This window comes from Mastigoproctus giganteus, chromosome 2, assembly GCF_048544385.1.
Source record: "Mastigoproctus giganteus isolate SK-2022 chromosome 2, ASM4854438v1, whole genome shotgun sequence".
NCBI lineage: Eukaryota > Metazoa > Arthropoda > Arachnida > Uropygi > Thelyphonidae > Mastigoproctus > Mastigoproctus giganteus.
Genome location: NC_143576.1, coordinates 225,539,570 through 225,649,079, shown reverse-complemented (window position 1 = coordinate 225,649,079; position 109,510 = coordinate 225,539,570). Strand labels below are relative to the sequence as shown.

The 109,510-nt window shown below is 37.3% G+C and overlaps 1 protein-coding gene across 1 annotated transcript; it reads left to right on the top strand.

Annotated features, from left to right (window-relative positions):
• The first annotated feature begins 35,011 nt into the window (after positions 1-35,011).
• On the top strand, positions 35,012-90,129 carry LOC150090185 (transmembrane protein 98-like). Its single transcript, XM_090390192.1, has 6 exons — positions 35,012-35,040; positions 46,642-46,836; positions 60,741-60,860; positions 69,506-69,712; positions 88,224-88,344; positions 89,950-90,129. The coding sequence occupies exons 2-6, from the start codon at positions 46,700-46,702 to the stop codon at positions 90,127-90,129; spliced, it is 765 nt and encodes a 254-aa protein (XP_090246318.1). The 5' UTR covers positions 35,012-35,040; positions 46,642-46,699.
• Positions 90,130-109,510: the final 19,381 nt, after the last annotated feature.

Genomic DNA, 109,510 nt, shown 5'->3' with positions numbered 1-109,510 from the left:
TTAATTTTTTTTCCATGTCAGGATAGATATTTGCATTATTGCTGACTGTTTCCAGATCGATATCTGAGGGTCGAAGTTTTTCAGTTGAATCTATCCTCTCCTTTTCACTTTGTGGTGAAGGAGTATTATTGCTGTCTCCAAAATTATTCAATTCATTGAAACCATCTGGTAAGATAAATTTATGAGTATAATCATGACGAATGGAATCTGACTCATTTCTTTTTACAGTTATTGCACTTTTGATGTCAGGAACGGATCGAACATTTCTTGTATTATGTTCGGAAATTTTTTCTAATGGTTGCACTTTCGTTGGATTTGGAGTTGTATACTTAGCGAGAGGTACATTCTGTGGAGGAAGCGGTGGAGGCGGAAGTGGAGGTGCAGGTGGAATGTTTTTGGAAATCAGTTTTTCAGCTTCACCTGTAGGCATTTTCTGTAAAAAAAAAAAAAAAAGAAAGAAAGAATCAATATTAATTAGTTTAACTATTGATAAATTCGTGGTTATTTACTGAAATATCTGCTCGATTGATCATGTATTGTTATTTCAATGCAATATTGTTTCAGTTAACGAGGCCAGCGATGGTGAACCTTTCCTAGCTTGCATGACGAACGTTAACTGAAATAAATATATAAGATTTTTGCATGTCATAGAATAAATAACAATACTTGAAAAATGAGAACTTTCTTGCTATATAATTTTGCGTACAATTAAACTGACGGTTGTCGTCTAGGATGGAGAGACAATAAAACAAAATTGTCTTCAAAAAAATAAAATAAATTTCTTATAAGATAAACTATTTATAAATGACCGCGTACCAGTATATTTTCCTATGCGTGTCATCGATTGTCATGGTTGAGCATGACTATTGCAACAAGAAACTAAACAGTGAAATTCCCCCTGAATCAAGCATGCATCTATAAAAAAATGTATAAATATAAATAAAAAAGTATATATATATATTTGTATATATATACTGGGTATGGTAAAAAAAGTGCCCCGACTGGTGAAATAAGAAGAACACAAAGTGAAGGAGCTCAAAAATGGTTTATTTTTAATCAAAGTAATCACCGCCTGAGTGAATGCATTTATTACATCGATATAAAAGTTTTTGAAGAGTCAGCGAAGGGTTTAAAGAGATTATATTCAGTTTGGCAGTTACGTTTTTCTCCCTATCTTCAACATCCTGAAATCTAACGTATTCTTGAGCAGCATGGTGCTTAGGTAAATGTGTTGTTTGAAGATAATAAAGCACTCAAAACTTATATTGGTATTATTATGTTTATTTCCGAATTGTAAATGTGTACATAATGGAGTCAAACGCTTCGTGGCATTTTCTTACCACTTCTTCAGTGACAGCTGTCTTTGCAATATCACAGTCACAAATAGATCACTTCGATCAGAAGAACTTGTTCCTTGTAACCAAGGTGATCTTTAGTGACGGTGATATTGCAAAGACAGCTGTCGTTGAAGAGGGTTATGAGTGTTTATTATCTTCAAACAGTCTTAAAATCTCTTTCCTTTGATTTGAGTTCTTTATTATCATCAAACAATCCTGAAATCTCCTTTCTTTGAGGGCAGGTTTCATTTTGGAATAGAGGAAGTCCGCTGGTGTTAGTTCGGAAGAGTAGGGTGGATGGTTGATCTGCAATGCCACGTTTCGTCAGAAATGTCTTCACAACAATGCGGAATGGGCGAGGGTATTGTCGTGCAGAAAGAACCAGCTGCCTTTCTCTCGAAATTGTGGCCTCAGGAAATGCGCTGTAGTAGTCTTTGAAGCATCTATAAGTAGAACGCAGCACTGACTTTCTTCCCTTCAGGTATAAATTCCTAGTGAAACACACTCTGTTTGTCAAAAAACATGACCAGCATAGCCTTAATCTTGGACTTCTGACTTCTGTAAACGAAACTTTTTTTGGGCTTTGGTGATGATTTTGAAGTCCGTTGTCTGATATTTCTTCGCTGGGTGTTACACCCAGCGGAAAACACCCAACGCTCATCTCCAGTGACAAATACAGCCAAAATATTAGGACTGTCTTAATAATCTGGATGAAATCCCTTCATGATGACACTCTTCTTTGCTTCTTCTCATCCGTGAGAATGAGCGGCACAAATTTTGTATAGACCTTCCTTTTTCCTAAATCTGCATGCAGAATTTGAGGAATCGTCTCCTTATTCGTATCCAACTTATCAGCCACCCTTCTGAAGGTCAAGCGATGATCTCTTGCCACAATTTCCCCAACTTTCGCAGACGCCCGCGAACATCCTCACATCGGTCTTTGAACTGCTTGTACCATTCAAGCACGCTGGTACTACTTAACGTTTTATGGACATAAAAACAGTTTTTAACATTTCATACGTTTCTGTTACAGATTTTGTCAGCTTAAAGCAAAAGTTGATATTCGTTCGTTGCTCCATTGCAAAATCGTGATATGGATCGTTAACGCCACTAATGAAACTGGCTGTTGATTGCAATCAGTCTACTGGATAATCTCTGTACCGCCATCTGTTGGAGAAGTGAACTACAACTTACCACTTCTGTTTATTTTCAAACTCATCGAACGTGACTGCAACAGCACCAGTCTGGGTACTTTATTGCCACACATCATATATATATACAGACAGATTAAATTGCAAAAAAAAATGGTGCGTATGCCGAGCATGCGCGGTGGATGTTTTTATGTGAAACATCCTTAGTGTTTCTTTTAGGTATTTTGGTTTACGAAAAAAAAGAGTTTTTGTATTGTAAATATTTTATTTATCGTTACACAAATTTCCATAAATGCAGCTGGATTATAAGATACAACGGATTTATAAGTAAGAGACTGCCTCACGTAGCCCAGTAGTCAGGAGCGAGAGTGCATACCACGCGTTCCTTTCAAGCCCGTGACTACTAAATACGATAAACATTTGTATTGACGATTTATTGTAAACTCGACTGACTTGGTTGTCGTGCCGAAGTATAAACAGAAAATTTAATTTAATTGTTATTCATATTATTTCTCCCTGATTGGAGGATTCCACTCCGTGACGGGTACTGCTACCAAGTACACAGGGTGGTTGTAATGTCTGGAGTTACAGTTGGTCGAGGAACTTTCTGACTGTCCAACAGGTGTTCAGGATTGCAACTTTCTGGAGTTCCTTGTAGGTGTTCTCTGAGAGACCTATTTCTGCTAGGCTGCTATGTAGGGTCTTTGGAACCATACTTCTGGTTGACACGATGATCGAGATGGTCGTTACTTCTTGCATATGCCACATCTCCTTGACCTCATGTCCCAGGTTCGTGTACTTCCTAATTTTTTCCTCATGGGTTTTCTGGACATCGCTAGTGTTCAGCACCGCTATTCAATCAGGTAGGTAGCCTTTTCCATCTTGTCCACAATGGTTATGTCTGGTCTGTTGTGCAGGACCGTTATTATGGCGCTGTCCCAGTACAGCTTGTGGGTTGGGGTCTCTTCCTAGGGTTGGTACTTGTAGTACGGTACACTTTCTTCGATCAACTGGTATTTCCTTGCTATCTTCGATGTATTATCCTGGCTATCTGTTCGTGTCTATGAGTGTACTCAGTCTGGGTGATCACCTTGCATCCCGCGGTGATGTGATGGATCATTTCTGAGGCCAGGTGGCATCATTGACGTGTGTCATCTGATATTCCGGTCTGCTTTGCGATGTATTTTCTTTATTATTATTATTATTATTATTATTATATCAACAACCACTCTGTGTACTTGATAGAAATACAAGTCACGAGGTGGAACCCCCAATTTATTATTATTATTATTATTATTATTATTGCTCTTATATTATTTCTACCTGATTGGGGATTCCACCTCGTGACAGGTATTGCTACCAAGTACACAGGGTGGTTGTTGTTATGTCTGGTGTTACTGTTGGTCGAGGAACTCTCTGACTATCCTACAGGTGTATAGGATTGCGACTTTCTAGAGTTCCTTGTAGGTGTTCTCTGGGAAACCTATTGCTGCTAGGCAATAGGTCTGCACCATACCTGTAGTTGACACGATGATCGGGCTGGTCGTTACATGTTGCATATGCCACATCTCTTTGATCTCCTGTCTGAAATTCGTGTACTTCCTAATTTTTTCCTCATCGGTTTTCTGGACATTGCTAGCGTTGGGCACCGCTATGTCAATCAGATAGGTAGCCTTTTCCTTCTTGTCCACTTATGTCCGGTCTGTTGTGCGGGATTGTCCTATCCATTATTATGGCGCAGTCCCCGTACAGCTTGTGGGTTGGGGTTTCTAGTACTGCCAGGGGTTCGTACTTGTTGTCCGATACACTTTCTTCGATCAACTGGTATTTCCTTGCTAGCTTCTGATGTATTATTATTATTATTATTGCTCTTATATTATTTCTACCTGATTGAGGTTCTACCTCGTGACAGGTATTGCTACCAAGTACACAGGGTGGGTGTATTATCCTGGCTACCTGGTCGTGTCTATGAGTGTACTAAGTCTGGGTGATCACCTTCCATCCCGCAGTGATGAGTTGGATCGTTTCTGGTGGCATCATCGAACACTCCGGGCTATTTGGTGACGTACTTTCCATAGTTCCTGGTGTTGATTACCTGATCTTGGATGGCGAGCATGAATCCTTCAGTCTCGGGGAAGAGTGTCCCACTTGTGAGCCATGCATTGGAAGCAATGTTATCGATGTGATCTTGATGAAAGTCGTCGTAGTGTCTGCCATGGAGTGTCTTCTTTGCCCATAAGGTCGTCGTAGTGTCTACCATGGAGTGTCTTCTTTGCCCATCTTTCTAGCTTCGTTTGTGTCTCCTGGTTGGGGAGGGGACTCCTCGCTTAGATTAAATGGGATATATCGCTTGTCAATCTTCCGTATGGCCTGCTGGAGTGCTGCTGTGTTTTCTGGAAGTAATCCTTCAGGTTAATTATCGCTGTCTTCTGTTGCTCAATGAGGTCTCTCAGGTCCCTTCCTCCTTCTTTCCGGCAATTGTCAGTCTCTCCACGGCAGATTTGGGGTGCTGTTGGCGGCTCTTGGTCATCATTGTCTTTGTCTTTCTCATGATATCCTCCAGCTTGGTGTTAGTCCAATCTATGACCCCGAAGGAGTATGTTAGTAGTGGGACTGCATAGGTGTTTATGGCTTTAACTGTGTTCCCTCCGTTCTGCTTTGCCTTCAGCAGGTTTCTGGGTCTCTGATGGTATTTTGCGGTCTGGCAGGCCTTACTTTCCTGGTGCTTCTCGGCTCCCGTGCTGAGCATGCATCATCCCCAAGTATTTGTAGGCCTCTCCCTCTGCCATGGCTTCGATCTTTTTTTCCAGCTTGCAGCTGGTAGTTTCGGTTGACTGATATTCCCTGGTGCGATCCATGGGTCTTGCATTTGTCTAGACCAAATTCCATTGCTGAATTTGGTCTAGACAAACTGCATCCTAATAGCATTGCTGAATTCTTCGGTGATCTGGAGTAGTTGCTGGAGGTGCTTCTCTGTTCCCGCGTAGAGCTTGATGTCATCCCTATACTGTACATCAGGTGGGTGACGGTGTACAGGTTCTTTCTTCCTTCCTTCTTTGAGGTTATATCCGTATTATTATTATTATTATTATTATTATTATTGTTGTTGTTTTTTGAATTATTTCTCCCTGATTGGGGGTTCCACCTCGTGACGGGTATTGGGAGACCCATTGCTGCTAGGCTGTTATGTAGGGTTTTTGGCACCATATCTGTGATTGACACGATGATCGGGATGGTCGTTACTTGTTGCATATTTATTATTATTATTAGCCATATGGAGAGAGAGAGAGAGAGAGAGAGAGAGAGAGAGAGAGAGAGAGAGAGAGAGAGAGAGAGAGAGAGAGGGTTTAGACGAATTTGTCGACTTGAAAGACGATAGGTGCGACAGATGAATTCGACAGAATGCAGCAAAAGAGATTTTAAGATAGAGGAGAACAAAAAAGATCAGTTTATTTAACAAGTATGTGACTAAGTGAGACCTGAACAGCAGCTCCAATCACCGTTTGTACTTCCAAGTACTGAGCTCAGTTATCTTCACTGGTAAAATTTCCACGACAGACCACGGGGCTATGTCGCTTCGGTTCAGTGCCATAATTTTACTTTTGGCACAGAAAAGAATGTTATCACATTGGGTTATAATAAAAGAACGCTATATGCCATAACATGTTTATTATATTATATTACCATCAAAATACTACTATCTCCTACCAAAAGTCTTGGGACCCTTCTTCTCTGATTGTGGGAAATTGTGGTTAACTACAAAATGGTGAATGGCGGTTGAACGATAAGCACATGTAACAAGTAGTAGGATTTCAAAGGGAATGATAGTTGGATACCATAAGGAGAAAATATCTATGCGTGATATTGCTCAAGAATTAAAGATATCCAAAAATCCTGGCAGTGTGAAACAATTAAAATCCAGAGATAACATAGAACTCAAAAAATTATCAGGGGTCGCGTAAGATACTTATTGAGAAGAGCCACTGCGCCTTGAGACGGCTCGTTACCACCTCAAACCGTCAGATAATAGAGAATCTGAGTTTGGAGCTGCGACTGACCACAGACAAGCTTGTAAGTTTTTTCCTGACAAAAGTTCCATAAATTTTCACCGTAAAGCCGTAGCCTACAAGCTGACAGTATTGCACACTGTCGAATAGCATGATATAAGACATATTGAACCTGAACTGTGCATCAATGGATATCTGTCTTGTGGAGCAACTAACCACACTACATCAGCCTGCTCTTTCATCCTCATAGCCATGTTTGACGATGCCTGGAGAAACCTCAATACGGACTAAGCCACTGATTGCAGTGCATGGAATCATGAATGCTGCATCCTGCATTGATGTTCTGGATAATTCTACATCCTACAATGAGGCAATTTTCCAACACAACGCTTCATGTCACGAAAATTTGAGGTGGAGGGTATGTGATAGCACAAGGCCTCGTCCTCAAACCAATTTTGAGACGAATTTGGATGCAGAATCAGGACAAGGCTTAGATAGCCCTCTTTTTTGGTGACGCTCATAAATGCATTAAAGGAGGACTGGAGTACAATAAGCCACTAGTAATAGAAAGTCTTCAATGAAGAGGTCATTATAGCCAAGTGCGGCCTAAACCACTATTCATTTTTAAAATAAATATGCATTGTACATAATTACAAGGGTCTCCTGGATTTTGATCAGTGCGTATAATTACATGGCTATGATTGGCTTTAATAAACATTGGCAGTTATACCACAATATATCATTTCGTAACTCTCCTAAGGATTAGTGAAAAGGCGATGTTTTTTTAGCGTAATTAACGATTATCTGTTTATGTTATCTATATACAAAAAAAAAAAAAAAATTGTCATATTAGGGCCACCTGTGAACATACTCATCTAACCATGTGTAACATGTTCATAAATTTGCTTGCATTTGCTCGATTTGCTTGCATTTGCTGAACAAAAAACCCTAGTTTCCGGACGGAAGTGGGTGGGGGAAGCTTGGCAATCTACGCTGGAGACCGACTAATTCAACCACGGAGTGAAAAAAGCCTATAAAAGTTCCTGGTGTCATTGATAGGATTCGAACCCGGCTCTTTTCCACCTGGTGTGGAGAGGTATCTATATACCAGCTAATGTCTGGTATATGGATAGCAGAAAGATTTTTTTTAGACAACTTACCCGTACTCTCTTCCTTCCACAGTTGCTTTTTCTGCCAAACAACTCACGGAATTTTATGACGATTGGGGGTCTGAAATAAAGCAAAATTGATGTGCCAGGTCAATTCTCATATGTGATCTCTGAAGTCTTAAATGAATTTATTAGCAAAATATTTAAATTGTAACTGACTTAAAGAAAACGTTTAATATTTCATCATCAAGTGATATAATGTAATTTTGTAAGTTTAAAAGTGAAGATTATAAATACAGGGTGTCTCAAAAATATTGGTACAAACGTTTAGGGGAGGTAGGTAACATCTAAAGGAATGTGAATCGCATAGGAACCCATAACCGGAAACGTCACTGTAAGTCGGTAGACGACTGCTTAGTCGGCCCATACCTCTTGCCATCCCGCATGAACTCCACTAAATATCGGATCTTTCTTGAACAACTTCTACCAGGGTTACTTGATGATGTTCCAGCAAATGTGAGATGCAACATTTGGTTTCAACGTGACGGGGCGCCTGCCCATTACGGAAGGTGCGTTCGTGACCATTTGAACAGGCGTTTTGGGCGTCGATGGATTGGCCGCGGTGGACCAGTTGCCTGGCTCCCACGCTCACCTGATTTATCGAGCCTTGATTTCTTTCTGTGGGGAAGCCCCTCAAATCTATCGTGTATGAATCGCCTGTGGAGACGAAAATGGATCTCGTGGCGAGACTCGTCTGCGCTGCTGCTGCTACTGTCAATGAAACTCCAGGTGTGTTCGACCGTGTCCGCCAATTCATGCTGCGTCAGTGTCATGCATGCATCACGTGTCATGGTGGAACCTTCGAGCATCTGTTGTAACATCATGAAATGCATCCATCTCGTACTTCATTGTTAATATTATGTCAAATAAATGTTGGCCACTAATTACTGTGTTATGTCATTTCTGCTTCTTGTGCCTCTGCTACTACTTTCCCGTGACGTTTCCGGTTATGGGTTCCTATGCAATTCACATTCCTTTAGATGTTACCTACCTCCCCTAAACGTTTGTACCAATATTTTTGAGACACCCTGTATAATATAACCTTTACACGTAGGTTAGTGCAAAAGCATCATTTTAACGTAGCCATCTACCAAAGTAGTTAAATTAATTAATTAATTTAGCATCGGTTTGGTTATATCTCATATTGTGAATGCCTTCACAATATGAGATATAATTAATTAATATAACTAAATTAATTAATTAATTTGTACTTTGGTAGATGGCTACGTTAAAATGATGCTTTTGCACTAACCTACATGTTAGTCATTCTACCTCGTAGCATGAGGCCTTTGCCCTTAAAAATTTTATAATATAACCTTTATTATTTTGCATAATTAAAATTCAGTGGCGAAATTAAAAAAGAAAAAATCACATGTTGCTGTTACAAATCAAAAATATTTCGAGCTTGTAATGCACAGTTTTCGAAACGAAGTGTCAAATATTTTTCAACATTTTTAATAAAATGACTCAACTGAAATTTTCTGCGACCGACCCACCCTGCAAACTAAAAACGAGGTTATGAGGTTATTTACATATACTGTACGTTTTAACCATTAAACACCACAAACGTATACTTACATACAACCCAAAAGTCCTAAGAGAAAGCCTATTCCAGCTATTATCCAGCAGACTATCAGAGAATTCGATGTCGGTTGCTGATCTGTACTAGAACCTGGTTTTCCCTTGAGATCTGCAAGGTCTGTAGAAAAATAAAAATATAATTAAGCAGTGGGAAAACTAGGATTACCATTTTCTCTGTCAAATCCATGGACAAAATGGCTTGAACATAAAAGAATATGGTATCGTTGGTATGGTATGGATATTTACCATACCGTACTTCTGGGAACAGAATTAAATAATAATAAATAAATAAATGAAATTATGAATTTTTTTAATAATTAAACAAATGAAATTCTAGTTGTATTATAGTATTAACGCATTTTAATATTAAATCGTAATTGCAGACAATATATACTAACGCTCCACACTCTTGGTTGCTTGGCGCTTAACAAAACCACTACCATAACATTAAATAAATGATAAAATAAAATAATTATTAAATTATATGGAGTTAGAGGACGGTCTTATCCTCCCGTCCTCTGTTACCGCATTCAAAGGAATCCACATAATCAAGAGTCCTCCCTGCTGCTCGATGAAAACACATACAGTGCACTAACTGTGTATGCGCAGGAAATCTTCGCACTGAGGCTAGCCAAGATTGCTGAAATGAGAACAACATTGGATCATGCTGCCCAAGGCCTGAAACAAGATTAGTGAATGGAACAAAGGGGTACTCTTACGAAGAAAGGCTTAAGTTTTGCAAATTACAGTGTCTGAAGACTAGGCACCAGCGAGGTGATCTGATAGAGGTGTATAAAGCCTTGAATGGTTTGAGCATGCTCAATGCTGATGGGATTCTTCCTCTTGCTCAGAATAATCACCTGAGAGGGCATAAATTCAAATTGAGGAAAGACAGATGTAGGATGGACGTGCAGAAATTTGCCTTTAGCCAGCATTTTTATCATCGACAAGGGAGGGAACAGACTTCCATCCCTTGTCGTGGAAGTTGATAGCCTAAATAAATTTAAGGCTCAGCTGGACAGGTATTTCGAACGAACGGAGGGGTGAAGTGGAAGGTTTTTTTTTTTTTTTTTTTTTTTGCTGAAGCTGCATAAACTTGCTTTCTTGCATCATATGCCTCTAATGCTAATCAGACTGGCGTGGGTTAGCTCCTTCTCTGCTAGAGGACACTGCCCTGACAACTTGTTAATCCTTTAAGGGTAGGAACACCGCTGGCACCATTCTGGTGCGGGACTGCGGCACTCATTGAGTGCGGGATACTGCTGCAAGCCCCTTATAGGGTAGGATCAGCCGGCACCGTTCTAGTGCGGGATTGCTGGCACTCTGGAGAACTCCTGAGTGTGGGATACAGGGCAGAGTCCACTGGCCTCTGGTGATCATGCAGAGGCACCTGACCCTTGCTACTTTAACTCCCACTCCCAGATCCTATTTTCACCTCACAAAGAGCGGACTGCTCCTCAACTTCAGTCCGTCCTCCTTTTCCCTCTCTCTGTTCCTTCTAACTCGTACCCCTGTTCTATGTTTCTTCCCCCCCCCCTTTTTTTTTCCACTTGGCCTTTTTCAGGAAGCTCAGGCGACCCTGGCAAAGGCCAGCCAGAGTGTAATGGGCAGCCTAGTTCACTTCCCACTGGTGGTGGCGGGCAACGTGGAGTCCCATTAGGGGCTCTGCGGCCAAGCAGCCAGAGACACAACAACAAAACATAACACTACTCTGACAGAAACCAGACATTACACTTTTTCTGACTTTTACAGAGATTCTGTACTTCTTCACAAAGTACTATGGTGCAGATGTGGGAAACCACAGGTGGCGCCTTTCACAAAACACTATGCCACTATGCCTCCCGTCCTCTGTACACAAATGTGGGAAACCACCGTTGGCGCCCTCCGCAAAACACTAACACTATGCTTCCTATCTTCTGTTATGTCTGGTCCATTGTCTTGGACAAGTTCCTAAAGATGGACCTCGAGCCCTCGTAGGTAGCACCGTTGGTAGGTTTGCTGTCCTCCCCACACCGGTTGGAAAAGATTTGAGATCGAGTCCCGTCGATGAAGGAAGGAATTTTTATGGGTATTTTTCAGAACGTGGCTGAGTTAGTCGGTCTCAGGCGAGGAAAGCATGGTTTTTTTCCCTCCCGGAAACTTGGGATTTTCGTCCAGCAAATAGAAAATCGGCCACAGAACACACAGTAACAGAGAAATATGGCCTTAATGGCTGATGCTCCTAAACCCCTACAACGACAACAACAACTTAACTAAGAGCATAACCATCCCCCCTTCTGTCCTCTCTGTATGCATTGTATTTTCCATATTCAAATTCTTCATCCCTTATTATCCGAGGGTCCCCAAATTTCTAATATCCATACAATGTCTGCATTGATGACTTGACCAACACTAGATAAGTTGGACAAATGGGCTGAGAAGTGGCAACTGAAGTTTAACATTGACAAATGCAAAGTACATTAACCTGTATTTGTGTCTGTAAATTGCGTGTGTTCTCTGGTCGATTTGCCTGTTTTGATGCCTGAGACCGACTAACTCAGCCATGGAGTGAAAAAAAGCCCACTAATGTTCCTCGCGTCACAATTATTATTATTATTAGCTAAATGGTGCAAGGAAGCCTGAGGCTTATGCTTCACCAGCCAAAAAAAAAAATTCCCGAGTTACCCTGAGAGAGAGAGAGAGATAAGTAGAAAAGAATCACCAAGAAAGAGAAGAATGATGATGTCTAGCTAAGGATCCTGGATGTGCCAAGCCATACTCACGAGATGTGAGCCCTGGGTCATCGACGGGATTTGAACCCGGGCCTTTTCCAGCCGGTGTGGTGAGTACAGTGACGATACCGCTGTCCAACGCGCACAGACTGCTGCTGTGGTCTGTGGTATGATTGCCATTTAAATTCAATTTAATTGAGAATACTACACTAAAGTAATATACTTAATTGGAATAATAACACTATTCGCCGGTTATGCAGTAAAAATATGTATTATACTAGAAAGTTTATGTTATTAACTATATATATATTACGTTATCTATTTTATGCTATACCCAAATCCTCCAGCACATGACAGCACAACGAAACAAATGGCCCTCAGTCCCCAACGTATTTCACTCCCCCTCTTACGGCAGCGAGAGCAGAGTGGAAGCAGAGGGTGCTAAGAATCTCTGGGTACGATCAGGCTGCCATGCACGGAAACTGAACTTGGCCTATTACAACGTAAGATCGCTCATCGGTGAAGACAGGATACTAGAGCTGGAAAAGGAATTAGAAAATGTATATTGGAACATCATCGGTTTGACTGAAAGAAGAAGAAATTAATCTCTTATAAGTTTATCAAGTGGAAATCTGCTGTACACCAATGGAAACAGTGAAAGGAGTCAAGGTGGAGTTGGCTTTCTGGTCCATAAAGATATAAAAAACAACATTTTGGAATTCAAAAGTACATCACCAAGGGTGTCAAGACTACTACTCAAGATTTCTAAGAGGTATAAACTAAAGGTTATAATGATTTATGCACCAACATCGAGCCATGATGATGAAGAGGTTGAAGAAATGTACACCGAAATTGAGAGTCTTCTAGATGAGCAGAAAACCCACTACACTATTATTATGGGGGACTTCAATGCTAAGGTTGGAAAAAGACAAAACAGCGCAGAAAGGGGAACTATAGGAAATTTTGGAATTGGTGAAAAAAATGAAAGAGGTGAAAGACTTGTGGAATTTGCAGAATCTCAAGGAATGTCAGTAATGAACACTTTTTTCAAGAAAAGGGTGAACAGAAAGTGGACATGGAAAAGCCCAAATGGATTAACAACTAATGAAATCGATTTCACCCTCATTAACAGAAGATATATCGTGAATGATGTTTCTGTCCTGGACAAGGTAAATGTTGGAAGTGATCACAGAATGGTAAAATGCACACTTGATATAAATGTAAGAAAATAAAGGAAAAAACTGACTCGAGTAAATAATACAAAGGTGTTTGAGATAACAGAAGAGGACAAAAAGCAGTATGTACTGGAACTTAAGAACAAGTTTGACCTTCTGCAGACTGTTCAGGACCAAGATATCGACGAGGAATATTGCAACTTTCTGGAATTGATAAAGCCGAAGAAATCTATAGGTAAAAAGAAATCCAAAGAAGAAAAAATCGGTCAGGAAACACTTGTCATGATGAACCGAAGAAGACAAATGAAGAGCAAGAAAAACACTGACAGGGAGAAAATTGAGTAACTGAGTTATGCAAAGCCATTAGAAAAAGACTCAGAGAGGACATAAGAAAATTTAACACAGAAAAGTAGAACAAGCATTAAGGAAAAACAAAGGATTTAAATCAGCAGTCATGAGCAGTAATATAGAAAGACAAATGATACTGAAACTGAAGAATAGCGATGGTGTACTTATAAACAGCAGAGAAGGCATAATTCAAATACCAGAAGACTACTATAAAGAGTTATACAAGGAGCGAGGGAATGATGCCAGTAGTGGGGAAGATGGATCGCAAATTAGTAACACATAAAACATACGTGATATTCTTCCTGATGAGGTAGAACATGCGTTGAAGAAAATGAAGAATTAGAAAGCTCCGGGAAAAGATGAAGTTACTATAGAGTTGTTAAAATTGGGAGGAAGAGACATGACACAAAAACTGGCAAGACTCTTCACAAAATAAATTAGAAAAGGTGTGATGCCTAAGGAGTGGAATAATGCAATCATAGTTTTGCTGCAAAAGAAAGGAAATAAATCATAAATTGAAAATTATAGACCAATTAGCTTGTTATCCCACAACTACAACTTGTTCACAAGGGTCATTACTAACAGATTAGAAAGAATACCTGATGAGTATCAACCGAAAGAGCAAGCTGGCTTTAGGACAGGATTCTCAACTATGGATCACCTTCACGTAATGTCACAGCCATATGCCATATGCTGTATGGATGACTCCACACAGCATAAGGCAATGTTTCGGGCATTGGAAAGACAAGGCATAGATACCCCATATATTATGATTTTGAAGAAAATATATGAGAGTGCTACCTCCTTTATTATACTAGATAAAGACAGTAACAAATTGAAAATTGAGAAAGGAGTTCAACAAGGAGACACAATATCTCTCAAGTTGTTTACTGCTGCCCTACCTGGAGGAAGTTTTCAGAAGATTAGACTGGTCGCAGAAAGGAGTCAATGTGAATGGAGAGTACCTAAACCATTTAAGATTTGCAATGACATTGTGGCCCATAAGCCACGATCCCAAAGAATTAGAGGAAAATCTTAATCAGTTATGCAGAGTTAGTAAGGATTTTGGACTAAAGATGAATAGGGCTAAAACAAAAGTAATGATGAACAAACATGCCACAGAAAGGGATATAATGATTGAAGAGCAGTAATTGAAAAGGTGGAGTCATATACTTATCTGGGACAAGTCATTAACTGTAATAATGATAAATGGATGGAAGTCAAGAGAAGAATAAATTTTGAATGAGGAATGAGGAGTAATATCCCAATTTGTCTGAAACGTGAAATAATGAACCAATGTATACTCCCCACCATGACTTATGGAAGTGAAACTTGTGCACTCACCAAAAGAATGGAAGAGAAGCTGAGAACTACACAGCGAAGAATGGAACGAATTATATTGGGAATCAGACTGTTAGATAAGAAGAGAAACACATGGATTAGGCAGCAAACTCAAGTAAAGGACGTTCTTATCAAAACTAAAGAACTAAAATGGTCTTGGGCAGGACACATAGCTCGAAGACATGATGACAGATGGACTAAGAAAATAACAGAATGATACCCAAGAGGAGCTAAGAGAAAACCTGGAAGACAACAACGGAGATGGACAGATGAAATTCATGAGTTTGTGGGTAGTAAATGGATGGCCATTGCACAAAACAGTAGGAACTGGAAAGTTGCTAGAGAGGCCTTCATCCTGTAGTGGATTGAAAATGGCTGATGATGATGATGACGTGATTTGAACTTTTCAGATATCTATTTACCACTGCACTACAAAGTTACGATGCTATATTCACGCCAAATCATCGATACGAAGGTTTTACGTATATTAAGTAGCAAACTACAAAATCTCTTGCTAAATTTAAAAGTAAATTAACGAATGTGACTAGGACTATAAAGCTATATACAGTATATGTAATACGATTTAATATGGTAATTAGGTCAATAAAACCGCAAAATTTTTCAAAAACCTATCCTCTCCTGGGCGTTGAAAATTATTTGACTATCACGTTGATACTCTGGTACCAAATGAAAATCCAACCACTGGTAGTTCAGTTATTACATGCGGACGAACGGACACTGAAATAATAAATGTCTGTTTCTATTGGTCCAATTTAAATGAAATTTGGGCTGGCTCTACAACCCTTCCTAGAAAGCCCAAATTTAATATTTCTTGGGAGTAGAAGGGGGAAAAAAATAAATAAAATAAATAATTTGCCCGATTTCTATTGGTCTGATTTCAATTAAATTTAGAATGGCTCGACAAATCTTAAAATGCCCACATATAAAATTTCATGAAGGTCCTCTGGGAGTTGGATTTTTACATGTGGAGGAGGAAAGATGGACGAACAGACTGATGGACGTACGTGGTGAAGAGAAGAGGCGCATTATTCATGTATGCTAACTTACAAATCAGTGTTATGACTCTTCAATACATACCTTTACATTCAGCTTCTTCTACTGTTCCACTGGCAGCAGTACCTTTCCCTGGCGGGCACGGCCAGCAATCTCCAGATGCCTCAGTGGGCTGGTAAAAATTGGGAGCACATGGATGGCACACCGTTTCATCTCCAAGGCCAAATGTTCCTGGACCGCAAGCAACTATAGAAGAAAGACAAATGTCTCAATGTGTTTCTTAGAAATATAAAAAAGTGTATTTAAAAAAGATATTCTTATTTTAAGTTTTCAAGTCCGATTTAAAAATTAACAAACTTTGATATACAAATTAAACTTAAATTAATAGATAATTAAAGTATTAATTTAATTTAATAATTAAGACTAATAAAACAAAATTGAATAATGTTATTATTAAGTTAATGTAATTATCGCTTTGATTTATATAATTAAACAAAGTTATAATGGGAAACCAAAGATCCCTGTCACAAACCGGTGTAATTCATTTTAATGGATATTTTCCCCAGATAGATCTGTATTTACATGGTATTAAAAATTGTACAATTGCACAGATGAAGTTGTACACTGAAAGGACAGAATTTATGAGATACCTGGTTCCTGAGCAACGCGATGCTGCACCCCCCTCTCTCAAGTGGACGAACTCACCGCTAGGCAGATATATAGGTACACTGCATCGCTGCATTCACGTAGACGGTAATTCGATGACAGTATGGATAAACGTCGCAAGTTAATCGACTTTGAAAGAGGGATGATAGTGGGTGCCGGACGCATGGATCACTCAATCGCGGAGGTGGTACAGAAATTGCACTATCATCGTTCGACATGTCTGCAAGGGTAGCACAGTAATATCGTCACCGTCCTCCCCACACCGGGTGGAAAAGGCCCGGATTCAAATCCCGTCGATAACGCGAGGAACATTAATGGGCTTTTTTTACTCTGTGGCTGAGTTAGTCGTCTCAGGCACAGATAGCACGGTTTTTTTCGTCCAGCAAAACAGGCAAATCGACCAGAGAACACAATTTACAGACAAAATAAATATATGGGTAGATGTTATCATTTACGGGTGACCCTAATATCATAATTTGGGGTTTTTTTTTTTTTTTTTTCTCTTCCCGTTGGACAGTATCGAGAGTGTGTCGGGAATACGCCATTTCCGGAATAACATTTCATCGTGAACAGCGCTGTGGGCAGAGAAAGGTGGTGAATGAATATGGTTCGCGACGCCTGTCTTCAGCCAACCGGTGAGCGACAGTGGCACAAATCACCGCCGACTTCAACTAGGGAGGTGCCAGAAACGTCTCTATCAAGACCAGCAGGCGATCATTAACACCGCAATAGGTTATGGGAGCAGCCGACCCACCAGAGTCACTAACACAACTACACAGGGCTCTACCTTAACTGGGAGAAAGAACATCGGCAATGGACCTTGGATGATGGGAGACGGGTCTCCTGCTCCGATGAGTCCCGTTTCCAGTTTACTCTGAATGGTCTAGGTTACGTGTCCATTCTTACAGACCATCTGCATCCCTTCATGGTCATCGTGCATCCACAGAGCAATGGCCTCTTCCAGCAGGAAAATGCGCCTCTCCACAGAGCTGTGGTGACTAGAACATGGTTCAAAGAGCATTCCGCAGATTTTACCACCATGGAATGGCCTCCTTGTTCACCGAACATGAACCCTGTAGAGCATCTTTGGGATGTTGTAGAAAGATCAATTCGAGATTTGAATCTTCCACCCAGGAATGCGGCGCCTCCGTAGCCAGGTGGGAAGGAGCAGCAGTGCGTAACACACGGTTCTTGATTAGACCGGGATTCGAGCCCGTCACCACCAAATACGGAGGATGCGGAAAGGTCAGGGAATGACCACCGCATATTCCCGGAGCAATATGACCTTAGTTGCTAATGCTCCTAAAAACCAAATAACAAAACAACAACAACAACCCAGGAATGCGACGGAATTATGGACAAAAGTGCAGCAAGAATGGATGGAAATACCTGTGGGACGCTTTTGTGAACTAGTGGACTCAATGTCTCGCCGTGTGACTGCCCTTATCTGAGCGAAAGGTAGGCCTACCCATTACTAGGTAGGTATCCCATGATTTCTATCCACTAAGTGTATACATCTTTCTATACATTAAAATAATTTTCCTCCTGGTGATATTTATTCAGCCAATGGGAGAAGAGAGATGCAGGCTATGTGGTAATACGTAACAGAAGCTTGTTTTACTGTGGTAAAACAAGCTTCTGTTTAAGCGGGGGTCACGCTATGTTTATTTCACGTGAACACCCGGTGCCATGCTTGATTTCCATATGTAACATATTTAGGTATTCACAAGCAGAGGAAGAGAAACACACACAGTGTTGAAAGCTTCTGTAAGTATTTTATTTTACTTTATCAAACTAAGCGAGCAGCGGGCGAAGCTTAGTTTGATAAAGATTTGATGAAGCCTCAGGACCCTGGGTGTACCAAGCCCATACTCACAAGATTTGAGTCCCCGGGGTAGATCATTATCGGGTTCTGCCAAGGGCAGGCCCACCCATATACTCAACTACGGCTCCATAAACCCATCTTCAGCCCTCCTCTTAATCACCTAATATCCACGAACCTTTCTTAATTCGTTGAAAGGAGATGGACTATAATTTAGCATCATCAAAAGAAATAAAAATTTTGTTCCCACCGCCATCTAGGGACAGAAAAACCAGTAATTAAAAATCAGTAACCCATGGCTGCGTACAGGTCGAAATAATCACAGTACTACAAATAAGAACAAAGGCCAGAAAGAGATTGTCGTAAATTAGAAACCTAAAACTTTTAAAGTTTAAAATCACATTTTCATCTATTTTAAAGAATTTCAAGTTTATTCCTTTAATTGAACACTTAATCTTATTGTATATATTTAGAATCAAGATAGTTAGAAAAGAATATTACAATATACTGAAAATTTTAATTTTAAATTTTAAAAATTTATTCATTTACTTAATTATGTACCTTTTGCCCTTAAGCAATTTTTATGCACTGCCCTACTCAGTGCCGGCCCCAAAATTTGTGGGATCCTGTTTAAGAATTACTTGAGAGGCCCTGGGGTCTTATGCAAAACTTATACGGCGTGTTTTTGTAATAGTGATTTTCATTTAATTTTTCAGATTTTATAGTAACTAGGGGCTCACATCTGGTGAGTATAGGCTGCACACCGAGGGTCCTGAGCTGGATATCATCATTCTTCTGTTTCTTGGTGATTATCTTCTGCCTCTCTCTCTCTCTCTCTCAGTGTAACTTAGATTTTTTTTTTTTTTTTGACGGGTGCAGCAAAAGCCTCAGGCTTCTTGCACCATTCCGATCATCGTGTCAACCACCGGTATGGTACCAAAGACTCTACATATATCAGCTAATGTATACTCTTGCTACCTCTACTCTACAAGATAGTGACTGTTGGGAGTCCGAGTAGCAAGTCTATTCGGGGACATTGTGGAGGCCAAGTTATGTTAAGGATCTGGATATATTTTTACTATGTGTACGCCATATCCTAAAATTGCACTGCTTCATACAGCATGCCCCCCCCCCCACTTTTCCTTACTATTGAATACACCATGAACTGTCAACCTAATAGAGTAAGCTTATCTGCGAAAAGATCTAAACCTCCCAAACACTTCCTAGTTCATTTCACAAATATACATGGTCTCAATTCTAATCTCAACGATGTCCATTTTCCAATTGCAGTCTGCAAAATCCCAAGTATTTTTCCTGACAGAATCTCAGTTATCGGTTGATTCAACTACTGCTCATCTCAGTTGCCCAAATTATTCGCTGTACGATTCCTTTCGTATCTCAAAGGTGGTACTTGTGCATATGCTCATTCCGATATTCCCTGTCAGAGACTTGTTAATTTGGAATCTCTTCTTTTCGATCTTCTCTGGCTTAAAATCTCTCTCTACTCATTATGTTAAATTCATCTGTTGTCTCTACCGTCCTCTCAACTCCACTAATCACTTCACCTAATTCCTGTTAGGAAGGTTAGACTGGAGAAAGTCAAGTTGTAAAGAGAGGATCTCTTTGACTTCCTCTCTTTACAACTTGACTTTCTCCAGTCTAACCTTCCTAACAGTGAGGTAATTTTCCTTGGTGATTTTAATGTTCACAGCTCCAGCTGACTTCCGTTTTCTGGTCACACCTACACAGCTGGTCGAGATGCTGAGGCTTGTGCAATTACTAATGACCTTGCACAAATTGTTCATTTACCTACAAGAATACCGGACAATCCTAACCATACAGAGAACACGCTTGATCTTTTACCACAAACAACCCTTTAAGTACACGATCGAAGTGAATGGTCCTTTAGTCACTTCAGATCACAACCTGGTGATTGTCTCATCTCCAATGGAGCTTTTATCTCATGGCTATTCCCAACCTCGTGTTGTTTAGCATTACAAGAATGCAAAATGGGATGATCTGTGAGATTGCTTTTCTTCTTTTCCTTGGCCGGACTACTGTTTCAAAACTTCTGATGTCAACGTTTGCTCAGATCGTGTCAGTGCAATTATTCTTGGAGGAATGGAATCCTTTATCCCACACACCACTTTAAAATCTCGTCCTTCATCTAAACCTTGGTTTTCCAATAAATGTGCTAAGGCTGTTCAAGAAAAGAATGTTGCATATCGTAATTTGCTTGTTTCCAATTCTTCAGTTTAATTTTCTGCCTACACCAAAGCTCGCAACAATTGTAAAGCAGTTATTAATCAGTCCAAACTAGATTTTGAACAGGATAAGAGTAGAAAACTTGCTTCTTGCCCTAATGGTAGCCGAGCAGTCTGGTCTCTTGCCAGAGCTATTGGCCGCAACTTTTGTCCATCTCTGTTCCCACCTCTGTCCAAACCAGATGGTTCTGTTGTCACTTCAGCCACGGATAAAGCTGACCTACTAGCATCCCATTTTTCTTCCAACTCGTGTATTAATGATCTTGGTAAAACACCTCCCACCATTCCCAACACGCTCCATTCAATGCCTCCTGTGGTCTTCTCTCAAAAGGAAGTCAGAAGGATTTTGACGAATCTTGATGATAAGAAAGCTCCAGCTCCTGGTGGTATTTCTCCACTTGTTCTGAAAACCTGTGATCCTGAACTTACTCTTATTCTTTTCGGCCTTTTTTTACTTTCTTATTCCAAAGGTACTTTTCCTTCTGGTTGGAAATTTGCTCATATCCAGCCAGTTCTTAAAAAGGATGACAAATACCTCCCATCCAATTATCGTCCCAATGCAATTTTTTCTACTCTTTCTAAAGTAATGGAGAAATCAATTAATCGCCAACTCTTAAACCACCTAGAAACTTTCCGCCTGATCAACGATCCCCAGTATAGATTCCGTCAGTGTCAGTCCATTGGTGATATTCTGTCTTATGTTACCCATTTACGGACTAATTCAATGGAAAAGTTCTGTGAAACACAAGCAGTTGCTCTTGACATCTCAATGGCTTTCGATCGTGCTTGGCATAAAGGTCTTCTACACAAGCTTCCATCTTATGGTTTGCCAACTGTTTTTTGTAATTGGTTATCCAGTTTTCTCTCTGATCGCTCACAAAGGTTGATGGTAGATGGCTCTGTCTTCTAACTTCTCCACTCATGCTGTTGTCCCACAAGGTTCAGTTCTTTCCCCCACTCTTTTCCTCTTGTATATTAATGACCTTCTTCTATTGACTGGAAATCATATCCATAGTTTTGCTTTAGGATTGTCGTCCAAACAGTAGGGGTGTAAAACAGTAGGGGTGTAGAAACAGTAGGGGTGTAAAAAAGGGCGAGTTACAGAAGATACAATATGGAATTTAATAACTTATGTTGATGAAGAATCTCGGCGACATATCTTCAGTTTGTTTGTGGACTTTAGGGACGTTCGATGGTCTGTGGTGGGGCAGTATCTTACACAGAGCTATAGCGGCCTTCTGCCCGGGGATATTTATAACAATCTTGGGGACTAGTTTTCAGGCCTTAGGGTAGTTATCCAATCTGCATTGGAAGAAGAAGTGTATGAGGTTGAACGTATGAGGCTGCCCTCAGGAGTAAATCCTAGGGCCGTTTATGTGGAATATGGTCCTCGACGAGTTCTTGTGCGAAGTGATATGATGTCTCCTGTGCCATTGTATAAACAGATAACCTCGTGTTTTTAATTCCCAGGTGTTCTAGAAGAGTTATTGAGGAAGAAGCAAACGCTTTGTCGCAAACGCTTTGTCAAGACTTGGAGTTTTATACACAAGCTTGAGATTTCTAAGGGAAAAACTGTTACTATGCTCCTAAAGGGTAAGTTGAGTCGAATGACACCTCTTTTTTTTTGTTTTATAAACTTTGACGTGAAGATTATGATGTTTTATATTAAAGAGTTTTAGAATCTCGCCATGGCGTGGTACTTGGGCTTATGGCCCAGGTACACGTCATGGTTAGAATAAATAAATGAAACACACCTGAATGTGCAGTCCATCCTTATTTGGAATATTGTTGTTGCATTCCCCATATTGTATTGCGATGTCATCTGTCGCTCAGTGATTTTCTGTTGCCCCAGTTCAAGACGCTGCACCTTTTGCTTACCACGAACATCCGTGCGTAATCCTTTATAGTTCTGTTTGCGAGAGGTGGTTTAACTCGTTCAACGCCTTCTTTCTACACCTTAATCACAGTGAGCTGTGAACAACAGGCAAACAGCCAACGCACGATCTCCCACAATCATGACCTTTTGAAACTACGTGGTATCTTTACTATATCCCTTAACTGCTTCTTTTTCACTTTGACTTGCAGAAACAGATGCAATACCACTGCTCTAATACGAAGTTGTTCTGGTTTTTGTCTGCAAGCTATGCGTACAGTCCATCACAGATAGGATGGTCATAATTCAGTGATCACTGAGTTTATATCTATGATAATATTATTAAAAGCGTTTAAATTTTTCGATAATTAATATTTTTAAATAAATCAGACTTACGACATTGTTTATTTTGTACTCGATATCCTGGTGGACAGTTACCATTTGGAGTTACTGAAAGTATGAAAAACATATTACAAAGACGATTTAATATTTTATATAAATTTATATAGAATAGATCTCTAAGCGCAATTTCAATTTTTCTTTGAAAACCTATTATGCTAAGGGATTTCAACATTTTTTAAAATAATTGAATCCCCTTTGGTGCAGTTTCAGCTAATGTGCTCCTTTATGTTATTTACGTTGTTAATAATATCAGTTATTCGATATAATAAAAACGAATTGCATATCAAGTTAAATTTTTTTATGAAAACCCCAAACGTGAGAGGTATTAGAACCTACAGTGCATAGTGCCATGCATGGGTTGGAAGTTGAGAAGACGAGAGAAGATATTTGTTGATATTAGACTTAAACTTCTGTAGACTATAATTTTCAGGAAATACGTACGAAGGAAAGTTGTCCAAGAAAACGGCAGTTGAATGAATAAACGAGGAAGATGAAAAATTGGTTCTGTGAGTTTGAATTTGGACAGTAAATGGATCTTGGCTGTTGAGAGCATGTGTTCGGACTGTTTTTAATGAGAGAGCGGGAATTATTGAAGCCAATTCAGAAGAACAGTGCCAATAGACGTATCTGTAGAAAGGCATGCAGCAGAAACAGTACTCAGTGAGTGGAGAGACTGTGTTAGAGATGAACCATTAATTATTCTAACTGCCCTCTTCAAAATGGAATCTACAAGCCTGAAAAGGGTTTTTCGGGGCACTGCCCCAGATGTGGGAACAATATTCCATGGTGGCGCGGATTTGCGATTTGTACAGAGTGAACAGCTGTTTGGAAGAAAAGTAACGCCGAGAGCGAAAGAGTTTTTAGATGCAGAGGAAGCAATATTTGTAATGTTCTTTTGCAAAGAGATATTAGAAGTCGGGGTAATCCCCAGAAGAGATGTATCAACTAGCGTAGAAATCGGAGTGTAACCAAAGATAAGCACAGGAGCAGAAGAATCATTTTTGCGAGATATAAGACAAGATTGAGTTTTAGAAGGATTGAAATCAACTAAGTTGTCTTTGCCCCACTGAAGAATTACCTGGAGATCGACATTTAAGGAATTGGTAGCGGATATTCGAGAAGTTGAAGCTGATTGAGTAGGGCAAGGTTTCTCAAAAATGGAAAGTGGAATGCAATGTGCTATCATTTCCAGTCAATAGAAGAAGGTCATTAAGGAGAAAAAGAGTGAGAGGAAAGAACTGAACCTTGCGGAACACCAGCATTAGTAGAGAAGTTAGAAGTCAGAGAGCCATCTACCATCACCTTCAGTGAACGATCAGAGAGAAAACTGGATAACCAATTACAAAACACAGTTGGCAAACCATAAGATGGAAGCTTTTTTAGAAGACCTTTATGCCAAACACGATCGAAAGCCTTTGAGATGTGAAGCGGAAGAACTGCTTGTGTTTCACCGAACTTTTCCATTGAATTTGTCCATAAATGGGTAATATAAGCCAGAATATCACAAGTAGATCGACACTGACGGAATCCATACTGGCGATCGTTGATCAGACGGAAGGTTTTTAGGTAGTTTAAGAGTTGGCGGTTAATTGAGTTCTCCATTACTTTAGAAAGAGTAGAAGTAATTGCAATGGAACGATAATTGGATGGGAGGGATTTCTCACCCTTTTTAGGAACTAGCCGGATATGAGCAAATTGCCGAGCAGAAGGAAAAACACCTTTGGAATAAGAAAGTGAAAAATGCAGCAAAGAACAAGAGTAAGTTCAGGAGTGCAGGTTATAAGAACAAGTGGAGAGATACCATCAGGACTTGGAGCTTTCTTAGCATCAAGATTCACCAAAATCATTCTGATATCCTTTTGTGGAAGACCACAGGGGGCATTGAATGGAGCAAGCTGGAAATGGTGAGAGGTGTTTTACCAAGATCATTAATACATGAGTTGGAAGAAAAAAGGGATGCTAGCAGTCAGCTTTATCCTTGGCCGAAGTGAGAACAGAACCATCTGGATTTGACAGATGTGGGAGCAGAGATGGTGAAAAGTTGCGGCCAATAGCTTGGCAAGAGACCAGAATGCTCGGCTACCATTAGGGCAAGAAGCAAGTTTTCTATTCTTATCCTGTTCAAAATCTAGTTTGGACTGATTAATAACTGATTTTCAATTGTTGCGAGCTTTGGTGTAGGCAGAAAATGAAACTGAACAATTGGAAACAAGCAAATTACGATATGCAACATTCTTTTCTTGAACAGCCTTAGCACATTTATTGGAAAACCAAGGTTTAGATGAAGCAAGATATTTTAAAGTGGTGTGTGGGATAAAGGATTCCATTCCTCCAAGAATAATTTCACTGACACGATCTGAGCAACCGTTGACATCAGAAGTTTTGAAACAGTAGTCCGGCCAAGGAAAAGAAGAAAAGCAATCTCGTAGATCATCCCATTTTGCATTCTTGTAATGCCAAACAACACGAAGTTGGGAATAGTCATAAGTTAAAGGCTCCATTGGAGAAGAGACAATCAACAAGTTATGACCTGAGGTGCCTAAAGGACGACTTACTTCGAACCTATACTTAGAAGTGTTGTTTGTGAGAAAAAGCTCAAGCGTTTGGCTGTATGGTTAGGATTGTCCAGTATTCTTGTAGGTAAATGAACAATCTGTGCAAGGTCATTAGTAATTGCAAATGCCTCTGAATCTCGTCCAGCTGGTTCGGTGTGACTAGAAAACGGAAGTCAGCTGGAGTTGTGAACATTAAAATCACCAAGGAACATTACCTGACTGTTAGGAAGGTTGGGCTGGAGAAAGTCAAGTTGCAAAGAGAAGTCAACGAGCTCCAAGTGATTAGTGGGGTTGGGGGAAGTGTAGAGACAACAGATGAATTTGACATAATGAGGTAGAGAAATTTTAAGCCAGAGAAGATCGAAAAGAGGAGATTCCAAATTACCAAATATCTAATAGGGGATATCGGAACGGGCCTATGCACAAGTACCACCTTTGAGGAGAAAGGAATCATACAGGGAACAATTTGGGAAACTGAGATGAGCAGTAGTTGAACCAACCGATAATTGAAATTTTGTCAAAAAAAGTTCATGGGGTTTTCAGACTGCAAGTGGAAAATTGATATCGTTGAGATTAGAATTTATACGACGTATATTTGTGAAATGAACTAGGAAGTGTTTGGGAGGTTTGGATCTTTTCGCAGATAAGCTTACTTTATAAGTTTGACAATTCCTGGTGTATTGAATTGTAAGAAAAAGTGGAAGGTGTATTCAATAGTAAGAAAAAGATTCATGACATAACGTGGCATCGCAATGTCCCCTGCATACACACTACTCGGACTTCCTCCAGTCACTATCTGGCAGACTAAAGTTAGCAAAATTATACACTAGCTGATCCGGAAGCCTTCTAAAGAATTACCAATATGTTCGGTCCGGTGTACTAAATAGCGGCGCCCTGCGAACAACATTTTAGAGCTGTACCCTCGAAATGTATGGAAGATTGGATTTCGCCATGATGTCTATCATAACCTCAAAAGTCATAAGTCATACACATGATGGAAGAGATTCGGAAAGGTTGACCGGAACTTAGCTCTGGAGACTAAACATGGGTTCCACCACTTCAAGCCTCCAATAAGCAAAGTAGTGGTATTTCACTGGTTGATGAGAATCGAGTACCACCTAGTATTGTCTGGTAACACAAAGGGGGCGGCATTCTTCCATGTGGTGTGGGCGCCACACCTCGACCCCTGCTTACGTTGAATCACACATGGGTGGTCACGCACAGTGTCCACGTGCATTGGGGTTATACCCAGGATCCTACTTAAATCCTACGAACAAATTCTTAAATGATTATGTTCTTTGCAGAATTTGATTAACCAATCTGAGCAGCGATAGACCAAAACTTTAATAACGTTTTCTTAAGTTTCTTTCTTTGATTTTTATTTATTTTTTTATTTTCTATTGAATTGAAGGCAAGGGCCGGTACGCCTTTATTTTTCTGAGGATTTTCTCCCCAAAAACACGATGCTCTTAGTACCGGAGACTATACTGAGGGCTCCAACTCTATGAGCAGAGCAGAGGATCAAAACTGCAGCCGCCTGTTTTGGAAATCCCAGAAATTCCATGGTTCTGAATGCACGAACAATGAAGTACACCAAAAAATTAGTGATACGCGATTTTCGCCAAGAAGATATTCCGACGACTACGGTCCTCTTGAACTCCTTAGAGTATCGCAAGAATGTACAAAGTGATTACGAAAAGTCTTAACAAACGAACAAGCCCAGGTATTCTTGAAAAGGGGTTCAACCAGTGTCAGCACAAGCTACAGACAATGATGATCTGGGGCGTGTTTCTCGAAGAGCATGTTTCACATGAGTCCCAGTATTTATTGCTGGATTTCCTGCAGAGCTCTTTAATACAGGTAATTTTTTTTGTTTTTTTTTTTTAATTTCTAAACTGAAACATATCTAAATAGTATTCGCGAGTAGCACATTGGTATTAAGAGTTATAAACTTGTCTCTAATCAAGTCACAAAGGAGGTTAGCAAGCTAAGACAAAGAATGCAAAGAAAAACAGCAGGAACATTTTTACTTATATTAACAGTAAAAAGAAAGAATTGAATCACATTAGCACAATTGATGTCGATGGTTTAAATGTTGATGATCCTACTCAGGTTACTGACAAACTGAATAGATATTTTTTAACTCCATTCACGCATTAGTGAATGGAGACTACAAAACAACTCTGTCTCTCAAAATTATTGATGTAAATTTTAGCTACAAGGTTCCTCCATTGGCCCGAAGAATTGACTTTGAATAGATCTGAAACATATCCATAAATACAAGCAATTGATAATGTAATTCAAATATAATTCAATAAGACTGAAATTAAATTAAATACAATAAGACTGAAATTAAATTAAATACAATAAGACTGAAATTAAATTAAATACAATAAGACTGAAATTAAATTAAATACAATAAGACTGAAATTAAATTAAATACAATAAGACTGAAATTTCTAAAAGTCTCATGTGTAATGTGTTCTTTAGTAACTACAAGCAATTAGGTTAAAACAGAAAGAAAACGATATATAATCTCACATTCCGCTTGTGTTGCCTGTGGTGCTTGACGACGAAATCTGCGCTTCAGTCCCTTCATTGATCTTTTTGATTTGTCACTGCTGTTGTTAATTCTCTCCTTTACTTTCCTAACATCTCTAAGTATTGGGTTGCTGTTTACTAGGTTCGGTGTTTCTCCATTCAATGATTCACCTGTTCGGTTTGACAAGCGTCCTATATTCTTAGTGTTATTTTCAATAGATTCTAAACTGCCTGGCACCGTAAGGTTATGGGAAGGCAGTTCCAATCTTATTGCGGTTCCTTTTGCTGTAAAACACATTAACACAAAGGATATAGTTACTACATCAAACGAACACGCCTGATATATCATGGCATGGACATGATTCTCAGGAAACCTGAAACGAAATTTTCTTCTATTTCAACAAACAGAAGGTTAACATTTGCTATTATTCCATAATATCTGTTGCATGTTTATTGTTAACAATAAATATTTGATATTATTTCTTGTTAACAATGCTACTCTCGTAATGATGCTATTATTTTATTTTTTTTTTTTTTAAGAAATACTGCACACGAAAAATATTCTTTGTTGTATGTGATTGCACTTTGGAGTTGAATAAAAGACGTTAATGCATAATCCTTACTCATTATAATGCTGACACCACTGGCGAAACTACCATACTGCCAGGTCGCAAGGGACCAGTCCTCGTGAGTAATAATTTTGAAATAATCACCATCCTCCCCAAGTCGGGTGGAAAAGACCAGAGTTCGAATCCGTCAATGACGCAAAGAATTTTTATTGGTCGTTTTCAAAAGGCTCATAAATTTTCTTGATTTTCGAGAAATTTTTATGGGTCTTTTGGCCTCTTGAAATTCCTGCATTGTGGATGGGTATGGGTTTTAAATGCTAAAGCCACTAAGGCTCTGAGGCAACAGTGCATTGCGTGTAATCTGTAACTGAGTGTAAACTGCAATCGGTTTGCTGTTTGTTGGACGAAAAACCCCAGTTGCTGAGAGAAGAATCGTACAACTCTTCATATGAGACCAAATGCCTAAGCCATGTGAAAAAGACTATAAAAATTCCCGTTGTCGATAACAGATTCGAACTCGGACCCTTTCCATCCGGTGTGAGAGAGCAATGATAATCATAACTGCTGTGCTACCAAGAGGGCTGTAGAATGGACGGAAATGGTTCTCTATGCTCGATAACCCATTTGAGGCCATCTCACACTGTTGTATACAAATGAGATCCGGACTGTGGGAACAATTGAAAATGGAAGGAGTCTCTAGTGGATTCCTCAAAGCAGTTTAACAAGATTTTAGCATAGTGGCGCGATAAATTACCTGGGAGTAAGCAATGGACCTGAGAATAATTAAAGATAATAATCAATAGAAGTAATTAAAGGATGGGTGAACAGTCAAAGTTGGGGTACAAGTGGTCACAAAAGTAGTACAAATGGTGTTTTCTACATTAATGATGCATCCTTAGCTTCACGTTGTTGTTGTTGTTGTTGCCATATCTTAATTCTGCAATCAGCATGATGTAGTTGAAAAAAGAATTAATCAAATTAATCTACGACTTAATGGTCATCACAAGATCATCTATATCTGCCTGTATTATATGAAGGACGATTCACGAATGTGGCTTTTATTCAGGACGACCAAAGGTGTTTTTATCCTTGCCGCCACAGGAGAGGGTGCTTGAATTGGTATAAATAGCATGAAGGCACTGCAAGGTTTGAGACCGATCAGTCTCAATTAGAAAAAGCAATGGAATAATGTTGACCATACATTCGTCCACAGTGACTGGAGAAATTTTAGAGTTACGGACTGATATCAGAAGACTGAGTGGAATAGGAATACTCAAGACAATAGTTTGCTAAAAGAAACAAGTTGACAATGCCATCTCGAATGAATTTAGAATTTATGGCTTTACAGTGCCATCTCGAATGAATTTAGAATTTATGGCTTTACAGTGCCATCTCGAATGAATTTAGAATTTATGGCTTTACAGTGCCATCTCGAATGAATTTAGAATTTATGGCTTTACAGGAACGCATGTTTGCATGTACCATACAAAGGAAGCGTACATGGAAGACCACCAATGGTGTGTGTGTGTGTGTGTGTGTGTGTGTGTGTGTGTGTGTGTGTGTGTGTGTGTGTGTGTGTCATACACGCTCAAAACTGGCTAAATAAGTTATTCCCTTTAGTATTTCACCATCTGTGTTAATTGTTGTTGATTGACGAATTGTACCTAGAAAGTCACTTCAACTACCCATGTGTATTGTTATGTCTGTAAATTTCGTGCGTTCTCTGGTCGATTTGTTTGCTTTGATGGACGTAAAACCCCTGCTTCTGTGGAGAAAAATCTTGCTATCCACGCCTGAGACCGACAAACTCAGCGACGGAGTGAAAAAAGCCCATTAAAGTTCCTCGCGTGACTGACGGGATTCGAACCTGTGCCTTTTCCACCTGGTGTGGGAAGGACGGTGACAATACCACTGTGCTACCCTGCAGATATTTGCTACAGACACACAAAAAAAAACTATTATATTAGGGTCACCCTGTAAGTTTTTACATATATCCATTTGTATGTGTCTGTAAACTGCATGTATTCTCTAGTTGATTTGCCTGTTTTGCTGGATGAAAAACCCCAGTTTTTGGTTGGATAACCTTGCTATCTATGCCTGAGACCGACCTACTCAGCCACAGAGTCAAAACTTGCTACAGATCACAAAAAATCCAAAGTATTATATTAGGATCACTGGGTAATTTCTTACATATACAGTGCTGTTTTTGGGACGGTGCGCAACGGTACGGCGTACCGGCACCTTTATTAACAGTGAAGTGTGACATTTGGATGCAGTGCACTTCGAAATTTGTAATATTCCGTAAATTTTTCTTCATATGTTTACCTTACTATTCAAATAAGCTTAAAATTATTTAACTAAATTTGCATTTTTCACTGTCTATTATTAAGATATTTCTATATAAAACTGTATAACCATTTTTATAATTCTAAATTACTCAGTCGGACCTCTGTTTAACGAAGTCCTTTTATAGCGAATTATTTTGACTTTCCCTTGGAAGTTACATTTAAAATACTTTCCGTTGAGCAAAGAAAATTTTCATATAGCAAACGGATTAGAAGAGAATTAACTCGGTACGCGCTGTTCGCATTTCTGACCTTCAGGCAATTAGTCCTGCTGCGCGAATTAAGGGAGCTAAAGCATTCTACAACTTAGTGGTACCTGGTAAAATCTATCCGACCACCTGTCCCGCATACGGAGGAGTCGCGGTAGTCACAGAGAAGTATGATATGTAAGATAAGTAAGATATGTTACTACTCTATGGCGCTAGTCAAGAGTGAGCAGATCAATGTGTATTCCCCATGGGCTCTGGTCCACCTTCTACTGCACTGGTATCCAACTTTTTCCCGTACAGTGGCCATATTCAAAAAAATTCAAAGTTAGATTTCTTTAGTGTGTTACATTTTCCATATCTTGTTGCATGTAAAAGTAAAATTGAAAATATTCGAAAATTTTATTAAGTACAATACACAATTACATTTACTGAAAAAAACATTTAATGAGAATTTTTTTGATAATTAACAAAATTCAAAATGCTGTTTTAGTTCACCTTCCTCGCTGGCCGTAGGTTGGACACTTCTGTGAATCAACTCTAAGTGCCCGTTCGAGAATTAGGAGGGAGTGATTTTCTTTTACCCCGACAAATAATCATCTGTTGTTTCGCGGAATTGCGTTATCCACATTTTTCCGTAAATTTTCCCTATCTCTGTTTACATGTTCACAGTACCTGTATATCCGAATGACACCGACATTTTGGACAGTTTCAAAAAAAAAAAAAAAGAAAAAATTCGAATTTAAGTACTAGTGACAATACCGATGACGAGAGACCAAAAATGAGGACAACGAAGGTATTATCCTTCTAAACATGAATTGTTGGCATTTGGTGAAAGCGAAGTTAGAAAATTGTCAATTAGGTTACAGTTAAATGAAAGAGATGCAATTTGTGGATTTCAGGGATGCCCAATTGACAAGAAGGTTTCGGAAGAATTGAAGAATTTGATGAACGCTCTGAGTACGACACCAATTTCATCGAGTGAATGTGAACGAGGATTTTCGCAAACGAATCTGATCGCCAGCGCTTAGTTGATGACAAAAACAGTTTCTTCATTACTGTTTCTTAAAATTGTAGACCCGCCACTGACCCGCTTCGATCCAGCAAAATATGTCGATTGATGGCTGCTTCGGAAACGTCATTCAGCAACCGACACACAAAGAGGAAGAAAAGAAGTCGGCATAGGACAAGAGTCGGCAACCTGCGGCTGGCGAGCCGCATGCAGCTCTTTTAACACGTAACTGCGGTTCTTTAATTTTACAGCTCACATGAAGCACAATTTGAAATGGAGTTAAGAGGACTTAAAAATCAAGGACATGTGGAGTGCAACACTAAAATGTCTTAAAACTGAAATTGAGGATTTGGAGAGGCAAAACGCTGTCTTTGAAATTCTACACAAATGGACGGCGATAGATGAGTTTAAAATGCAGACCAAATTGTGTTCGATGTGCGCGGAGTAACTTACCTGACCCATATATAAACATTTGAAAATATTTGCGTTTGGACTTCTCTCAGTTTTTGGTTCGACTTTTTTCTGAGAGCAAATATTTTTGAACATGAACTATAGTAAAAATAAATCAAGAAACCGTCGTCTGAACAATGCTGGCATGTTTAAAGCTCAGCGTGTTTAATTACGACATACTCGCATGATGTTGAGAGACTCGCTCAAGAAGTTCATCAGCAAAAGTCATTAATTTATACCTATTTGGATATTTGTTACGTTTTTTCAGTATTAATAAATAATATTTCAAAAAATATATATTTTTAATAAACACCTTCCCACTCTATTCCATTTCTTAAAAAACTCACCCCCCCCCCCTCCTTCCAGCTTGAGCTGAGGTGCAGCTCTTCGGATTCTCTCTCTCTCTCTCTCTCTCTCTCTCTCTCTTTTTTAATTAGATCAAAAATGGCTCTTCACTCAAAAAAGGTTGCCTACCCCTAGCATAGGATGTCGGATGAGAACTTAATAAAAATTTGGAATATTCTACAAATACTTTATTATGAAATTATTTTTACTTATGTTATTATTTTTTACTTATTTTACTCACATTTTACTTATTTTTTTTATTAGTAAAATAATAAGAGGAGTTTACCTCAATATACTGCGTAGAACACTTCCGTATGATACCCTCCAGAAATTAAAACGGGATCGAAATCTACGCAGCATATTGAGGTAAACTCCTCTTATTATTTTACTAATATTATTATCAACGTAGAACATATTGAGTAGTACAGCTCTGATTCATACTATCTAATTATTTTTTTTATATAAGAAGAAGAACTCTTTATTATATACTTGAATAATATTGAATATTATATACTTGAATAATAAATTTATGCTTAATAAACTGTGTTAATATACTTAATTTGTTATTCTTATTCTAAAAACATTACTACTAAAGTAACAATATCAGAAAAAAAATTTGTAGAGTACTTTTCATATCCTTTTAATTTTCAATTTTTTCTGATAGCAAAAAATGAGTACTGGCACCTGTTATTTTACAAAACAAGCATTGCATATACCCATGTGCATTGTGTCTGTAAATTGCATGTGTTCTCTGATCGATTTGCCTGTTTCTCTAGACGGGAAAAAACCCCGTTTCTGAGGGATAAAAACTTGCCATCTACTCATGAGACCGACTAACTCAGCCACGGATTAAAAAAAGCCCATCAAAGTTCCTCACTTCACCAACGGAATTCAAACCCGGGCCTTTTCCGCCCTGTGTGGGGAGGATGATTTTAGGGGCATTTTTTCCTCATAAAATTCCTTTTGGCCAATTAGAGAGCATTACTCATCTTCGAATCGAATATTTAGTCTAGCCCTTTTCCATCAGTCCCATACTATCTGAAGCAGTGACACTAACGAACAATGTCCTCACGAAGGCGATGATGATGACTGATTATTATTATTATTATTATTATTATTATTATTAGCCACACAGTACAAGGAAGCCCGAGGCTTATGTTGCACCAGCCGAAAAAAAAAAAAAAAAAAAAATCCCGAGTTACCCTGAGAGAGAGAGAGAGAGAGAAGTAGACAGGAATCACCAAGAAAGAGAAGAATGATGATATCCAGCTCAGGACCCTGGGTTTGCCAAGCCCATACTCACCAGATGTGAGCCCCCGAGGTTTAATGATAAAAAAAAATCATCGTCGATGGAACTTGCAAATGGATAACAACTCACAAAGAGATAACCGAATTCAGCCCACTTGCACATACTCGCGCGTATGTTTATATTAGAAGATGAAACTGTGAAAACCAAAAATCGTATATAAATCGGCACGAAACTGCAGACTAAATAATTCAAATTTAATAAATAAAATTAAATGCTAAAAAATCGCGCCATCTATATAATGACACGCAAAATGTTCTGCTGTGTTTTCAACTTCGTACATAAACAAACGTATATGGGGGTGTGTGTGTTTTGTACTGAAACCAGCTAGTTATGAGTATTGAGATAGATGTATATGTTGAATGTGTTGACATTTCGCATTAAAGGTTCTTTCCAATAGTATTTTGGATTTGTAAACTTTTGTACGATTGTATTGCAGTGAAATGACTGTGCATGAAGTTAATTTTGAAAGGGATTCAGAATGTCAACTTCTACCTTAAAGAAAAGTAAGATTAATATAGATAATTTTATATGAATGTTTATTGTTGTGTTAAAAAAAATGTAGTAAATTCTGGCTTGGTAAGGCAGTAAATAACGCGATTTACAGAACTCTTAGTCAGATCAGATTTATATATATATATTTATTTATTTGATGTAAATAACCTCTAATTCTGACACGCACGTTCATTACGGTTTGGAAGACAAGCTGAAGTATGTGATCTCCCTACTTGAAGATTGTTCTTTACGGGAATGTTGAATGCTGAACTTACCTAGTTCGTCAGCGGATGTGTCGAACTAGCATTGCCCTGAGATAACTTCCCTTTCCTTCATTTTATGACTTAAATAACAGGTAAGATCCTAACTCCAAGCTCTAGCTTTGGGCCAATGGAAGCTTTAACCCCTGTTTTGCTTCCCGATGCCACTGATCGTCGACGCATATGTTCGCGATACTAGGATGAAACTGGCGCTTAATTAAATAATTAAAAATACTTTATATTTAAAGTGTTTGCATATTTGATGTTTGCTGGCAAATGATTTCGTTTGCCACAAGACGCAATGTAGTGATATCATACCTTTAAATAACTGCAGCAGTCTTCTGCTTTATTGGGTAAAATACCAGAAAGAGAAGGCATTTTACCCAATAAAGTTAAAATATATCTAGGCAAATTACTTTTGTTTAGGTATTTGTTTGTTTCGGTATAATCTTATTTTAAAAATGTAGTAATAAAAATATTATTTTTGCATATATATATTATTTAGATAATAGAATGGTAATACTTTAGAACATTGTACCCCTGGGTATGGTCGAAATGAATGACCTGCTGCTTCTTTTGCTTGAATCTGGCCCAAAGTCGCATAAAAACCTAACCTTTTTTCTCTCTAAACAAAAATGAAAATCAATTAAAAACATGACCCTTCCTATTAGTGTTTTTTCTTTCTAATTACAACTATTATCCCAGTTCTTGTCTTTCACATCACATAGCCTTTCCCTGTAATATCATGTAAGGGAGGAACAATCATATCCTTCAGTTTATAAGCCATGCACACTGGCTAGCAATCATTTCCTTCACTTTGACAGAACCAATCATATCCACCACTTCAACTGTTCGTCTGCCATGCCCAGGGTTACCGGATGCTAAATTCAGCCAAAGAATAGCCATCACTTATATACATACGCAGCTGATTGAGGTGTATAAGGCCTTGAATGGGTTGAGCAGTCTTGATTCTGATGGGATTCTTCCTCTTGCCCAGATTACAAACCGGAGGGGACATAAATCAAATTAACAAAAGGCAGTTGTAGAATAGACGTGTGGAAATTTGCTTTTAGCCAGCGGGTAGTTGATTGCTGGAACAAACTTTCATCTGTCATTGTGGAAGTTGATAGCTTAAATTCAAGGAGGAACTGGACAAACTTTTAGAGGGAATGCATGTGTGAAATGTTTTTTTTTTTTTTGTTTGTTTTTTTTTTTTTGGCCGATGCTACATAAGCTTGCTTTCTTGCATCACATGCCTCTACTACAGTAAATTTCTGTTATAACACTGTTGCTTATAGTAGTGCTTCTGTATAAACACTTTCCTGCTTATTAGGGAAAGCTTTTGCACAGTATTAGCACTATAGCTGGGAAAAGCATTTGTTTGTTTGTTTGTTTGTTATTTGGTTTTTAGGAGCATTAGCAACTAAGGCCATATTGCTCCGGGATATGCGGTGGTCATTCCTTGACCTTTCCGCATCCTCCGTATTTGGTGGTGACGGGCTCGAACCTCGGTCTAATCAAGAAGCGTGTACTACGCACTGCTACTCCTTCCCACCCACCTGGCTACAAAGGCGCCGGAAAAGCATTTAAACTATTTTAAGCTGCCAAGAGGGATTAAACTTGGATTTAACTTTCCTTCCCCTTGATTTTTGGCTCTGGGAAAGTGACAATAAAAGCTGAATTTTAGGAATCATTATTCGTGCAGTTTGTTTACTTCATAGAAATCATTCTCAGGGCAGGTAACATTTATTTCATGTTTAACTCATCCTTTGAAGGTAGATTGGCTGCTCTTTACAACTCATTGTTTATCTGTTCATCATTGCATTTGCATGCTCTCCTTGCCTTTTTTTTTTTATTTTTTTAAATTCAACATTATTCATTTGCTTTCTTTGCTGGTACAGTGATTAGTGTCTTTGTGTGTATAGATGTTCGACATGGTATCAGTAAATTTCATTAATGACAGCATTATTATTATTATTAATATGCTAATGCTAATAAGCCTCAGGCTTCCTTGAACCATATGGCTAATAATATAACATTTATCCCATACAGTAATATACTCAAGGTGTTTAGTTTAATTTAATAAAATATTTTAAAAATTTTCATTCTTTTTGCACAAAAAATGCATTAAAGGTGCCAAAAAAAGCAAGCATAGTACATAAGTGTATAGGTTTTCAACTTGCATAAAAAAATTTTTTTTGCAAAAAAAAGCTAAAGAAAAATAAAATTGGTGTTAAATTAAGGTTTAGTGGCATCTACCAAAATTTTGATCAAAAATGAAAAATAGCCTGCAGAAAGGAGAGTGGGTGTGGAAACACCCATTTATGTTTTTCTGCTTATAATGCTCTTTGTGGCCAGGCTCTTCAAAAGTGCTACAATGAGAATATAGTGTGTGCGTGTGTGTCTGCACTCACGAGTATATATATATATATATAATTATGAATAAAAATTAAAATTAAGTAAAGAAAGAAAATGGATTTGAATTTGAATAGAGATAAAATGGAATATCAATAATATGAATTATGGATCAGGGACACTGCAAGAGCAAAGGTACCCTACAACCATAATGTATATATAGAAAATTATTTTAATGTTATGTGCAAATCTTTAATTTAACTTATGCTAATAATGAAAATACCGTGTACCCTGGGAGCGATGTATGTTGAATAAAGGGGGGGAAGAACGGAAAAGAGTAACGTTATAAACAAAGTGCGAATTTTGAAAAATGTAAAATTTGAAAAGAACGAAAATAGAAATAGCAGATTATTGAAAAGAACGACCAAAGTAGAAATAGCATTGCAGTATCTTTCATAATTTCTGTGTCATCTTCAGAGGTCATCCACCTAAATTATGAAAAAGAACAGCAATACTCTTACTTCTGTTTCTGACATGTTCTGTATGTCAAAAAAAAAAAAAAAAAAAAAAAAAACACGTGTACGCGGACACGTTGTAAAAAATAATTTAGAATATAAATTTTGAAAAAATAAAATACAAGTTAAGCAAAAATATTATTCCAAAGTATAACATACAGAACATGGATGACCTTACAGAAGTAAGTAACCCGCCAAAAAGAGAAGACAAAGGAAGCGAGTGTCCGATTGACAAGAATGACAAGAATGTCAATAACTTACTTACTAAAGTTAGTTATTGACATTCTTGTCATTCTTGTCAATCGGACACTCGCTTCCTTTGTCTTCTCTTTTTGGCGGGTTACTTACTTCTGTAAGGTCATCCATGTTCTGTATGTTATACTTTGGAATAATATTTTTGCTTAACTTGTATTTTATTTTTTCAAAATTTATATTCTAAATTATTTTTTACAACGTGTCCGCGTACACGTGTTTTTTTTTTTTTTTTTGACATACAGAACATGTCAGAAACAGAAGTAAGAGTATTGCTGTTCTTTTTCATAATTTAGGTGGATGACCTCTGAAGATGACACAGAAATTATGAAAGATACTGCAATGCTATTTCTACTTTGGTCGTTCTTTTCAATAATCTGCTATTTCTATTTTCGTTCTTTTCAAATTTTACATTTTTCAAAATTCGCACTTTGTTTATAACGTTACTCTTTTCCGTTCTTCCCCCCCTTTATTCAACATACATCGCTCCCAGGGTACACGGTATTTTCATTATTAGCATAAGTTAAATTAAAGATTTGCACATAACATTAAAATAATTTTCTATATATATATATATATATATATATATATATATAGACACAAACACACATATATTATAACCATAAATGCTTTGGAGTTACAAATACAGCAAAAATATGTACAATATACATATATATTGAGGGTTTAGTGTTAACTACAAAATCATTTTGTAGTAAACATTTTTGTAATTAACCAAGAAAAAGTCATTTGACATTTTCTTGGTTTACTGGAAATATAACCCAAGCTAACTTGTAAAGTACTAGAGAGATAGAGCTGTATGATGATATGATATGCATCGTTATTTGTACTAAGTAAGTAAGAGCTTCCATAGGCTCAATTTATCCTATGTTATATTAATATATATATATATATATATATATATATATATATATATATATATATATATTTTTTTATGAAAACCCCAAACACAAAAGGTATTAGAACCTATAGTACTTAGTACCTTGCTTGGGTATGAGGTTATGAAGATGAAAGAAGATATTTGTTGACATTATACTTGAATTTCTGTAGACTGTAATTTTCAGGAAATACGTATGAAGGAAGGTTGTTCCAGAAAATGGCAGTTGAATGAATAAACGAGGAAGATCAAAAGTTGGTTCTGTGAGTTTGAAGTTGGACAGTAAATGGCTGTTGGGGGCATGTGTTCGGACTGTTTTGAAAGAGAGAGCTGGAATTATAGAAGCCAATTCAGAAGAACAGTGCTCATGGAAGTATCTGTAGAAAAGGCATGCAGCAAAAACAGTACGTCTATGAGACAGAGTGGAGAGACTCTGTTAGAGAGGAGTCATTAATTAACCTAACTGCCCTCTTCTGAATGGAATCTGGAAACCTCAGAGAAGTTTTGGGGGCACTACCCCAGATGTGGGAACAATATTCCATGGTAGGGCGGATTTGTGATTTGTACAGAGTGAACGGCTGTTTGGAAGAAAAGTAACGCTGAGAGTGAAAGAGAAAACCAAGTTTTTTAGATGCACAGGAAACAATATTTGTAATGTGCTTGTGCCATTACAAATATTGTAATGGCACATGATTAGATTGAGATTACAAGATTTCTAATGACCCGATTTCTAATCTCAAGCACAAGATTAGCTTGAGATTAGAAGTCAGGGTAATTTCCAAAAGAGATATATCATTTTGCTTAGAAATTGGAGTATCACCAAAGGTGAGCAGAAGAATCCTTTTTGTGAGACATAAGACAAGACTGAGTTTTAAAAGGATTGAAATCGACTAAGTTGTCTTTGCCCCACTGAAGAATTACCTGGAGATCGGCATTTAAGTAATTGGTAGCAGATATTCGAGAAGTTGAAGCTGATTGAGCATGGCAAGGTTTTTCAAAATGGAAAGTGGAATGCAATGTGCTATCATCAGCAAAACTATGGATAGGATTTCCAGTCAATGGAAGAAGGTCATTAATATACAAGAGGAAAAGAGTGGGGGAAAGAACTGAACCTTGGGGGACACCAGCATGAGTGGAGAAGTTAGAAGACAGAGAGCCATCTACCATCACCCTCAGTGAGCGATCAGAGAGAAAACTGGATAGCCAGTTACAAAAAACAGTTGGCAAACCATAAGATGGAAGCTTGTTTAGAAGACCTTTATGTCAAACACGATCGAAAGCCTTTGAGATGTCAAGAGCAACTGCTTGTGTTTCACCAAACTTTTCCATTGAATTTGTCCATAAATGGGTAACATAAGCCAGACTATCACCAGTGGATTGACACAGACGGAATCCATACTGGTGATCGTTGATCAGACGGAGGGTTTCTAGGTAGTTTAAGAGTTGGCGGTTAATTGATTTCTCCATTACTTTAGAAAGAGAAGAAGTAATTGCAATGGGACGATAATTGGATGGGAGGGATTTGTCACCCTTTTTAGGAACTGGCTGGATATGAGCAAATTTCCAACCAGAAGGAAAAACACCTTTGGAATAAGAAAGTGAAAAAAGGCAGTAAAGAATAGGAGTAAGTTCAGGAGCACAGGTTTTGAGAACAAGTGGAGAAATACCATCGGGACCTGGAGCTTTCTTAGCATCAAAATTCGTCAAAATCCTTCTGACATCCTTTTGACAGAAGATCACAGGAGGCATTGAATGGAGCGTGTTGGGAATGGTGGGAGGTGTTTTACCAAGATCATTAATACATGAGTAGGAAGAAAAATGGGATGCTAGCAGGTCAGCTTTATCCTTGGCTGAAGTGACAACAGGTTTTGACAGAGGTGGGAGCAGAGATGTGCAGAAGTTGCAGCGAATAGCTTTGACAAAAGAGCAGAATGCTTGGCTACCATTAGGGGCAAGAAGCAAGTTTTCTACTCTTAACCCATTCAAAATCTAGTTTGGACTGATTAATGACTGCTTTACAATTGTTGCACGCTTTGGTGTAGGCAGAAAATGAAACTGGAGAATTGGAAACAAGCCAATTACGATATGCAATATTGTTCTCTTGAACAGCCTTAGCACATTTATTGGAAAACCAAGGTTTAGATAAAGGAGGAGATTTTAAAGTGGAGTGCGGAATAAATGATTCTATTCCTACCAGAATAATTTCACCGATACAATCAGAGCAAACGTTGACATCAGAAGTTTTGAAACAGTAGTCCGACCAAGGAAAAGAAGAAAAGAAATCTCGTAGGTCATCCCATTTTGCATTCTTGTAAGGCCAAACAATAAGAGGTCCGGAATAGCCATGAGATACAGGCCCCATTGGAGAAAAGACAATTACAAAGTTGTGATATATTGTGTTGTACAAAGTTGTGATCTAAAGTTGTGTACTAATCTGAAGTACCTAAAGGCCCACTCACTTCGACCGTGTACTTTGAAGGGTTGTTTGTGAGAAAAAGATCAAGCGTGTTGGCTGTATGGTTAGGATTGTCCGGTATTCTTGTAGGTAAATGTGCAATCTGTGCAAGGTCATTAGAAATTGCAAAAGCCTCAGCATCTTGACCAGCTTGGTCGGTGTGACTAGAAAACGGAAGCCAGCTGGAGTTGTGAACATTAAAATAACCAAGAAAAATTACCTCACTGTTAGGAAAGTTCAACTGGAGAAAGTCAAGTTGCAAAAAGAGGAAGTCAAAGAGCTCCAAGTGCTTAGTGGAGTTGAGAGAACGGTAGAGACAGCAGATAATTTTACACAATGAGGTAGAGAGATTTTAAGCCAGAGAAGATCGAAGAGAGGAGATTCAAAATTACCAATTCTCTGACAAGGAATATCGGAATGGACATATGCACAAGTACCACATTTGAGGCGAAAGGAATCATACAGCGAATAATTTGGGCAATTGAGATGAGCAGTATATGAATCAACCTATAACCGAGCTTCTGTCAGAAAAAGTACATGGGGTTTGGCAGACTGCAAGTGGAAATGGACATCGTTGAGATTAGAATTGAGACCACATATATTTGTGAAATGAACTAGGAAGTGTTTGTAAGGTTTAGATCTTTTCGCAATTAAACTTACTCTATTAGTTTGACAATTCATGGTGTATTCAACAGTAAGAAAAAGTGAGGGGGACATGCTGTATGAAGTAATGAAATTTTTGGATATGGTGTATATATGGTAAGAATATACCCAGATCCTTGACATAATGTGGCCTCGGCAATGCCCCTCCCACGTACACACTACTCGGACTCCCTCCAGTCACTAGCCAACTCTACTCGGCCAGCTAGTGACTACTCGGACTCCTTCCAGTCACTAGCTGGCCGAGTAGAGGTAGCAAGATTATACACTAGCTGATCCGGAAGCCTCCTAAAGGGTTACCAATAGGTTTGGTCCGTTGTACTAACTAGCGGCCGGCCTGCTAACACCGTTTTAGAGCTATACCCTCGAAGTGGAAGGACGATTGGATTCAAGAATATACGAAGGTATTACCTTTATTCCGTCTACTAGTGGACTTCTTATCCAACTCTCTTCAAATGTCGCTAATTTATGAATGATAATATAAAATAATTTTAAAACTAAAAATATGTTCCTCACCATCAGCCCACGAGTAATTCAATACCCCAGGTTCGTAGTCATAGACTCCAGGAATATCAAACCCCATGTAACCTCTAGTGATGGAAGACATTAAGTCAGAAAAAACATGGGTTAAAAATATAAGTTAGAATACAATTAAAAATACGAATAAAGTCCACTAAAAAGTTTCCTTCCTGAAGTGGGCCAAAACTTTTCAACATGTGTCGTGCTCACAGGTTGAAATAAAACTGACAAACATAATGCATGTGTGTTATTAATAGGAGATTAATCTTTAGCGCGCATGCATTTGCAAGACCATAATTCAGATATGAGAAATGGTTGGCGGATGTTTATAGAATTACTTTGTAGTTTCATCTCTAAAGTTTTGGCAATTAATAATTTAGTATAATTATGCCGAATACTGGAGATTTTAGCTTCATTAAAAAGAAACATGTGGTTTTCGTTTATCGCATGAAATGCTAGTTCCAAAGGATTGGCATGCGATGCATGAACAGATGCTTCATGCTGTTTAACCTAAAAATTTAAAATGCATGTGGTTAATCCAATGTAAGCATTGTCATAATCTCTACAAGAATTGTTGTAAACTAGGTCATGTGACTGTTCGGAAGAAGATAATACTGAGTGATTCCTTAATATCAAATGTAATTTATGTGTCGGTTTAGCCACTATTTTCATTTGAATACCTATAAAAAATGCATGCACGCTAAAGATTAATCTCCTATTAATAATGTAACACACATGCATTATGTTCATCAGTTTTATTCCAACTTGTGAGCATGACACTTGTCAATTTTTGGTCCACTTCAGGGAGAGAAATTTTTTATTGGATTTTATTCATCGTATTTTAATTGTATTCTAACTTATATTTTAACCTGCGTTTTTTCTGAAGTAATGTCTTCTATTACTAGAGGTTTCATGGGGTTTGATATTTCTAGGGTAGGGTTGGGGTCTATGGTTGCAATCCTGGGGTATTGAATTACTCGTGGGCTGATGGTGAGGAACACATTTTGAGTTTTAAAATTATTTTAAATTATCATTCATAATTTATCGACATTTGAGGAGATTTGGATAAGAAGTCCTATAGACAGAATAAAGATAATTCCTTTTGTTTATTGAATTGTTTTTTTTGTATAAAGTAAAACTAAAGTTATCTCAAAACAAAAATGCAGTTTTGTAGTTCACTTTGTTTGATACTAAACCCTCGATATGTACATACACGTACGTACTGCACCTGTTCTATAACAAATGTGGTAGTGTTTATATTTTAATTTTTAATTATAAAAATGAAAAATGTCTAATTGGAAATTAGTGTTAAAATTTTGAAAATTTTTATATTTTTCATTGCATGTTGTGCAGGTCTTTCTTATATGAAGAAAGTTGCTTAAAGTCTTCTCTTTTTGTGGTTTTTTGCATATGAAATGTGTTTGGCAACTTCTCATTCAGAACCACGAATTTGTCTTAATACTAAAATGATGTACTTAAACCTACCATATTTGAATACCAAAAACAGGAACAAACAGTCCATGTAAGTTATTGCATGCCATCATCAGATAGAAAAGTAGGAATTTCATTATTACCATTTTTGTTGTTAAACCTTTTTAACCCACAGACAGGTGTACTAATATCGTGCTTTTGAGCAAATGCTCCCTTGTATAAAGCATGCCTAATTTATAAACTAAAAATGGGCAATCAAAATTGCCCTTTATTTTAACATTATAGAGGACACAGTTATGGATAATGAATTTTTTTATATTGAAATCCTGTATTTTTAAATAATTTTTTTAAATTTAGACACAAACCAACATACTTTATATTTAGCATAATCCTGTATTTTTTTTTTTTTTTTTTACATAAACGAGAACTACATAGATGGAATCTATCCAGTTATATTAAGGGAGGCAGCAAAGGAGGTGAGCAAACCCTTAGCCATAATTATGGGAACATCCTTGGATTCAGGGGAGGGCCCTATGGACTGGAGAATTGTGAATATATCCCCAATTCATTAAGGGGGGGGGGACTATGTATATATTAAGTGCAATAGCATCATTAATACACAGCCATTTCTGAATAAACAGAATATTTGTAAGGCAGCATCGTTTTAAGTTATATCTCATATTGTGAATACCTTCACAATGAAGGTATTTTCTTTACCTTCATTAAGGGGGGATCAGAAGGCAATGTGAGTAATTATAGACTTATTAGCTTAACGTCTGTTCCAGTATAAATAATGGAATCACTGGTTAAAGAAGTAATACAGGACCATTTAGACAAGCAAACAGTTATAATGCAATCACAGCGTGGATTTGTTAAATGGTGGTCTTGTCTAACCAATCTGATAGGTTACTACGATGCAGTGACCAAGGAACTGGATGAAAAAAATAATTTTGACATCATATAGATTTCAGGAAGGCTTTTGATACTGTTGTACATAAAAGACTGCTGTACAATGTGGAGCAATGTGGCATTAAAGACAAGTTAATGCTATGGCTAAAGGGATGGTTAAGAAGAAGAAGACAGAGTGGCTATGAGTGGGCACTGTTCTTTGTGGACTAATGTTATTAGTGCAGTTAGTATATTGGCAAATATATTAGTGGAGTTACCCAGGGTTCAGTGCTGGGTCCATTGTTGTTTTCAATATTTATCAGTGATATTGATGAAGGTAGATCAGGCTTAATATATAACTTTGCAGATGATACAAGGGTTGTCAGGGTGATTAACAACAGTCATCAGGGTGAGCTACTGCAACAAGATTTAGGAAAATTGGGTGATGAGCTGAGAAATGGCAGTTGAAGTTTATATTTACAGATGCAAGGTACTGCACATAGGTAGCAGTAACTTATCAACTGTGTGGTACCACACTTAGGGTAGTGGAGAATGAAAACGACCTGGGGGTAATTGTGCAGTCAGACATGAAATTCTCTGAGCAGTGCGGACACATAAAGAACAGCTCATGAACTTTTGTCAATGATATACAGAAACTTTGCTGGTAGAGATAAGGAGGTGATTATCCCTTTGTATAAGGCCATGGTTAGGCTGCATCTTGAGTACTGTATACAGTTCTGGAGGCTTCACTTTAGGAAGGATGTAGATCTGCTAGAACAGGTGCAGAGAAGGGCAGCCAGATTGTTGAATGGAACAAAAGGATACTTTTTTCTAGAAAGGCTTCAGTTCTGCAAATTGCAGAATCTCAAGACCAGGTACTTGTGGGGAGATCTGATTGAAGTGTTTAAAGCTTTGAATGGATTGAGTAAGCTGAATATTAATAGCATTCTTCCACTTGCTGAGATTACACACATGAGGGGATCATAAATTCAAGTTGGAGGAATATGGTTAGACTTAAAAAATTCTAATAATGTTTCTCACAAAGAATTAGATATGTTTATAATAATTTTAATTTAATAAATCACAGCATGTTCATATGTTAATCAAATGAATTATATGTATGTAATTTGAAATTATAAACATAATATTGTTTAAATAAGAGAAGATACAAATTTTGGCAGTGCTGTACTAACTCCACATGCACTATCAAAACTGAAAATGAGCAGTCTATAGTGGGAGGGACGTTGATCATGGGGTTCTGCTGTTTTTTAAAACTGCAGAGCAGAAAACTCGTGAACTCTTTTGTAATCTTTAGATTACAGAAGAGTTCCGTGTGCAAATTAAATTGAGAAACACTTATTATTGAGTAGATAACTGGGAAAAGTCTTCTTTGGTATGAAAAGTATGATCTGTCTGCTTACATTCCAGGATAGACATAGAAAAACAGTTAATAAGTTAATTGTTATGGAATAACTTCATTGTTATACATGCACTTTGTTAATAATGGACTTCCCATTTTTTTGTCTTTCGTGCAAATTTGAACATATAAAATACATGACTGGGAACTTATAACCCAAGCTTCAGGCTGTGGCTGATGCCAAAGCTATTCACTTTACTACAATATTCCATCCTGTGATAGTTTTAGGATTTTTTGAATTGGCAAGTTTGCATGAAATGAAAATAAAATTTTCTTTCAAGTTATCACTTTTCAATGTTTATATTTCAGGAGCCAAAGAATGTAAAAAACTTTCACGGGATGTCTGATCCTCGTTGTTTTCACTACAATGGAAGCTGTAGTTGCTGTGGCAATAGGTGTTTTAGCTGTTGTTTTCCTTGGATCACTGGTTGCTCTAATCGTTGTATGTCATCATAAGTACTGCAGACAAATGGATTTACTTTCCCCACAGTTAGTAGATAACAGGTAAAAGAACATTTCTCTCAGAATACTATAATTTATGCATACAAAGTTCATGTATTTATTAACAAAAACTATTGTTTGACTGGTTTTAAATAATATGTACCATATTTTTTGAATTTTTTTTTTTTTTTTTTGAAAACAAATCCCTGATTTTGTCCTATATATGAAAGTTGCCATCTCCACTGACATCAAAACAAATGTTTTTTTTTTTTAAATATTTTTCAGGATGTAGCCTTGACAGTCCATGCTATTAGTTTCAGAACAACTAGCTTTCTGCAAACACATATTACATATTTTCTATCTTTAAATGGGTTCAAATCCTGGCAGGGACTCTAGGAATCCTTAAACCATGACTGTAGTTAGCTCCTCTCAGGTAAAGGGACAGGTGCCCCCTTTCTTGTTGTCTGCCTGAGTTTTGCTCCTTGTACAACATGAAAATAAACCTGTGAACATCTACTTGTAAAGATATACTATGGCCTAATATGCTGATGCCCTGTGAAACTAATTCCTTAATATAGCTGTGTTGAACAACAGTTCTGTTTGTCTGCCTCTGCTATAAGCATTATAGATTAATCAAGAATAAGTTCTTAATCTCCTTGATTAAGTTTTGATTAACTTCCTTTCCACATGCTAGATTTCCATTTAGTTGCATGTGATTTGAAACTTTGTACAATAATTTGCTGTAGTCTTTTATGTAGATGTATTGTGGTTAAAAGATTAGCTCTGAAAAGAAGCAGTTTCCTGTCTGTATTGATGAAACTGGAAATTATAAAAAAAAAGAGAGCACGAAAAGTAAGTAGTTCAACAATTACAGCTCCATATTGCATTTATAATGGACTTCATTTCTGCATTTATTCCATAAGCATTAGAAACTTAACGTTTGAAGTTATTTACAATTAACTATATTTTTCCTCAGTTTTGCTTTTCAAAATTATGGAACATCTTGTATTCCAAAAAAATATGGTGGTATGTTGTTAAACATGGATTCATACTAGGTTTTTGACACATTAACCATTGTAATGTTAAAGAATAAATTGATACATACAGCTATCTAGTTAGCTTCTTCTTTTTTTTTCTTTTTTTTTTGTTATTATTAAAAATATACTGAGTTGAAACATATCTTAGCTTGGTTTGAATAAGGTGCTGAATAAAACAAATGGGACATCTGATTATTCACCTCTTTTGCTCAACATCAAAAATAATAAAAAAATTGTTATGGGGTTTTGATGTAGCATCTATTATCAATTTTTTTATTATTCACCCAACTGTTGGATTTCACATCAGTTAAATATTTATTCTCCGTACACAGGAGTAGGAAGAATTTGTAGTTACTGCTGCTGCCCCAAGATTTTGTCTTGTTTCCTCATTTGTGATTGCGGTCTTTTTGCTGCTTCCATCTGTTAGTTTCCTTTATCTTTTTTAAAACTCATTTTTGAAGATTCTAATTTTTTAAAATCAATTTCTTTATTTCTTACCCAGCTCTCATCTCTGTAGGTCAAAACCTACAGAGATCAGAGCTGGATAATAGGCTTAAATACTTGAAAGCAAACTGTATTTTAATATAAAATGTGTTGGCAGTGAAATTTTATTTGAAGTCCAAAGTCTGTATTTAAAAATATCCCCTACTCTTTACAAAAAAGATAGTTTCCTCCTTTTTTTTTTTTTTTTTTTCAAAAAAAAAAATTCTATTTTCCCTTTGCTTATGGTTACCCGATAGCCATCCTTTCAGAAGTCAGCAGGTATGTAGTACCGTTAATGTTTGGTACCATGGGAAGAGGAAAGAAAAGCTCATAGATACATACAATTGCTGACTTATTTTGGTTCCGTAGTCTACACTAAAATTTTCCTTATCTCTCCCAATTTTCATAATTTTTAGGGTCCATAGTCTAACGAGGAACCCTTATAATGTCACTCTGTTGCCTGTCTGTCCGTCCATCTATCACAGCATTGTACCTCTGGAACCACTCAACCTATTGACTTGAAATTTTGCATGGGCTTGTACATCATGTGGGCCAACATAATGCTATATTGATCGTTGTTGACAAAAATTTGTCTGAGAAATGGGGGGGGGACAAAAAAAGGTTGTCGACAACCTATAGCTTATTATACACTGCTGGAAAGAGCTCAACGAGTAAGTTTAAAATATAATTAACATATTTTTAAAATTCAAAACGGTGGCGCCAGACAGGAAAATATGAGAAATTTTCGTGTCCCCCCCTCCATTTCCGTCTCTAATGGAACTAAAAATTTAAAAATCACATTAGCTATTGTATGTGGAGCGTATGCCTACAGCATATAATTTTGGACTTTATCATCCTGAGCGAGTTCCCCCTTGTTCAGCTGGCACTGTTCATAGACTGATTTCCCAATGCAATATGCTGATATGAAAATTAATACTTGCTTGTTATCTCTGTCATTGATTTGCCAAACTGTATACGGTAATTTAAAATTTTCCTAGGTACATTCGCAGGAACACCTTGCACAACAAAGCGGGTCCCCCTTTGTTCTGCCGTCACTGCCACATGCTTAAAACTCAGTTAAATCTGGCTGTGAGTTTGTGTATGCAGCCTTAACCAATATTAAATGCCCAAATTTACAATAATTATAGATACACCAATAAGAGTGAGCATTTTATCATCCTCTTCACTTGGTATGAATGCTATGTTAGCACCACGTGGTCATAACTCGCGTCAGGCCAGCGATCTTGACTGGCATTTGACAAATTTTCTGAACTTTGGTTCTCAGCTCCGCTAGATCGGAAACTTGCATGGAGCACACAAAACATAGAGAAAGGCCCCCTCTATTAAGAAAGAGTTTACCCTATTTGCACTAACAGCTTATGACCAAACCGAAATCACTGAAAATGACTGAATTCTGGCCACATAGTCAATTTGTGACTGGGTCTGCCATTAAAAGTGCCTTGTTCTAGAATTGGAGTGTGGCCACGAGAACCTTTCAGCCACCACATCCAAACTTCACTTATTGACTGGGGATTGACCACAGGGCACAACGCCCTGTGGTCCCAAATCATCGCAACTTCTTGCAGCGACCACCAAATATCAACTACAAGGATAAATCAAACAAGTCCCGATAATCCAGAACCTCTTTCTTCCAAACTTTATGAAAATGCCTTCACAAGACTCAAACCGCTCAAAAGTAAGCATGGAAAACGCTAAAAGAAAACGCTCAAAAGTAAGCATGGAAAACGCCAGTTCCAAAAAAGCACAACAAGAAGTTAAACTAGATCGCAATCTGGATCCAAAGAACAAACTGAACAAAGGAGCCAGCAGTGCGACTGCATGGAGGAGGAGCATGCTCTGGACCTCCGCACTGCCAGTGGGCCTGTCCTGCAACAGGTGCTCACCTGTTGCAGGACAGGGTGAGCACCTGTCTCCAACTCCCTACCTAACTCCTTGTTCAAAGAGCAAACAAACAGGGTTACAACAAATCTCCGTGCCGAAATCGTCTCCTTATGGAGCAAATTGGAGACTATCCTCCTCTACACAATCGGAATATGACAAAGCAACTGCCAAGTTGGAGGCCATCCTTTCAGAATTTGATTTGCCCTTTCAGAGGGAAGGGCAAATCAAATGCCACAGCGTGCCCCTTCCTACACACAAGTGCTGAGGACCACACATTACCAGATGCAGACAGCAGACCTCTAGTGCACAATCTGCCAAACGAAAAACGCTCCTAAAGCAACCACATCTGGTCGTTCTATGCCCTGCGACACTGGACGAAATGCAATCCAGCAAAGAGCTCAAGACACAAGTAATCGCCAATCTAAGCAATTACTTCAAGACAACGAGGATAAAAGTGGTCAGGAAGACCAGAAACACCGGCATACTAATAAAGACAGAGACAGAGGAAGAAGCAGAAAAGATCATCAATAACCCAAAAATCCCAGAACTAGTCCTTACCGCGACCTTGCCCAAGCGAAAAGGACCGTCCATAACAATATATGACTTAGAAAATGACCTGGCACCAAACGAGTTGGCAGACGAAATCTACCAGAGAAATTTCTTCAACTCTCCACCTAACTCTGACCCCCCAAAACCTGCTCATCCCAAAGTACTCCTACAAATCTAAAGATGCTAGATCCACCAACTGGATTGTGGAATTTACCCCTGTGGCCTGGCAGGCCCTAAAAGGACAGACAAGGATCTTTGTAAACCGGCGCAGCCACCGCTTCCGCGAGCACATGGGTGTGCTCAAATGCTTCCGTTGTTGCAGATATGGCCACACTACACATACTTGCACACAAACGGCACCAATGTGTGGTCGCTGTTCTGAAAAAGGCCATTATTATAACAACTGCCCAAATAAAAGAACATAACCAGTTTGTACAAACTGTAAAGGCCTAAAAATGGACTCTGCACATGCCAAAAGAGACGGCAAATGCCCAGTGTACATTAAGGCTAAGAGTTTATACCAAGAAAGACTCTATTATGGGGACATGCCTTAAGGAGTACAAAACCACTCAGGTTAAGTTCATACAAATAAACGCACAGAGGGCCAGGGCAGTGGCCGATCAGTTACGACTTAAAACTGAAGAGGAGAACGTTGATGTCTTAATTTTGCAAGAACCATATGCCCACATGAAAATGGTCCAGAAGTATCCCCTGAAATAAAAGATCATTCAGGCAGAGAATGAGACTTCCTGGGCAGCCATTGTCATCCGGACTCCAGACATCACAGCTACTAGAATTACACACCTCTGCGCTGCTTGGGCCGCATGTGCTCACATTGTTACCGCCATAGGAGCCCTTTATGTGGTGGCCCTGTACTGCCGCCCAGGTGAGTACATCACCTTCGCCATAAATTACCTTCACACGGCAATCAACACCTTTCCAAACTCGAGAATAATCATCGGCGCAGACGCCAACTGCAGGTCCCCAGTGTGGCACAGTCATACACCTGATCAACCGGGCACAAGGAATGGGCAAAAACTGGAGGAGTTCCTGGCAAATGCACCAATAACGGTATTAAACATCCCACACAACCTGCCGACCTTCTGCAATACGTTGTGGGAGGCAACTGTAGATGTCACCATCAGCAATATTACTGGGTGGTCGGTCCAAGATGCCTGGACCACCTCCAACCACCGTGCCATAACCTTCCAGCTTACCCGCTCACTAACTAGGAACCCAGTACCAAGACAAATACAGCACAGGTATGCTATTCAGAAAGCAAATTGGGACACCTTCCAGACTGAAATCTCAGCTGCCTTACAGGAACATAATGCCGAATTCCAGACTACTAGCAACCCAGAACTCCTTCAGCGGAAGACAACAGCCCTCATCACTCAGGCCTGTGAAGCTGCAATACCTAGGAAACACCCAGTCCCTGGTGCAGTGCCATGGTGGAACCGGGACCTGCAGCACTTTAGAAAGGAGACTCTGATACGACACAGGGCATTTCAAAGGGCCAGAAGATCTTGGCCAGCTGCAGAAGTGAAGGCCTTACAGCAGCAGTACAGAGAAGTGAGAAATGCCTACACCGCACAAATACGTTACTGCAAACAGGAGACTTGGCAGCGATTGGTCACAACTACTGGCAATAACAACCCCTGGGGTGGTCTACAAGATCACCACAAACAAGTTCCCTCGGGGGGGGGAGTTGTCGCTACTACTAGAACTCCACAAGGTGCCATGACTACAAACTGGGAAAGCACCATAAACAATATTCTTGACGTGGGCTTTCGACCACCGGCCGAACCACAGACTGACAATCAGAGGAAAATGTGCCAGGATAACATGACCTACAATAACCAAGCAATGGAACTGCCTTTCACCAGGGAAGAGCTAATTGCCGCAGCATCAACTATCAGAGGAAATAAATGCCCAAGGCCAGACCTGCTAGAACCAGAAATTGTTAAAAAGACAGTGGAACATGCCCCTGACCTGATGCTAAATCTTTACAACAAATGCCTCCATGCAGGAGCCTTTCCAATATCATGGAAGGTCGCCAATGTCAAACTTATCCTAAAAAATCCTTCCAAGTCGCCTATCCTCCCAGACTCTTACAGGCCTATAGCCTTGCTCTCCGTGGTCAGCAAGCTCTTTGAGTGTCTATTACATGCTCGTCTCCAACATCACTACAATACTGCAGGAATAACAACGCCAACCAGTTCGGCTTTCGACAGGGTCATTCTGCCATAAATGCCCATCAGCACCTCCTGGGGAAGGTGGAGAACTGCAACAGAAAATACTTCTTGGCGATCTCTGTGGACTTCGCTGGGGCGTTCGACACACTTTGGTGGCCGAGCGTCCTGGCCAGACTTAGAGCAGCAAATCTTCCCAGCAACCTCTATCAGACCTTACAGAACTACCTATCCAACAGTAGTAGTGAATAGTAGTTATAGTAGTGAATGTGCCCTATCAACCCCTCTCTAGAACATCCACCAGGGCTGCCCACAGGGTTCGGTCCTGGGACCATTCCTATGGAACGTGGTCTTGGACAGCTTCCTCGTCTCGGACCTCAGAGAATGGATGCTCAGATATTTGCCGACGATCTCATTCTCTCTGTCTCAGCAAACTCAAGGGCAAAACTGGAAGAATCTGCGAACCTGGCCTTGGAGCTACTGCAGAACTGGGCAAAACAGAATCACCCGAGAATGTCACCAGAAAAAAAAACCAACTCAGCCTTTCTGAGAGGGAACCTGGACCTACAACGGCTGCCTTAAATTAAGATAAACCAGACAACAATAAAATTCTCCAAACAACTCAGGTATCTAGGATCATCCTAGACCACAACCTATCCTTCAAAGACCACCTACAATACATCTGAACCAAGATTAGGAAATATGCTGCCCTCGTTGCTAGGGTGGCTTGAAGGGACTGGGGCCTTGGCCGGCGTACGCTACATATCTTCTACAAAGCCATATTCATACCATCATTACATATGCCTCTGCCGCACGGTATCACAAGGCTACTACCGTAGTTAACCGACATATCATCAACTTAACCCAAAGATCGATTCTACTATTTACTTCTCGTGCCTGCAGCACAGTGAGCACCCATGCTTTACAGGTCCTGACCGGAGTTCTTCCCCTTGACCTGTAGATTGTGGGCAAAGGATTACTTTACCACCTGGCAAAGGGCACCTCAAGGACTTGTCTTGGACATACAACTGACCCAACAAATAACTGCACTGCTGAAAAGAAGAGGCTCTACGCTCACCTTCTGCAGGTGTGGCAAGAGAGATGGACAAACTCCCACACAGGGGAGATAACCAGAAAGTTTATACCTGACGTCGGCAGGGTCTACCCTAAGTTCCCAACATGGTTCTCCCCTGGACTCCATGCGGCATACCATCTCACCGGACATGGTGCCATCAATGCCAAACTTTTCCTTTTGGGAATTGAAGGCAGTCTGGAGAGCTGGCAACATCTAATGTATGATTTCCATCTTTATGACGACCTCCGCAACATCCTAATAACAAAGATCCTAGAGGATGGGAGCACAACATACTGGATACAAAACAAGAGTACCTGGCTTTCTCCTGCTACGCCCAAGAGCTCTTTGCAAGAAGACGAATGCTCGCTGCAATAGAGCACAACTGAACATACTTAACAAATGACAAGAACTGACTTGACTAAACAGGACAGGACCTGATCCCATGAGTAATATCCCGAATGGGAACACCAATACCACTGAGGACCAACTGCAGCTTGCTGCTGGCCATCTTGGCTCTCAAACCATGCTCCCTTGCATGGTCCTATATTTTCCCCTCTCCTCCGGCAGGGGGAGGGAACGGTCTTTTCCGTACCCTCACCTCCTTGTCACTCCTCTCTTTGCCTGGTGGGCATGGGCCTGCCCCACTGATTATCTGGGATCACCTTCTCTATTGTCCCCATATTTCTGTCTTTTCCCCAACCTTCTGTCTCCCCCACTCTACCTAATACACTAACATATACCCCACATAACTTGAAAAATTTAATGACTAAATTTAATTGCGTTCACACTAAACTCATTTGGCCTTTCTAGTCAGTTTTCTTAATCCCTACCGAGCAAGAAAGGTGGCAGGACCTGCCAGAGTAAATATATCTAAATACTAGTGTACCTGGTCTGCCTCCACGAGGCATAGTGTGGACAATGTTGGGCCCCAGCAGGGATCTAGCGGCTAAATGGCCAGAAGAACAACGATACACAACACAACACTACACTCATACAATATTCATACACTTTTAAATCTCTGGCCTTTACAGGAACTGTTACACCCACAATGAAAGCAACGCAGAGATAGGGGAAACCCCTGGTGCCATTAGACATGAACGCACTATACACTAGCTTTGCGTTATTCGATGCTTATCAAGGGAAAACTATTCCGATTGAAATCTATCATTTACTTTTTGTGTTAATATTAAAAAAACAATTTTTTATTGCACTTCGATAGCACGCTACTTTGTACTAAGTAAGTCTCCTTTTGGTGACAGAAAGAGTTGTTAAATAGTTGGTTAATAATTCTGTAAAGGTCATTTATAAATTTTGTGACGAGAAGTATTTTTTAACCCGACAAGGCTGTACTCAGAAACCCAGTGTTGAGGTGGTGGTGGGGAGGCACCTGCGTGGAGTCTTGCACAGCCCTCACTCTTCTCCCCCAAGACTTTAATTGCTTCTCCAGGAAGAAGTCGGAGTCACTTCTCCCACCCTTGTCATTCACAACAACTGGAAAGACTCAGCTAGACAACTTTTTCATTAGTTCCTCAGTTTTAGGCAAGCCGGGGTTCTAGAAACTTTTTTTCAGTTACCATATAGCTCTCTATTTTTCAATTACCATAAAGCCCGCATTCGTGACTGCAGACCCTTCATCCTGAATGCCCGGCATTCAGTAGTTGACCAATTTATTTATAACTAATTTTTGTTCTTTGTGGCCAATTTTCATGTTGAATTGTTTATTCAATGATTCTTAAAGACTTTAGGAATACCATTGGCAACTGATGCAAGAAAACAAGCTTATACAGTATCAGACAAAAAAAAAAAAAAAAAAAATCAAAGCCAACACTTCCTATTTCACTTGTCCATCCCTCTAACAGTTCATCAGTTTATTCAAACTACCCACCTGGCAAAGGAAGGATGGATGTAACCACCTCTGGCTAAAGCCAGAGGTGGTTGCATCCATCCTTCCTCGATTTCAATTTATGCTCCCTTGTAGTCTGAGTAGGAGGAAGGATTCCATCAGCATTGAGCATACTCAATGCAGTCAAGGTCTTAAACACCTCAATCAGATGCTGCAGTTTGAAAAACTGAAGCCTTTCCTGATAAGAGCACCCTTTTGCTCCCCTTATCAATCTTGTCGCTCTTTACTGCACCCATTCCAACAGCTGCACATCCTTCCTAAAAGCAAGCTTCCAGACCTGTATGCAGTACTCAAAATGTGGTCTAGTCATTGCCTTACATAATGGAATAATCACCACCTCATCCCTGCTGACAAAATTCCTATATATCATTGACAAAACCCCATGAGCTTGTCCTTGCAACCCATCTGCACTGTTCAGGGAAGTTCGTATATGGCTGCACAATTATCCCCCAGGTCTTTTTATTCTTCACTGCCTTGAGTGTGGTATGACTCAGTTTTTCAGTTCTTCCTTCAGTCATTGCAGATTTGCCATTTGTACAAGAGCATTTTTATAGGTACTTTGCCATATGATTTGTCATGGTCAATAAATCCTAAATGCAGGTTCTTGTGATGTTTCTGTGATTCTTCTTATAATTGTTGTCCTATTGCAAATTGATCTAGGCATCCCCTGTTTGGCCTAAAACCTCACTTTTCTTCCTCAAGGTTACATTCATTATTTCAAACCCTCTTCTTGAAAGATTTGAATAATTTTTTTCTGTTATACTGAGAAGTGAAATTCCTTTGTAATTTCTCATTCAACTTTATTTTCCTTTTTATAAGTTGTGGAGTTAATATTCTGCTCCAGTTTTCTAGAACTTGTTCTTTGGAAATTTTTATCTGAATAATGTGATATAACCACTATGACACTTTTATTCTTCTGGCTTTCGGCATTTTAGGTATAATTTCATCTACACATTATCTTTCCTCACTTATTTTCCATGACTTTTTCTATCCGAGCAATATAGATGGTAAGTATCCAAAATTTTCCCCACTCTGCTCCTTTCTTTTTCTTCAGTGATATCTCTTCAGCTCCTTCATTTAGAAAATCATCTTATTAAAATATTTTCTCTTCTATTTTACCATTTTTGATTACTTGAGCTATTTTCCCTCCTAATTGTTTAACTGAATGCCTAAACATTTTTTCAATTTTATGATACAGCAGTCCCTCACCATCAGTGGGGGGAGGTTTTACTCCCAAGAAATGTCGCAAATAACAAGGTTTGGTGCCCATATGAAACCAGGAGTTTCATTCTAAAATATGAAAGAGGAATACTATCCTAGATTTGAGTCTTTTTTATATATATATATTATATTGAAGTATAGTGAAATATGGATCTAAATATGTGTAGTTTCTGATAAAAACAAAAAATTTTTAAATCAAATATATTTTATTGAAATTATCAAAAGTATTCCATTGGTTACTAGTGCCTGGTGTTAAAGAGACTAAAACTTTTGATGGATAATTGTTTCTTTTTCTTTACAAGTTCTTTGTGACTGTTTTTATAAGATGCAAGCAAGTGATCGATGTTTCTCTTAAACTTGATGCTTCACTCCATATTTGGATTGAACAACTATTTTCACAAAGTTATTTGGATAGTGTGAAAATTTCATTTAAAGATTTGATGTTAAATTCTGGTCTAACAGCATCAAACACAGGATCATTTTGGTTCTCACTGGACATTGCAACCATTTCATCCAACTCTTCTATGGTGAGCTCTTCAGCATGAGTCTTAATTAGTTCCTCAATGTCTGCTGTCTCTGTCTTCAGATCCCTCACCTTCTATTACTTTGCATTTGAATTTCTGTTACCACATCATCCATATTGGAGATTTGTCTCTCATTAACCACTTCTGGCCATAATTTCTGCCAACACACATTAATAGTAGATTCCTTTGCCTCTTCAACTGACTCTTTATGTTGATCGGGCATTCAGGAATATTATATAATTTTTCCTACTTTGGCTTACGGATAAGCTTGAATCCTTCTCCATTTTAGTTAACAAGCCAGTGAACGTTCTTCTCACATAATAGGTTTTAAAAGCCACAATCACAACTTGGTCTAGTAGTTGCAAAAGTGATATTGTATTTGGTGGCAAGAATAAAATTTCAGCTGCCAGATGTTAAAACATTAGATTCTCTGGATGTCCTTGAGCATTATCAATTATAAGAACTTTAAATGGCAATGATTTCGAAGTTAAGTAAAGTTTTACCTCATACAGAAAGCAATCTCAGAACCATCCTGTATAAAGAGAAGCTGTTATCCATGCCTTTTGATTTACTTTCCAATAAATTGGGAGCTGTTATTTATTCTTCCCCTTTAATCTGCATGGATACAGTGATTTGTAAACAATAATCGGTTTGATTGGGTTGCCTTGTGTTAACACAAAACAACAGAGTAAGCCTGTCCTTGGCAACCTTAAATCCAGGAACAGATTTTTCATGTTTTTCTAGGTAAGTTCTGGAAGGCATTGTCTTCCAAAACAAGCCACTTTCATCCACATTAGTAGTAGTAATGGAGGCATGTGATGCAAGAAAGCAAGCGTATGAGCTTATGTAGCATCAGCCCAAAAAAAAAAAAAAACAATTTCACATATCCATTCCCTCTAAAAGTTTGTCCAATTCCTCCTTGAATTTATTTAAGCTATCAACTTCACACAATGACAGATGGAAGTTTGTTCCAGCAATTAACCACCTGCTGGCTAAAGGCAAATTTCTGCACATCTAGTCTACAACTGTCTTTCCTCAATCTGAAGTTATGCCCCCTCAGGTTCATAATCTGAGCAAGCGGAAGAAGTCCCATCAGAATTCAGCATGCTCAACCCATTCAAGGCTTTGTACACCTCAGTCAGATCACCATGTAGGTGCCTAGTCTCTAGCTGCTACAGTTTGCAGAACTTAAACCTTTCTTGGTAAGAGGACCCCTTCGTTCCCCTCACCAATCTTGTTGCCCTTCTCTGTACATGCTCAAGCAACTCTACATCTTTCCTAAAATGAGGCCTCCAGACCTGTATGCAGTACTCAAGGCATGGCCTGACCATTGCCTTATACACAGGGATAATCACCTCCTTTTTCCTACTAGCAAAATTCCTGTATATCATTGACAATACCCCATGACCTGCTCTGGCAGCCTGTCTGCATTGCTCAGAAAACTCATATCTGACTGCACAATTACTCCCAGATCTTTTTCATTTTCTACCACCCTAAGTGTAGTACGACACAGTTGGTACATTTCTCTGGGGTTATTTCTACCCATATGCAGTACTCTGCATTTGTCAATGTTAAATGTCAGTTGCCACTTCTCAGCCCATCTGACCAAATTTTTTAGATCCTGTTGCAGTAGCACACTGCCATTATTGTCATTAACAACCCTGCCAAACTTTGTATCATCTGCAAACTTCGACATTAAGCCTGATATACCTTCATCAATATCATTGATAAATATACAAAACAACAGTGGACCCAACACCGTGTGCAGTGTCCCACTCTCTGTCTTCTCCCACTCAACCACCCTTTTATCCATTGTAGTAACTTACCCTTAATACCATACTGCTCCAATTTGTACAGTAGTCTTCCATGTACAACAGTGTCAAAAGCTTTCCTGAAATCCAAGTAAATGATATCAAAATTAAACATTAAACCATTGCTTGGGCAGATATCCTTTATCCACAATTAACTTTTTTAATTTGTCCCGAAAACCTTTTTGCAACCATAAAATCTGCTGATGCAGATTCACCCATGAGCTTCACATTGTGGTGGTTTATGATACGCGAGCTTAACAGAACTTTTTGTTTCTGCATTTGATCTTCAGTCCAAATATTTAATGCCTTTACATTTTTTTTCAATTTTAATGTTGCGTATTATGGTACACTTTTTCTGCAATAGATGCACTCTCAGAAACACTGTTGTATCTTTTCTTCCATTTTTTTAATGGATCAGATATTGGATTCATTGATTTTATAATGTTTGCAACTGAAACTAAGCTCCCTCTCCTTTTGAAAGTTTATCTAACGACTCAATTTTACTCGTTAAAGTCATCACCTTCTTCAGTCTTTTAACAATTCCTTTTTGCTAAAACTCATATGTTCATAGAAAATTAAGCTGTCAAACAGTAAAAACGAGATAGATGCACACTCCTGCTACAAATGCATAATGCAAACTGATAATTTCACACTTGATCAACATTAGGTGTGTTCACATTTGGTCGTGACTATAGGCCACAGCACATTAACATTGACATTTTAAGCTTATAGAATGCAACTGTGGATAAGTTAAACTGCGAATAAAAAATCTGCAAATAGTGAGGAGTGGCTGTACTTGTCCTTTCCAAAATCTTTCCAAGATTTTTATTTAATCTCTTTCACACATATCTTAGCCATTATATGCTTTTCTGTACATTCCAATAATTACTAGTTAGAGGGGAAAACAAATCTTTTATTTTTCCCTCTTACTGCCTCTTTAACTTCTTGGATTTACCATGACATTCTGGATATTCATGCCTGTACACAGCCTTATCCACACATTTCTTTTTGCAGCTTCCACCTTTCCAAGTTCACTCAAAATTTGCCATCATTTACCTTAATGTTATCATCAGAAATGTTTTATAATTTTTGGATAAGATTTCTTTCCATACTTAATATTGTTGGCAATTCTGAAAGTTTTTAAATTTTTGTCTGTACTGCCAGTAATAAAAAAAAAAATAGTGATTTAATAGTGCAATTTAATTGGTTAGTTAAAAAGCTTAGAAACATACATCATGGCAATATCCTTAATATTTTTAATTGTACCCAGGCCAGATATTCATCTGATCAGTGGTCATGAAGATAGTCCTGACATGGAACTTGATGATGTTAGACTCCATCCAAATATTGAAAAGATATTAGCAGATGAACAATGGGTTGATGATGCAACGTATGTATCTTGTGTAACTTTATAGCATGATTTTGAAGTAATAATTTATTATATAAAAAATATTCTTCATGTTACTGATAAATGAGTTATATTTACTGTTTGTTTTATAATTAAGTGATTTTTTTTATTATGTTTTCCCACAATTAATGCTTAGATATGAACTTTCATCCAGCAAGTGAAGGAAAATAAGTTGTCAGTGGATAGGTGTGTGTGTTTCCTAACAAATCGAGAAAAAAAAAAAAAAAGAGGAGGAGGGGAGTATTGTCAATAAAGCCTATATTGTCAATAAAGTCATGCTTAACATCTCTTATAGTGACATTTCTATGTCAATGAGTAATAAACAGAAGAAAAGATCATTAAAAAAAAAGAAAATGTAGTCCCTGAAATATATGAAATTTATTAGTTTAACACCATTTAGAGGTTATCAATTCCTGCTATCAGCACAAGTACTAAAATGAAATAGTTGGCCACATTTATTGATTTTTATTGAATCCTTTCATCAAGCCAAAAATGGAGTAAATAATACATACTATATGAGGTTGTTGGATCTTTCGTATCAAACAATACTGAACTAAAATTTATATATATATATATATTGTATGCGCCGACCAGGGTGGGTAAAGTGCCTGCCTGGCAACCCAAAGGTCGCAGGTTTGAATTCCGCCTCGGGCTTGGATCAGAGTAAATGCAAAAACTTTGGGAGGTGCATTATGGCCACAGAAGTCGATGTGCCAACAACTAACAAAATATATATATATATATTGTATGTGTTATTTAGTATATACCATATAAATTGATGTCTTCTTTTTTTTTTTTTTAATTCAAACTAAATTTATTCTTTCAAGAATTTTCAACACATTAATAAGCATTACATTACAGGATCTATGAGGGGTGATCAAAAGTTTGGGGAATGAACTATTATTTGGGAAGTGGTGAGCTTGCCAGCTATCTCTGATTCCAATGCTTTTGTGACTTTTGGAAACATTCCTGATTAGTTTCTTTTAGAATTAGTAATAGTTCCCGTGTTACATTCTGAAATTTTCCTCAGTCATTGCAAGTCTGTCTTACTAAATCCAGTAAATATGGTAGACCACAGTGATGGGGTGCTTTGTGAGAAATTCTTGATTTAAGGTGTCATGTTTACAGGAGGCATTGTCATGATGCAATTTCCAATTCCCTGAAGTTCACTTTTCTGGCCATTTTCTCTGAACAGCACTGTGCAATCACTGTAGAGCCATTTATAGTGTCCCTGGTTCACTGTGTGACTATGCAAAAAAAATTCATAATGAACAGTGCCCCATGAATCAAAAAATAAAGTAAGCGGAGTCTTTACCTTTGATCAAGACTGGCTTGATTTTATGGGCCATACATATGGATCACAGCAATACACAAAGCAGGTCAGCAGCAGCCCATTGGTGAGGATCATGATGCGTGAGAATATGCCACTCTGTGATCATCATTGAGGATAAGGCACAAACTTGCTTGAAATATGTCACATTCCCAAATCATGTATTAAAATTGACTTGCCCGATAAAAATACCAGTTTAACTAGCAACTTCATGGATAGTTAAACATAGGTCATTCCTGATCAAATCATGGACACAAGCGATTAAATCATTGGTTTTTTATGTTGAAGAATGGTCAGAGCAAGTATGATCTTTGATGGATAAGTGGCCCTCTTTAACATGTTCACTACTGCTTATATTTGTGAGTGTCCTTTATTTGTGCCTTGGAATTGCTTCTCTGGGATTTAAGGAGGAACTGGACAGGCATTTGGAGGGAATGGTGTGTTTTTTTTTTTTTTTTACAAGTAGGCAATGCTTTTTAGTAAATGAATTTCATCTATGAAGATCACCCCATATAATGCTGACATCTGTTTGTAACATTCTAACATCAACAGATGCATTTGAATAAGATTCAGAATTTGTATCACTTGAATAGAATTCTATTTCAGTATCAGCTGACATATTATAAACAGCTGATTGAATATCATCAGCTTCAACATACTGTCCAACCCCTTTCCTTTTCAGTCCTGATAGCCCAGGCTGTGGATCTATTATAACAATCCTTTAGGGTAAAATTTTATAGGAAAACACTTTTTACATAAAGTTTTATCAGTAGACATGCACTAAGGATGATGTTTTGTTTTTCACAAAATAAAGAATTAAAATTCAGCAAGCATAATCTTCAAAAAAGTTTACATTTTCTTCTTGTGGAAAATGCTAAACTAGATAAAATAACTTCAACATAAGCAAAGAACATATGAAATTTGTGAACCAAGTATACAGCTTTTATAGCACTCTCTAGACAGTGCGATAAATGCTAAGCAAAATCCTAGCCGTAATGCAATAGCCCATGGTTCAATCAGTGCACTGATTTTGCTGAGTCATTCATTTCATCTGCTTTTCTCTTCTACGGCACTCATTTATTGACTGCAATTCAATGGATGCATATTTTCTTTAAAGCATAAAAATTTCAGTTTATTTGAATTCAAGTTTGCATTTTGACAGCAAATATGTTAAACTTTGTGAACTACTGAAAAGTCTTTGAAAGATGCATATCTCTTATCTGAAAGCTGTTTTTAACATTTCATGGGTTTCTTTTGCAGTTTTCACTAATTTGAAACAAAATTTGATGCAACTTTGCTGCTCAGTAAAAAGAAGGTTAATATGAAACAAAACACCTTTTATTCAGCATGTGCTAATTCAGACATTGCAGATAAGTGGGCGATTCATGTGGTATCATTTCTAGATGAGTCACTGAACTTTCTGTGACAAGTCACACCTTACTTTGATGCCACAAGTTCAAGATAAAGTCAGTCTCTGTTTTGATTACCTCATATACTAGTCCCTCAATTACATGCAACTTTACTCATAGTTAGTACAACAGGTAGAAATTAGTGCTAACTGCAATTAATATATACTAAATCTTTAACATATATATGGCAATATCATTATCAGAGGTTAATGCTTACAAGATTACCTTAGAATAAATTTGTTATTTAAATTAAATGTTTTTGTGGAACAGTTTTGCCCAATTTTGTGTACTTTTTCTAACTGAATTGCTGAAGTTAAACATAAGGCACCTGAGTTGGATGGGATCAATCCAGTTATATTAAAGGAGGCAGCAAGCCCTTAGCCATGATTATGAGGACATCCCCACGGACTGAAGATATGCAAATCTATCCCCAATTCACAAAGGGAGATCGAAAGGTGACACAAGTAATTACAGACCTGTTAGTTTAACTTCTGTTACAGGGAAAATAATGGAGTCACTGATTAAAGCACTGCAGGATCATCTAGATAAGACTGCAGTTGTAGTTCAGACACAGCCTGAACTACAATTTTCCTGACTAATTTGATTGAATACTATGATGTGGTCACAAAGGAACTGAATGCAAATAATAATTTTGATATCATATACTTGGATTTTAGGAAAGCTTTTGATACTAATTCATAATAACTGCAATAATGCTACACTAGCCATAAAACTGATACTTTATTAAAATAAAAGTGGTATAGTGAAAACTGGATTAAAATTAAACTGGTAATAAAATAAAATACACTATTTATACAATAAAATCATAAAAATAAAGCATATAAAATGAAATAAAACACAATATAAATCACAGAATAAAAGTGAAAATAACTGTAGCTTTTAAAGGCATCCACCTCCTTTATCAACAGTAATACTTAACGTGCTATAATACATCCTTAAATATCTGCAGGATCACGGTTCACAGCATGTGTTTTCGCAGGAACAAGGGCAGTATCTTCCATACATTGGAACCGGACATGGCTCGGGAGAGTGCCAGGCAGAACCGTTCATCCTGTCCAAGAATCACAGTTTCAAAGAGGGGATGAATACGGATTCCACTGTCTGTATTAATAGTGTTACGTTCAGAAGAGCAAATCTGCAAACTCTCAAGCCATTTGCAGTTCCAAAATCTATGCTAACGGTCAATAACAACAGCTTTGTCTATAGAGATTTGGTGGTTCTTCTCCCAGAAATGTTTGGCCACAGCAGATTTTCCATAATCTGCTGTCTTTATCGCATTAATATGTTTCCCCATACAGGGTGTCTCAAAAATATTGGTACAAACGTTTAGGGGAGGTAGGTAACATCTAAAGGAATGTGAAACGCTTAGGAACCCATAACCGGAAACGTCACTGTAAGTCGGTAGACAGCGCTGTTCATCAGTTCGTGAGAGGGAAAATTTCAATGTTTTGTTCACGGATGAGGCTTATTTCACTCGAGAAGACTTATTCAATCAGCACAATCCTCATGTGTGGGCTCACGACAAGCGACACGGTGTGCGCCCCCATGCGGCACAACATCGCTTCGCAATAAATGTGTAGGTAGGTATGGTCGGTGACTGCTTAGTAGACCCATACCTGTTACCATCCTGCATGAACTCCACTAAATATCGGATCTTTCTTGAACAAGTTCTACCAGGGTTACTTGACAATGTTCCAGCAAATGTGAGATGCAACATTTGGTTTCAACATGACGGGGCACCTGCCCATTATGGAAGGTGTGTTCGTGACCATTTGAACAGGTGTTTTGGGCGTCGATGTATTGGCCATGGCGGACCCGTTGCCTGGCTCCCATGCTCACCTGATTTATCGAGCCTTGATTTCTTTCTGTGGGGGGGCCTCAAATCTATCGTGTATGAATCGCCTGTGGAGACTGAAATGGATCTCGTGGCGAGACTCATCTGCGCTGCTGCTGCTACTTTCAAAGAAACTCCAGGTGTGTTCGACCGTGTCCGTCAATTCATGCTGCGTCAGTGTGATGCATGCATCGCGTGTCATGGTGGAACCTTAGAGCATCTGTTGTAACATCATGAAATGCATCCATCTCGTACTTCATTGTTAATATTATGTCAAATAAATGTTTGCCACTAATTACTGTCTTTTGTCATTTCTGCTTCTTGTGCCTCTGCTACTACTTTCCCATGACGTTTCCGGTTATGGGTTCCTTTGCGATTCACATTCCTTTAGATGTTACCTACCTCCCCTAAACGTTTGTACGAATATTTTTGAGACACCCTGTATAATCTTTGAAATGGCATTTTGTGGTAACGCATACTGTGAACCATGATCCTGCACATATTTAAGGATGTACTATAGCATGTTAAGTATTGCTGTTGATAAAGGAGGTGGATGCCTTTGAAGGCTACGGTTGTTTTTATCACTTTTATTCCGTGATTTATATTGTGTTTTATTTCATTTTATATGCTTTATTTTTATGGTTAAATTGTATAAATAGTTTATTTTATTTTATTTTAATTTTTTTAATTTTAATCTGGTTTTCACCATACCATTTTTTATTTTAATAAAGTATCAATTTTACAGTTGGTGTAGTATTATTGCAGTTGTTATGAATTTGAACATTCCAAACCCAAGAGGCCTGTTCAAAGAAATAGCTTTTGATACTGTTGCACGTGGAAGACTACTGTACAAGTTGGAGCAGTATGGCATTAAGAGCAAGTTGCTACAATGGATAAAAGGATGGTTGAGTGGGGAAGACAGAGAGTGGTAATCAGTGGACACTGCTCTTTGTGGACTAATGATATTAGTGGAGTCCATGTTGGGCCCATTGTTGTTTTCTGTATTTAACAATAACAATGATATTGATAAAGGTATATCAGGCTTAATGTCCAAGTTTGCAGACGATATGAAGGTTGGTAGGGTTGTAATGACAGTAAGGACGGTACGTACTGCAACAGGATCTAGAAAAGTTTAGCAGATGGGCTGAGAGGTGGCAACTGAAGTTTAACATTGACAAATACAAAATACGGCATATGGGTAGCAGTAACCCCAGAGTAACATACCAACTGTGTGGTACTACACTCAGGGTAGTGGAGAATGAAAAAGACCTGGGGGTAATTGTGCAGACAGGCTGCAAGAGTAGCTCATGGAGTCTTGTTTTTTTTTGCTGATACTATATAAGCTTGCTTTCTTGCATCATACAAGGGAGTATCAAAAAGTGCATACCCTTACCTAGAAATAATTGCCTGGTGAAACTTCACAGGAACTTTAATCCTTTTCTGTGTACTAATAAATTCAAGGATGAACTAGACAAACTTTTGGAGTGAATGGATGGGTGAAACAGGAAGGGGTTTTTTTTTTTTTTTTTTTTTTTGCTGATGCTATATAAGCTTGCTTTCTTGCATCATACAAGGGGGTATCAAAAAGTGCGTACCCTTACCTAGAAATAATTGCCTGGTGAAACTTCACAGGAACTTTAATCCTTTTCTGTTTACTCCCCATGTATAGTAACACATTTCTCCCATCTATGGATCAGTTGTTTGATGCCTCGATCATAGAAGTCCACACATTTTTTTCCTGAAACCACAGTTTCACTTCATTGATGACTTTCTGAGATGAATCAAAGCGGTGTGCTTTCACTGCTTTGACATGTCTTTAGTCTCTCTCTGGTACACCCAGCATTCATCATTTGTTACCAACCGATCAAAAAAGTTGTCAACATTGCTTCTGCAAAGCCATCAGCAATCTTGGAACCCATCATGTAGAGACCTTAGACATGTGCAGATGGTCGTGTAAAATGCTGTGAACAGACCCATAACTAATTCCCACTGCATTTGTGATGAAATTAATTGTCACACGTCTGTCACTGAGCACCAACTACTCAATCTTTGCATCTCACTGTGTGTGGATGTTGATGGCCTTCCTTCTCTTGTCTCGTCAAAGACACTTGTACGACCACACTGGAACTCCCATTTCCAATTTTTTACAATGTCATAGGATAGAAAATTCTGTCCACACACAAAGCTTTCATTTCCTGAGCTTTTTTTGCCCTGCAAATTCAGGAACTTGATTACTGCTCGAACCTCCACTTTGTCAACCATAGCATCCTTCCTCAGATTGCGGGCTCCACCTCTGGTGTACGATCACCTACGGGGAATGAAATTTCACATGTTAGTTACTGAATATATAGACAACTTATATTAAAACGGCATCTTCCTACTGACGTTTTATCTAGGTCAGGGTATGAACGTTTATGCCTCTGCTAATTTGCTAATTTTATATCTGTTTCTACTGACATATTTATGTGCATTTTTATATTAGATCCAATATTAAAGTTATGGATTTAAGTCTGTTGTTCAGTGACCACATCAAATGAGTGACTCTTTATTGCTATATTCCCAAACTAAATAAACTTTATGCCAAAATATAAAAATTAAGTGATTAATAGAAACAACTGGTAGAAATTAAATAATAATAGTTTTTTTTTAAAAAAGTTGTTATTACAGGGGGTCCTTGTTATTCAATGATAATTGGTTCCAGAAAATTCCACTTAAAACAGAGACCAAATTTTTGTAATGTGTATTTGTACATTGTAAAAAATGGATTGAAGGAACTGAAAAATGAGACTATTTTATTATACATTTTTTATTATATGTTGATCAATGTAAGGTTAAGTAAAGTTCATTGAAGTTATACTATTTTTCAGTTTTACAAATAAAGAGTGAATCCAGAGTTCAGAGTTATGTGGGTTTTTTTTTTTTTTTTTTTTTTTGCCAAATTTTTTCTGATAAAATTGTGTCATAATATTTAGTTATGTCCTTAACTTTTGCTGTAAAATCATGAAGAGGCTCACTCTCACAAAATATTCAAGTGTTTGGTCAACTTTCTCAAGGGCTTCCTTTAATTCTTTAATTTTCAAATCCTCATAACTGTGGGGACTCACAAATATACTCAGATACCGGGGACACCATATTTAATTTTGAGGCGATGTCAAACTTAGTGTAGTACAACCACTAAGGAGGACCTAGACAAATAGACTAAGATTTAATCCTTTCATCAAGATAATTTATTTACATACTTTAAGCCGACCGGGCTAGCCGAGTGGGTAAAAGTACCTGCCTGGCAACCCAAAGGTCGCGGGTTCGATTCCCGCCTCGGGCTTGGATCAAAGTACTGCAAAAACCTTGGGAGGTGCAATATGGCCACAGAAGCCGATGCGCCAACAACTACCAAATCAAAAAAAAAAAAAAAAACATACTTTAATCAGGATAATTCATTTGCAACTTTGTCAGGGATATGATGTGTTATGCATTTGATTCTTTCTTTCTTTCTTAGTTGTAGTTACTGCATTTTATGTCAGTTGTAAATGGGGTTGCATATGATGATAGGATTGGCATGGATCTTTTTTTTTTTTTTTTTTTTATGAAAACCCCAAACACGAAAGGTATCAAAACCTATAGTACTTAGTACCGTGCATGGGTTGAAGGAGAAGTATGGGGAGAGGGGGATGCCGGAAACTTTGCTCTAGAGACTAAACATGGGTTTCACCACTTCAAGCCTCCAATAAGCAAAGTGGTGGTATTTCACCGGTTGATGAAAGTCATCTACCACCTTATAGGACACAGATAGGATCTGTGTCCTATAATTCAATCTAGTATCAGATACAGCTAGTATGCTTAAAAAATTTCACTATGATAAGTGTTTTTATTGTATTTTGAAATATATTTGATTGTGTTATTAACACTGTAAAAATTCTGCTGAAATAAAGATATTTTCAAATGAAATAAAAATTTTAATGTGATTATTTTTGTTAATATTTCAAGAAATTAAGTATTCTGTATAAAATTAATTTTCTTACATTTTTCATTTTAGAGGCCTTATTCCTCATTGCCTGGCAATTTTAAAAAAGTGTCACCATCTTACTGAAAGACTTGTAGCAATGACTATGAGTAATGTATCCCAGCATTCCCAGAAACAACTGGGAGAAATTATTGATGTTGCTAAAAAAATAAGTCCTCGTGTTGATGATGTTGTCAGATCAATGTATCCTCCATTAGATCCAAGACTGTTGGAAGCACGGTTAGTTTTTTATTATTATCTAAACAAAAAAAAAATTTTTTAATTCTGATTGAATTTTTGAGAAGCGTACATATTATTGTCCTAGTTTTTGTCCTATTATATGTATAGACAAGGTGTTGCAATAAAGTTATAAAGTTCCCTGACTAGTGAAATAAAAAAAACACATGGTTGAAGGAGGTTAAAAATATATTTTTTTTTTATTCAAAGTAATCACCACCTGATTGAATGCACTTATTAAACCAATCAAAAAGTTTCTGTTTAGGCAGATACATTTTTCTTTGTCTTCAGCACTGTGCAATCTCTTTCCTTTGAGGAGAGTTTTTACCTTGGGAAAAAGGAAGAAGTCTGCTGATGCTAGATCAGGAGAGTAGGGTGGATGGTTTATCTATACAGTGCCATGTTTTGTCAGAAATGTCTTCACAACAAGGTTGGGGCATTGTCGTGCAACAAGAACCAGTTGCCTTTCTCTTGAAATTGCAGCCTCACCCAGGAAATATACATCCATAGTCTTTGAAACTAAAGTCCACCATATGCTCTGATATTCTGTCTCTGGATCTTACTGAAACACCCAACACTCATTTCTAGTGACAATACAGTCAAGGAAATTATGATTGTCCTAACAAGTATGAGTGAAGACACTCTTTGTTGCTTCAGCTCATCCATGAGGCTGTGCAGCACAAATTTTGCACAGACCTTCCTTTTCCCTAAATCTTGATGTAAAATTTGAGTCTCCTTATTCATATCCAACATATCAGCCATCATTCTGAGGGTCAAACAGTGATCTCTTGCCACATTTCCTGAATTTTGAAAATCTGTCTCTCATTTTGAGAGAACCATTTCTTGGGTCATCACAACCATCCTCATGTCTGTCTTTGAACTGCTTATACCATTCAAATACACTGATATGACTTAATGTCTGTTCGAGGAAGTTTGAAGTACAACATACCACTTCTATTTATTTTCAGATTCATCGAAAATGACCACATGACTACTAGGAAAACAAAATTGAGAGTTTGGTTTTTTTTTTTTTTTTTTTTTAGGAGCATTAGCAGCTAAGGCCATATTGCTCTGGGGATATGCGGTGGTCATTCCCTAACCTTTCCGCATCCTCCGTATTTGGTGGTCACGGGCTCGAACCCCTGTCTAATCAAGAAGCATGTACTACGCACTGCTGCTCCTGCCCACCTGGCTACGGAGGCACCAACATTGAGAGTAGGAGTGTGTTATAGGCCTAATGACTGTGATGAGCATACCAAACAGCTATACAGAGAAATAGTGGTCCAGAAAGTTAGAATATCTCATAATGGAGAATTTTAACCTTCCAGATGTTAACTGGCATTTGTGGATTGGTCACTCACACACTAGCAAATTTTTTGTGATTTCTTGGATGACTGTTTTCTACAGCAGTGTGTTAGAGAGGCAAGAAGAAACAATAGTCTTAATCTGGTTATCAGTAGTGATTCTACATGCATTAAGAATCTGCATGTAAAAGACCCACTGGGTGGCAGTGATTACAGTGTACTAATGTGTAATTTAATTAAAGACATAACTACTGTCAAGGGTAAAGGGAAAGGCTTTTGCTATCATAAGGTTGAATAACGAAGTTGCATTCTAGTAGGGTTTTCACAATTATCATGTAGTATTTAACTACTTATACACATTTATTTTGACAGTTGGAATGTTCTTAGTTCTAATAGTCAGCTGATTGTTTGCCTATGCTACAGCATAGCTTAAATACTTAACATTTTATCTGGCTATAATTTATTCATTAGGGATAAGCCTGCATTGCATGAGCCAACATGAAAATATGTTTAAGAAAATTCAAAAATCATTAATATATCGGACATTAGCTAGACATTGAGAGAGGAAGAGGGATAATAGCATCACCTCACTGAAGATAAAAAAGAAAAATAAAATAGTGCAAAACTAATTGAATAATTCATATGTATATATATATTCCATTTTTATATATATATATATATAAATGGGACATGGAAACAAATGCAAAACTACCCTGTAAAGAAAGCATATCCCAAGTAATCCTATGATGAGCAAGCTAGAGATGTCTGAAAGATCTGGCAGCGACGAAATCATTGCAGCACAGCAGAATGCTGATGGTGATGTCGGGCCCGGCAGGGAAAGTGTCAGGGCTTCCCAGGTTGTCAACTTGCAAAATATTTCTGATTTTCTGATAATATTGGTCAATGTAACTCTTGCACATACCTTAAGAGTTCTTATCTGTTACCCCAACTGGACGTATTATCTAGATGTTCTGGGGGAAAAGACGTTTCACGTGAGCAGGTAGCTAATATCAGGGAAGAGAGCCTAAATAACTTCAAGGGTTGTGTTAGGGTTGTTAAATATACAAGAACAGTAAATCTTAATTGTTTATACAGTAATGTTAGAAGTGTCGTCAATAAAATGAGCGAATTCGAACTGCTGGTTAAAACAAGTAACGCGGACATAATAGGGCTTACGGAGACGTGGTGCCACCCGGAAATTGGGGATGATGAGTTTCAGTACGGCTTGTATAATGTATTTAGGAAGGATAGAGTAGATAGAAGGGGTGGTGGGGTAATGCTTCTTATCAGAAGCAGCCTGAGTGCGACGATAGCTTTCCCAGATTCAGACATTTCACATGCTAGTATAGAGTCTGTATGGTGTGAGATAGTTGGAAACAAAGGTACAATGCGAGTAGGCGTAATCTACAGACCAGGTGATTGTGAAGACTATGACAAAAGCCTCTACATGCAAATGGAATGGGCAAGTAAGCGTCAATGCCTTATTATGGGTGATTTCAATTTGCCTCTAATTGATTGGAGTAAATGGGAAGGAAACTCGACATGGGGAACAAAATTTTTAAATCAACTAGATGACTGTTATTTGTATCAACATGTCAGGGAAAGTACTAGAGAAAAGAATATCCTAGACCTCATCATCACACATGAATCAGATGACATAACAGGGCTGACAGTAGAGGAACCAGTAGCAGGAAGTGATCACGGAGTTCTACGGTGGATGATGACGAGAGAGGTAGCAGAAGTAAAAGGCAAAGGAATGGGGTTTAATTTCAGAAAAGGAAATTACGATGCCTTAAGGTACTACATGGCCTCTATTAACTGGGTAGATATCGCGCAGAGAATGAATACAATTGAACTGTGGTACGCTTTTAAAACATTAATCACAGATGCCTTGAATGCGTATATACCATTAAAAAAATACTCCACGAGAAGGGTTCCAAGTTGGATGAATAGTGAAGTTGCCACATTACTTGAGCAGAAAAAGGTGGCATGGAAACGTTACAGAGCAATAAAAAGTACTGAAGCATATAACAGCTACAAGGTGGTGTGTAATAGAGCCACAGAAAAGGTTCGACAGGCAAAGGCAGTTTATGAGAAATCACTAGCAAACAGAGCAAAGAGGGGGGATAAGGAATTCTTCACATATATAAATGCCAAGAAGAGCAGGACAAACCAGATCGGACCTTTACGTAAGGGAAAGGGGATAGTAATAAATACACCAGCTGCCGTTGCAGATGAACTCAACAGTTATTTTGCATCGATATTTACAAATGAAAAGCCTTTTGTGGCAATGGGAAATTGTGGGAGCAAAGTTAAAAAATATGTAATTAATGATATTGAAATTTCGCCAGATTATTTAATGAAAAAACTTTCAAGCCTACAGACTAGTAAGGCTCCTGGAGTTGATGGAATATACCCTATAATCTTGAGAGAGGCGGCAAGCGAGTGCATTGAACCACTGAGGCTGGTTATGCGAGCATCACTAGACTCTGGGGAGATTCCCTTGGATTGGAAAAGTGCAAATGTATCTCCCATACATAAGGGTGGCTCTAAAAGTGAAGTGGGAAATTATCGACCTGTCAGTCTGACTTCAGTAGTAGGGAAAATCATGGAGGCATTGATCAAGGGTGGAATTCAGGATCATTTGGATAGAATTGAAATTCTCAAGGATACTCAGCATGGTTTTGTAAAGGGAAAATCATGTTTAACAAATCTGGTTCGCTATTTCGAAAGGGTCACTCACGAGCTGGATTTAGGGAATAATTTCGACATTGTTTATTTAGATTTCAGCAAAGCTTTTGACTCAGTCCCACATGAGCGGTTGCTTTATAAGCTGGAACAGGTCGGAATCACTGGGAAAATCCTTAGATGGATAGAAGGATGGCTTCAGGGCAGGAGGCAGAGGGTTGTGATAAATGGCTATTCCTCAGATTGGGTTGATGTAAGAAGTGGGGTTCCCCAAGGATCAGTATTAGGACCACTGTTGTTTTTAATTTTCATAAACGACATTGATGAAGGGATAGAGGGCGTGATGTCTAAATTTGCAGATGATGTTAAAATTGGTAGAGTAGTTAATGATCACTGTCAAGCTGAGCTTCTTCAGAGAGACCTAGATAGACTTCAAGAATGGTCAGAAAAATGGCAGCTGTGTTTTAATCCAACAAAGTGTAAGGTATTACACCTGGGAAACAGTAATCCCAAAATAACTTATTCACTTGGTGGAGTTCAACTAAACCCAGTACTGGAGGAAAGGGACTTGGGTGTTACGATACGGTCAGACATGAAATTCTCTGAGCATTGTAAACAGGTTGCAAGGAAGGCCCATGGTGTCCTATCGATGATCTATCGAACTTTTGCAAGTAGAGATAGGGACGTGATAATCCCATTATATAAGGCCTATGTTAGACCACACTTGGAATACTGTGTTCAAGTATGGAGACCGCACCTAAAGAAAGACATCGAGCTTCTTGAAAGGGTGCAAAGAAGGGTAACTCGCCTGGTGAGATCGGCAAAAGGGCGTCCTTATGAAGAAAGACTTCGAATATGTGGGTTGCAGAGTTTGGAAACTAGACACCTTAGAGGAGATTTGATTGAGGTGTTTAAGGCTCTGAGAGGCATCAGTAAACTGAATGAGGACAAAATTTTCAAGATTATAAATGATGCTAGAACTAGGGGACATAAATTCAAGTTACGCGGGGAAATGTTTAGATTGGACTGCAGGAAGTTTTATTTTAGCCAGCGAGTTATAAATTACTGGAATAAGTTGCCTTCATGGGTGGTAGAGGCCGACAGTTTGGGGAAATTCAAAGGTCATCTGGATAGTACTTTCGGGTAAGGGAAGCGCATAGGATGATAGGATTAATTTCCTTTTTATTTAATTTTTAATTTCATTTTATTATTTTTATTTCTTTATTAATTATTATTATTTATTTATTTAATTTTTGTTTTTATCATTGTTTTGTTCGGATTTTTTTTTTTTTTTTTTTTTTTTTTTTTGGCTGGTGCAGCATAAGCCATAGGCTTTCTTGCACCATACGGCCGTTACTAATACTAATACTAATACTAAAAATCCATGTTGTGGAATCGGGACAAGGAACTTACGAACAATGCTGAAATGTGGAAAGCTGGAGAGTGACAAAAGAGAAATGCACAGGAATAGTACTGATGTGCTTGGAGTGGCGGAGATAAGATGGAGTGAAGTAGGCAAATTTGTAAGTGGAGACTATAAAGTTGTGCATTCTGGAAGTAGTGGTGGTTGGGGGGGGTGGCAATAATTATGACAAGAAGATTCATGAGAGCACTAGTTATTTTTGTTATTTTGGTTTTTTTTTTTTTTTTTAGGAGCATTAGCAACTAAGGCCATATTGCTCCAATGATATGCGGTGGTCATTCCCTGACCTTTTCGCATCCTCCGTATTTGGTGGGTACGGCCTGGAACCCCGGTCTAATCAAGAAGCATGTGCTACGCACTGCTGCTCCTGCCCACCTGGCTACGGAGGTGCCGAGAACACTAGTAGATGTGGAATCATTGATTCCACATCTACCAGATTTGTGGCAAATCCGGTTGACATGGTAATTATGCCAACCTCAAATAGTGCTGATGAATTAGTTGAGGATACATATGAACAGTTGGAGGAATTAATATGGTAAATCAGATCAAGAGACAATGTGATAATTATGGGGGATTGGAATCCTGTGATTGGAGAGAGAGAGAAGGGAAGAAAGCACTGTGGAGAACTTTGGTCTGGGTGTGAGAAACACAAGAGGTCAACGCTTACTGGAGATTTGTACAGAAGAAAGTCTAATGGTAGAAATACGTGGTTTAAGGCACCACTCCGCAGAAGATATACATGGAAGAATCTGGCAACTCACGAAGGTACCAAATTGATTACATCTTAGTTAAACAGAGATACCATAATCAAGTGAAGAAAGCAATGTCCTCTCCAGGAGTGGACGGAGATTCAGACCACTCACTCGTGAAGATGAATATGGAACTAAAATTGAAGTGCCTGAATAAAAGGAAATTATTCATGGGATGGAATGTTGAGAAATTTAGACAGCAGAGTATAAAAAATGTGTTTCAAGATCTGACCAATATTATCACTGCTGAGAAGACTACGAACTATCTGGAGAAAAATTGGTCTTTAATCAAGGAGATGGTTTGTAAAGCTGCATCAGTGGCTGTGACTAAGAGTGAAAAAATTAGGAGGAAGCCTTGGATGACAGATATTTTACTGCAGAAAATGGATGAGGAGGGGACTGAAAGGCCAAAAAGATGATATCATATATTGAAGAATTAAATTGATAGGAAGACTAAAGAACAGTGGTGGGCAGAGAACTGTCAAGAGATTGAAACACTCAAACAACAAGGTTGGGTGGACTTGGCGCATAGAAAAATCATAGAGTTAATGAGAAAGAGTAGCAGAATCCAAATGAGAGCAATGTGAGATGAAATGGAAATGAGTACTGAACTTCGAAGAACAAAAGGAAAGATGGGAGAGGTATATTGAAGAACTTTATGATGATCCAAGCATGTGCACATGGAGGAATATGGCACTAGAAGAACAAGAAAACATGGAGGAGGAAATATCTAAAGATGAATTCAACACAGCCTTAAAGTCCCTTAGCAATAACAAAGCACCAGGAATCGACAACATACCTGCAGAGCTTTTAAAATACAGTGGAGAAAATCTGAAGAAAGCCTTATTTGAACTGATGAAGATGATATACAGGGATGAGCGTTGGCCAGATGAATTCTGCACATCAATCATAATCCCCATACCCAAGAAGATGACACCAACAGTATGCCACAACTACAGAACTGTCTTATTACCCATGCATCCAAGATTCTGCTGAAAGTTATCAAAGTTCATATGGAGAGTCATATTGAACAATTTCTGGATGACTCACAGTGCGGTTTTTGCAGAGGCAGGTCAACGAGAGATGCTATTGGAATGTTGAGAGTGTTAGGAGAGAAAATGTATAACATGGAAAGAAACTTCTGTGTGTTTTTTGGATTACGAGAAGGCATTTGATAGGGTAATCTGGAGAGGACTGTTCCCATTGCTTGAGAAAATCGGATGCAAAAAGATTATTGAACTGATCTATGACTTATACAGAAGACAAAATACGGTGATAAGATGAGGGGAGAACTGACAGAAAAAGCTAAAGTTAAAAAGGGAGTAAGACAGGGATGCTTGCTTTCACCTGGTTTGTTCGCTGCTTTTGCTGAAGTGATAATTAAGGAGGCACTTGGGAATAAGTAGTGGGGGGTTAAAATAGGTGATAAGTATGTATGGGCTATTAAGTTTGCAGACAATCAGTCCATACTATCAAGTTGCCCTGCTATGCTGCAAAAAAATTATCAAAAGACTAAATAAGAAAGCACTGAAGTATGCAATGAAGGTAAACGTATGGTTAAGTGGAAGAAGACAGAGTTGTTATCAATGGGCACTGTTCTTTGTGGACTAATGTTATTAATGGAGTTCCCCAGGGTTCAGTTCAATGCTGAGCCCATTGTTGATTTAAATATTTATCAATGATATTGATATATCAGGCTTAATGTCTACGGAGGGTTGATTCAGCCTTTTGATAACAATTTTGACACTCCTTTAAAATTATGAAATTCCGTGCTGCCACCACCAGTTGTGTTCTGTTTGTTTTCCCTGCTCATGGACTATTGCACAACATTGCAATTTCCATTGATGTAAAGCATGCTGCAAAACTGCCAAGTCGATCTTGTCCCATTTCTGCTGGCAGACTTTCCACAAACTTTCAATAGTTCTGGGGCAGCGGTTTCTGAGAGCTCTTTTCAAAAGTCCGAATGCATAAAAATCCATGGGTGCGGCATCTGGTGATTTAACAGGTATATCTTCAAACAGGATCGAAGGAATACCTGTTGCCACTTCCATTCTCTGCAAAAAAAGTGCGGGTAGAACGTGACGTGTGGCTGGACGCTTTATCCTGGTGCATACAGACCTTTTCAGCGTCAGAACCGTACAATGTGGGTATTTCGCGTTCAAACAACGGCTGTAGAACTTCAGTCTAGTAATACACTGAGTTGACTTTCACATTTTTAGCAACTCTACGCAACTCAAATTTTCCATTATAACAAAAAAATGGCCAAACTTTCCTTGCACCGACGTGCCCATGTTGGAAAGACCTGTTCACCCTGTGGACGGTAATAAATTGTCCGAATTTTGTTGCAATGGAGAGGTATACCCATGCTTCGTCCACTCTTGCTACGAATTTCCGCCTTTCAGCTGCCAGGTATTTTTCATAGAGTTTTCGAGCATTGACCTGCCACTCTGCAATGTGCCTTGCTCCTAGGTGGTGTACATGGGCCTTGTGCTTCTTTTCCAGTTGCAAATTTTCGTTGATTATGCAACAAACGGTTGGCTGGGAGGTTCCCACATGTGATGCTATAGCTCTTTGGGTTTTTGGACTTTCACCGACAACGAGCGACTGCATTTTTCGTACTACCTCCCTCGTTCGACTTGGAGCAGGTTGCAGTTTCTGCAGTGTTTTCTGCCCACTTGCAGCAGCTTCACAGAATTTTCCTTTGCCATTCAAAACCTTATGGTTACCAAACTTTGATACACTAAAATTTTTCAACCAGACTGTGAAGGGAACCAACAAGTGCTCTACCTAGAAAGGCTTCAGTTCTGCAGATAGTAGGCACTGCAATTTGCAGTGCTTAGTCTCATGCTTAATCAGCAGGAGATCTGATTGAAGTGTTTAAAACCTTGAATGGATTGAGTAAACTGAATATTAATAGCATTCTTTCACTTGCTGAGACTGCAGCAGCAGTGGCGGTGGTGGAAAATGATGCAAGAAAGCAATCTTATATAGCATTAGGGAAAAAAAAAAAACTACACAGCTAACCCATCTGTGTCCACCAAGAATTTGTCTAGTTCTTCCTTGAATTTATTCAACCCATTCACTTCCACAACAACGGATAGAAGCCTGTTCCTATGATCAACCACCTGCTGTCTGAAGGCAAACTTCCACACATCTATCCTGCAACCATCCTTCTTCAACTTGAACTTATGCCCCCTCATGTGTGTAATCTCAGAAAGTGGAAGAATGCCATTAACATTCAGCTTATTCAATCCATTCAAGGCTTTAAATACCTCAATCAGATCTCTCCACTGATTAAGCATGAGACTAAGTGCTGCAGATCGCACTGCCTACTCCCAAGACACTGCAGTCTGTAGAACTGAAGCCTTTCTAGATAAAGCACCCTTTGATTCCCTTCACCAGTCTGGTTGCCCTTCTCTCTACCCATTCCAGCAGATCAACATCACTTCCTAAAGTGAAGCCTGCTGCAACAGCAGCACCACCACCACCACCAGTCCGGAAACTATATTGCCACATTTCTTATATATAAAATGTTAATTGTGTATTTTTTTAGAATTTTGGGAAATAAAGGTGGCAGTTATTTTAGTATTTTTAATTGCATTTAGGCATTCATTTTTTAAATTTATTCTTTCTCTGGTGTATTCAGCTTGGGTTTGCTATATTGGTTCCCATAATTTGGATTCCTATGCATTTTATTGTTTAAATTTGTGATTTTAATACTAAAACAACAGTATAACTCTCTGCAGTATAAATTTCTCTTGGATTTAAGATTTCTCTTGGATTTATCTCTTAAGGTTTTTAAAATATTTTTGGTTATTGCCATCTCATGCTTGAAATTTTATTATTTCTCTAATACATTTTCTCTAACTTCTGTTTTATATTATTTCCACTAGTACAACTAATGTTTTGTACTAGTTTCCGTTTAGTATTTAGTTTCCGTTTAGTATTTAGTTGTACTAGTTTCCACTAGTACAACTAAATATTTTGCTTTAACCTTTCTGTTTCTTTCGCGTGCACATGTGTGTGTTATTATTTTTTATTTTGAGGAAAAGTAAGATGCTGTTAGGCTAATTTTAAAAGACAGCTTCAGAATAAAAGTTTTGGAAGTACAGTTGCATAAATGTTGCAGCAGCTAATAGCATTGGCAAGGGACTAGAAGGTCTAAATTTCAAGAAGAAAGTTTCACAGTTCTGGACTTTTTAAAATTGGTTTGAATTTTTGTAATAGCTGCTCCAGAACTATTTTCAGTTTTAGTGGGCAGAGTGAAACTGGAGATTCTATGGAAAACCAGTTATGATATGCTTTATTCTTGCCCAGTATAACCCTAGAATATTTGTTGGAAAACCAAAGTTTAGATACAGGACAAGGTGGAATAGAGGATTTCATCCATACTAGAATGACTTCATTAGCATGATCAGAACAAGAAGAGAGGAACAGAAATCATGTAGAGCATTTCATACTATACTGCTATAATATCAGACAGCACAAGGCTGAGAATACTATGAAAGAGATGCACTATAACGAATAGAACATTGCCATGTTGTGATATTAGTAGAGACATTTGATGCAAGAAAGCAAGCTTATGCAGCATCAGCCAAAAAAAAAAAAAATAATAAATAAATAAATAAATAAAAAATAACCACTTCACGCCTCTGTTCGTTTGAAATACCTGTCCAGCTGAGCCTTAAACTTATTTAGGCTATCAACTTCCACAAGGGATGGAAATCTGTTCCACCAACCAACCACCCGCTGGCTAAAGGCAAATTTCCTCACGTCTATCCTACATCTGTCTTTCCTCAATTTGAATTTATGCCCTCTCAGGTGATTATTCTGAGCAAGAGGAAGAATCCCATCATCATTGAGCATGCTCAAACCATTCAAGGCTTTATACACCTCTATCAGATCACCTCGCTGGTGCCTAGTCTTCAGACACTGTAATTTGCAAAACTTAAGCCTTTCTTCGTAAGAGCACCCCTTTGTTCCATTCACCAATCTTGTTGCCCTTCTCTGTACTCGTTCCAGCAGCTCTACATCCTTCTTGAAATGAGGCCTCCAGATCTGTATACAGTACTCTAGGTGTGGCCTGACCATTGCCTTATACAAGGGAATAATCACCTCCTTATCCCTGCTAGAAAAATTCCTATATATCATCGACAATACACCATGAGCTACTCTTGCATCCCGTCTGCACTGCTCAGAAAACTTCATATCTGCCTGCACAACCACTCCCAGGTCCCTTTCATTCTCTACCACTGTCAGTGTAGTACCACAGAGTTGATACGTTGCTCTGAGGTTGCTGTTTCCCATATGTAGTACTTTACGTTTGTCAATGTTAAACTTCATTTGCCACCTCTCAGCCCATCTGCTCAACCTTTCTAGATCCTGTTGCAGTAGCAGTGTCAGTAGTATCCTTGACAACCCTGCCAACCTTCGTATCGTCTGCAAACTTGGACATTAAGCTTGATATACCATCATCAATATCATTTATAAATACAGAAAACAGTAATGGACCCAATACTGAACCCTGAGGGACTCCACTAATAACATTATTTTTTTAATAATTTTTCCACTAATAATTTTTTTAATTGAGGTAGCTAGGTAGCTCTAACGCATAATTATATAGTAATACGCTTCACTGTTTCTATTTAATAGTTTCTATTCAAATACTATTGACATTTAATTTATTGATTTTATTAATTTAAACTACCATGCCCCAGACTAGAGCAGCAAAGCAACGGGCACAAAGTGGCAGGAGTGCTGTGACTCCTCAGACTAGAGCAGCAATGCAACGGGCACAAAGTGGCAGGAGTGCTGTGACTCGGGGGAGAACTGAGGGGGGCAATTCTCCAACGCGTCACAGCCTAAAAAAATGTGCAACTTGTGAAATGTTTGCCGAAACTCTCTGGAACGGAACATGATATTGCCATGGGGGATGTCTTTGTGTGTGCGCGATGTAAGGAGTGTAAGGATATCAGGCGACAACTCAGCGTTGTTATGGGCCTATATGAGAGTTTGAAGGACAGGGTGGATGCCCTCGAAAGATCTAAATTGAGGGCCCCATCAGGCTCTCAGCTGCCCACGTCAACGCCAGAGCTTGCACTTGGTCATCACGCAACACAGCGGCAACCCCTAAGGCAGAATGCGCTGGTCCCACAGGAACTAGTAGTTGTTGGTGACTCTATTGTCAGGGAAACGGGGAACATCCTTTGTAAAAAGGATAGGTGGAACAGGACCAGGGTATGTCTGCCTGGGGCAAAGGTTGATGACGTTGTAGAGCGGATATCATCTTTCAAGGGTACAAAAGGTGATATAGTTGTACACGTTGGCACTAATGATATTAAGAGTAGGAGACCGGCGGAATTACTCAACAAGTACAGGTCACTGTTGAAAAAAAGCCGTGAAATAGGGTTGAATTTGAAAGTGTCTGCAATTCTGCCCAGACACGATAGGAGGGAGTACATGATGAGAGCCTTGTCGATCAATTCGGCCCTGGAAAGATTGTGCAAGGCTCAAGGGGTAGAATTTTTTTCAGCCTGGACTGTACTTGTTAACAGGAGAGATTGCTTCTACAGGGATGGGATACACTTAAATAGAAAGGGTGCAAGAATATTTGCTGATGCTATCGAGGCAGTGTTAGGTGGGTCGGAAAACTGCTAGTTTGGGGGGATACAAAGACTAATAGTTTAACAGTAACCGCAGGCAGAGGTGAAGGTGATTCTTGCACAACTTCTATTAGAATAAGAAGTGACCTGGAGCGAGGGGTGTTGGGGGTTTCATGGACGGATGGCAGTCATCATGGAATAGTTGGGTATATGGGATGTGTTAGGGTAACAAGGAATAGGCATAGGAGCATGTATGCTTGCATGTATACCAATGCTAGAAGTATAGTAAATAAATTTGATGAATTTGAAGTGTTGGTCAAGACATTAAAGGCGGATATTGTTGGGATAGCAGAGACGTGGTGTCACAAAGATATAAGAAATGCAGAACTGGAATTTGGGGAGTACAATGTGGACAGAAAGGGAGGGGGTGTTATGCTGTTAATTAAGAAAAACATAAAATCAAAGGAAGTGCACCCAGTTAATATAGATGAACAGTGCTCTGTTGAGTCAGTTTGGTGTGAGATAAGCACTGCGAAAGGAAAAATAAGAGTAGGAGTGTGTTATAGGCCTAATGACTTGAATGAGTACAATGAACAATTGTACAGAGAAATAGAGTGGGCCAGTAAATCAGAATGTCTTATAATGGGGGATTTTAACTTCCCAGATATTGACTGGAACTTGTGGGTTGGTCACTCACACACTAGTCAGACTTTTGTGGATTTATTGGATGATTGTTTTCTGCAGCAGCATGTTCGAGAGGCAACCAGAGAAAGTAACACTCTTGATCTGGTTATCAGCAGTGATCATTCGTGTATTAAGAATTTGCAGATAAAGGAACCACTAGGTGGCAGTGATCACAGTGTGCTGAAGTGGGATTTACTCAAAGGGGTAACTACCGTCAGGGGTAAAGGAAAGGGTTTTTGCTTCCGTAAAGGGGAGTACAGTGGTCTCAGACAGTTTTTAAATTCTGTACAGTGGGATCAACTGACGATGTTACAAACAGTAAATTCTAAGTGGGAAGCATTCAAAGAATTAATCGTGGAAGCTACTAGACTTTATATACCGATTAAGAAATATCGTTCAAGGTTTAGGCCTAAATGGTTATCAAATGAACTAATGAGACTCGTGACAGAGAAGAAAAATGCATGGGATACATATAAATTATCAGGTGACGCAGAAGCCTGTGGCAGATATAAGCTAGTCTGTAATCAGGTCACAAAGGAGGTTCGGCAGGCGAAGGCGGATTACGAGAAATCTTTGGCAAAAGATGCTAAGAAAAACAGCAAGGATTTCTTTACTTATATAAACTCTAAAAGGAAGGGGATGAATATGATTGGTCCACTTGACATCGATGGTTCGACTGTTGATGATCCTGCTCAGATAGCAAACAAACTGAATGAGTATTTTGCATCTACATTCACACGTGAGGAATTATTACAATTTGAAAATGGAAGAAGGTTATCAAATTGTATCAGTGTGCTTAATGATTTTGTAATAACTGAGAGCAAAGTGGAGGAGAAATTGTTGAAGTTAAACATAAGAAAGGCACCTGGGGTGGATGGGATCTATCCAGTTATTTTAAAGGAGGCGGCAAACCCTTAGCCATAATTATGAGAGCATCCTTGGACTCAGGGGAGGTTCCCACGGACTGGAGATGTGCAAATGTGTCCCCAATTCACAAAGGTGGATCGAAGGGTGACACGAGTAATTACAGACCAGTTAGTTTAACTTCTGTTCCGGGTAAAATAATGGAATCGCTGGTTAAAGATGCATTGCAGGATCATCTAGACAAGACTGCAGCAATAATTCAAACACAGCATGGGTTTGTTAAGGGAAAGTCTTGTCTGACAAATTTGATTGGATTCCATGATGTGGTCACAAAGGAACTGGATGCAAAAAATAATTTTGATATCATATACTTGGATTTCAGGAAAGCTTTTGACACTGTTGCGCATGGAAGACTACTGTACAAATTGGAGCAGAATGGTATTAAGGGTAAGTTGCTACAATGGATAAAAGGATGGTTAAGTGGGAGAAGACAGGGGTGGTAATCAATGGGTGCTGCTCTTCGTGGACTAATGTTATTAGTGGAGTCCCACAGGGTTTGGTGTTGGGTCCACTGTTGTTTTGTGTATTTATCAATGATATTGATGAAGGTATATCAGGCTTAATGTCGAAGTTTGCAGATGACACAAAGGTTGGCAGGGTTGTTAATGACAGTAATGGCAGTGTGCTACTGCAACAGGATCTAGATAATTTGGGCAGATGGGCTAAGAAGTGGCAACTGAAGTTCAACCTTGACAAATGCAAAGTACTGCATATGGGTAGAAGTAACCCCAGAGAAATGTACCAACTGTGTGGTACTACACTTAAGGTGGTAGAAAATGAAAAAGACCTGGGAGTAATTGTGCAGGGAGTTTCTGAGCAGTGCAGACAGGCTGCTAGGGCGGGTCATGGGGTTGTGTCAATGATATATAGGAATTTTGCTAGCAGGGAAAAGGAGGTGATTGTCCCTATGTATAAGGCAATGGTCAGGCCACGCCTTGAGTACTGCGTACAGGTCTGGAGGCCTCATTTTAGGAAGGATGTAGATTTGCTTGAGCGTGTACAGAGAAGAGCAACACGATTGGTGAGGGGAATGAAGGGATTCTCTTACCAAGAGAGGCTTAAGTTCTGCAAATTGCAGTGGCTGGAGACTAGGCACCTGCGCGGTGATCTGATTGAGGTCTATAAGGCCTTGAATGGGTTGAGCACGCTGAATTCTGATGGGATCCTTCCACTTGTTCAGATTACCAACCTACGGGGACATAAGTTCAAATTAAGAAAGGACAGATGTAGAATAGATGTGCGGAAATTTGCCTTTAGCCAGAGGGTGGTTAATTGCTGGAACAAACTTCCATCTGTCGTTGTGGAAGTTGATAGGTTAAATAAATTTAAGGAGGAACTGGACAGGCATTTGGAGGGAATGGTGTGATTTTTTTTTTTTTTTTGGCTGATGCTGCATAAGCTCCTACACTTGCTTTCTTGCATCATGTGCTACTACTACTACTACTACTACTACTACTACTATTAGTCCACGATCAGCAGTGTCCATTGATTACCACTCTCTGTCTTCTCCCCCTCAACCACCCCTTTCTTTATCCACAGCAGCAATTTGCCCCCAATGTCACACTGCTCCAATTTGTGCAGCAGTCTTCCATGTGCAACAGTATCAAAAGCCTTTCTACGATACAAGTATATAATATCAAAGTTATTCCCTGCATCCAGTTCTTTTGTGACTGCATCATAGTATCCAATCAAATTGGTCAGGCAACACTTCCCCTTAACAAAACTATGCTGTGTCTGAGCTATAACTGAAGTCTTGTATAGATGATCCTGCAGTGCTTCTTTAACCAGTGCCTCCATTAATTTTCCGGGAACAGAAGTTAAACTAACAGGTCTATAATTACTTGTGTCGCCCTTTGATCCTCCTTTGTGAATTGGAGCCACATTTGCACATCTCCAGTCCATGGGTACCTCCCCTGAGTCCAAGGAAGCTCTCATAATTATGGCTAAGGGTTTGCTTACTTCCTTTGCTGCCTCCTTTAATATAACTGGATAGATCCCATTCACCCCAGGTACCTTTCTTGTATTTATCTTCAACAATTTCTCCTCCACTTTACTCTCAGTTATTACAAGATTCTGTAGCTTACTGCCAGAGTTGAATACACCTCTGGCATTCCCCTCGCTGAATAACTCCTCATGTGTGAATGTCGATGCAAAATATTCATTTAGTTTGTTAGCTACCTGAGCAGGATCATCAACAGTTGACCCATCGATATCAAGTGGACCAATCTGATTTATTCCCTTCCTTGTAGAGTTTACATAAGTAAAGAAATCTTTGCAGTTTTTCTTTACATCTCTTGCCAAAGATTTCTCGTAATCTGCCTTCGCCTGCCTAACCTCCTTTGTAACTTGGTTACGGATCAACTTGTATCTATCATAGGCTTCTGTGTCATGTGTTAATTTGTATGTATCCCATGCATTTTTCTTCTCTGCCATATGTCTCATTAGTTCATCTGACATCCACTTAGGCCTACCTTGAACAATATTTTTTAGTTGGTATGTAAAGCCTAGAAGCTTCCAAGATAAGTTCTTTGAATGCTTCCCATTTTGAATTTGCTGTTGGTAACATCATCAGTTGGTCCCACTGTATAGAATTTAAATACTGTCTCAGTCCATCGTAGTCGCCTTTACGAAAGCAATAACCCTTCCCTTTACCCCTAATGGTAGTTACCTCTTTGAGTAAATCCCACTTCAGCACACTGTGATCACTGCCACCTAGTGGTTCATTTACCTGCAGATTCTTAATGCATGAAGAATCACTACTGATAATCAAATCAAGAGTATTACTCCCTCTAGTTGCCTCCCGAACATGCTGATGTAGAAAACAATCATCCAATAAATCCACAAAAGCCTTGCTAGTGTGTGAGTGACCAGCCCCTAAATTCCAGTCAGTATCTGGGAAATTAAAATCCCCCATTATAAGACTCTGATTTACTGGCCCACTCTATTTCCCTGTACAATTTCTTATTATACTCATCAGAGTCATTAGGCCTATAGCACACTCCTACTCTCAATTTTGATCTCCCAATGCTTATGTCACACCAAACTGACTCGACACTGCACTGTCCAGCAATGTCGACTGGCTTCACTTCCTTGGATTTTATGTATTTCTTAACTAACAGCATAACCCCTCCTCCCTTTCCAATCCTGTCTATCCCTTCTGTAGACATTGTACTCCCCAAATTCCAGTTCTGCATTCCTTATATCTGTGTGACACCACGTCTCTGAAATCCCCACAATATCTGCCTTTAATGTTTTGAGCAATACCTCAAATTCATCAAATTTATTTACTAAACTCCTAGCATTGGTGTACACGCAAGTATACATGCACCTGTTCTTTTTCTTAGCTACCCTAACACAACCCATGTGTTTACTTGTACCCAATGATTCCCAGCAGTCTCTGAAATATCCTGCATCTTATTTTCCAGGCTGCGGCTCATTCCAATAGAAGCAGTGTAAGAATCACTTTCACCTCTGCAAGTGGCTACTGTTAATCTATTAGTCATTGTATCCCCCCAATCTAGCAGTTTTCCGACCCACCTAACTGCCTCGATAGCATCAGCAAACTTTCTTGCACCCTTTCTATTTAAGTGTATCCTATCCCTGTAGAAGCAGTCTCTCCTGTTAACAAATACAGACCAGGCTGAAAAAAATTCTACCCCTTGAGCCTTGCACAATCTTTCCATATGAGGTACCTGGAGGAGAGCTAACATTAACTGCATGTGTTAAAGGATTGTTGATAATTTACAGATCAATAGTTCTGATTTTGTGAAGGGTGTGGTTATATGCAGGTAGACTATAATTACAAAGAAACCTCTTAATTTTTTTTTTTTTTACCTCTATACAGTGAAGTGTTGTTTCTTCCTAATTAGAGTTAGATAATTGAGGATTGTTATTTTAGTAATTAAATTAACATTTTTTGTCATGTTTCTAATGATAGCAAAATTCTCTAAAACCATACCAGCTGAGTCAGTTAAACTGGTGAATGGGAGCCATCTGGAGTTATGAACATTGAATTAATTTTTCTTGGCAACTGTTAGGAAAATTAGAAGAAAGTTGTTTTCTTCTTTTTGTAATATTTACTGATCTGTGTAATTTTTGGAATTTTCCCTTTGTGTATTATTTAGTATTATCTTGTTTCAGGTCAATAGCACTCATTTTATCTGTCAATCATCTTGCTTTGGTAACAAGATCAGTATGTCACATCACCTCATCATCTCCTTGGATAGATATTGCATTAGCTGATATGGAAGAACATGTTCAGGTAAGCATTTTTTTTTTTTTTTTTTTTTTTATATATGTATGGAGGGATTGGAGTGTTAAAAGTTATGGAGTTTTAAAATTCTCTTATTAAAACTTAACCAGCACACTGAGAACTGAGGGCGCTTCCGTAGCCAGGTGGGAAGGAGCAGCAGTGCGTAGCACACGCTTCTTGATTAGACCGGGGTTCGAGCCCATCACCACCAAATACGGAGGATGCGGAAAGGTCAGGGAATGACCACCGCATATCCCCGGAGCAATATGGCCTTAGTTGCTAATGCTCCTAAAAACCAAATAAATAACAATAACAAGCTTCCACCATTTCTGCTTTAGTTCACAGGCTGCTATTCTGATAAGTACATATGATAAAAAAAACTCCTGTGGAATCAATGCAATTAATTAAGGAGGTTAAAATTAAACTTCACATCAGCTGAATTTCTCTGTTCTTCCCCATTTTTTTTTCATTGGTTAATTATCTTTGGCATTATCTGTATGCGTCCTAAAAATTAAACTCAAATAATCTTATATTTTAATAGTGTTGACAAAATTTCAAATTCTAGGTGATTTTTTTTATAGATATTGCAGAAATAGCAAATCGTAAAAAATATAAACTTTTGTCATCCAAATCTGTTATACCTAGTGGATGCACAAAAAAAAAAAAAAAAAAAGCTGTCATATTAGAGCCACACAAGAACCAACTTATCTGTCCATGTGTAATATTTCCATAAATTGCATGTTTGTTTGTTGGTCAATTCTGCTCAGTTACGGATTGAAAAAAGTCCATAAAATTCCTCATATCATTGGCAGGATTCAAACCCAGTGTAGGGAAAGATGGCAATTATATAATCACTGTGCTACCCATGCAGACACATTTCATCAGTCAATTACCCTCTGGTTGATAGCAAATTTCCACACATCTCTCCTACAACCATCCTTCTTCAACTTAAATTTATGTCCCCTTACGTGTGTTGTCTGAGCAAAAGGAAGGATGCCATTAACATTTAGCTTACTTAATCTATTCAAAGCTTAAATACTTCAAGTAGATCTCCTTGCAGGTTCCTCTTTCCAGACATCACAATTTGTAGAACTGAAGTTTTTCTTGGTAAGGGTATCCTTTTATCCTCTTACTAATCTCATTGCTCTGCTCTTTATTAAAGAGTTCCCATTCCTGTGCAGTACTCGAAATGTGGTATAACCATTGCCTTATACAATGGAATAATTACTTCCTCGTGGCACTCTTGGGAATTCTTCATTTAATAAATCCTTGAAATACCTTCTCCATCATCCTTTGATATTCTCCTCTCTATTCAGACATTTCCCTAGTGACATTTTCTAATATTCTCCTGAATTTAGACCTTCCCCTAGTGACAAGCTGTTAACAGGTAACAGTCATTTTGTCTTTGTTAATAGCTTGAATATGGAGCAAGAGGTGCCAGATTAAAACTGAATGCTGCATTTTAGTATACTTATCATTAAATTGCCTTTATTAGTCATCAAATGAGAATTTATTTGTCCATATAAGACTACATCTCTGATCAGACCTGTATATTGAATGGCTATAGAATTTTATAAAAATCAGTTTCACATTTTTGTATTTGTTTTTGTGAAGGTTTTAAAAGAAGCTGGACTAGCTCTTGAAACAAGTTCCCGAACGCAGACAGCAAATGGAATGGCTCATAGCGTAGAAGAAAACCAGCAGCCTACTACTTGTGATGGAATTCTTGTTGGCTTCCAGTCATATGAAACAAAATGCAACCAACCAGAAGTTTTGGAACATCACACTTGTTGAGCAAGGAATATTTTATGTTACTTATTATAAGTAAAGTATAAAAATAATAATATCATAATTATTATTATTATAAACTTCATTTAACCATGTAATTAATGACTAAAAATCATATATTTAGCTTCAGGAGTTAAATGGGTATATTTTGACAGACTAAACTCGGTAAATGAAGTTACACCTGTATAGTGTCCAATACATATTTGAGAAATGTATACACTTTTTCATAGTCCAAAAAATATATACATCATATATTTTGTGAATCTTACAGAATAGCACTGGAAAGGTTTCAGAACTTATTGACTTCTTGCTCTTATATTTGCATCACAATAACCAAGAGATAACAAAGGACTGTATAGATACCCAGGTCTCTTTTATATACAAGTTGGGATCCTAATGACATCACCTTGACCAGGTGCATGCTTATTTGTTGTGCGTTAATGAGTGGAATCTGATCTTACCCTTGTGCTTAGACTTTATACCAAGTATAATGTAAATAAGCAGTGCTCTGATTGCAATAATTCAGAACAATCAGAGAGGATGTCTAGTCTTAATCAACAGTATACAAATTAAAAAAAAGTGAATACCACAACATGTTGGAATTGTTTTTTATATTCACTTTGTTAATACCATAATAATTTTAAGTCTTCACATAAAGGGATTGTGATAAACTCAAAAGAATTGCAAAAAAAAAAAAAAAAAAAACCTCAGTAAAATAAATAATTTAAAAAAAAAATAGATCCTTTGGATAAAACAAATACCATTTATTAACTCACTTCTGTGATATTATCACTCACTTCTATGATAATATTTATATTGACCAAAGCAAAAAAGACAATAGAAAAAGAGAATCAATAAATCTTAATGTCAAATTTGCAAGAATGCATAAATCAAAGATCACTCATCACTTTCAAAAAGTGGGTCACTCTATTAATAGTTCCACTTTCAACATTACTAAATATGATTCCAATCACATAAACAGAGAGATTAGTACTTTTGCTGCTCACTTCTTTTCTGATTACCTTTTTGATCTGGGATTGAGTCAATGTGGATTGAAAAGAGCAGAGACATGCCCTTTTGCTCACCATTCACATTGGCTGTCTTTGGGCCCTTTTAAGAAGCACTATCTTTTTTTAAGTCCAGACTCCATACTTGAATACAGTATTCCAATTGCAGTCTTACAACTGCTTTATACAGTGGAATTATGACCTCCCACCCTACCTCTATGAGCAAATTTTTGATAAATCATTGATAGAACACTACAGGCCTTCTTAGTCTCCTATTTATGCTGCTCACTGAACTTGGTGTCTGACCTTATCATAACTCCCTTTCTTCCTCTACTTGTTTTTTTTTTTTTTTTTGCCCTATTTTGCAGCAGAAAACACTGCTTGGCTCTGAACTTTAACTACTCTCGATCTTGACATCATGTTGCGCATCCATCTACCGATCTCATTTAAGAAAATCAGAAACAATAGTGGGCTCAGTACTTATCTTTGGGAAACCCCACTTCTTACATTAGCCCAATCTGAAGGTAACCACTAATCACAACCCTCTATCTCCTACCTTACAGCCACTTTGTGATCTGTGTATCTGTCCTTCCTTGTAATTCCAGAATGTTCTAGCTTATACATTACCTCTCATGTGGGACAGTCAAATGTTTTGCTGAAATCCAAGTAAACAATATCAAAATTATTTCCTACATTCAGCTCATCAGTGACATCAAAATTGCTAATGAGATTGGTTAAACATGATTCTCCCTTTACAAAACTATGCTGTGTTTCTTTCGGAATTCTATTTCTATCCAAATGATCCAGTATTGCACTCTTAATCATTGCCTCCTTGATTTTTTCCTACCCCCTGAAGTCACTGGTGGTGAAAATAGATATGCCACTTGAATGCTGCTCAAAGCCAGCCACTTTGACTCCTTGCATGCCTTGTAAGTATTATTATAGTCAACTGTACCCTGATTCCTGTATTATTTCTTTTGCTAATTAAAATTGCATTCCTTAACCACATAAATGTTTTATGTTGACCTTTACCCATTATGATTATAGCTTTAGAATCTATATAATAACATTTATAAAGTACATTAAAAACTGATTATACTTATACAGTTGAGTAACATATAACTGCACTGAGAATTTGAGTCAAACATAGAGAATATACAAGAAAATCCCACTTACTGGCAATTTAATAGAAATTTAATTGTGAAAATTTAAATTCTTTAAATCAGTTAGATTAAACAAGGCAAAGGAAGTGTAATAAAGTTAACCTCATGTACAACAAATAATCTTTACCTTGCTTTGGATGTTAGTTTGTACATAGATGTGAGCCGACTGGGCTAGCCAGGTGGGTAAAGTGCCTGCCTGGCAACCCAAAGGTCGCGGGTTCGAATCCCGCCTCGGGCTTGGATCAGAGTAAAATGCAAAAACTTTGGGAGGTGCATTATGGCCACAGAAGCCGATGCGCCAACAACTAACAAAAAAAAAAAAAAAAAAAAACATAGATGTGATATGGATATCTATTCAGGCTAACAATTTTGTTCTCTCAGTTTTTGTTATAAGGAAGAAATGGAAAAGTTTTGAAACATCATTGCTCTGTAAATGTAACAGAGTACATGGTTTTTCTTTTTTTATAACGTGGCAAAAGGTGTGTTATATCTCGAGATATGTCTTCTAGACTCGAGTTTTAAATTTCTCCACACTTAAACTCAAAAGTTCAAGTGTCATTTGTATTTGTAGATAGTAATCCTGCAGTAATAAATAATTAGCATATATAAATTTTCTAACTTATTATTGCTATTAGATGTATCACATTATTGTTGATTGTTCAGTTATTTTATTTTTGTTTTTCCCTGTTTACTCAAGGTGTATATTTACTCTCACTGGTTAGAGAAAGGTATCTAAGGTTTCCATAATTTCTGTTATGTAAATTAAAGGGCATTTTTTAACACAGGTTTGCAAAAATTGGAATTTAAATGCTGCTCTGTGTTATTGGCTGATTAAAAATTTATTGCTAATTTCATAGGCAATGTGGCATATAATCTACTAGTTATTATAGTTTTTAATTTAATTGCATTGTTAACCAGCCACTGAGGAAAAGCACAAAGTAGGTACTGCAAAGTTCGACAGTCATAAATTGTAATTTTGTACTGTGAAGTTTTTTCAAAATTAGCATTAAATTTTTATTCATCAATAATGCAGAGTACTGTTTCCATTCCAGTTTTACTGTGATCTTGGAACAGATTTGTTTGATATTTTGGAGGCTATATTTATATATATAAAACCTCATAATTTTGTCTAATCTGCTTGAAGATCATTCATAAATGGAATTTAGAATTAGTAGTTAGAATAACCATCTGTTAATATCATATCTCTCATTAATGCATTTTATGCTAAAAATTGAGACTCAGTTAAATATATATGTTTTATTATATAGGATGAACATTATTGAACTAGTTACTTAGATATGTTAGCATCTCAAGAAATTTATTTGGTCAGCCAAATGGCATGGTTGTCTCAAACCATTCTTAAATGACAGGTCTTTTATGTTTTATGGTATTTTTTTTTTTTTTTTTTTTTTTTTTTTATAACAGTAGCAGTAAGATAGGTTATGAAAATTGGGAAGCTCTCTCAAAGTTTAAGTAAAATGCATTTATAAATGTCATAAGAATTGCAAATCTGTTTCAGATATGAATATTCGTATCTGAAACAAAAGCCAATGTTCTTTGGCAGTTTTAGTTATATCTCTAAAAGTTCATACAGTTTGTGTATACTGAAAGATTTTTAACACATTCCAAACTGTAGACAGCTATGATAGTTTGGCATAGCTTGGGGTATTAGCCTCTGCAGTTAAACTATAGTTTACTGATCTAATTTCTAATAAGATGTCATATAACTGTGATAAACATAAATTCATCTCTACTTTTTTTTTTTCTTTCTTTCTTAATTGTAGTTTCTAGGTGTGTGTGTGTATTTTTTTTTGTTTTTTTTCAAGATTGCAGTGCTTGTATCATATACAGTCGAAGTTCTATATAATGACCTCCCAGGGGACTGAGGAAAAACAGTTGTTATATTGGAAGGACATTATATTGATTGTTCATAAAATCAGCAACAAAACAAGTAAAAGTTTGAACATTTAATGCATTTCTACTAATACAGTATAGTATAATCTTATTTATGTTATATACTATTGTAATAAACAAGAAAAGTTAAGATTGTATAGTGCAGTAAAATTACAATTATTAAATTGTGAATTTCACTGCATAGACTACATACCTATTTTAACAAGAGAATTGTTTCATACTTTAATATAATCTGTCAAAACACACTGTTTTTCAATGGTAGAGCATGTTTTAAAAGAGAATTATGAAGATGCACAATAGCAGCTATTTCAATTTTGTAGTTAGGCTGTGCTTGAAAAAAAATCAACACACAAGTTCTAACCTTGATGAGTATCTTTCACTGAAACTTCTTGTTCAACCACAGTAGGTTCTTCATCTTCATCACTACAAATTTCAGATTTCAGAAGATTCCATTGCATCTGCAATGAGTTCCTCTTCATTCATGCATATTCTGAAACATTTAATATCCACTTCTGCGTAATCTTTGAAAAGTTTTCCTCTAAGTTTAGGTGATGATGTGCATGCTCAAAAAATATTTCTTCCCTATTATTGCACTTTTCTTTGCATTAATAGAGGAAGAAGCATGCAAAACTTCACACATTGAATCATTCAAGGTGGTAAATACAGCATGTCTGAAGCAGTTGCTGATTGGTTTTTCATAAACTTCATCCCATGCTGAAACGCATAAATACATTGCCTGCAGGATGTCAATTTCACATTGAATTTTGCTTTCAAGACATAGCTATTTTGCTATGTCTTGAATTTGCTATTTTGTTTAATAGCATTTTTCGGTAGTTTTTCTTAAAACACTGGATTACACCTTGATCAAGTGGCTGAAGAACTGACATCATATTTGGTGGTAGGTACTTGACAGTGATTGCACGTAGATCATTTACTTGACAATGAGGGGTGCAGTTATCCACAAACGGCAAAATTTTTCTATTCTTCTCACTCATCCTGTGACCTAAGTCTCTGATACATTTTTTGTAGATTTGTGATGTCATCCATGACTTTTGGTGTGCTCGATACGTAGTCAGTAATGTCTTTAAACCTTTAAAGCATCAAGGTTTTTGAGCTTTCCTAATAATTAGAGTCCAGTTTCATCAGCATTGAAGATGTAATTGTGGTCGTATATCAGCAAAACATTTTTTAAACGATTTTCCTTCCATTCCTTTGTAGCATGCACTTTCGCCACACACTTTTTTTTTGAAAGATAGGCTTAAATTTCTGGAACCATCCATCTGAACTTTTAAATTCTTCAATATCCATTCAATGTGCAGATGATTCAGCCTTAGTTTTTAAAAGATTACCATCTAGGGGAACGTTTTTTGCACACATCATCATTAGCCATTCCAAACATACATTTTCAGGATCCAGATACTTTGCCTTTCCTTTCATGTTCAAATCCTACCTGGTGCAGCAGATTTCTCTAAACTTTCAATTTTTTTTTTTCCAATCTTTCAGAATAGCGAACAGAGTACTCTTAGGAACACCAAACTGGTTTGCAATGTCAGTCTTAGAATGCCCACCATTATCTACAACTTGCAAAATCCAAATTTTATATCTGTAATTGGCAAAGCTATCTGCATTTTCAAGCCGTACCAATAAACATACTTGCTAACTAATGAAATGAACTTCTAGCTGATGTTCATTTCATTACCGCTCTAGCCGATGGTCATTTCATTATCCCATTTGCAAGTGTGGAAAATCTTAACAAATGATTTCTCATGGTCAGGCTGCAAGCTCACCAATTACTTCAATATATTTGAAGCGTTCTGTCATTTTCAAATGCAAATATAATATTGTAATAAAAAATTTAAAAAAAAGGGTAGATATTTGTGGTCGTTATAGAGAAATCTTTTTTTATTTTCAAAGTTGTTATACTGAATGTAAAATAGCATTAGGTTAATGAGAAATTAGCCAGGACCGACTGTGCATAGGACATTATAACGTGTTGGGACGTTAAAAAGAAGGTCGCTATAAAGAGCTTCGACTGTAGAAAGAAAGAGTTCACATTACTCTGTGATTTCATGAAGACTGCATTTAAAAATACAGCATGTGCTTATTTCATTCATTATTTGTTTACCTATATAACCACTTAGAACTTTTATTATTTATTTATGTTTTCCTTGGTAAAGTTCATTTGATTTTTTTTTTTTTTTTTTTTTTGTTGAGTGTCATTTACAAGTAGATTAGAACACTTTGTTAGAATTTGCTTAACTTACTGAAATAAATTTAGTTTTAATTGTTAAATTTAATTATCCCAGACTTTGGAATAATTAAATGTAATTATTGAAATTATTTCAATTATTTTAATGAATAGTTTCTCTGAATAATGAAAAACATTGTAGCTTTTCAAGTAGAAAAAATAAGTGTGCTTATTTATATTCAAGTTTGGACCCTTGCTTATACTAGATTCATTGGAGGGTCAAAGCTTTGCCTTCTAAAGTTTTATTAATATGTTGTTATATTTTATATAAAGGAGTAGTGGTTTTTCAATGATTTAAAATTCTGTAGCTCAAAACTTAGTGTGCCATCACTTTGCCATAAAAACAACTACAAGTGATATATTGTAAGTGCTACTTTTCAGAATTATGTTGAAAATTGCTACTGTCAGGAAAACACTGGCAGATATTAAAAAAATTTCTTCACTAAAAGAGTTTCAACATACAATGCTAAATAATGTTTTTCAGTACTACCAGTCACTGTTGCTTCCATGGAGAGAATATTTTTAAGATTCAAACAAATCAAAACCTTTTCCATCTAAATTTTCCATTCCTCAGGAGATAAACTTTATCAGAAGGGTAGATATTTGTTCCTTACCCATACAGGGCCTTTCTATTTCAGTTAACTTTTCCTTTCGAATGGTACATTTTCTAAATGAAGATAACACTATTAACTCTAGCAGAGGTGAGCTTTAGACAAAATCTTTTGAAGCTTTTGGGTTTAATTAATTGATATGTAAATTAAAACATGATTTTATTTTCCACTGATCATTATCACATGTTCACTAGTACATGTATTTTGTATTGTCCTTTGTTTCAAAGTATAGTTACATTTAGAGATGTTTTGGTACACTCCATTACACATATGCAGCATTTTAAGTCACTTATACAGAATAACTGCTAACATTATGGAAACCACTGAACTTTATATTTTACAGCAGTATAATGCACACAGTCTGTCATGGCCATTATAGAAATTTAAACAACCAACCCAGATTGTTCTTTACAAATTTGATCATTGAGGTTTATTTAGTGTTATATTTATTAATTTAAAAAAATTAAACGTTTATTGTAAGTTTAGAAATTTGATTTATGAAATTGAGTTCCATGTGATGTGAACAAGTGTTCTGCGAAAAATCATAATTAATAATTAAAAAAAAATTATAAATAAATAAAATAAACAAACTTTGCTTATTTGTAGCGTACACCACTTTTGTATCATTATAATATTTAACATAATTTTTGTTTTTGGTTATTAATATACTAGAATAGACCACGGAACACTTCATTTTGGCTGGCTTTGCATAGAGAAATATGCGTACAGGTAATGACATCTACGAAAAGGTAGCAATGTGGTGATCTAGTATGGCAAGTATGCCATTCATATGTGATTTAGCCTAGAGTACATGGGTTGAAGGAGAGGAGAAAGCGTATAAATTTTTTTTTATAATTATTACTATTTCGAAATATTATTATTAAAATAAATGACCATGGATTTGTGGTCGAAAAAAGGAACTTTAAAACGAGACGCAAAGTACTTCTAGTAGTGCAACTGTCGTTGAAAATGAACACAATATTGTCACACTTCAAAGTGAGGATGAACAATCACAGCCTTTTGTTCCCCAAAAATCTGAAGTGAAAAAACAGGAACCAACTAAAAAAAAGACCAAAATGAAAGTATAATGACAGTTATTTGAATTTCAGTTTTACATGTGTTGGAAATAAAGATGCTTCTGATGCACAGTGCACCATATGTAATAAAATATTAGTAACAGTTCTTTGGCTCTCGCTAAACTTGTGTTTCGTAAGTGTTCTATGACTATGTTGTGAGATGAAAAGTGTTCCGTGACTAAAAAAAAGTTTGGGAAATGCTGTTGTAGACAGTCCTTTCCTGGCTAGGAAAATTGTAACACCATGTGCAATTCAAAAGATTACCCATAAGTTTTACTTACCTCTTTTGTGTTTTATGCACAAAATTATTGCACTTAAGCATTTTTAAAAAATCTTCTTTACACAGGGAAACTGTCAAAGTTACATTAGAAGAATGCATGCCTGTTTTTTCCTATTTAATGCTACAGCTCACCTTCTGTAGCTGAGAAATCACTTTTAATCCTTGCAGCCTATATTGTTTCAGTTTCATCAATTAATATCATCTAAGGCTGGCAGCTGACTCTGTGCAGGGCATACTTCAGTGACTCAATAACTGTATGCCAATTCCATTAAATTTATGCTGATACATATAATGGTTAATGGAAACTAAGTGAATTTCATTCTGGATTTGTAATGTATTCACTGACATCTTAATATATTTGAATTAAACAAAAATTTATGAGGCTGCTGAAACTGTGCTGGTTTACAAGGTGTGACTCAAAAAAAAAATGTGGTGGACTGAACTAATTATTTGGGAAGTGGAGAAGCTTACTGGCTATTCAGATGGATCTCCTTTGAAGTAATCTTCTTGACACCAATTCTAATGCTTCTGCAACTGGAGCCATTTCTGATAAGCTTCTTTTGGATTTGCTGATAGTTTCTGTGTCGCATTCTGAAAAATTCAACAACCATTTCCTTGGTTGTTGGAAATCTGTGACCTTTCAAGAATATTTTAAGCTTGGGATAGGGGGAACAAACAAGTACACAGGGAGCTAAATCTGATGAGGATGGATGGGGTGCCATGGTAATGGAGTGCTCTGCAAGAAATTTGTGCAAGGAAAGTGTTGAGTGTACGGGGCATTGTTCATGATGCAAGTGCCAATGAAGCTCACTTTTCCAGCAGTTTTCTCTGAACAGTATTGCACAACTGCTATAGAACTATTAGCATTAGTAGAGGGATATGATGCAAGAAAGCAAGCTTATGCAGAATCAGCCAAAAAAAAAAAAAACACTCACATTTCACCCATCCGTTCGTTCGAAATACATGTCCAGGTGAGCAATAAATTTATTTAGGCTATCAACTTCCACAACAAGGGATGGAAGCCTGTTCCACCAATCAACTACCCGCCGGCTAAAGGCAAATTTCCACACATCTATCCTACATCTGTCTTTCCTAAATTTGAAATTATGCCCTCTCAGGTGATTTTCTGAGCAAGAGGAAGAATCCCATTGGCATTGAGCATGGTCAAACCATTCAAGGCTTTATACACCTCTATCAAATCACCTCGCAGGTGCCTAGTCTCCAGACACTGTAATTTGCAAAACTTAAGCCTTTCTTCGTAAGAGCAACCCTTTGTTCCATTCACTAATCTTGTTGCCCTTCTCTGTACTCGTTCCAGCAGCTCTACATCCTTCTTGAAATGAAGCCTCCAGACCTGTATACAGTACTCAAGGTGTGGCCTGACCATTGCCTTATACAAGGGAATAATCACCTCCTTATTCCTGCAAGAAAAGTTCCTGTATATCATTGACAAGACACCATGAGCTACTCTTGCCACCCGTCTGCACTGCTCAGAAACTTCATATCTGCCTGCACAATTACCCCCAGGTCCTTTTCATTCACTACCACTGTCAGTGTAGTACCACAGAGTTGATACGTTGCTCTGGGGTTACTGTTTCCCATATGTAGTACTTTACATTTGTCAATGTTAAACTTCATTTGCCACCTCTCAGGCCATCTGCTCAACCTTTCCAGATCCTGTTGCAGTAGCATAACATCAGTAGTGTCCTTAAGACACTACTGAGAGAGAGCAAGAGCGTGCATCTACATCAAACAATACTAAGGGTCATTTTCATTAATTTTCACTTCTTTCACCCTGGAAATAAGGTCCTGGTTGTTCTTCAAGGTATGTTGGTTCTTCAGTATTATTTGAGAGCAGAGTTGTACAAACTATTTGAAGACCTTCTGTCTGGGGTGAAGCTTGCCACTAATGGTTGTTCTGGCTGAGAAACCTTGTTTATGGACTTTAATGTTTGCAAAGAGATAGTGCTTCTGAGCTGTTGGAATTCAGTTTCTTATGAAATTTTTTATCTATTTCCTTGTGGTGGAGTGTATATTTTAGTTGCTATTTTACTTTCTTTTGTATCCAATTAGTAGGGCCAGTTTTCAATTCTCTGTAGGTGTTGGAGTCTTTCAGCAGTCCTTGAACTTTATCAATGTAATTCTTCGTGTCCATGGGTTCCAGCAGGGTTACAGAAATATTACCTTAATGTATATGGATTTAGCTAGTAACCAAATAAAATATCTAATATTGACATGGTATAAGAGTGGTCATTATATAAAAACTAGATTTCATGGAAAACAACTACATAATGCCCTTCTCCAACTACATTTGTTGTCTTTCAAGAAATTTGGAATCAGCAATGTCCTTGATGGCACTGAAGATGTTTATATTCTGAAGAACACAATTATCTGGACACATATTAGTAACAAATGTGTGACATTAGCAATGATGAGATTTTGGTGTTCTGTGATGAATAAAAGCTTCGTTCTATGCTGATTTCGTTTGGTAAGAACTTGAGTGTTCATTTCAAATATATGCGATAAAATTTGCCTTCTAAAATGTGGATGCATCTTATGGTCTGTTACATATTATCTGAAAATACAGTATTTTATTATTTAAGATTTTATTTTAAATAAAATTTGTTATGGTAGCAAATATACTAAATTGCTGTATAATTACATTTTATAAAAATTTCTCTATTTATATTGTATTTAAAGTGTATTTATATTACATTTAATGTATAACATTAAACAGATAGTGCCACAGAAGAAATTACTGAAGGTACTGATGAAGAACTACTGAAGCATAGCAGCTGTAATCTGCATTTTTCAGTTTTGCCTTAAAAAAAAAAAAAAAACCCTTATTTTTCACATTTATCCAATTAATTTTATTTCAGTGAGACTGAAACTTCGAAATAATTCCAAAAAATTTTCCATATATTAAGTTTTATATTTTTGTTTGCTCATCATAAGTGTAGTTTGATATTTCTGTATAATACTTAGTTTAACATTATTGTTAATGTGCTGTTACAGTTGTGTTGCTATTTTAATTTTGTCTATTTGGCTTCAATGTTTGGTTGCTATGGTATGCATACATACAATAGCAACTAAACACTGTAGGATTATACATTATGTGTAGGATTTACTTACTAAGACAGATGAATTACTTTAAGGAATGCATTCATATAAATGCAAAAAAAAGTATCTTAACATGACTACTACCACCACCACTACTACTTGCTTGCTATGTCAAATTAAGTACCAGATGATTGACATCATTGTTTTCTCCCATTTATGTTTTCATATTTAACATTTTTTGAGAATTGGTAGAAAGTATCCACTTACTATTTATGGAACATGTCGCAACAAAACCATAACTGGAAAAATAATTTTCCTTTAATTCCATAATGTTATATTTAAAAGTATGTTGCAATTGATGATTTTAGAAGGAACATTAACACATGATTAATTTTCAAATGTGAACTCTTCTTTCAGATGGGAACTTTATAATATTGAAAATGTAAACTAAATAGGCTTTCAAAAACAAAGTTAAAATTCATAAACATAATTAAATATCAAAAACAAAAGGGCAGTGGTTTGAAATCTAACAGTGGTTTGAAAGCAGGGGTGGGCAACTTTTTTCATCAGCGGGCCGAATGAAATTTTCGCATTGTGATGCGGGCCGGAATAGATTGAACGATTTAATTAAAAAAATCAGAACCTAAAAAATGTTATATTACTTGAATTACCAAATTATTAATGTATTTTTAAAAAAAATATCTGAATGTCCAATTATCATTGAAAATTCGGCATCAATTTTTCTTTTTTTTTTAATTGGCTCATTTTATGGGCTATAAATTATATTAAATTAAAAATTGTAATAATTAGAAAAGGCATAAAACATAAAATATCTCGCACCAATATTATTTTTTTCAATAAGAAGTCAAACCCAAAGGAACTTCGTTCGATCGATGCTACAATAATAATTAGGAAATAACTCTTTGATGCTGCGTAGAATCACTTGGTTACTGTTGTACTGGCCGCGATTCCCGATTGAACCGAATTAAGCCGAACGTTTACGGCGAGTGTATTCAGGTATGGATTTTCTATATTTATGCATTTACCGAGGGGGCCGGATTCAACATCGTCGCGAGCCGGATGTGGCCCGTGGGCCAGCTGTTGCCCACCCCTGCTCTAGAGCATTGCTGTCCACCAAACTGTACATAAAGTGCATATCCGCTTGCTCCTGATTTGATTACATGGTTGGAATGGAAAACCACCAGATTCTGTCAGTACCTTGTGATGAAGGAAATCACCTGCCGGAGATAAGACATTTCGGTTAATAACTCGGGAACCAAGCATTTCCGGAACTATGTTGATATAAAATATTTTTATTGTCTACATATGAGGAACTCATTTCTGAAGTTATGCCGTGTATTTTTGAGACACCGCGCGCATGTGTGTGTGTTTTTTACCCTTTTAGTTTTATTGGATAAATGGGTTTAGACTATTATTGGATTTTAAATTTTTGAGGATGAATCTGTAAATGTTAAAAAACTGATAAATGATGTAACATTTTTAATTAATTAGACAGCAAATCTAAAAACAAATGCACATGCCTTTGTTTTTGTGGGCTTATGATAAATTTTTTATAAATTGATTTTTTTTCCCTTAAGCATTAAATTAAATTGTCGGATAGATGTGTGGTAGTTTGCCTTTAGCCAGCGGATGGTTGATTGCTGGAACAAACTTCCATCTGTCGTAGAAGTTGATAGCTTAAACAGATTCAAGGCAGAACTAGACAAACATTTGGAGCGAGTGGATGGGTGAAATGAGAAGTGTGTGGTTTTTTTTTTTTTTTGGCTGATGCTATATAAGCTTGCTTTCTTGCACATGTGCCCTGCTACTGCTAACCAAAAATTTTTAAACCATTTATTCCATTTCTGTTAATAAGTAGATGCCTTTAGTTTTATCTAGTTTTCATTTGAACTAGATAACAGTGAATTTCTTCTTTAGAAGAATTCCAGTTTAAAATTGTGATTTAATGTTCCTTCTAAAAGTGGCAGCATTCTTTCAGGACAACAGCATTGAATTAAAGGCAAGCCAATTCATCTACACAAATAATTTTTTTCCCAGCTAAAGTGTGTTGCTGTTATGTTCTGTGGTATATCTTCTACTATTATTTAAAAATAAATACTCAGTGGCATGGGATATAGGTATATAAACCTTTTTAAGTTATTACTTTATTGTCTAGAAATATCAAGATTCCACATAAGAATTGTTACAGATGTAGTTAACTACATTTCACCATTAATCATGCAAAGCTTCCATTGAATTAGGTATCCTTTGAATTTTCAGATAAAAATATCATCTTGTGAAAATAGTGTTTTATATTTTTACCATTAAGTTTGACAGTATGGGAAAGATTTACCTTTTAACATTTTATAAAACTTTAGATTGTTTGTGGTAAAAGTTCATTAATATAGTTCTCATTACATTTTTCTGCTCAACACATAATATATTAATTTCTATCCAACTCTTTGATTTTGTACAAAAAAAATTAAGAATTTTACAAAAAAAGGAAACCCTGTTAATTCCAATGTTCAGGGAACTAAAAATATGATCTTCAAATTAAACAGATCTCATTTATCTAATGAGATCTGTTTTATGAGATCATTTATCTAAAAAAAATTATGGCTAAATACAAGAGGGAAAACAAACTTCTGTAGCACAGTGATGAGCTCACTGCCGATGCATTGTCGTGTAGTTACCGCAGTGCTTTACAGACTTTGCTGCAGTAGTGAGTTTTTTTTTTTTTCCCCCTCTTCTTGTATTTAGCCAAAATTATAATATTTAGATCTGCCTACATAGCTGTGGGCTGGACATATGATGAAATGATGTGACAGTGCAACCCGAAATCAGAAAATGTCAGCTGCAACATTCCTTTTGATTTATGTGAAGTATTTCTTAGAATGAAAACAAATATAGTTCATCTGTGAAGACTTCTGTTGAGAGAATTTTTCATATTTCCCTGTTCTCTGTGACCATACTTTGTTAGTGGCAGAAGAATGCTATAGACAGCTGAAAGTCATGAGATTTACTTGATATAGAGTTTAATAGTGTAGAGTAAATTTTTAATTTAATAATCACTTAGAGCTTTTTTTTTTTTTTTTACATGTGAAAAGATGTGATATTTTTCATGCAGCATGTATTGTTGAAATTTTTTAAAACTTTTGAAGATTTCCATTCAGTGTTGAAGAAACCATTCAAATGACAGAATTCAATAAACCTCGCATTTGAAGTTTGCATATTTTTGAATACCAACTTTTACAGATTTGAGAACGATTTACCACTTAGCACATTTTAGAGAATTCTATTTCTAAGAAAAGATTTCTTATTTATGGAGTTTGTATATTTTTGGAACTTCTTTATAAAAAAATAAATAAAAATAAATATTTTCTGCTGTTATATGATGAAGCATAATACTCACCCAGTCATGTTCAAGTAGTGCCTTTGCTTTCTGAGTTAAGCAAGTATTGTCATATGTAGCAGCTGTTCTCTGCTGCTATGATTGATATAATTTATAATAATTGCAACATAGGTGTGTTTGCAAATTAAAAATACCCAGGTCAATTCTGCTTGTTTTAAAATTTAGGAGATTTTTCCTGTAGAAATAATGAATTTGATGTTAAAATTGAATTCAATATTACCATTTTGATTTTACAATTTCTGACTGACTTTTGCTTATCGACTCCTGTTTTTGTCAGTGGGAAAGTTGTTCGTTATCATCAGTTTAGTCTAAAAACATCGGTATATTTGTACAGCAAACCAATTTTATATGCAAATAAAAAATATTATGTTTGGCTTTGGTAAAAAGTGCAAGGTATGAACTTTAAATATGTGAAGGTTAGAGACATCAGCATATTCATATGATCTTTCATTATGAGATGATAAAATTCCTGTTGACAAAAAGAAAAAAAAAAAAAAGCAGTTTATTTGCACATATTTCAGTTATAAATTATAAAATGGAAACAGTAATATACAGGCCAATTTTAACACCATATTTAGTACTTTCGAAAAAAAGTTTAGATAACAATTCTTGTAAATCTAAAAATAAGTTACAGCAAGCCACCTTTAAATTCCAACATCTTGTGCTCATATCCAAGGTATTTCATAACACATAAGCCATTCTTTATATCTATGTGCATGCATACATGCACACTCACACATTACAAAACATGCATTAACATTTCGCAGTGTATGTATAGTCATTCCCTTTTTAAGGGAATGCAACAGAGAAGCTACAACAACAAAAATTAATGTTTTGTTGAACTCTAGCCTTTGCAGGAGTAATAGTTATTGTTTGTTCTTAGCCCCTCTTTGATATGATAACAGGATTTCAAAGAGGCTCCAAAGTGTAACCTAACAATAAGTTAAAGCAGTTATTTATACCAGGTAGTTGGGGAGGGGATCAGTAACCTTTTTTTTTTTTATTAGTATGTGATAAAACTTAAAAGCATGGTAAAACAGTAGTATCATTTTATTTAAACATAAATTGATTTTTAGAAACAAAATAGCAAATTTCATATCACATTTTCCGAATTATCACAGTTTATTTCTGTTTCCTGAAAAATGTACTAAAAAGTCTTCCCGGTGTATTTTTAAACCACCTTTTTATATTTTTATTTCAAACAGTGTATGAAACATTGATACTAATTGTCCAATTGAAATATTATTCTACTTGATGGGAAAGAGATGCTAGTTTTTATTAGACTAAAATAATCTTTAATTCTGTCAGTGTTATGTTAATTGTGAATAATGTTTTGTGTACAATATTTGAATCATTCCTGTGCAAAGATGTTAAGGATGAATTTTTTTTATGTCTAGCATCTAATGTATTGTAAAGGTTTGTACTGAGCATGATTCTCATGATAAAGTAGTGGATAAAGTAATTCTTTTCACACTGCTGATCACCTCTTTCTTACTCATCTTGTAGATTATACAAATGGACTTCTCAGCAAGAACTGAACTCATAATTATTGGCATTAGTGGTGTAAGTGCATTTAATCACTTGCCAATGTCTCTTGTATAATGAATTTTTTGTAATAAAAAATGTTGTTTTTAATTTGTACTTTGATTTAAAATTATTAGATAAAAAATTGCAAAACATAAAATGCATATCTTATTTTGCAGTATTCAACTTTTTTATTCTTACACACCCACAGGAATCTAGCAACGTCACTGTAAATATACTCTAAACAACGTTGCCTCAGTGAACTTCATTTAATGTAAATTATATTATTATATTTGTTCTACAGTTGGAAAAAATACTGTTGACATTTTTAATTAGTATTCTTTATTCAATGCAGGAGTTCTTAACCAGGGATTCTCACTACCCAAGGTGATGCGACACAAGACCTGCTAAAATACACCAAAAATCCTTTTTGCTTTAGCAGTTTTTTTTTTTTTTGTTTTTTTGTTGTTGTTGTTTGTTTGTTTTAGCTCTTCATTTTCAAGTTACAATGAATAGAATGTGGCTTTAAACAAGGTCTTTTCAAAATTCAGTGCTCTCACCATGTATTTCATTTCCAGTTTTAAAAGGAAAGTGAAAAGCAGGGCAAAATTGAAAGAGGTAACTGCACAAAAAGATTAATAACTCCAGGTTTTAATACATTATTTATTCACTGTTATATAACAGTGAAGCCAAACCTGTGAGGTGTACCACAATGGTGAAAATGGCAGAAGTGCTATGTAATAGTGATGACTAAGGAAAACTTTTCCTTTTATATATAAAGCAGTTATAATTTTTTGCATAAAAAATTTTAAAATATAGTCTTGTGTAAATGTAGGGTAGGGGTCGGTAACCTGCGGCTCTTTGAGCATGTAACTACAGCTCTTTATCTTTTAGCCCACATGAAACAAAGTTTGAAATGGAGTTAGAGTACTTAAAAATCAAGGACATATGGAGTGCAAGACTAAAATGCCTTAAAACAAATTGAGTATTTGGAGAGGCAAAAGGCTGCCCTTGCAATTCTACATAAATGGATGCCGATGGATGAGTTGAAAAAGCAAGACCAAATTGTGTTCGATGAGTGTTGTAGCTTACCATACACACACAAATTTGAAAATATCTGTGTTTAGACTTCTCTCAGTTTTTGGCTCAACGAATTTCTGCGGGCAAATGTTTTCGAACATGAACTATATTAAAAATAAATCAAGAAACCGTCTGAACAATGCCAGTCTCTCAGCATGCTTAAAGATTAAAATTACGGCATACTTCCCTGATGTTGAGAGACTTGTTCAAGAAGTTCAGCAGCAAAAGTCACATTAATTAGAAATATTATTAATTAATAATATTTCAAAATGTATATTTTTTTAATAAAACACCTTCCCACTCTATTCCATTTCTTAAAAAACTCCCTCCCCCAGCTTGAGCTGAAGTGTGGCTCTTCGGATTCTCTTTTTTTTTTTTTTTTTTTAATTAGATCAAAAATGGCTTTTTGCTCAAAAAGGTTGCCGTCCCTTGATGTAGGGTTTTACCACAGTATGGTGGGTAGGGTCAAGTTACTTCACCTTTATGACATTCTTAATTATTTTAATATTATATTTCTGTACCAAGACCTAACAAAAAATTTCTGCATGAACTAACTGGTTAATCTACGGGGTTTTTTTTGGTTTTTTTTTATGATTTAGCAAAAGCAAAAACTTTTTAATTAATTTCATTAACATGAACCTCAAATATTCTGTTATCTATAAAATTAACTTTAATTAACATTGTATTTGGTATAACCAAAATAAAGGATAATGGAATTTATCATCAAGAGAATGTTATCATTATTACCTGTAAGGCAATTGTAAGACCACACTTGAAATGCTGTGTCTAAGTATGGAGACTGCCTTAGAAAAAACATCAAGGTTCAACTGGCAGCCCACTTGATGAGACCTGCAAAAGGATACCCATATGGCAAAATACTTAATGTGTGGACTACAAAGCTTGCATCTATGCACCTTAGAGCATATTTGCTCATGATCTATAAAGCTGCAAGAAGTGCTATTAAAATGAATGGTTAAATTTTTGTGGTTATAAACAATTCCAGAACTAGGGGCCAAAAATTCAAATTAGGAGAAATGGTTCAGACTGGATTATAGAAGCTTTCCTATAACTAATGAGTTGATTACTGGAATAAATTACCTCTGTCGGTAGTTGAGATTTGACATCTTGGAGAAACAGAGGCCATCTGGATATGTACCTGCAAGCAGGAAAATACATAGGTAGTTTATTTATTTACTATAATAAATAGACCTGATGTAACGGAGTGGTCAAGAGCGCGAGTGCAGTAGCACACGCTCTTTGGGTGGACCGGGGTTCAAGCCCGTGACTATTAAATACGATTAACATTTGTATTGATTGTAAACTCCACTGACCTGGTGGTCGTGCCAGAGTATCAACAAGAACATTTTTAGGCTTGACATAGCCGAGTGGTCAGGAACGAGAGTGCATAGCACTCGTTCCTTGAGTGGACCAGGGTTCAAGCCCTTGACTACTAAATACAATAAATATTTGTATTGACATGTAAACTCTACTGATTGGTTGTCGTGCCGAATATAAACAGAAAATTTAACCCCTAGCATTTTTGCTGTTATAGGCATTGCATCAGGCATACATTGTAAAATTTACTTATTTTCACTGATTGTAATAAAGATGTTATACTATTTTATGCTTTTTTTTTTTTTTTTTTTTGTTTTTGTTTGTTTTTTTGGGGAGGGGCTGGTGCAGCAAAAGTCTTTAGCTTCCTTGCACATATATACTATTTTGTTTTTTTTTTGGGGAGAGGCTGGTGCAACAAAAACCTTGAGCTTCCTTGCACATATATAGCTAATATAATACACCGTCCTGCAGAAAGGGGAGGTGTAGAAATGTCTAAAATGCAAATGTAAAATAATACCTTCCATATAAACTATTACTGATGAACAGTAAGAAGTGTTTAAATTTGTTTTTGGTCATCCAGTAATGCCAAAAGTCAACCAATGAGAATCCTTACTCCAAGGTATATGTATTAATGATTTCTTTAAGAATCAACAATAGATAATAGTAAAACTTTGCTA

Coding starts and splice junctions, on each gene's coding strand:
- LOC150090185 (XM_090390192.1), top strand. CDS start 46,700: ATGGAAGCTGTAGTTGCTGTGGCAATAGGTGTTTTAGCTGTTGTTTTC. Junction 46,837..60,740: donor CCACAGTTAGTAGATAACAG/GTAAAAGAACAT, acceptor AATTGTACCCAG/GCCAGATATTCATCTGATCA. Junction 60,861..69,505: donor CAATGGGTTGATGATGCAAC/GTATGTATCTTG, acceptor TTTTCATTTTAG/AGGCCTTATTCCTCATTGCC.